This window comes from Haliotis rubra, unplaced genomic scaffold (genome assembly GCF_003918875.1).
Source record: "Haliotis rubra isolate DU_JTF1 unplaced genomic scaffold, ASM391887v1 Scf478, whole genome shotgun sequence".
NCBI lineage: Eukaryota > Metazoa > Mollusca > Gastropoda > Lepetellida > Haliotidae > Haliotis > Haliotis rubra.
This window is the reverse complement of record NW_025767166.1, coordinates 603,607-737,021: the sequence shown is the minus strand read 5'-3', so window position 1 is coordinate 737,021 and position 133,415 is coordinate 603,607. Positions and strand designations below refer to the sequence as shown.

At 41.9% G+C, this 133,415-nt stretch overlaps 6 protein-coding genes across 9 annotated transcripts; 4 read left to right on the top strand and 2 right to left on the bottom strand.

Annotated features, from left to right (window-relative positions):
* Positions 1-7,972: 7,972 nt before the first annotated feature.
* On the top strand, positions 7,973-10,969 carry LOC124290902. The gene is made up of 3 exons (XM_046727743.1): positions 7,973-7,985; positions 8,843-10,205; positions 10,934-10,969. The coding sequence occupies exons 1-2, from the start codon at positions 7,973-7,975 to the stop codon at positions 9,991-9,993; spliced, it is 1,164 nt and encodes a 387-aa protein (XP_046583699.1). The 3' UTR covers positions 9,994-10,205; positions 10,934-10,969.
* A 6,379-nt stretch (positions 10,970-17,348) lies between these two features.
* Positions 17,349-28,320, top strand: LOC124290901 (serine/threonine-protein phosphatase 6 regulatory ankyrin repeat subunit B-like). Its single transcript, XM_046727742.1, has 3 exons — positions 17,349-17,443; positions 20,267-21,157; positions 27,795-28,320. Exons 1-3 carry the CDS (start codon positions 17,349-17,351, stop codon positions 28,318-28,320), a joined length of 1,512 nt encoding a protein of 503 aa, XP_046583698.1.
* A 3,823-nt stretch (positions 28,321-32,143) lies between these two features.
* Positions 32,144-45,202, bottom strand: LOC124290900 (tetraspanin-18-like). The gene is made up of 5 exons (XM_046727741.1): positions 45,194-45,202; positions 37,555-37,818; positions 36,933-37,007; positions 36,302-36,409; positions 32,144-32,362 (listed from the first exon to the last, which is right to left on the bottom strand). Exons 1-5 carry the CDS (start codon positions 45,200-45,202, stop codon positions 32,144-32,146), a joined length of 675 nt encoding a protein of 224 aa, XP_046583697.1.
* A 1,065-nt stretch (positions 45,203-46,267) lies between these two features.
* LOC124290934 lies at positions 46,268-53,259 on the top strand. 4 transcript variants are annotated; one of them, XM_046727782.1, is made up of 5 exons: positions 46,545-46,684; positions 46,961-47,009; positions 47,712-49,056; positions 50,616-50,656; positions 51,231-53,259. In XM_046727782.1, exons 3-5 carry the CDS (start codon positions 48,936-48,938, stop codon positions 51,654-51,656), a joined length of 588 nt encoding a protein of 195 aa, XP_046583738.1. In that variant the 5' UTR covers positions 46,545-46,684; positions 46,961-47,009; positions 47,712-48,935; the 3' UTR covers positions 51,657-53,259. The 4 variants fall into 3 exon arrangements, 1 of the variants encoding a protein (XP_046583738.1); XR_006902089.1 differs by lacking the exon at positions 46,545-46,684 and adding an exon at positions 46,268-46,530; XR_006902090.1 differs by lacking the exon at positions 46,545-46,684 and adding an exon at positions 46,716-46,775 and having other exon boundaries at positions 46,958-47,009.
* Positions 53,260-59,466: 6,207 nt separating this feature from the next.
* Positions 59,467-60,522, top strand: LOC124290899 (ankyrin repeat domain-containing protein 50-like). Its single transcript, XM_046727740.1, has one exon. It carries the CDS (start codon positions 59,467-59,469, stop codon positions 60,520-60,522), a length of 1,056 nt encoding a protein of 351 aa, XP_046583696.1.
* Positions 60,523-64,092: 3,570 nt separating this feature from the next.
* On the bottom strand, positions 64,093-118,536 carry LOC124290938 (tetraspanin-18-like). The gene is given in 9 exon segments (XM_046727786.1): positions 64,093-66,042; positions 67,595-67,678; positions 70,796-71,005; positions 76,880-76,987; positions 77,506-77,580; positions 78,115-78,262; positions 78,264-78,379; positions 79,329-79,404; positions 118,334-118,536. Coding segments are annotated over 8 exon segments (879 nt in total). The 5' UTR covers positions 79,389-79,404; positions 118,334-118,536; the 3' UTR covers positions 64,093-65,964.
* Between the last annotated feature and the right edge of the window lie 14,879 nt (positions 118,537-133,415).

The following is a 133,415-nucleotide window of genomic DNA, read 5'->3' as shown; positions in this document are numbered from 1 at the left end:
TCACCGATAGCCTATAGACAGATCATCTGTGTGTTAGAAGTAAGCACACATATCATGACGTATGTGCAACGATCTCTGAAGTTTCCATAACAATAATCTGATCAAGAACGAAAATGTAAAACTAAGGGAACTAAGTAGGAGGGATCGCGTGAGCTAGCCAGAGCGAATCAGGAGTCAGACAGTGTTCGAACCATGTCATGTTACACAGAACTGCGACCCCGCTACGATCGTGTTACGACCATCGCGATGAGTCTTCCTTTGATCGCTATTTGTGGTCACACCAAAAATCATTGTGACTAATAGCAGAAAATTCCCCAGTTTTATTTATTACGACCGCTCTCATTGGTCTGATATATCTTAATTGGGTCTTCTAGTTTACGAGTCTGTATGCGTGTATATTAGCGAGTGTGCTACGACCCAGTTGCGGCCCTCCTGCAACAATTAGAGATCGACTTGTTACCGCATTGTGAGTGTTGCTCGAGTCCTGTGGCGATCGTTGTGACCATCAACGATCGCTGCGAGTGTATGCGATGGTGTTGCAACTCAATCAGGATTAGTAGGAACTCCTAAAACTTTGGGATCATTGATGAAACCGAATGAGGAGTCTGTTACGATCAATGAGTCCGAATGGTGTAACCGGGATGTAGCAGGTAGTCTCGTTCAATTTTCGATTATATTTCAGCCAATCACGACGTAGATCGTGATCACGTGATCATGAGATGTTCAAAGCACAGGGTTTCAAACGCATGACAGACAGCTTAAGATGAGCTAAAAGAATCTTTAATCATCAACCTCTTGCAAGGTAACAAGTCAAGCATTGGTACACAATGATGACAATGGGATCATGTGATGTGCGTGAGTGAGTGAGTTTATATTCAACCTAACATCGGCAATGTTTCAGCCATATAGTGACGAGAGCAATTTTGACATTGATAAAGAATATGTGTATATTATTAAACCTGTCGTCAAAGGACAGTAAAACAACTAGACTAACACAGTTCGAATTTAAAACTAGCATGTAAAGTTAAAACTAATAACACAATTTGGACAATACATAATATAAAATTAGGCAACAGATCGCCAACAACCAAAGGTAGATCACCATGCACATATGCTACGATTAAAAATGTCGTGAGATTAAATATACTTTGAAAGATGTCGTCTTACATACCCTCTCAGGGGGACGATAATTTTATACTACTTTAACCCCCTTCGAGGATTGAAATTATCTATCTACAAAACATATAATTAGAATTTATCTAATAATTCAATTTCTTTGAAAAAAACAAATAATTGAATGAAAATTAACAGTAGTATGAAAATCCTTAACAGTTTTTACATTGAAATCAATGGTGTCAAGCAGAACATGCTTATATGTGATTCTTTCATCACAAGGGATACTAAGCGGAGGATCCTCACCTTTTAATAAGTATTCATGTATATATCACGTATGGCCAATGCGAGATCGTTGCATAATGACCTCCCCAATCTGGACTGACAACCCAAGTAGGTGTTACCGATAGTTCGTTTAATTTGATGTAATTCATCAATATCTATTTGTGTGTCCCACTTCTTCTGCATCAGATCACGGATGTACGTAAGTTCTAGTGCTAGCTTTATAATCAGAGTATGGAATGAGAAGTGGTGTCACAGATTTGTTGAGTGCTGCCTTAGCAGCAAAATCGGCCATTGTGTTCCCAGAAATGCCAACATGGTTGGGTAACCAACAAAAGACGATGTCCATAGGCCAGTTGCAAGTTCATTATACAATTCAATAATTTCGATTAAAAGTGGATGTTTGTGTCCAAGAGCGTTGGTTGGTGATACTCTTGGATGGTAGTTCAGGATGGTGGACAAGAGATGGAAGACAAAAGTCGGCGTTAGAGTTGAAACAGCAGCAGCCATCTTATTATGGTTGGGGAATAATGGTCGAAATGGTACATCAAATGGTAATCACGTGACAGAATGCACACCGGGACTGAGTGGCCTATGTTCCCGATGTGGAGACCCGCTCTGTCACTTACAAGCGCAGGCAGTAGTCGGACGGCAATTCTTCATCGTTGGTGAGGCGATGGCCTTGGCCGACGCCCCGACTAGCCGCACAATCCGTCCGCTTCTGTCGATGATCTGAGCCCGTCTTGTCACCTCGTTTCTGACTGGTCTCCCTGACTGACCATATGTCAGATTTTATACATAGGGACATTACGCCACGTTATGCAAGGTCACTGACCTGTGGACATTTACATACGTAAGATCCCCGACGTAGGGAGGTGTTAATTGACATTTACTAATAGCATTGAGAATTAAGGGTCATGCCCAGAGGGGGGTTATGATAAGAGGGGATACATCGAATGTTTGCTGAATACAGGCATAGACAAAGAAGATAGAATTTCGGTGTACTTTGGACATATACTGAACCACAAAAGAAATGTCACACCGATAGCGGTTTCTTAAAGCACATACTTCAATTAGCTCTAATTAAAAATCAAAACTGAGGATTGAGTTCAAACTTGGCAATTATGGTTAACACATTTTCGGGAATCACTTTTAGAGTTCACACAAACAAAATCATCAAAGATGGTACCACTATGATACCCCAAAGTCAGTATCGTCTATGGCCACCATGGGCATTGATGAAAGCGTTGCATCGTCTGTACATGGAATGAATTAGCCGGTTGATGAAGGTTATAGGCACTTTGGTCCATACTCTACGAAATGCCTGATCGAGTCCAGCCGCAGTTGTTGACCTTGGTTGGATGTCATTCAGTTTTTCTTTGATTCTCGCCCCAAAGGTGTTCTATTTGACTTAAATCCGGACTGAGTGCAGGCTTTCATAGGGTTTGGATGCCATGTTGTCTTAGGACGTCCAGTGTTGCTCTGGCAGTGTGGGCACGAAAGTTGTCTTGCTGGAAGATGTGATTTTGTGTAACGTCCAAAATGTGGTGCAACGTGGGGTCTTATGACTTGGTCAATATAGAGAGCAGCTGTCATGTCATTTCCTCATCCTGGACCAAGATTCTGGAACACCATGGTGTCAACTAACTGATTCAGACCGATTACACCCCACACTTTGATGCTTGGACCACCCCACGAGTCTCTTTCAACAATACATTCAATGGGAAACAGTTCCCCACGCCTTCCCCATACCCTCACTCTGCCATCGACTGTCGAAACACAATATCGGCTTTCATGAGATAAAAGCACAGTTTTCCATTGTCGACAAAGCCAATTTCCATCCAGAGTTGCCCATTGCAGTAGGTTTTGGCGGTGATGTTACTGAAAGTTGCCCACAGTGTGGACGGTCTTGGATGCTGTTATTGACCCGATACCACACTTGCAGTCGGTAGATTGTCCTAACATGAACATTAAAATGATTGGCTACCCTCCGTGCAGTCTGGACAACTTGCAATCGTCCCAAGACTTGGTTCCTCTGATCTCTCGTAAGTCATGGTATGGTGATTGTGTCAAAACAAAAATGATTTCAGCCGAGTTTGGGACTCGCTTTCATTGGTAGGGTTGTCACGACATGCACGTGCATTTTCATTTTCACGAATGTCATACGGAACCATTCAACATGTCTGCCTTTTTCGGTGCAATTGGTCTATATGCTATTTCATCAGAAAGCACACTGGTGTTGGTAATAACTGTCAATTTGGATTGAAAAACATCGTAACAAAACGGTGCAATCGTAATAAAAACACCATCTTGTAAGAACAAAATTTTGCATTTGGTTTTGAAAGACGACGTTTCCTTTGTGGTTCAGTATATATTGAAACAAATATGTCGTTTGAATATATGAAGTTTTACAGAAACTTATTGAAATGGTTTATTCTATGACATTTGCAAGAATGATCTTTAATAGCCTGAAGGCACGAAAGAGAGTCTGAACAGATGATATAGGGTTATTTGTTATTTGTGATTTAATGCTGTAAATATAGCGTTGGATTCGGCTGTGAAAATTGAGCTGTGATCTGGTAAACGAGAAGATATTGTTCTGGATCCAATAACAGCGTCACAAGCAACTGCGCCACCATCCTTGAACCCAGCTATACATAAGAATTTGTATATATTATATTTACTTTTTAATTGATTAAATGCTTGTTTATATTGTAATTCATTAGTTTCTTCTTTTTTTTAATGTGGTTAATGTTAGGTGGACGTCTGGCCGAATTAATTGCCGAAAACAGAAGAAAGAAAACGGGAAGGAGATATATTTTCTAGCTCAATGCCAGCGGCAGAAAGGAAAGATCTGACTGTTAGTCCCAGAGGTCTTTTCCAAGAAGCACGTATTGACAATGATACGGAGCGGGTCTCATCTTCGCTATATATGCACTTAGATACAGTTCAGTCTAATTGCTTGGCAATCATTATGGTGGCGGCTAATCCTAACGCCACAAAAATCAGCTCCCGGTCTTGTTGTGACTTGGAAGGGTTGTAATACTGAGAGAGGGTGGGTTCGCCGCCGAGGGGGTCGAGTCGTTTGCCGGTAAGCAGGTGGTATTGTCACATGGCATCGTCGATGTCCTTGAACGTTCGAAGGGCGCGGTTTTTGCGTTGGAGTTGGGCGTTGATGAAATCAATTCTTTCCATGCGTTTTTTCACGTATTCGGCTTGTGCAGCCTGTAGTTGCTGCATGGCCAAATCGTGACGTTTTCATTCCGCTTCGACTTTGGCGGCGTTGGATGTGCATAATCGGAAAAAGAGATAATTGCTCCCCGAAAAGGCCAGGGTAGGACTAAAGCCCAACTGAGCATGATCGCAACCCTGGCCATTTTTATATATCATATCACGACTCCTTACTTTAATATGTTTTCAGGAATGATGCCTTGCTTGACGAGCATCGCTTTGGTGGCCATTGCCAGTCCCACGTCTAGCACGAACATGCCCATGTCTTGCGGGTTGAAATCGAGTTTGGGTGCCGATTGTTTTGTGATCATTTTGCTCAATCGAGCATAGCCTATGGCCAGTCGCCTGACCACGGCAGTGTGATACGCGTCGTTGATGAACGTTTTTTCGCTGGGATTAGACATGATTATAACATAACGTGTGGGTTTACCTCTAATTGTGGGTTCGCTGGTGGTGGGCTCATCACTGGTGGTGGTGGCTGTGGCGTCATCTTTTGTTGATGGAGCCATACAGCCGCGGTGACACACACTACAGCAGCTACCACAGTGTACGGAATCCACAGCGGGGTCAGTTTACGATGCTTAGCTAACCCTCCTTTTTAACCGGTTGCTACTTTTTTCAGATTTTTGGGTTTCTTTGTGATGGTATCAATCACTTGGTGGGGGATTGTCTCCTCTTCCGCCACTGGTGTTGCTTCTGTGTTCGGCTCCGTTATCTTGAATATCATTAATCGGGCATTTATGTTTAAATTGGCAGTGCTTCGTCGTAATGATTGCCGCGGTGATGGGACGCATCGACACGGGAGGACGCATCTTCACCTTCCTTCTCCTCCTCCGATATCATTTGTTCAAGCATGTGGTCCAACTCCATCTTATAATACATCAATCGGGTTTTAAATCTAATATAATGAAATACGGCATAGCCTAAACAGAACGAGATGAATGTCAAGTAAAACAACACGACAATGTCAAAAATCGTCGTACATAGGGGTGTACATTTAATTTGCTAAGATATTTGCTAAATGTTGCTAAGCATTGCTAAGCAGGTTGGGACGGCCTCCGTGGTGTAGTGGTTAGAGCGTCCACCCCGAGAGCGGAAGGTCGCAGGTTCGATCCCCGACTGCGTCATGACAAAAGACGTTAAAATATGGTACTTGTCGGTCCCTGCCTAGCGCTTGGCATTAATGGGTACAACAAGGACTGGTCGGCTCGGAGTTAGCATAATGTGTCTGAGTGGGGTATTCATGCTTCACTGCGGCATGGTATCTCAGTGGGCTAGCACCATAAAACCAGCTTCAGTCTGGGCTAGTACAAGCAGCCGCACATACACATACACACACATGCACGTCGTCATATGAGCGAAATATTCTCAAGCACGATGTAAAACCCAATTTCACGTCACCTAACCTAAGCAAGTTGCTGACTTTGCTACGTGCTGCCAAGCAGGTTGCTGATTTTGCTAAGCAGGTTGCTTGATTTTGCTAAGCTAGCACACTGCGTAAGCCACGGGTTGGTCTGTTTTCTGCACGAGTTTGGTGTCTTTCATTTGGGCTAACAAGGTTCTCATGCGTTCTCGCTTGGTTTGGTGGGAATGACGTCGTTTTCTCTCAAACATTCCTCAAATGAATCCCTATCCTTGCAGTGAAACAGGGCGACCCATCGCGTCTGTCCCCTCAGGTCTTTCAGGACCGAGTTGAATTTTTGCATGAGGACCCAACGCTGTGGTTCATGTGGCGGCCCGAAAACGCTAAATACGATAACATGTCTCTCTTTTTGGTGATCTCCTTGTTGGCGCTGCAATTGTCTAGGATAAACAGCATCGATTCTCCCTCAAACTTTTCGTGAAAGGCTCACAACCAGTCCTGTAAACGTACTCAATTTTACTAGGTCAATTTTATACACCTCTGCGTCGTTCATCACCCACGCTCTCTCCGCGTACGTTTTATTGACGCGTATCGTAGGGCAAAGAATCACGAAATGATCAAACACATTCTGATAGTACCCTTCTAGCAGATCCAAGACGAACACGGTCTACCCGCATCCCATCTGACCTCACACGATGGTGCTATGCGGATCGCGAGGCAAATCAATAGATGGCTTGCACGAATCTTCCATTTTGTATGTTAAGCTGCGCATCCATGATCACGTACAAATAAGGGTTTAATTTACCGTCTTGGTAAAGCTTTTGAGCCTTCTTGGCGATTTGGATGGTGATCCCCTCGCTGCCGTTCTCGATGCAATGACTGCTGCTGTGCAGTTGATCATCGTACATTGCGTACTTGGTGGTCAGGTAATCTCCTAGCGACACGTAGGCGAGACCGAGGTCCCTGATGATCGCGTTGATTTCATGCGGCCGCTTGATCATTGGATCGTCCCACTGATGGTAAGTGCGCATGCCTTGGTTGAAGAGCTGGTTGGGCATGCCCTTGACGGTCACCTCGACTTTCATGATCTCGGGGTTCCAATACTGGGTTGACCCTTTGAAACGGCTGAAATTCTTCCACTGGCAGGATCAAAATGCCCTTTATCGATCGCGCAGGCACGTTCAGATTGATGTTCCACAGCGTGTTGCTCTTGTTCGCGGTGATCTTCAAGTGATGCAGCACACGTTCATACAGGATGGCTAACGTGCCCAAATATTCGTCACCTTGTCAAACTCCAGCGAAATATTGTCGATGGTGTAGCGACCCTCATCACGGTTCTCCATCCAATCATCATGCTGTAATCGTTAAACTTGAGTTCATATTCGAGCCTGTCGCATATTCCAGCGCAGCCTGGTGGAAGGGCATATGACATTCCAGCAACTCGATGTCAAGGGGGACGCAAAATCGGTTCCCGAACGCCTCGGCAATGGCCTTGTGTTTTTTAACCATCGCGGCGAGTTCGGCATGCTCGAAAGCGTACCCCACGTGCAACCGAGTCGACGGACACTTGGCTTAACGAATCCCCTGGTACTTCATGTTTTTCCCGTTCACTCGCGATTCTCCAGTGATCCGTGTAGCTGAAGAACACGTCGCTGTCATCGATGCACAAAATTTGTTTCCGCTGATCTTGATGGTCGTTTTCTTCACAATGGCGCGACCCAGGTTGCCCACGACTTCGCGCGTTTATCTTCGGATTCCAAACTGATCTGGAAGGACAGGCGAGCAGTCCCCAGAACGATGACATTGTCCACAACCAGGTTGGGAAAGCGAACCAACAGCGTTGGATTGTTAATGATCGTCGTCGACTGATGCACGGCTTTGACCCCAAGGGGTTCTCTCATTCTTCAGAAAGGGTTAGTTTTTGCCCATATTGCGACGACATCATTTATTTTGAATGAATGTTTTCATATCTTCAATAGAAATATGGCTGAAGGTGGTAACGATATTCCCATGCACAATTTGCATGGTGATGGAGCCCAATTGCTCGACAATGAGGAGACCTCGTTCACACAAGGAAACATGGGCAATGATCTGCTAAAAACGACCGTCGAAGATCATTATGTTGCCAAGAGCAAAAGAATATAGCTCCTCTTTATCGCGATCCTTATGAGAGACGTACCCCAACGCGCTCAAGACGCATTGAACGACGTCGAAAAACTATTGACCATGCAAACCATTCATGGATCGCTCGTGGACAACGTAGCCAAACGACTCGTTTGATGAGCATATCGCTCATGAAAAAAAAAACAACGAAGCGAAGACGCATGTGAGAAACAATCAACCGAGTGTTTCTGAGTCAGTTTCTAAACCATGTTCACCGAAATCCTGTTTGTAAATTAACAAATTTGAAACACTAGCTATTGCTTATATATATGATACATGTACACAATATGTCACGATTTTTAGTTCTTGTACACACAAAAAAACATTTAATTTGTGTTTCAGTTTTCTATATGAAGTTGTGTTCACTCTTCACACTAGTCTGCCTTGTGGTGTCTTCAACTGTGATATTGTTGAAATGTTGCTAAAAGCGATGTGAAACAATACTCACCTACTCACTCAGGTGTGCCTCGTTATCACGAATGTGCGGTTACCTTGAAATGACAGATGTTAAGGTAACAGAACCGGGCCTCGTAGCGCTATGACTGTCGTAAATCTATGTTACAGCATAGGAGTTACGATCACCTTAGAGAAATGAGACCAATGGTCTTATGAGACCATTGGCAAGATGACCTGACGTAAAGCCAAAGTTGAAGATGCAACTGTTTCAGTTACACTTTTTTTCTATTACAGGTGTGTGTTCCAGATGTACTGAAGTACGGAACAGATACACAGACAAGGAGAACCGTGAACCAGTCAACAAACTTTTACCAATTCATATCGAATATAAGATTCTAACCGAGGGTGGCAAGAGAAGACAAGGAGAAGAACCAAAGAGAACAAGAAAGAGGAGATTTGCGGATCAAGTCGCCAAAGCAGCGTCAGCATTACGTAACAGTGGTGGAGGGGTGTTGTTAGTCCACGTACAAGGGACGTCCCAGGCAGACCGGTGTCTAGAGTACTTTGACAAGGCCGTCAGAAATAAGTTGACAGGGTTACTTGAAAACGGTGAACTCTATACTGACGTCTATGAACGTAAATGTTTGTGTCAGATTGGAACATTTGAAGATATCACTGACTTTGTTCAGATAACAGTTGGGAAAGTTGAGAGTGTATGTACTGTTGATTTCAACACAAAAGCAAATAATGACAGTGAGAATCTTAGCATCAACTCATCAAACATACAGGTGTTGCTGAGAAAAACAGAAACTCAAGCAGGTAGCGTCCCTACTGCAAAACTACCAGATAACGTCCAGGACCTTCACGAGAACCGACATATACAGCTGAAAACATTCCAGACCACGAGAGAAGTCACAAGCATTGAGGGAGATGCTAAACAGTTGACTGACTACATTTGGAGCCAATTGAAGCTCAAGGACAACATTACATCTATGTCCAAGGTTGTTGGTGGGGGGTCATACTTCTTGGGTGTTAGCGAATCGAAACTAACAACAAAAGAAGGATATACAACTAAGAAACCGGAATACACTGGTTGTAAGCTGGATATATCACAAGAGTCTCTGAGAGAACACATTTACAAGAAGCTGGAAACTGACATCTGTGTCTTGGATCTTGACGGACAGTTTACAGAAGGACCAAGGGACTTGATCGATATTAGATTCCACACCGTCCCCAGGCTGGATGTTGGCTTAGTTGTATTGGAAGTAGCCGTTCGTTATTGTCAGGGAGTCGTGTTCTACGACAAGGAAGGGCCCAGAACATATTATGTCACAGATAGCGGTGCGACAAAGACGGCAAATGTTTGTCGAATGAATCGTTCTGAATGGCTTCAAAGATTACGGATCATGCATTCGCATGTTCATACTCAAACTGTTGAGAAGTAGCTGCACAATTTATGACAGTCTAGACTTCCCTTCTGATATATAATAACTCACGTAGAACAACACTTGACATTTGAGTATAGTTATATAACCAACCATGTCCGACAGTGACGCTGGAACATCAACTGGCTCCTCACCTTATGAGTCGGAGGATGACATGATATGCTACATCACCGGATCCACACAATCACCATCCGAGCATCTAGACCTACCAGGTAATTGGCGATATATATTAACACTAGTTATTCATCTCCGCTTCCATTGATTCAGGTATTGATTATGTAGTTCTTATTTTAAAACCAAAATGTCTTCTTCGTTTGAAAGTTCTTTTTAAAGAAATTCATAGTATCACTTTTGTTCATGTCATACAAACCTGAGAATGCCCTGCACTAACAGTAAGACCATCCATTGTGCCTAAGGGTTGGTTGGTTGGGTTGTTATGTAACCCCGCAATATTCAAGCTACATGGCGACGATCTGTAAATAATGGAATCTGGACTAGACAATTCAGTGATCAACAGCATGAGCATCAATCTACACAACTGGGATACGATGACATGTGTCAGCCGGTAACCTTCTTGTAACCCAAGCTTGTCGCAAGAGGCGACTAACGGGATCGGGTGGTCAGGCTCGTTGACTTGGTTGACATATTTCATCATCTCCCAGTTACGTAGATCGATGCTCATGATGTTGATCACCGGATTGTCTGGTCCAGACTCGATTATTTACAGGCCGCCGCCATATAGCTGTAATATTGCTGAGTCCGGCGTAAAACTAAACTCACTTACTCTCTTATTATAGACTCACAAACGTTTAGAATGCCGATCAAATTATTTGAATGCTTGGTATATTTGCATCCATTACATTCATAAAACAAACATTTTATCAAACGTATGCTGTATGCTGCAGACATTTTACATAGTGTTCACCTGCTTTCATTACAGATACCAGGCGACACAGTGAAGGACGTTTGACCAGACCTGCTGATGGCAGTGTAGAAAGTCCATGTACGACGAGACAGTCAAACGTGAGAAATCTTCACGGAGCAGCGAGGAACCGGTTAACTGTGGCTTCTGACGAAAGTGCCCTTGGTATTGACCGTTGGGTTTCAAGAAATGTTGCTGACAAAAAGGCACAGTACCAGGTGTCTGGTGTTTCTACCGACAGTCGTGACAAAAGCATTATGGGTGGCTCTTTTGACTTAAAGGTAGCTGGCTGCAGATGTACCCCCAGTAATAACACATGCGTTATCGTTGGCTCTGCAGGCACACATGTAACTGACCGGGCATGTACCGACAGTAGTGACTAAAGCGTTATCGTTGGCTCTACAGGCACAAATGTAACTGGCCAGGCATGTACAGCTTCTGCTACTAGGGACCGTAACTTGGGCAGAAACATATTCGACGAGGTGTCTGCAGTTTCTAACGACAGTGACCGGGGTAGTACATTGTATGTGCAGTGAGTGGAGTGATATAGAAAGTGACACAAACATATGAGAGTGTTTTTAAACTATGGACGTTTAAGTGAGACGACTGATAAGGCTTCTACAGCGTCTGCCAAAAGTTACACATATTAAGGCAGAAACGCGGCGTGGTTAGAGACACAATCAAACTGCAGATCTTGAAGGTGACACAATCTTTCTAATAATAGTCCACTTTTATCACACCATTCCAGGATGAGTATCTTGCTCAAAGCGCTAAGAAAGAAATGATCGGGTAAATGCTTGACGGAACAAGTGAGTCTTAATAGATGTCAGGAAAGAAGAGTAGGCTGGAGAAGTACGTAGTTCTTGATGGAGAAAATTAAACTGATAGGCTGCTGAATGGGGAAAAGCTCGTTGTCCATAACTACACAGTTTGACTCTAGGTATAATGAATAGCTGTTGAGATTCTGAGCGGCTAGAAGAGGAGCTAGCCAGAGAAGTTTAAAATGATTCGCTCTTGAACAGGAAGTCAATGACGTTCTTTGTGGATCGGGGTCTTATTTTGGGGAGAGTGAAACAAGTCTGTCTGCTTTGTTCTGGATTGATTGCAACGTGCTGATTACATTTCTTTTTGGAGAACCGGCGAGCAGGCTGTTGTAATAATCCATCCTTGAAATTATGAGTGAAAGGGTCAACATTTTCGTGGCATCCTTAGTGAGGCATGCTCTCTTTTCCCTAATGTTTCTTAGCTGCATGTGACAAAATCCAGACAACTCGTTAACTTGTTTCTTCAAGTCAAGGTTTGAGTCTATAACTTTGCCAAGGTCCTTCACCCTGGAGGAGGGAGAAAGGAACCGACGCGTCTCTAATTTGGATGGAATCAAGCGGACATTTGCTGCGTCTACTAGCAGGGCTTGTGAGCACAGACTCAGTCTTCTCATCATTGAGGCAAAGTTTGTTGTAATTTATCCATGACTTGATGCCTTGACAACAAACAGAAGTTTGTACAGCTAATTCATGGGCAACAGAGGGGCTCGGTTTGAATTAATCCAAAACCTGTACATTATCTGCATACATATGGTGTGACAGTTTATGTTATTTAGTAATGCCACCAAGAGACTTTTCTTCTTTTTTTATAATTTAAGTCTTTTATTTCCCATTTTCATATATTACAAAAGTAGGTATACAGTAATGTGTATAAATCTGGATAACATCACTTTTGGGGGGCATGGTAGTATATGATATTTTAGTGAGATTTTAAGTTATGATGTACATAAAGCACTAAGTTTCAACAGGTATGATAATGTACAGCAGATGACACTAAGAAGTGTTTTACAAATCATAGAATGTTGTACCCATTATCTTGACTTGCAATGATGTACATAGTATATCGATGTTTGTATGGAGTATTTGACAGTTTCAACAGGTGAAAAGATAGCATTAGATACATACCACATGGATGATAATGTAGTGCATGTACATAGTATATCGATAGTTGTATAGAGTATTTGACAGTTTCAGCAGGTGAAAAGATAGCATTAGATATGTACAACATGAATGATAATGTACTACGAATAGCACATAAAATGTATTACACATGTCGTAATATATTATAATTATTCTTTTGACTTGTAATGATGTACAGAAAATCCAATAATTGTGTGGAGTATTTGTCAGTTTTAACAGGTGAAGAATAATTATTTTGAGTAGGTAACATTATATACCTACACCATGCATGATAATGTACCACATGGCACATGAAAAGTGTTATACAGTCATAATCTGTTTATAGTTATTCTTTAGACTGATGTACAGAAAATACTAATAACTGTGTAGAGTGTTTGCAATTTTCAAACATGTTAAGAGATCTTGGGATAATTTTACCCCTAGGGAAGATTTGTCATGTCTGCAAACAGAATATGAAAAGAAGACCAGAAACTGAAAAAGTTGGAGAATTGACAGTTCTGAAAATAATATATCTTTGTTGCCTCATAATTGTTAAGTATCTCCCTCTTAACATGTTTAAAACATGGTTTGATTTTCTTTTTACTGCATTTATAGATATTTTGTTTGGTAATAATACTGATCACATTCAATGGATTGTTATGTTTCCCTTCAAAACCAAGAATAATGTTTTCGTTTGTAAAACAAATTCTTCCTGTGGATACAGTATTTAACCAAGCTGACAAGTGACTCCATACTCTGTTTGAATGTTCACATTCACTTAGCAGATGAATCACTGTTTCAGGTTCTGCTTCACAGAATGTACACAGTGGAGAGTCAACATATCCAATCTTATGTAAATTTGTGTTTGTAAACAGAATGTTGTGTACAAGTTTGAACTGAAACCACTTCAAATTAACACTCTTTGTACACCGTTTCGACATCAAATAGATTCCTTCTTGTTCAGATTCCGTATATTCTTTATCAAATTCTTTTTCCCATTTACCTTGTCCAGAAGATTTGGAAAGGCTGGTGTTTAATAAAGATTGATAGAAATATTTGCTGCCTTGTTCCCTTCCAAGTTTTAGACAATTGTAAGGAAGAAAAGGACATTGCAATCTTTTCAGATTGTGTTTTTTAATGAACTTATTAATTGATAAGCGCAAGCCCTGATATTTTAAGAAATCTATTGTCATGTCGTATTTTTCTTGAAATTCTTCAAAATCATAGAGTCTGTTGTCATACATAAAATCGTTTATAAAGATGATACCTCGTTCAAATAATTCTAAGTAATATACCGGTTTTCCACCAATTTTTATATTGTCATTCCACCAGACGGACTGACAGAGTATCTCAGAAGAACATTCAACCTTTTCATAGTGTTTAGCTAGAAAATTGGACCATCCCTGCAGTACATCTCTCCAGAAAGTATTTGATACTAGTGGTAAGACATTTGTTATTATGTATACAGGGTCTGCCAACCTAATAATATCTGCTAGATCTCTCCTAATTACATACTTAAAGTTACAAGGTTTTGCAATATTCTTCTTATCCAATTCAATTTCTGTGCAAATATGGTGTTTTGTATATCTGGTACCCCAATTCCTCCACATTTAACTGTTATATATTTAACTGTTCTTTTGATTATACTTCTCCCTTACTTTTTTACCATTCCATATAAAGTTGAAACATTTCTTTTGAAATCTCTGAATGATTTCAATCGGTGGATTTGGTAGAGTATTAAATAAGTGATTTAGTTTGGGAAGTAGTAAAGCTTTTAGGATAACATTTCTCCCCATTGGAGTTAAATTTCTGATTGACCATATTTTCATTTCCCTTTAAATCGAATTGAGTTTCTTTTCATAATTTAAGTTTTGCATATTTTCCAGATCTATATCAAAATCAATACCTAAAAAATTTGTCTGGTTCCTATCCAAATCCATATCTTTGCATAGTTCTATTCGAGATCATTCTTTGGAACCAATCCAGATTAATTTTGTCTTTTCTGAATTGACTTTTAATCCTGAAAATCTTGCAAAGAAAATGAAAATGTTGAAAACAGCCCGTAATCCTCTTTCTGATCCATCTAAAGTAAGAGTCGTGTCACCTGCAAATTGTTCTAAAATGTGTTCTGTATTACCCATACTAACACCTTTTATTTTTTTATCCTTTCTTATAAGTAGAGCTAAGACTTCTACACATAGGATGAAGATATATGGTGATACTGGGTCGCCCTGGCGACAGCCTCTTGTTATGGGAAAAAATGAACTCGAGTATCCATTTACTAAAACACTAGATTCTTTACCCCTAAAAAGTAGTGTAATCCAGTTTTGAATACTCTTACCAAAATTGAAAAACTTCAGGACATTTTGGATAAATTTTCTATCTACAGAGTCAAAGGCTTTTTCAAAGTCAATTAATAGAAGTAAGCCAGGTTTTTGATAAGTTTCTGTATAATCCATCAAGTCGTAAATGAGTCTTGTTATTTCCCCTATATATCTTCCTTCGACAAAGCCTTTTTGGTCCTCATGGATAATTTGTGGTAAAATATTTTTAATCCGGTTTGCAACTACTGCTGAAGCTAGTTTATAGGATGTGTTTAAGAGAGACATAGGTCTCCAATTTTTTAGAAATTGTTTAGGTTTATTTGCTTTGGGTAAGCATAGTATTAGCCCTGTTTTAGTGTAATTGATAAAGTTCCAAGTTTATAGCCATAGTTTAAAGAATTAATTATGTATTTTCCTAAGCCATTCCAAAAAAAATTCATAAATTCTGCAGTAAAGCCGTCAGGCCCCGGGCTTTTACCATTTTTAGTTTTTTTTGAGAGCAGAAAGAATTTCATCATATGTTAACTCCCCCTCTAGGGATGTTGAAACGCCATCAGATAGTTTTTTAATCTCAAAATTGGAAAATAAATTTTCCAAGTCTACCTGTACACATTCTTCACTAGTATACAGCTTTACATAGAAATGTTTTGTCTCCTCTAAAGTTTGATTTTGACATCTTAGTATTTTTCCATTGATTCTGTATAATTCTTCAATGGATTTGTTTAAGAAATTTCTATGTTCTAAATGTAAGAAATATTTGCTAGGTTTTTCCCCATGCTCTATCCGTTTCGCTTTTTATAATCTGATAAAGGAGCCTAGGGTTACTTGGTTTTCCATTTCTTCTAATTCCATTTTAGTTATATTTATATTTTCTAATAAAGTTTCTTTTTCTTTTTGATTTTCTGCTGAGTCGAGTCTTTCTTCAAGCTCTACGATATCTGTCTGTGTTTGTTTTAATTTTTGGTTATTAATTTTCTTTTTTGTTGCAGAGTAACATATAGCCATCCCTCTTATCTCTAATAATAACATTTCCCAAAGCATTTGATCATTTATCAAATAATCTTCACCATTATTACTACATGGATTTTTATACTGCTGTAGGGTAGATTTTATTGTTTCTTTTACCTTTTCTACATATTTTTTTATCCTTTAGTAATGAGCTATTGAATTTCCAGAAGCCTTTCACTTTCAGAAACAGAATTTAATATATTCAGCGATATCATGAAAAAGTCTAGGCGCGCCTGTTTTATAGGCTTTGGCTGTCGCCAGGTGTACCTTTTTACCTCTGGGTGGGATTCCCTCCATGCATCTTTCAAGTCAAAGAAATCAACAATTCCTAGCAATTCTTTTCTGGCACTTGGATTGTTATATGTTTGTAGTTGAATGTATCTATTTCAGCATCAAGCACTAGATTCCAATCACCACAGATTATAATTTTATCATTATCTAATTCTTCTATTTTGGCTTTGATTTCTTTATAGAAGTTTGCAGATGTGAAGTTTGCAGGAAATCTATATTACAACCTCACCCTGCTTTCAATCAAAAATGAAGAATTGAAAAATGTTAATAGTTACAAGTATCTAGGCGCTATCATAAACTCTAAAATAACTTGGAAAGGAAATACTGAAAATACTTTAAAAGCTCCAACAAAGGTTGTTTATGTTTACGTCAAATGAAAGTTGATTTATCTTTAATGAGCTTTTTTAGCAAAACATTTATTCGAAGCATATTGACTTTAAATATTCTATGTTTCTTCGACGACCTGTCTGTTTAAGCAGCAATAAATGCAACTATAAGCATATGCCATAAACAAATGCTTCCCCACGTTTATATTGGATACTTATTTTTATGTATGTCGTTTATTATATTCTTATGGATTTTTAAACATAATTTATGGATTATAGTATACGTTCATTTACCTTTTAGCCAACGTTTACGATTCGAAAATGAAGTATTATCTTCTATTCTTACATAAGCAGACAGTTATGACCAGTTTTGAAGTATTGTTTTCCATTCATTTAGTTGTCTTGATGTTTACCGTTTACACTGCTTATACTTGCAATAAAGTTTCGTCTCTTTAACGCATGGTTGTGATCTGTGTTGAACGAATTCGGTGCAGTACATTATTCATGTGTATAGACTCCAGCAAGTGTCATGTAAAGTGAGATGCCTAAAGTAGAAGTGCCTACTTCACATGGAACAAAGCTGGATGTCATGCAAGCTTTGCGAACAAATGACAACATGCGTGTGGTACTGACCAGGTAAGAACCAATTGGGTTTGTGCAGTAGTTCGTCCCTGTCACCAGTCACATAACCCGCTTGTAAGGCTCCCGTTCAATATACAAGGTGTTTACTTTATGGTCGTACTGGAAGGTGACTTATAACGTGACATTGTCACGGTCCGATTAAGTAATGACACGTGTCCAAAATCAACGCGCACACCCCCTCCCCGTTTTTTTTGTCCTGAAAGTTTATAAGTTTATTAAATAACCATTGAAACTCAAATGAAGTGTGCACCCCCACTTTCTCAAGAGTGTCCCCACCCCCACCCCCTTCTCAAAAACCTATATCCGCCCTGTTGCCAACACCATTCCATGTATGTTGAACCCATGGTTGTTTTTTTTTAATAGAAAAAAGAAGTCACGACTGAGAATAGCATGTATTGTTTTTGTTTCAGTTTACTCAGAACGCCTGTGTTTAATCGTACTCAGCACTCAGCTTATATTATCGCAAGATAGACTAACCCGATACTCAACTTCACTGAGAGATTTTAACAGGAAGGTGTGGACATATTCATGGTGATCCGATATATGCGTACGTAACTGTATGAAGGCTACTGGTTATCAATACACCACTAACAGCATAATGAATGCACATTGTACTCCACAGGTAGCTGTGTAAACGGTTATATATAGGTTGTGATAAAACGCGTGAACAACAAAGCTTTGTCAATGTAATGCAATCTAGGCACTACGTTCTTGAAAGGTATTAAGAAGTTGCACGAACATGAATGCATAACACGTTTTTATTCTCTATCAGACATAATGCTTGCTCCTTTATAAGGTGAACGCGATCGGTTGGTCAGGCTTGCTTGGAACGTCGTTACAAAGTATAAAAATTTTATTTTTGAAAATGTGTCATGTGTTTTCACTATGTATGTTGTCTATATCGTTCTATATATTACATTACCAGTGAAGATCCGGACTAGAACTGATCTTCAGCAACCCATGCTTGTAGTAAGGGGCGACTAACGGGATCGGGTGGTCGGGCATCCTAAATGCGTAGATCGATGCTCATGTTCTTGATCACGGGATTGTCTGGTCCAGCCTCGATTATTTACAGACCACCACTATATAGCTGGAATATTGCTGAGTGCAGCGTAAAACTAAAACCAAACCAACCAAACCAAACCAAAACATATTACATACCAAGGATGAGTTTCGGGATTCGGGCGGAAGGGCTAGCCTAGAGGTTGAAGCTTTCGCTACACATGCTGAAGACTCGGGTTCCATTCCTCACATGGATACATCATGTGAAGAACATTTGTGGTGTCCGCCCTTCCAGTGTTCAGTATCACTGAATTGCAAGTGAAATTTATATTCCCCTTTAAACAGCATGAGTTTAAACACATTTTATTTGAAGAACTTATGGACGGTACAAACAGTTTTTTTCTTCAGTACACAAACATTTCCTTGTGTATATGTTAAGGTGGTTGATATTCATTGGAATGACGAAAAATGTGTTTGTTTTGTGAGTACGTCATGAGCTGTAAGTCTTGAAGCAGGTTCTAAGATTTTCTCTTACGGGTTGTGTATGTCGTGTCCATGGCAACCACCATTGGGAATGTCACAATACAGCCTACAGGTGAAGTCATCCCAAGGGATTAGACACACTTCTACTACACTGCCTCTCTAGGAACGACTGTTCGCAATTCAAGTGATCATGTGTCCGGGTTTGTTATGTCTCTTGTTGCTGACATTCAAGTATTATATAAGAGTTAATTAACTCGCCAAGTTTTAGACAGAACCATTAAAGAGCCATATGCATTAAGAGTACGTGTTTATATCCTGCGTTTGTTCTTTACAGTGCGTGCACTTATTAAATGCGTGAACCTGCGTGCGTTTACAATAAACAAATATACCTCTGTTCATACATTGGTAGTGGGTGACCTTAAACACACACACTTATTCGATCGTTCTTTTCTGAATACAGGCTGCTAGAAGAGGTATCATCCTCCCAGTATTGGCGGTGATAGTGTCTAGCATGGTGATAGCAGTTTGACGTGTTGGAGTCTTGCCTGCAATAGTGTAGGTCATCTCATGCTGGCACAGTTTCGGCCAATCAAACGGAATGGCGACAGCACCTGCGTAATGACATCATAAAGGCATTGCTATGGTAATACAATATATTGACACGTTCCCTCCACTTAAGAGAACACTGTACTGTTAAGTATATTACAGACATTCATGTAAGTGGTTGTCTATGTCGGTGAGAAACATATATTAATTTATTTTAATTACCTACATGTGAAAGAAAGCCAAATTTTGTCTTTAAATGCAAATTCTCAAATTTGAAAAATATCATGAAAAGCCAAAGTCCTCAGTTCAGCGCTTGTCTGATGTTTGTTACAAACGGGAAAAAGATATTGTGAGCGAGTCTAATTGGAATTAACCAATCAAAGTAAATTACTAAAGAGTTATTTTCACATATGAACCTGACCGTCATTTCCTGAACAATCCCTAAACCTGCCTGGACAATTCAAAACTCAAGAAAACCTTTTGGGCCTTACTGGTTGTGTATAAGAAATTTCACATTTGAACCTTTGTAGATTTTAGAATGAATAACGAGGCATCTGAACCAACACTGGAGAATTATTAAAATCATATATAACATTTCTGTCATCACACCGCAGACAATAGTTCGATTCCCATTACGTGGTCACCAGTCGTGATATTGATCTGATAATATAACATTATAGACTCTTGTAGAGGTCGATATAGGTTTTTATTGACCTGAGTAAAACAATATCGACCGAGCTTGCGAGATGCATCACGTGATGATACTGCCCTCCATGATGCCTGCAGACTGGGAAAATTCGACAAGGTGAGACAACTCCTGTTTGAGGGTCGAGTTGACATCAACAGCAGGCACCGCGGGAGGACACCTGTACAGAAGGCAGCCTACAAGGGCCACAGAGACGTGCTGGACCTACTGGTCAGTAAAGGATGTGACGTGTCACTGCCAGATGACGACGGTAACAACATCCTTCATGTGGCCTGTATGGGTGGGCATGTGAAGATAGTGAAGCATGTCATTAAGAAGGACTTCGTGAACCTCAACAGTAGAGGACATTGCGAGACAACACCTTTGATGGTTGCAGCAAAGAATGGACATAAAGAGGTCTTTGATCTCCTTCTGAGTAAAGGATGCGATGTGTCACTAGTAGATGGTGACGGCAACAACATCCTCCATCTGGCTTGTATTGGGCAGCATATGACGATAGTGAAGGATATCCTCTCATACGACATCATCGACGTCAACAGTAGAGAACAGAGTGGACGGACGCCGCTGATGTTGGCGGCAACGAAGGGACATCACGAGGTGTTTGATTTGCTTGTCAACAAAGGAGCCGTTATGGCACTAGTGGATGACGACGGTAACAACATACTTCACCTGGCCTGTTTTGGAAGAAACGTGAAGATTGTGAACTTCGTTGTCTCTAAGAACATAGTGGACGTGAACAGCAGGGGAGAGCACGGGAGGACGCCACTGATGTTGGCGGCAATGAGGGGACACAGAGATGTCCTTGACCTTCTTGTGAGTGTAGGTGGCACTGTGGGGCTATTGGATCACCATGGTAACAACATCCTCCATTTGGCCTGTATCGGGGGACTGTTAGAGATGGTCAAGCATGTCCTTTCACATTACATTGCGGACATCAAAAGTATGGGACAGAACGGGATGACCCCAGCCATGTTAGCTACGTGTTTCGATCATGAAGACGTGTACCACTTACTCGTGAACAGAGGAGCGAGAAAATCAGTTTCAGATGACATTTACACAACAAGAGATGTTCAGTGTTGATCCTCCGTCGACTTCCACCATCGCAACAGTATTTGACATTCTGCTGTGCTCTCCATTTTCTCTTAACACTGACAAGAAAGATTTGCTTATATTAAATTGTGTGCAGATGTATGTGGTTCACTTTCGGACATTATTCTAGCATAGGACAGAAATGTATTGAGGGCGTATACTGAAGTGTGTGGTACATTATACCAACACAGGACAGAACAGTGACGTGTATTGAGGGCGTATACTGATGTGTGTGGTACATTATACCAACATAGGACAGAACGGTGGCGTGTATTGAGGGCGCATACTGAAGTGTGTGGTAGTTTATACCAACAAAGGACAGGACAGTGGCGTGTATTGAGGGCGTATTCTGAAGTGTGTGGTACATTATACCAACATAGGACAGGACAGTGGCGTGTATTGAGGGCGTATACTGAAGAGTGTGGTACATTATGCCAGCGTAGGACAGAACAGTGGCGTGTATTGAGGGCGTATACTAAAGAGTGTGGCACATTATACCAACATAGGACAGAACAGTGGCGTGTATTGAGGGCGTATACTAAAGAGTGTGGTACATTATGCCAGCATAGGACAGAACAGTGGCATGTATTGAGGGCGTATACTAAAGAGTGTGGTAAACATAGGACAGTGGCATGTATTTAGGGCGATTACTGAAATGTGTGGAACATTATACCAACATAGGACAGCGGCGTGTATTGAGGGCGTATACTGATGTGTGTGGTACATTCTACCAACATAGGACAGGACAGTGGCGTGTACTGAGGGCGTATACTGAAGTGTGTGGTACTTAATACCATAGGACAGAACACAGTGCATGAATCCCCTGGTCTACAGATGTCGCGGAATGGCGTCATCAGATTGTGTATCGACAAAAGTAGAATAGTTCATATGAAACCAAGCTTACACAATACACATCATAAAATATCCTGCATCAAGTTTTGCTTGTTGACAAGTCTAGAGTGATATGTGTTGATAATTGTAGTTTTGGTTGTATGTTTAAAATGTTTTCAATACCATTGCAGCACATGGTGAAAATTGCTTAAACGTTCAAAAGACACTTAAGTTTGATGAATTAAGAAGATTCTGTATTCAGTGTGAAACGAGACCGGGGCTAGCGAATTCCTTTACAAATTGCGTTCTGGAGGATACATATTTCCTTTGGTTATTTTGTATCTGTTTCACAGTTTGGAATATGCTTTTATAACATTTGAATTTGATATGTAGTGTTACAAATCAACATGTAGGAGGAAGCGTGGATTTCAGTGTGAAATGTCATTCGAATATGTGCATAGTTTCTCAGGATCATTACATGAAAGGCTGTGAAATCTGAAAGGTTGTGGCGTGATTTTAACAGGAGTAGTTACCTCGCTTGGTTGTTAGCAAACATGACAGAATTGATCGTTCTCGAGGTTTCGGGATGGGGCTGTTTCCAGAAGACTGGCTGTACCGATTCACGTTCGTTTCGATGTAACATTTATCTTCCTTTCTTATCAAGTGACAACGTACCCGGAGAATTCCTGCCGGCTTCCAACGTATTCTGGATTCAAGAACTCACATTTTTCTATTTCAAATCATACGGCAGTGTAATGCTTGACATTCCAGATTGCACAGAGACATTTTGAAGGGCATGTTTCTCATTACTGCTGCCACACCCACTTTATTGCTTTATACGAATATAGACATAAACCTGTGTGTTACAGTAAATTGTAGTCTTTAATACTTGATCTTGTGTGGTTGTTTATTTATACTACTCACACTTTGATAAGGATCACAAAAATTCACAACTTTACTTAAACGTAGATTTATAATTTGAAATTGTATCCATTTAAAACTGGATAAATAATAACATGGCAATAGTTTGTTGAAATAGTAGGCGTCCATAATGTCCGGATAACATTTCTTTTGTTAGATTAAAGCCTGACCATAAATTTTGCTATCTTCAAGTTTTGTCCCAACACTATTCTTCTCATCGAATCTGTGTTTCATCGTGATGGGCGTCAAACACAGACACATAGAGATACTGACAGAGGGACAGGCAGGCAGGCACTCTGGCTGTTTGCTTTGCAAAAACATCTAAGCATTGCCATGGCAACAAACGTTCTAGAATCTGTGCTTTACTAAGAAAGTGTAATCCCAAATGTAACATATGTTACATCTGACCACTTTCTAAATGGCATTGTGTAGTCACTGAATGTCGTGGTTCCACCAAAGGCCGTTGTCAGTCAGGACGTGTTAAGGCTTTTCACACACTTTTTAGACATAGTTTGCCGTAGTTTATTCTACAAATCACTCCCGATGCTTGCAGACATGACAAATTCATATTCGGAATTCAACTTCCATGAGTATCAACAAAACTCCGGTTTCGATTTCTTTCTACCTTTATGTCTCTTTCCTTTAGCAGAGTGTGTACTGATAAAACAAGAAAAGCGTCTGTAAAATCCTCCTCTAACCAAACCAGGATCCACCAGTGAACATAATCCAGTGGTGTCCACCGCTTGTGCTTCTCCATATTGGTCCTACAGATACATCCAGTCGTCAGACAGGTCGGTCACCATGTAATGGAAGGAGGTCAAGGTACACACACACGCACGCACGCACGCACGCACTTTTCGTCGATGTATTGATATGGAATGTGTTCAACTACAAACACAAACAAGTCCACATGGTATCTGATTCCTGGCAGCTAGCAGGTCTGTACAGCAGTGACTGGTGTATGTGATCATGGTACTAGTGAGTATACCTACCATGCTACCTTGAGCATGCACTAGTGCGTGGATATGTGCGCTATATAAATATCCTATAATAATAATAATAACTGGGCTGTTTGTATCAAAAGGTTTAACCTCAAGAATACAGGTACGAGATCCGCCGGATGCAGCCGGTCACGTGTAGAAGACACCCAGGTCGCGTGCTTTCATCGACACATCGCTTCTGGTGGACTCAATACAGGGAGTAATTATTGTTTATCACTGTAGCTGCCATATTCCAGTCTCATCACGGACCCCTGAAAATACCCAGTACCAGACAACCAGTGACTGAACGCTCGACACCCTGTATACCCTCTGTATCAAAACGTTTGGGGTGTTTGGGAACCGATTCTGGAGGTCTTATAGATTGTTGTTTTTTTTTCTGCTCTCAGATATGTGACCGTGTAGCGACTATGTTCATATATATATTTTTTTGCTTGTTTAAAGCCGCATGCATCAATATTCCAGCTATATGACAGCGGTCTGTAAATAATCGAGCCTGGACCAGACAATTCAGTGATTGATATCACGAGCATCGGTCTGCACACATTATGATACAGCGTCATGCATCAGCCAAGTCAGCGAGCCTGACCACCCGATCTCCTTAGTCGCCTCTTACGACAAGCAACTGCTGCTGAAGACCATCTAACCCGGATCTTCAGAGGTCGTCGTGGTTATGGATAAGATGGATGAACGGGAAACGTATGCAAATAATAGCGACGTTTGGATACAGATCGGAACATTGTGGTCAAGCAAGTCTGTTCATGGTTGGCTACGTCTCCAAGAATTTCTTCGAGGGGCATTTAGAAGCTGCAGTACTGAGTCAGGAATAATACACGTAGGAACGAATTCATTATTAACATAATTATTGATACTGCAGCGTAGTATACCCTCATAATAGCAATAAAAAAGTCGTTCAGCAATCAGCCAATCAAACAGAACAGAACAATATATCTTATCGATACTTGGAACTGATATTTTGAAGTCTGGAGCAAACAATCCAGTGGTAGATATCAAGAGCAACGATCTGCACAGGCAGGATACGATGACTTGCATCAACCAAGGTATCGAGCCAATCCCGTCACCCTTACAATAAGCATTGAGCCGAGCTCGAAAGGGTGGGGGTGGGGGTTCTGTGTCTTCAGTTGGGCATCCAGATTTAGGAATATACAAAACAAACAGAGAATATATGGAAACATTTTACTTATTTTACAGTACAAAAAATTAACAACAGAATGTAAAAATATAGTGAATAAATTCTGCATAATAGAAAGTCGTGATGTGATACAAACACAAACTCCCGCCATATAAAGTAGAACTACGGTGCCGGGTAATGCTGTTTGGTGGTTTGGTAAAGTATCCTTAAAATCAGATATTTAATATTATAGTTCTGAAGACCTCCGTGTCTTTCCGATCCTTATATTGCGGTGGACGATGTTGATTGGATGGTTCAATTCTTGGCATATACACATATATCACAGATACCGGGGGATCTCACGTCGGTACATGTAGACAGTAGAGGATACAGAGAAGGAAGGGAGCCACACTTCCGGTGATACAACAATATAATATATAAACAAGGGAAACATGTTTGTTTCGTTGATAATTGTTTAACTCCACATTCAGAAAGCCGACATAGTCTGGACCAGTGGTTGACATAATGAGCATCGATATCAAGCAGCAGCATACGACAATATGCACCCCGAGACAGAACATGCAAAAGTGTATGAAACTCGCATCTCAAACTGATAATGTTTCATATATAAACACATGACTTTATCTCAGTGCACAAGGGACACGGTACATTGTTTTGTGATGCGTCACACTCTAGAATTATAAAAAATAGAATAGACAAGATCGCAGACGTAGAAAATAGGATTTCAAACACTTGACACAAAAAACCCGCCTGCAAAATGCTGAGGTCGATCAGGAAATGTAAAAACTATGTCTGTTCCATATGTTATTTATGCGAGCTTAACTTGGGCATCACAGGAAACTGCTTAAATACCTTGAATATTGTTACATCCGGGCTTTCCTGCACGTGCGATCAATTATGGGGAAAACATCGATGCTTATGGATAATTTGTTAATTGTTTTCATTTGCGAAATAGCGAAACTATTTTGTATATACAGTATATACAGGTTACATTAACCCAATTAACAGGATACTTCAGTATAGCAACATACATGGGAGCAAATCACGTACTTCTGTATAGGACCCATAACCGCACTATAGCGGGGACACTCGGTCGACAGTCCGGCCCTCTGCTTCAAGAGCGGCAGCCATCATGCGCCAACACGACTCCTGTACAGCTTCTTTAAATAACGTTCTGACAACAAGTGATATATTTGGTCGCGTTCCAACCAGGTATATATTGTAACAGTTGCGTTTGTTGGTTTGTAGTCAACGCCGTACACTGTGATATTCCAGCAACAAGGTCGGCGGTCTGTTACTAATCGAGTCTGGACCAGACAATCAGGTGATTGATACTGTGGGCAACAACCCACATCGTCATTGTGTGAAGATACGCAATCATCCGAGTCACCGTGCCAAACCTCTCCATCCTGGTCACCTGTTACGACAAGCAGGGGGCTGCTGGACAAGACGTCTAACCCACAATCCCCAGGAACACTTGATAACAGAAGGTTTGGTTTGATTGTTGTTTAACGCCGGTCTCAGCAATGTTCCAGCTATATGGCGGCGGTTTGTACATAACCAAGGCCGGGTCAGACAATCCAGTGATCAACAGCAGGAGCATCGGTCTAGGATTAGGATTCGATGACATGTGTCAGCGAGTCTGATTACCCGATCTCGTTAGTCGCCTCTTATGACAACATAAGCACAAACACAAGTAAAACAGAACGACCATCGAGTGAACACTTTCTCAGCCCGGTCCTGACTGGGTCTGTCCTCTTCCAATGGACGCACGGACACTCATATGCACTAGTCAGATCGTTAAAGAATGCTGAAACGTTGATGAAGTACAGAACATGATGAAGCTGCTGTTCATGATGATGACGATGACGTTGTAGTAGTTGTATTAGTAGTCATAATCATAATCATCGTTTTTCTTCTTCTCCTTACAGCACACTATACAGGCGAAGATGATCATCAGGAGCTGCGGAAGAAAACAGTGAGTGAGTGAGTGAATGGCTGGGTGAGCGAGTGAGTGAGGTGGTCTTCACTCCGCTTAAACCAGTAGTCTAGTATGATCAGGGGTTGCCAGCCTGATGCTGGACGTAGATCGCTAGTAACAGAGGCAGTAGAACTGTACCAAGCAGGTGTATGGTACTGAATAATGACAATAACAATAATAATACAGCCTGACTGTGTCAGGTTCGCCCAAACTGCTGCATTTGTCATGTTAATATGTAAAATTTAATATAGGCAACATCCCTTATAACAATAAATCTGGTATTCGAAGCCAATGTTGAGGCTCATCGTAGGTCCTTAACTATGAACTGTTCTGTAACCCCGAACCCCCTTTTGCAAGCCTCCAACCCCCAAACCCCATCCCCAAACCCCCATCCCCAACCCCATCCTCCATCCCCATCCTCCATCCCCAACCTCCATCCCCCAACCTCAATCCTCCATCCTCCATCCCCCCAACCCCAACCCCCAACCTCCATCCTCTATCCCCATCCCCATCCTCCATCCTCCCAACCCCAGCCTCCATCCTCCATCCCCAGCCTCCATCCTCCATCCTCCATCCTCCAACCTCCATCCTCCATCCCCAACCTCCATCCCCATCCACCAACCTCCAACCTCCAGCCCCAACCTCCATCCCCATCCTCCACCCCCATCCTCCAAACCTCCATCCTCCAACCCCAACCTCCATCCTCTAACCACCAACCTCCAACCTCCAACCTCCAGCCTCCAACCTCCAACCTCCATCCTCCATCCTCCAACCTCCAAGCTCCACACCCCAACCTCCATCCCCAACCTCCATCCCCAACCTCCATCCTCCATCCCCCAACCCCCATCCCCCACCCCCCATCCCCCATCCTCCAACCTCAACCTTAGTACCCAACCAAACCAGGATCTGGTTAATGCAGCGAATTTCATGCTAAGTGCGGGGTTGAAAACAATATTCACCCAGACCCTATCATTAACATTAATTATAACTAAACATTTGCTATCAGACAGGTGTGAAGGTCATTTTAAACCTCCGAATGACCAGTACACGTTTACAGCTTACCTCCACAACAACGACACCAACTCCAACGCCGATTATGATGTTGCTGTTGTCGTTGATGATGTCCCAGATAGCCTGGTAGCAGCCCTGGAAAACAAGTAACCATAATGAGCAGGTCAGGGATCAGGGCATCACGTGTGTTAGATTATGTGAGTACTGAGCCGACTAGTCCTGGGTTCGAATCCCTGACTTGCCAGTATTGTGGTTCCAGACAAGTCAGCACCATAACCATACATGCAGTGATCTCTTGGGCTGACTTAAACGATTGACGATCGGAAATGTCGTCGACAGAAAAAAATGTTAATGTTGAAAAATGTGTTATCGATAATATCATACAAAAATTATGCGATAAAATTCAATTTTAATTTTCTCACACAATACACAAAGTTAGGTATTATTCATGGGCTGCTTCCAAGTTATGTTCAGGGTTGTTACACTACCTTGTCTATCTATGAGAGAGTTATTACACTACCTTGTCTATCTATGAGATGGTTGTTACACTACCTTGCCTATCTATGAGATGGCTGTTACACTACCTTGCCTATCTATGAGATGGTTGTTACACTACCTTGTCAGTCTATGAGAGAGTTGTTACACTACCTTGTCTATCTATGAGATGGTTGTTACACTACCTTGTCTATCTATGAGATGGTTGTTACACTACCTTGCCTATCTATGAGATGGTTGTTACACTACCTTGTCTATCTATGAGAGAGTTGTTACACTACCTTGTCTATCTATGAGATGGTTGTTACACTACCTTGCCTATCTATGAGATGGTTGTTACGTTACACTACCTTGTCTATCTATGAGATGGTTGTTACACTACCTTGCCTATCTATGAGAGGGTTGTTACACTACCTTGTCTATCTATGAGAGAGTCGTTACACTACCTTGCCTATCTATGAGATGGTTGTTACACTACCTTGCCTATCTATGAGATGGTTGTTACACTACCTTGTCTATCTATGAGATGGTTGTTACACTACCTTGTCTATCTATGAGATGGTTGTTACACTACCTTGTCTATCTATGAGAGGGTTGTTACACTACCTTGTCTATCTATGAGATGGTTGTTACACTACCTTGCCTATCTATGAGATGGTTGTTACACTACCTTGCCTATCTATGAGATGGTTGTTACACTACCTTGCCTATGATGGAGACAGTCGTTACACTAACTTGCCTATCTATGAGATTGTTGTTACACTACCTTGTCTATCTATGAGATGGTTGTTACACTACCTTGTCTATCTATGAGAGAGTTGTTACACTACCTTGTCTATCAATGAGATGGTTGTTACACTACCTTGTCTATCTATGAGATGGTTGTTACACTACCTTGTCTATCTATGAGATGGTTGTTACACTACCTTGTCTATCTATGAGATGGTTGTTACACTACCTTGTCTATCTATGAGATGGTTGTTACACTACCTTGTCTATCTATGAGATGGTTGTTACACTACCTTGTCTATCTATGAGATGGTTGTTACACTACCTTGCCTATCTATGAGATGGTTGTTACACTACCTTGTCTATCAATGAGATGGTTGTTACACTACCTTGTCTATCTATGAGATGGTTGTTACACTACCTTGTCTATCTATGAGATGGTTGTTACACTACCTTGTCTATCTATGAGATGGTTGTTACACTACCTTGTCTATCTATGAGATGGTTGTTACACTACCTTGTCTATCTATGAGATGGTTGTTACACTACCTTGTCTATCTATGAGATGGTTGTTACACTACCTTGCCTATCTATGAGACCTTGTTACACTACCTTGTCTATCTATGAGAGATGGTTGTTACACTACCTTGTCTATCTAGGAGATGGTTGTTACACTACCTTGTCTATCTATGAGATGGTTGTTACACTACCTTGTCTATCTATGAGATGGTTGTTACACTACCTTGTCTATCTATGAGATGGTTGTTACACTACCTTGTCTATCTATGAGATGGTTATTACACTACCTTGCCTATCTATGAGATGGTTATTACACTACCTTGTCTATCTATGAGATGGTTATTACACTACCTTGCCTATCTATGAGACGGTTATTACACTACCTTGCCTATCTATTAGATGGTTGGTACACTACCTTGTCTATCTATGAGATGGTTATTACACTACCTTGTCTATCTATTAGATGGTTGGTACACTACCTTGTCTATCTATGAGATGGTTGGTACACTACCTTGTCTATCTATGAGACGGTTATTACACTACCTTGTCTATATATGAGATGGTTGTTACACTACCTTGTCTATCTATGAGATGGTTGTTACACTACCTTGCCTATCTATGAGATGGTTGTTACACTACCTTGTCTATCTATGAGAGAGTCGTTACACTACCTTGCCTATCTATGAGATGGTTGTTACACTACCTTGCCTATCTATGAGATGGTTGTTACACTACCTTGTCTATCTATGAGATGGTTGTTACACTACCTTGCCTATCTATGAGATGGTTGTTACACTACCTTGCCTATCTATGAGATGGTTATTACACTACCTTGTCTATCTATTAGATGGTTGGTACACTACCTTGCCTATCTAGGAGATGGTTATTACACTACCTTGCCTATCTATGAGATGGTTATTACACTACCTTGTCTATCTATTAGATGGTTGGTACACTACCTTGTCTATCTATGAGATGGTTGGTACACTACCTTGTCTATCTATGAGATGGTTATTACACTACCTTGCCTATCTATGAGATGGTTATCACACTACCTTGTCTATCTATGAGATGGTTATTACACTACCTTGCCTATCTATGAGACGGTTATTACACTACCTTGCCTATCTATTAGATGGTTGGTACACTACCTTGTCTATCTATGAGATGGTTATTACACTACCTTGTCTATCTATTAGATGGTTGGTACACTACCTTGTCTATCTATGAGATGGTTGGTACACTACCTTGTCTATCTATGAGACGGTTATTACACTACCTTGCCTATCTAAGAGATGGTTATTACACTACCTTGTCTATCTATGAGATGGTTATCACACTACCTTGTCTATCTATGAGATGGTTATTACACTACCTTGCCTATCTATGAGATGGTTATTACACTACCTTGTCTATCTATTAGATGGTTGGTACACTACCTTGTCTATCTATGAGATGGTTATCACACTACCTTGCCTCTCTATGAGACGGTTATCACACTACCTTGCCTATCTAAGAGATGGTTATTACACTACCTTGCCTATCTATGAGACGGTTATTACACTACCTTGTCTATCTATGAGACGGTTATTACACTACCTTGCCTATCTAAGAGATGGTTATTACACTACCTTGCCTATCTATGAGACGGTTATTACACTACCTTGCCTATCTAAGAGATGGTTATTACACTACCTTGCCTATCTATGAGACGGTTATTACACTACCTTGTCTATCTATGAGATGGTTGGTACACTACCTTGTCTATCTATGAGATGGTTATTACACTACCTTGCCTATCTATGAGATGGTTATCACACTACCTTGTCTATCTATGAGATGGTTATTACACTACCTTGCCTATCTATGAGATGGTTATTACACTACCTTGTCTATCTATGAGATGGTTATCACACTACCTTGCCTATCTATGAGACGGTTATTACACTACCTTGCCTATCTATGAGATGGTTATTACACTACCTTGCCTATCTATGAGACGGTTATTACACTACCTTGCCTATCTAAGAGATGGTTATTACACTACCTTGTCTATCTATGAGATGGTTATTACACTACCTTGTCTATCTAAGAGATGGTTATTACACTACCTTGCCTATCTAAGAGATGGTTATTACACTACCTTGCCTATCTAAGAGATGGTTATTACACTACCTTGCCTATCTATGAGAGAGTCGCTACACTACCTTGCCCCTCTATGAGATGGTTGTTACACTACCTTGTCTATATTGGAGAGTGCCGATGTCGGTTCTGTGGCACACGTGAAGTCTGACGGCAGCTGTATGTTGGGGAAAGTTCCATTCAGTTTGCAGCAGGCGATGGGGACTTCTAGTTTAATGGTGGCGTTAGTTTGCTTTGGTGTATATTTATCATTCCACTTCGTTGCACTCTGGAATTCTGTGTAGTTGTCTACTCCGCAGCATTTAAACTGAAACACAATAACACGTGATGTGAACGATACACACATACTGGGTGAACTATATATACATATATGGGGTGAACTGTGAGCGCAAATATAGGGTGAACTATAGACACATATGGGGTGAACTACACAAACACATGCACGCGCACGCTCTCGCGCACACACGCATGCACAAAAGCACAAGCGCACACACACGATGTAGACACGAACATGGGTACTTCCATAGTTCTATATGGTGTTGTAGTACACATATTTGACTGTAGTAAAGTTTTGTAGTAAGGCCAGATGGTTAAAGTGCAGCATGGAAGTGTTGTAGTAGTACGCTGTTATAGCATAGTGTTGCAGTATAGTGTTAAGGTTGTAGTAAAGTGATATAGCATAGTGTTGCAGTATAGTGTTAAGGTTGTAGTAAAGTGATATAGCATAGTGTTGCAGTATAGTGTTAAGGTTGTAGTACACTGTTATAGCATAGTGTTGCAGTATAGTGTTATGGTTGTAGTAAAGTGATGTAGCATAGTGTTGCAGTATAGTGTTAAGGTTGTAGTACACTGTTATAGCATAGTGTTGCAGTATAGTGTTAAGGTTGTAGTAAAGTGATGTAGCATAGTGTTGCAGTATAGTGTTAAGGTTGTAGTAAAGTGATGTAGCATAGTGTTGCGGTATAGTGTTAAGGTTGTAGTAAAGTGATATAGCATAGTGTTGCGGTATAGTGTTACGGTTGTAGTAAAGTGATATAGCATAGTGTTGCAGTATAGTGTTAAGGTTGTAGTAAAGTGATATAGCATAGTGTTGCGGTATAGTGTTAAGGTTGTAGTAAAGTGATATAGCATAGTGTTGCCGTATAGTGTTAAGGTTGTAGTAAAGTGATATAGCATAGTGTTGCAGTATAGTGTTAAGGTTGCAGTAAAGTGATATAGCATAGTGTTGCGGTATAGTGTTAAGGTTGCAGTAAAGTGATATAGCATAGTGTTGCAGTATAGTGTTAAGGTTGTAGTAAAGTGATATAGCATAGTGTTGCAGTATAGTGTTAAGGTTGTAGTAAAGTGATGTAGCATAGTGTTGCAGTATAGTGTTAAGGTTGTAGTAAAGTGATATAGCATAGTGTTGCAGTATAGTGTTAAGGTTGTAGTAAAGTGATGTAGCATAGTGTTGCAGTATAATGTTAAGGTTGTAGTAAAGTGATATAGCATAGTGTTGCAGTATAGTGTTAAGGTTGTAGTAAAGTGATATAGCATAGTGTTGTAGTATAATGTTAAGGTTGTAGTAAAGTGATATAGCATAGTGTTGCAGTATAATGTTAAAGTTGTAGTAAAGTGATATAGCATAGTGTTGCAGTATAATATTAAGGTTGTAGTAAAGTGATATAGCATAGTGTTGCAGTATAGTGTTAAGGTTGTAGTAAAGTGATGTAGCATAGTGTTGCGGTATAGTGTTAAGGTTGTAGTAAAGTGAAGTAGCATAGTGTTGCGGTATAGTGTTAAGGTTGTAGTAAAGTGATATAGCATAGTGTTGCAGTATAGTGTTAAGGTTGTAGTAAAGTGATGTAGCATAGTGTTGCGGTATAGTGTTAAGGTTGTAGTAAAGTGAAGTAGCATAGTGTTGCGGTATAGTGTTACGGTTGTAGTAAAGTGATATAGCATAGTGTTGTAGTATAGTGTTAAGGTTGTAGTACACTGTTATAGCATAGTGTTGTAGTATAGTGTTAAGGTTGTAGTAAAGTGATGTAGCATAGTGTTTCAGTATAGTGTTAAGGTTGTAGTAAAGTGATGTAGAAAATAACATACAGTACAACCAGAGATTATTGAGAATTTGAGAAAAAAAAATTCACTCATTACTCACGTATTAAATGTGAATATTAGCAGAACACAACTCCAGATTCAAAGACAGGTGAACAGTTAGTAATCTGTCAAGTCACCATGGGCAGCAATGCAGGCTTCAATGCGGCGGGGCATACGACTTTCCCTCATAAGTCCCCAAACATTTTCTATTGGATTTAGGTCAGTGCTATAGCTTGGCCAATCTAATAATGTCATATTTTGGGTCCGAAACCAGGCCTGTGAATGCTTTGAACTATGTTTTGGGTCGTTGTCCTGCTGCAAAATCCAAACATTTCCATAGAACACGTGAGCAGATGGAAGTAAATGTCCCTCGAGAATATCTGTGTACGCTCACTGTTCATATTCCCTTCAAATACATAGATGGGCGTTGCCCTTAAAACAGATATGCCACCCCACACGTTAAATTTCGGACTGTACTTTGGGCGCTGATACAAAGGTTTTTCAGTTTGTTTGATCCAGAATTTCAGTGTATTAGGAAACAGCCACACAGAACTTTCATCTGAGAAAATCACATTGTCCTAGTTAAAATTTCTATGATGTAAGCACCAGTTCAACCTTCGCTTCTTTTGTTCAGGTTTCAAGATTGGTGATGGAATTCCTCGACTTTTCTGGCAACCCATTGCATGCAGCTCAGTTCTAATTGTCTCCTTACAGACAGCCACAGTTCCTCTATCAATCATATCCAGCTTTAAGTTTTCTAAACCCCGTTGTTTGTTTTTAGAAACAAAAATACCAAGCCGCCTCCTGTCACCGACAGTCAATTTTCTGGGCCTACCTGCGCCTCCCTGGTGCTCAATGTCATATCCATTTGCAAAATTCTGATCTATGTCCTTGTTATAATACTCAATCAACTTCCTCTTCTCTAAATCATCCATACTGAGGATCACTGAAAATGTCGTCTGCTAGCAAGTAAACAAAGGGGGATAACTCTTCACAAACTAATGAAAAAGGATTAACGGAGTTGTTTCTCTTGAATGAAACCAAGCACTTGATAGCTGGTCAAGGTTGTTTATACTAGAAATCCAATTAAACAAATTCCTAAAAGTCTCAATAAATTCTGGTCATACTATACGTGTATGGTGCTGGAGCAAAGAATTATAGCATAGTGTTGTAGAATACTGATGTAGTATACTGATACACGGTGCTGTAACGTAATGCTGTAGTATAGTGATGTATGGTGTAACGTAGTGCTGTAGTATAGTGATGTATGGTGTAACGTAGTGCTGTAGTATAGTGATGTATGTTGTAGTAACGTAGTGCTGTAGTATAGTGAAGTAGGGTGTAGTAACGCAGTGCTGTAGTATAGTGATGTAGGGTGTAGTAACGCAGTGATGTACTATAGTGATATAGGGCGTAGTAACGCAGTGCTGTAGTATAGTGATGTAGGGTGTAGTAACGTAGTGCTGTAGTATAGTGATGTATGTTGTAGTAACGTAGTGCTGTGGTATAGTGATGTATTGTGTAGTAGCGCAGTGCTGTAGTATAGTGATGTATGGTGTAACGTAGTGCTCTAGTATAGTGATGTATGTTGTAGTAACGTAGTGCTGTAGTATAGTCAAGTAGGGTGTAGTAACGTAGTGCTGTAGTATAGTGATGTAGGGTGTAGTAACGTAGTGCTGTAGCATAGTGATGTAGGGTGTACTAACGCAGTGCTGTAGTATAGTGATGTAGGGCGTAGTAACGCAGTGCTGTAGTATAGTGATGTAGGGTGTAGTAACGTAGTGCTGTAGTATAGTGATGTATGGTGTACTAACGTAGTGCTGTAGTATAGTGATGTATGATTTAGTAACGTAGTACTGTAGTATAGTGATGTATGGTGGAGTAACGTAGTGCTGTAGTATAGTGATGTATTGTATAGTAACGTAGTGCTGTAGTATAGTGATGTATGTTGTAGTAACGTAGTGCTGTAGTATAGTGATGTATTGTGTAGTAACGTAGTGCTGTAGTATAGTGATGTATGGTGTAACGTAGTGCTGTAGTATGGAATCTGGATCCTTCAGCCCTCGTATCGTAAGCGAACTACACTACAGTGTTGTGATAGGTTGTAATGCTACAAAATGTTTGTGGATCGAAACAGTGTGGCATATTAGGTCAGTGGGGTACTCACATTGACCATAGCGAAGTTCCAGCCGAGGGACACCAGGTCAGTGCTGTTGAAGCCTCCGTAGCTATCTGTGATTGATGTCTTCATTGGCCCTTTGATGTTGTCGTCCACCTACAAAACACAAGTGCAAGTTGTCATCTCACAAGCTTTGTGTGGTAAGCTTTGAAGGAGGCCTTAGACCTTACAGCTGGTGTGTAAACCACTAATGGTAGAGTGATGGTAAACCTAGACACATAACCAGGTTGTAAGTAGGACTCGAATAGACCAGGAGGAGCCAAGGGACGTAACTCTGCATTCTACAGCTCGGCCAACACTGTCCTCTCTACAAATGAAGTGATTTGTTTGTTTGTTTGTTTGTTTGTTTGTTTTTGCTTGTACTTTTAGCTGAGAGGACCGAAGGCTCAAGGTATACCTGTCTGAACAAGTGTTTCATGACAATTTGCACTTAAGGCAAGGTTCAGTCTGACCGGCTGATATAATGGTTCCTGGAACATTGGCAGACAAGCATGACATCCAATTGGAACAGCAGTATTAAACCTGTCAGATTTATCAGATGAAAACTCTCGCACTGACGCTGGTTTCATGTGTATAAAATAATGCGAGGAGGAACCAAGGGAAGTAACTCTGTGCGTACCGTGTCTCTGATGGTGAAGAGGAGTATGACAAACAGAACCTCTGCTAGGACGATGAGGCTGATCAGGACTGCGTACTGGAAATATAACACGACATATCATGATGTACACCACGCTGTTTCTACACATCAACATAAAAACATCAGTGATCATAATCATATTTATGAAACAATATTTTGTTAGAAGCATGACTCAAAACCCACTTCGTATTCTGGAAAGGCACACGGGGGAACTTGCATATAACTGCTTTAGATTATAGACAAAACGGGATTCTTCTTAAATATCAAAGTTTAAAAATCCAATTCGGTCTTCCAGTTGCAGCAGAACGAGGGTTTGGACCAAATCTAACCCATGGAACCATTGGTAAGAACAGTGTCCACTGACCTAGTTCCAGCTGGCTTGGAATTGGTCCCCACGACCTGCGGTAGTCGGATTCGACTCAATGAATTGTCAAATCATTAAGCAAATTGGCTGTGACGTGTCACCGTATCCCGGTTGCATGGGACGGTGCTCACTAGGTCCATCACTGGTTTATCTGGTCCGCGCCTCGTTATTTACAGACTGGCGTTACATCGATGAAATATTGTATGTGTCAACATACGGGCATCACACACATACACTCACCACTATCAACATACAGCGGACTTTGCAGCAGCCGCCGATGCAGCCGAAGATGCCGATGATGAAGAAGAAGACGCCGAGGAGGATCAGGGCGAGGGTGGCGTCTTTAAGGTAGTCGCCGAGGTTGAAGTTGGAGAGATCCACTGAGTCCCCCGCCTGTTCCATGAAACGCTGGAGGGCCGTGTATAGATCCTGGAGGTAGGGGTCCAGTATGTCTGACCCGAACCTCACGATACATCCCGCCACCAGGAACACCAGCCCGATCACCTACACGGACACACACAGATCGTTACAACAGAGCTAAACAGTGTGATTCATATGTCAATTCAGAATGCTGCCGCCAGAGTTGTCACTAAAACATCCAAATGGACTCACATAACCCCAATCCTCCAGAGTCTGCATTGGCTGCCGGTTGAAGCAAGAATTCATTTCAAGATCTGCACTCTTGTTTTCCGCTGCAAACACGGCCTAGCTCCTCCATACCTCTCTGAGATGTTGTCAACATATATGCCTGCCCGTTCTCTCCGCTCTCAGAATCAACATCTTCTCTCAGTTCCCCAAGTTCGTCTCAAACACTTTGGCCATAGGTCATTCAAATTTGCAGCACCAACCCTATGGAACAGTCTTCCTACTCCCATAAAAAAATGCTTCATCCCTAGAAGCATTCAAATCGGGACTCAAAACCTTCCTCTTCAAAAAAGTCTACAACCTATAACTGTAAAATACTCTCACGGTTATTTTTGGCTAATTGTCATATCTTCTTCTTGAACTCTAGTCACTCTTTTTATATGTAGCGCTTTGAGCATGCTCTGGATGGACTATGGCGCATAAGAAATATCCATTTATTATTATTATTATTATTATTATATACAAACTGATGAAAATATGTTTAAATCCGGGGTAAAATGTTGTTTTCCCATGTATACTTTTGTAAGCGCTTTAAAATCTTCTAAGTAAACCGGTGTTGTTGGTTTCAATAGCATAAGCGTGAAAACCGTACATTTACTGTCTGTCGATGGCATGTTGCGAAAAGAATTACTCTCTTTCTGGAAAGAAATTACAAAATAAACTCAATACACTGAATCTTAATATTTTTTTCGATATAAATATATGTGCATATTTTTCATTTTATATCAGTGTTATAGCCGGAAGGACTTGAACACGACACTGCCTGCTACTAGAAACTGCAGCAAAGCTTTACGAGTTCGCAGATTTTACAAGTAGTGAGGCAGTACTTTCTTCTATTCCGACTTCATTATTAAAGTAAAAATCACTTTTAAAGTGTTGACGTGCAATGACTGCGTCTGTATACACGAGCATGACGAACTAAGGGAGGTAACTTTTGGAGTCCTGTTTCCCTGAAGACATACAAGGCACACGTGATGTGCTCAGCGAGTGTTATAGTTCTATGTGACTGTCATGTGACTCTCATGCTTCAGATACCATCACGTCTGACATAACGTCATGCAGTACTCGAAACAAGCATCTGCCCGACATATGGTAGTCTCGGGCTGATGTGACTGGCGAATTGGAAACTGTCATATCCTGACTGTTTAAACATAATACGACATAAAGGGACGTAACTCTAAAATAAACTAGGCTCCGTCTATTGAAGTTTCGTTTGCGTGTGTCCAGTTTAGTAACCCTGCAATACGTCCGATATAGACTTTCGGCCCTAGGGGTGATATGGTTGATATAGATTTTCGGCCCTAGGGCTGATATGACTGATATGCATTTTCGGCCCGGTGGTCAATATGGACATGTGCCGACAGCCAGTATTGTATGTGCAAAATGGTCCATATTATCAGTGACCATATAATAGATTATTTATCGGTATATGAAAATAACTCTTATCGCACACATCACATGGTGTAGTTATCAGCGTGATACACATTATTCACATATATCGTCGTATATCGCCTAGCAGGTCGGATAATAGTTAACGTTATATCGTCACGTTACCATGGTAACACACGTCGTTCACATGCAGGGGCAATAACTCACTGTTGATATGCATACACCCATAGCTCCGTCTGTCTACCTGTAGGAACACAACAAAGAATGACAGGTAGAGAGTGTCGGGGTGACGTCGGTGACCGCTTCCTGGTCCGCCGGCCTTATCTACGTCGGCAGGACAGCTGCTACATGATTACGTCATAAATAAGAGAGTTGTCGACAAAAACTATATAATGTTTAGTATTTGGAAGAAGCTGACGAATAACCTAACTTCTGCTTTAAAGCATACATTAACCACAAAGCGTGGCTATATTCAGGGTTATTCTTCCGAGACCACATTGACACACAGACACAGACACAGACACAGACGCGCGCACACACACACACACACACACACACACACACACACACATATATATATATATATATATATACACACACACACACACACACTTGTCGAGCGCCTGATCTGAACAGTCAAAATAACAAAGCAGGCTGTCCTTATCTCAGACACTTCATCACGATAACCTCACTAACGAAGACGGAAGGAAAAACAGATAAGAGGATAAACAAGACGGTTGAAATGTCATTGTTATCAGCCAACAGCACTGTGCGTTATGATGTAAATTAGAAACTGATTGAGTATGTTGTCGTCAATGATGTTTAATGTCGAACTGAGATTACATCCCGATTGTCTCCAAGTATCAGTTATCGAACTTTAGCAACAACGGACGAACAATAAACCATGGTGTCGTTGTACAAATGTTTAGCGATCTCAGTACTAAGGCGATCTTCACCCCCACATTTTAACATAGGTGTACGACTGCCGAGGTGCCAAGGCTGCTTGGTGGAAGGGCATTCTGGTCACAGACCCAGTCGACTCGATAATCATTTCGACAAGGCGACACCAACGTCAAGCAGTTGATACTGTGCCCCGGCAAAAAAACAAAACTCTTATTTCTGAGAAATGATATTTTGTTATCTATAAATACATTCTTCAAAAAAAGAGACGCAAAACCCAAATATCAATGAATATTTGGTGTTATTCAAGGACGTGTAGATCAGCGGAAAACAAAGATACATGAATGAAATTTTGTGGAGCAATGCATTGCTATCTTGTCCATATGTCATGAGAATAACAGTCATCACAGTCATTACTGCTGTCCACCAGGTGGTGTTGAAGTCAGTACCTCGTATGACCACCTCCAGCTGCTACCACTGCCCGACACCTCCTGGGTACAGATCGAATCAGTCGTTGGATGTTTTGTTGTGGAATCCTTCACCATTCCTCCTGCAGCATGTGGAACAACTGTTGAAGATTCTGTGGTGGAATACGACGTCGACGTACCCGTCTATCGATCTGATCCCAAAGGTGTTCGATTGGGTTAGATCCGGGGATCTGGAGGGCCAGGGGAGGGTATTGATGTTGTTATTGGCCAGGTAGTCCACGGTGGCACGTGCTGTGTGGGGCCTGGCGTTGTCCTGTTGGAAGAGCTGCCGTTGACGGTCAACAAAGTGAAGGACGTGCGGACGGAGAATCTGGTCGATGTATCGATAGGCCGTCAGATTGCCTTGGACAAGCACAAGTTCCGATCAGCGGGTGTATGAGATCGCTCCCCACACCATAACACTTTCTTCACCGAATCTGTCCACCTGTCTAATGCAGTTAGGAGCAAAACGTTCATGACGTTGTCTGTAGACACGGTCTCTACCATCACGTCGCCTGAGGAGATAACGGGATTCAACCATATGCGCCTCCAGTTTGCCAGGTTCCATGGCAGCGCCGTGTTACACCATCTCACTCGTCGACGTCGAAGTAGTCGTGTCAGGGGGAGGACGTTTGGCAAGTATCCCTACTTCTCGGAGACGGCTCCTGATTGTCTGATCGGAGACTCTTCGGGCTCCAAACTGTTCTTGTGCTGTGTCCCGGGCGGTACGATGGCGGTCACGTAGGTGGGTTACCCGGATGTACCGATCTTGGGCAGGTGTGGTGACTCTAGGTCTTCCTGATCTTGGACGGTCATTTGTCGAATTTTTTTGCTTGATTCGCCGGCTTGCAATCGTCCAATTGCCCTATTTCGATCGGCAGCGTTGAGACGTCCCATTTTCGTGTACAGTACTTGCAAAGATCGCGGATAAAATTGTGAGATTCATTTGGGTCTTTTATAATCACATGCTTTACTCATGCTTTGCACGTGAGAAACAATCATTGTGCCTGATATTCGTGCTGCATGACATCCACGCACATCATGACAATCCTGATCGATAAAACCGTTCAAAATCATTTTTGGTTGCGTTTGGTCAAGCATGATCTTCTAAAACATTCCAGAAACAATGTACAACCCTAAAATAATGTTTGAGTTTACATATGTGTACACAATTGTAAGTATCATTCTTGAATTTCATTTTGCGTTCCTCTTTTTGAAGAGTGTATATTTTTTAACCAAACTGGGAATGTTTACCACCGTTCGACTTATCGGGCTCGGAGCTGGTTCAGATAAATCCCTGTGCAAGGACAGTCAGGAATATTTGTGTACCTAACAGTCCAAGATCCAGGAAGTGTAACATGAAGTCCAACATTGTGCAACACGAACAAAGAATGTACCTACACAATACCCCGTCGACAGTGAGGAAAAGACACTACGCTTGTCAGGCTGTGAGCGAGCACGTGAATTACCAGATTGTTTATGCATAACAGTCCCACCCATCTAACTTACCGTTAGCGCCGGCCTCCAATAAGTGCCGGGGGTAAAGCAACTGTTCAAGAAATAAGCGCCGGGTCTCTAATAAGCGCCGGGTCTCCAATAAGAGCCGGGTCTCTAATAAGCGCCGGGTCTCTAATAAGCGCCGGGTCTCTAATAAGCGCCGGGTGTGCCACATGTTTACAAAGGAGTTTCCAAATAGAATACTAATGGTATTTACTACTAATAATAAAATCTATATTTATATCCGTGGAAACTTTAAGCGCCGGGTCTCCGCAGAAAGTTTCATAGAAATAATATCATTTAATAAATTAATTTCATTTTGGGGAAAAGATTCAGTTGTTTGTTTAATTGGCCTCCGTTCTTCTAAAGGTATGTCAGATATTTCATCATAAATAGAATGAAACAAAATATACACAGGGTTTCGGAAAGATCTGCAACTGAGGATTATTATTATTATGAAGAAGGACAAGTCTTGGCTTGGGCGTTTAACAGGTTCAGTGAAGACTACACCTTCGAAGATAACCTGTAACCTGTTATATAGATTCTGTTACCAACTGGTGCAACAACATGAATCAGTTTTCACCGTAACACGAGAATCTCTATCTCTGTGGGCAAGTCTGTTTTCTCCCAAAAATCTCAGCCTGGCTTGGACACTGCAGGGTTCAAGTGGATCTCAAGCCTATGTTGTGACATTTAAAAATTGCTCTTTGGTAATAAAACGATCAGAGATTGAGGACAATGGTGAATCCACGGGTCTTGTCACAAATACATGTATATGATCAGTTGAAATTTAATAAGAGATTTCAGACATTTTTATTTGATTTAAACAACATGAATGTGCATTCAGACACTGCCTTGTTTCTTATTCAAACATCTTGTTAATGCTAAAGTGACAGTGCGACAGCGAACTTCCGTGTGCGCAGGCGTCATAAGCGAACCTAGCTAAACCGGCACTCTGTCAAAACCGGCATTTTTACTTGGTCCCGACTGATGCCGGTATTTACAGAGTACACTGTACGTCACTTTCTGAAAACGCCATGAACCTCATCTGTGATGTTACTGACGCAGATTCTCGGGACAACGGACCTGCTGTCTCACATCCTCAAGGGACTCTCATACACAACATAAACTGGACTGATGTGAGCACCATTAAACCATCATTGATACCAAATGAAAGCTATTGTACAACTGTGATGATAATAATTATGCAAATCATGCAGTGTATATTCTTTCTAGGGCTAGGTGCCATGCTTGGAAAAAGTACTTTCCCCGTCATTGTTGGCGTGGACAAGTCAACAAGTGTACCTTACACAGCAGAAGTACAAATAGCTCTTGTGATAATATCTTTCCTTCTTTCTGTTGTCAATGTGTTCCGCAGTATAACATTCATGTCGACTGAACTATTATGGATGACTGGCTACCAGCTGTTGGTGACTCCTGTGTCTGTTATCATGCAAGGGCTGTTCACTGCAGACCTTCTACCCTTCCCTGTGGACATGGTACCTCGGATAGGAGGCATTGCCGCCTTCGGTATCTTCAACGTGGCGCTTGTAAGTGATTTTTTGCTAGCAATGGCCTGAAGAATAAATGCATATTGTTCGCCAGAGTTCTTTCGTTAGGCGGTGCGATCTTAGTTGTGGTGGGTGACTGCAAATGTGTCAGCTCCGATACCAGGAACAGGGAGTAGCAAATATAGCCACTTTGCTGATCACAGTCATTCATGTTGTCAGCCAGTATGGACTTTTTAAATGTAGCATGAAATACCTTTGATATATAATTAGATTATTCTGCCAATGAAAAATTGGAACATAAGTTGAACAAATATTTCTTGTGATATACGCGTTGATATGGTTTATGCCAATTCTTTTTTTTTATTAGCCAAGAACGTTTCAATCATGTCAGTTTTCATCGGCTTTCATTACTCATGAAACTGGTACAAATCATAAAACAATATATCGTTACATCGAAATCATTCACTCTAGAATACACATTGATTGCAATACTAATACAGGGATTCCTGGAATCATTCGTCAGTTTGCTTGTTTGTTTCTGTGCTGTTAAACGCCTCATTCAGCAATATTCCAGCTATACGGTGGTGGTCTTTAAATAATGGCGTCTGGACCAGACAATCCAGTGATCATGGGCACCAAATCTACGCAACTGGGATTCGACATGTGTCAGACAAGCCTGACCACCCGATGCATGTCAAAGAAATAACCATGACTTATTTTGCAACTGAGGGCACGTAATCTCCTTTCTTCCTTTACCTGGGAGTCGTTTCCATTTGTACATCCTTTCGTTTCTCAATTATTTGTTTGATCTAAATTTGATAGTGCTTAGTGTTACTTTACCTTGGTTGACAAGGGACATTCGTTGCAGTGTATGTACACAAATTGTCAAGTCGCTCAAGTCACTCCACAAATTGTATTCGTACGCCATATTCGTACAGATCCCTCAATCATATGTATCTGTTTTGAATCATATGTATTGTTTGCCATTAAACTACTGATGATAACCAATCGTTGTGAAGTTCTTTCGTAAAGACGGGCTGTTTACCCTTTCATACAAGCTGGGCAAAGGTTTTACTTGCAGTTTGATGACATATTACATTCAGGAGCAACAATGTGATAATAAACTATTATCACCTACTGCATAGGGAATATTTAAGGTTTATATCAAGCAAACATCCAAACACTTTCTTAAGGGAAGTGAAAGTATATTCCGACGAATATAACGTAATTTGGCAGTGACTTCCGTGACGGTGTGTCATCTGAGATGTGCTTTGTTTCTCATTAAACTACTGGTGGGAATTGTTTTTTGAATAGTTTTTAATTAAGAGGGGCTGTTTACGGATTCACAGAAGCTGGACACAGGTTTCCAGTTCCAGTACACAGTCAGCCATTGCAGTTTGACGACAAATTACATTCAGGATGAACTGTGTGAATGGTCCTTGAATCTTCGTTTAGTTCAGTTAGAGTTACCTGCATCATGGCGTAATCGTTTCTGATCAGACGAACAAAGAGCAAGGGTCATTCACCAAATCTGACAGTGTTAGTCTAAGTGCGCGATACAGACCGCGATTAACACTACGGGCCTTTCCAAACGTTAGCGTGAACTTGACATACATTGCTGGCTTTATCCATTGCAGTATTATGGTAATTATGTTTACAAACAACGAAAATAACTTATGTCAGTGTCAGTTGTCTTTCCAGTGTAATTCGAACTGCCAGTAACGCCCACTGTGAGCATGTTACATGGAAATTGGCCAGTAGTTACAGGTGCTCCTATAAGTGCTCGTTTAGTCCAAGTGCAGAAAGGCAGAAAGATCTACACACTGTCTGTTACACAAGCCGGATGACACTCAGACTCATTCATTGTGTAACTTCGGTCGTGGGAGCCGTGCCAATTTCCACTTGTCAGATCAAGTGGTGGTATAAGCACTTTTAACCATCGAACCACACATTTTGACCTATTCTGAAATTGTCTTGAATTATTTGATGTCCATTTGATCAATATGTGATCAGACTTCCAGTTTTGTAATGCTGTGGGGGTGGTGGCTGAGTGGGTTGGATCGTCGACTTTGTGTGCTGGAGATTAGTTGCCTTATTGCAGCGTTTAAAATTCCCGCCTGCCCGACCGTCCGGAACGGTTTATTTTCATCTCGGACGGTCAAATTTTAAAAGTAGCCTATCCGGTGCTCTGGTAGATATTTATACCCCTAACAGTAAATATTTCATAATATCAGGCAGGTTCTCTTGTCATCAGTTTGAGGTGTTTAAGCTATTATGAAAGTTATATTAAACTACTTAAGATTGTACAGTTCAAGATACAAAAACCAGTTTCAGTTTACATAAACTCTGTTCATTGCCTGTTAGTGCTATGTAGTTCATTGTGAATGGAGCTTGTGCGAGCTGGAAATGGCAGTCGCAGTATTTGTATTGTTGAAAACCGGACAGGCAAGTTTGTATCCGGACTGGTGATTTTCTAAAGTTACCAGTCCGGCTGTCTAGCTTGGAATTTTGGGAGTTTTAGACACTGCTTATTGTTAACACCATAGATATTATAACTTGTCATAGATGCGATAGAATCCTATGGTCTAAGGATTCTATTGAGTCTTAACAGGTAAATTGTTGTATAATTACAACTACAATCTTGTTTTACACTGTCATACACCATGTATTAAATATATAGGGGATGAGACGTTTCTCTCAGCAATATGCCCGGGCGTACTATGCCGCGGAGGGGATGTCTGTACATCAGAAATGGGCTTCTTGACTACATTCAAAAGGAGAATTGAACCGTGGTTTTCTCAACAGTTGTAATTACCTTTGCACACATTAAACACGTCATATTTAAACTTTCCAAATCTAGTCTAGTTCACGGGTGGTTTCAAGCCAGCTACCTACTACAGGTTACCACAAACAAGCCAATCTATCCTTAGCAGTCTCTTGGTTGCATCAAAAATGCATAAGGTAAGGTGGGGACTAGATGTATGTGTTAGTAGGAAATCGCTGTGTACGAAGGCAACTTTTAGGACGCAGTAGTCTTTTTGTCAAACTGGTTTAGATAAGTAGACAACCTGACAGGTATATATTATTAGCCATTGTAGGTACTGTGAAATATCAATAACAATGCTTTTCATCTTCTTTATTTAAATTAACTTCATTCAATCATTCGACTGAGAATATTTAATCTGAATTACCTATTAATTAAAGATAATCCAATTAATTTACCTATTTCTATAACAGGTGTGCAAAACAAAATGAGGAATGATGAACGTGACCAGAGGTGATGAAGGTTGGTAATGGTTACCATGGTATTTTACAGTTAATGCCCTAAACGACAATGTGAATTATATTTGTTAGCATATTCTCCATGCTTAATCATGTCTGCCATTGTAATTCACTGAGTAGACATGAGTGAAAACATGTCGGCACTTCTTGGTTCTTGGGGCTCATCAAAGTCGGATAAAAGGAATGAAAGCAACGTGACTGAACTTACAGTAACCAAGTTGTGTTCCCATATAGCTCACTTTGGGTCAGGGTATTAGGCTTAGGATGATCATGGCTGAATAGTTGTAGTCAATTTCTGAATCATGTTGCCCAAGATCCAAGCAGTGAATAAACACACTTGAGACATGTTTGGGGACATTGTACATAATATGTCACAATACTCAGAAGTATGGTATGTAAGGGGACTGTTACATCTGTTCTGTGTGAAAGTTCTCTCGTCACGCCAAAGACCCTGGTTCCATTCCCAACATGGATAAAATGTGTGAAACCTACTTCTGGTGTCTCTGTGATATTGTTGAAATATTGCTAAGAGGGGCGTAAGACCACTCTCTCACCCACGTGTGCCTCGTTATCACCAAGTGACAAATGTTTAAAAGTTTCCATATAAAGCAAGATATAGAAACTTCCTGCCTTTGAACCTATTGTCAAGACGACCGGACGTTAAATGAAGGTGTGACTGTTTCAGTTGGACTTGTTTGTATTACAGGTGTGTGTTCCAGATGTACTCAAGTACGGAAGATATTCATAGAGAAGGAGAACCGTGAACCAGTCAACAAACTTTTACCGGTTCACACCGAAATTAAGATTCTAACCGAGGGTGGCAGGAGAAGACAAGGAGAAGAACCAAAGAAAACAGGAAAGAAGAGATTTGCGGATCAAGTCGCCAAAGCAGCGTCAGCATTACGTAACAGCGGTGGAGGAGTGTTGTTAGTCCACGTACAAGGGACGTCCCAGGAAGACCGGTGTCTGGAGTACTTTGACGAGGCCGTCAGAAAGGAGTTGACAGGGTTACTTGAAAACGGTGAACTCTATACTGACGTCTATGAACGTAAATGTTTGTGTCAGATTGAAACATTTGAAGATATCACTGACTTTGTTCAGATAACAGTTGGGAAAGTTGAGAGTGTATGTACTGTTGATTTCAACACAAAAGCAAGTAATGACAGTGAGAATCTTAGCATCAACTCATTAAACATACAGGTGTTACTGAGAAAAACAGAAACTCCAGCAGGTAGCGTCCCTTCTGCAGAGCTGCCAGATAACGTCCAGGACCTTCACGAGAATCGACATATACAACTGAAAACATTCAGGACCACGAGAGAAGTAACAAGCATTAAGGGAGATGCTAAACAGTTGACTGACTACATATGGAAGACATTGAAGCTCAAGGACAACATTACATCTATGTCCAAGGTTGTTGGTGGGGGGTCATACTTCTTGGGTGTTAGCGAATCGAAACTAACAACAAAAGAAGGATATGCAACTAAGAAACCGGAATACACTGGTTTTAAGCTGGACATATCACAAGAGTCTCTGAGAGAACACATTTACAAGAAGCTGGAAACTGACATCTGTGTCTTGGATCTTGACGGACATTTTACAGAAGGACCAAGGGACTTGGTCGATATTAGATTCCACACCATACGGAATGCTGGCTTAGTTGTATTGGAAGTTGCCATTCGTTATTGTCAGGGAGTCGTGTTCTACGACAAAGAAGGACCCAGAACATATTTTGTCACAGATAGCGGTGCGACAAAGACGGAAAATGTTTGTCGAATGAATCGTTCTGAATGGCTTCGAAGATTACAGATCATGCACTCTCATTTTCATACTTAAACTGTTGGGAAGTAGCTGCTCAATCTATGACAGTCTAAACTAATAACTCACGTAGATCAACATTTGACATTTGAGTATAGTTTGATAAGCAACCATGTCCGACAGTGACGCTGGAACATCAACTGGTTCTACACCTTATGAGTCGGAGGATGACATGATATGCTACATCACCGGATCCACACAATCACCATCCGAGCATCCTGACCAGGAACCAGGTAATTGGCGATATATATTAACATTGGTATTTCATGTGAGTTTGTATTGAGGATTTGATTACTACTCCAAAACCGATAATTATCTGCTTCATCTTAAAGTTTTTGTGAACGAATTTTATCAGTATCACCATTGTTCAAGTCATAAAAACCTAACGATAGACACACGATTATAAGCAATTTTAATCTGTTTTTTTTCACCAAGAATAGTTTGAAACTTGAAGTTTAGTTTAAGAAGGTTAACACTGTTTATATTGATCTGGATCGACTGTTTGCCCGAACCAGAAAAATATTCCACAAAATCAACTAAATAACCTCAGTGTAAAAGAATGGCTAGTCTTACAGTACTAACAAACAGATTTCACTTGGTGGAAAAACCAAACTAACCGTGAAAAGTATATATATTGTAACAAAATGTCATGTCTAATCTAGGTCTGGGGCGGTGCGGTAGCCTAATGGTTAAAGCGTTGGCTCGTCACGCCGAAGACCCGGGTTCGAATCTTGGAGTGCTCTGCTCTGTTGTTTTTATCAGTTCATTGTAGGCGGATTTGAACTGCTTCTGCCAGTATTCTTTTGGTGAAGTCCTGGAGGTTTTTTGATAATATTTCCACATTGTCCCCACCAGTGTTGTGATTATGACAGTTGATTATGTGTTCAGAGATAGCTGATTTACAGTCTGACTTTTTGGTTGATGCTAGGTGATAATTTAATTCTGAGTTTTATGGGGCTTGAGGTTTCACCAACATAGGCCTAACCACAGTCACAGCTGATCTTGTAAACAACTTCTTTGGGTGTTTGTTGTTTGGAGGTGTTCCTGCAATTGGCTTGGAGTAGAGTTTTCATTCGATGCCAGCTTGTTATCAATCAACTTCTAAAATGCCAATCAAACAGATCGAGTTGAATCTTCTTTTCAAGAGTCAGATCACTTCTTTGTCTCTTTAGTGGTGGAGTTTGCATTTTGCATCGGTAATGGTCTACAGTGTGGCAAGCTATTTATTGCTGACACCACTGACTCATTGGTAAATGATCTCACAAAATTAATTGAACCCTTTTCTCAGCCCATTCAAGAAAATTAAGTCGGAATTTTTAATGAAGATGTCGGATAATTCAATGTTTAAATGATGCGAACATAGAAGAATGCTGCCGGGACCCCAAAATATGTCGGAATTCACAGATTGTCAGATTATTGAGATGTCGGATTATACAGAGTCCACTGCATTTGGTTTCTTTCAAAAGCAATCAAATCAATCCAATCAAATCGTGGATATGAGAAAGTCTGGGGTTGTTACATATTATTCTTGGATTGGGATTGGGATCAATTTCCTATTTGAATGCTTATAATGATGCATACTACTATATGAATAACAATTTCTTGTTCATAACAACTCCGTTATCATCTACATCGACACGTCGCTCTATGTAATACTCAAGAAGTTGTTATCCATAAAGTCGTATTCTTAATTTTGGACACACCAACTTGTTGAATGTTACATTCATAAAACAGACAATTTGTCAAGCGTATGCAGTACACACTTTACATAATGTTCACTTGTACATTACAGATGCCAGACGACTCAATGAAAGAAGTTTGCATTCCCGACAGGTAGATATCGTCCTTATTGGTATACCTAACATACCCGTGAAGATTCGGGTTATAATTGGTCTTAAGCAACAAATGCACCCGTGAGAAGCGGGATCGGGTGATCAGGCTCTCTGACTTGGTTGATGCGCGTATATCGATGCTCATGATGTCAGTCACCGGATTGCATGGTCCGAATTCGATTATTTACAGACCGCCGCCATATATATAGACAAGCATACCATATGCCCATATCATGCGAGCAGTAGCTTTAGTGCGACTAGCATCGTATTCATAGCATGTTGTGGGACATTCCATGTTCCGGGAAGTGAACTAGTGAAGGTCCGGGCTAGAATTGGTCCTCAACAACCCATACTTATCGACTCGACTAACGGGATCGGGTGGTCACACTCAATGACTTAATTGACACATGTCATTGAATCCCAGTTGTGTAGCTCGGTGCTCATGTTGTTGATCGCTGGATTGTCTGGTCCAGACTCCATTATTTACAGACCGCCGCCAAATAGCTGGAATATTTCTGTTAAACATCCAACCAACCAAATCCATGAAACAACTTGCTCTTCGTATCTATTTCAAGATGCAGACAGAAACGACGCCATTGGCTGGGGCATCAGTAGCTGCTGCTGACGGTGTCCTGGGTCCTGACACAAACAACCATTTGAACAAGACAAGCGTTTCTAACAGCGATGTGCCGTCAACTGTACCTGCTGATGGCAGTGCGGAAAGTCCATACATGAGAACTCCTGACAGAACAGTTATCAACCGGCTATCTGTGCTTTCTGACGATGGTATTTACCCAAGCAGTCGGCGACGTCTGAAAAAAAACAAAATGGGCAAAAAGTCAAAGTACCAGGTGTCTGAAGCTCCAGCTTCTGCTGCCAAGAAGAGTAATTTGGGCAGAACTGAATCTGTAGCTTCTACGGACAGTGGCATAGGTAGTATGCGAAATCTTAGGAGTCGGAGGGAGATGAGTGATAGGGTTTATACAACCACTGCCAGATGAAACAAAATTTGGGGCAGAGAAGCTTAGACGAGGCATCTGTAGTTTCTGGCAACAGTGGCGTGGGTAGTGACACAATCAAACTGCATATCTTGAAGGTGGCACAATTGTGCTCTCTGTGAGCTACCTGTTATCCATTTCCTGTTGATGTTAAGTGCTGCTTATTTCCACTTCTCGTGTATTTGTTCCTGTTACTCCAACTTGATAAATGAAACACTGCTGTATGATTACGGGGTGGGATAAGTTATGTTTCTATATATATATGAACCTTCTTGCGCCTAACGGGCAGCTTGGGGTATCCGGGGTAATAATGTCGGTGCGGGCTGGCCTTATTATCAATATTATCAATGTTTATTGATTGGGAGACCATTTACACTGTTAAATGCGTCTACAAAGAAATTTTATCCTTTTTTATCCCATATCTGGCTGAACTTAATACTGCTTTAAGGAATTCTATATCAAAACCAGACGCCGCTATCAATCAAAAATGTAGAAATTTAAAATGAAAACGTTAAAAACTGAAACTGTTACCTGAGTGAGTGAGTAAATATTGCTTAATACCCCATCAGCAATGTTGCAGTTATTTGTGGCCACTACAGGTACCTAGGCACTATCATTAACTATAAACCAACTTGGAAAGAAAATACTGAATATGAGTGCAAAAACTGCCAACAAAGGTTGTATATTTTGCGATGTGTATGTCAATTCGAAGTTGATTAAACTCTTACGGGCTTGAGCTTTTTCATAAAACATTTATCCGAAGCATATTAATTATTTTTGCTATATTTTCTCTGTTGCTTCGGCGACCTCTCTGTAAAAAGACCTACACTGAATACAACAAGAAATTATTGTCCCTCCAGCTTTAACAACTCCCATCGGCTTACTTTACAAGCAGCAAGTGGTTAAGGCGGTACAGAACCCTTTAAACGACAGTTCCCATTTTGTGTCCAGCAACTTGACATAACCTTCAGGACACCGCTTGCCAGTGTCGATTATTAACAACAAACAGGTCTTACCATTCATTTATCCCTTGTATATAGTATCAGAGCTTTCAACAATTATCAATGTATTTTGGTAAATTGTTCTCGGTTATTCCATTAATTTGTGTTCTTTTTTTTCTTGACAACCCCAGCTTTACCTTTCTAGTGTTGTACAAGATCTTACCATTTTTTGTCCAAGTCAGTATACGAGCTTTCAATATCAATTTGCTATTAGCTTCTTGAATAGTTATGCCTTTCACTATAACTGTTATGCATATCTTAGACGACGTTTTCTGTTACATTTCAGTGCTTCAATGTACACTATATGCTCCCCATAATCCACTATCCGAGCTTTATTCAACAAGCCTATTACTGTTACATATACTGGACAAACTAAGTTAGGGATATTGGTATTTTTATGATTGATACTTTATCAGTGTGTCAATGAATAAACATATCATTATTCATAATTTCAAAATTTATATATATCCCTTTTTGTCCAGTATATTTCTGCACCATGAATTCTGTAACATTCCTAGTGCCGTACAAACACTGGATACGTATGTTTATATATGTTGTTTATTTTATTTTTATGCATTCTTTTAAAATAAAATATTAAATGGTTATTATATGATCTAATATTTGAAACAAAGAAAAGAGATATTCCTGGTCTGCTGATTTTAATCGACTTCGAAAAAGCTTTTGACACAGTTTCTAAAGATTTTATCAACTCTGTTTTACTAAAATTTGGTTTTGGGCCACAGATTATACGCTGGATTAATTTATTAACTTATGATACAACATCATGTGTTATTCAGAATGGACATCTCTCTGATTTCTTCCCTAATGAGCGGGGTTGCAGGCAAGGTGACCTGATATCGCCATATTTGTTTCTTTTTGTAGCTGAAATCCTTGGATGTATGATAAGACAAAATGATGATATAAAGGGTATTGTAATCGATGTTCAGGAATATAAATTAGGACAATATGCTGATGATACTGAATTATTTTTAGATGAAAGTTTGTATGCTGCTATTGATACCATTAATACTTTTTACAATATGTCAGGGTTAAGGATAAATATCGATAAGCCTAAAGCAATCTGGATAGGCTCAAATGCAGGTAGGAGAGATATGATTTGTGAAGATTTGAATATAGAATGGCAAAGAAAGGAATATGAAGTTTTGGGTATTAAATTCACACCTGATTTGAATGACTTATGGGTAATCAACACAAGAAAAAGACTTGAAGAAATTAATAGATTATTTGCAACATGGAGAAAAAGACATCTCACACTGATTGGCAAAATCACTGTAATTAAAACATTGGCTCTTTCAAAACTGGTTCACATTTTCAATTCTTTACCTAATCCACCTGATGAATTTATTACTTCCCTTGAGAGACTATTTTTCAGATTCATTTGGAACGACAAAAATGATAAAATTAAACGGAGCACTTTGAAAAAGGATTATACAGAAGGGGGCTTACGCATGATAGATACTAAAACCTTTATTAATGCCATGAAATTATCCACACTCAGACTCTATTTGAGAAAAACAAATATGAATAATCCATGCAATTTTCCATTAAATGATATACTAAAATATGGAGCAAATTTTCAGAATATTGTTGAAATTGATAATCCTTTTTGGAAAGATGCTTTATTGGCATGGAAATTATACTGTAATAAGAATACCATAGAAGCAGACAACATTAAAGGAATTTTAGCACAACCAATATGGTTGAATGATAATTTCAAAAACCCAAATCACTTTATCAGGCATTGGGCTAAAAATGGAATTTAAACAATTAAGGACCTTTGTAATGAAGATGGTTTTATGTCTCTTGAAGATCGGAAGCTCAGATATTAGAGGTACATATATGGATCTTCGATATGTTTTCTATATCATACCTGAATCATGGAAATTGACCATAAAACAATACAGAAATATACATAACAATGATCTGGATGATAACTTTCTTCATAAAGATGTTATGGATTTGAAAAAAGGTTCAAGATTATTTTATGATAAACTCTTATCTGACAATATTAAACCTCATATTTGCCTAAAATGGGAAAACTTATTTTATGATATTGATTTTGATTGGCGTATGATTTTTAATATTTGCAGAAGGAATGTGAAAGATGTAAAACTTTTAGACTTTCAATTTAAATTTTTGCACAGAATTATTTATACAAAAAAAGAACTTATGAAAATGAAACTGGTTGAAAATGCAGTATGTAGCCTTTGTAATGTTGATAGTGAAACTTTATGTCACGTATATTGGGAATGTGGAAGGAACTTGAAAACTGGATAATCCAGAATACAGAAATTTGAAATAACAAAGACCTTGGTTTGGTTTGGAATTTTGGGTAGTAAGCCATTACTCAATCATATAATCTATTTGCTAAAAAATATATATATACTTGCACTTTGAAGAAAATAATTCCAAAAGTTAATAAAAAAAATTTAAATTTGAAAGACATTTATACGGTTGAAAATTTCAATAAATCTGATAAATTTTCAGACAAATGGTTTCCTTTATTCTCAATATTTAATTTCTGACGTAATCTTTAATCAAAGGGGAATAATTTTACTGTATCCTATCAGTTGATCTAACATTTTTGTTGAACCCAATGAACTTTGATCATGTATTTATGCATTTATTGCTTTACTTTATATGCTTGTACTCAATTATGGGAACAAATAAAAAGATTTAAAAAAAAAAAAATATTATATGGATTATAGTATATGTTTATTTACGATCTAGCCAACGTTCAAGATTCGAAAATAAAGTATTATTTTATATTCTTACACATGCAGACAGTCGGCTTACGACCAGTTTTGAAGTATTGGGCCTACCTTTAGAATACATCACCACAAACTCTAAAAATACGTCATAATACCCTTTAATGTAATTTAATGTGATCTTGCTCGAAAGCACGTTCTCGAAACAATGCCTTATGTGCAAATTTATCGAGTCATTCCTGTGACGTTTTATGGTGCTGTATTCTAAAGGTAGGCCAGAGACATTAACAAGAAGGTGTGGACATACATATTCATGGTGATGTGCTTACGTGACTGTATGAAGGCTACTGGTTATCAATACACCACTGACAGCATAATCGGAGCACATTGTTGAGTACTCCACAGGTAGCTGTGTAAACGGTTATATATAGGTTGTGATAAAACGCGTAAACAACAAAGCTTTGTCATTGTAATGCACTCTAGGCATGGCGTACTTGAAAGGTATTAAGAAGTTGCACGAACATGAATGCATGACACGTCTCTATCACACAATGCTTGCTCCTTTATGAGGTGAACGCGATCGGTTGGTCAGGCTTGCATGGAACGTCGTGACAAAGAATAAATAAGTTAATTTTTGAAAATGTGTCATGTGTTTTCGCTACGTATGTTGTCTATATCGTTCTATATATTAAATTACCCGCGAAGATCCGGACTAGAACTGATCTTCAGCAACCCATGCTTGTCGTAAGAGGCGACTAACAGGATCGGGTGGTCAGGCTCGCTGACTTGGTTGAAACATGTCATCGTATCTTAAATGCGTATATCGATGCTCATGTTCTTGATCACTGGATTGTCTGGTCCAGACTCTCGAATATATACAGACCGCCGCTATATAGCTCGGTGCCGTTCCACTAACCGATCTTAGCCCTATGCCAATCGTAAACCCCTAAAATCCCAATCTTAGTGTGACGTTACGATCGGCATACCGTTCCACTAACCAATCTTACCTAAGTCAATCGTAAAGTTAAGATTCAAAGTCTAAGTTGCTCATGACCAACTTAGGATAGCTAAAATCAATCGTAGAGAAACCAAAATGGTGGCTTTCCTATTCTATGTGAAAAATAAGAGCGAGCATTTCACCGTGAGCGTCCCCTAAAGTCCCCCATGAAATGAATTTGTATATTTCTGTGATGTAAACAAACACTGCGCTGAACAAGCCTTACAAATGTCAGGCCAGTCTGACCACTGTCGTCATGGGAACACAACCGAGCGAGTCGGTGTAACCCATTTGTACAACAATATTGCAACGTCATGGTTAAGAATAGGGACAGCCGTGAAGTGAACAATGTTCTGAAGCAAAAAAGATACAAATATGCTTGATTTCACTGCGCATATTTGGTGGGGGATTCTGAAGGCAGGCCGCGTGTTATTCAAGACCACTGACAGATTCTACATACGTTATAGCCTCGTCACGCCTTGTTTATTCTGATTGACAAGGTTCAGGCACATATTAAAAGCTCTGACACAATTCTCAGTATATTACTTATAATCTCGGCTGTAAATATTCTCGTGTAAATTATAGATCTGTACACAGCGCTTTGAGCATGCCCACTGATGTGGAATAGGCGCACTATAAATATGCAATTATTATTATTATATTATGCTTGATACCCAGCGTTCTCACGCACTTGCACCTGAAACCAAGGTGCTCAGTACCCTAATATTTTGCTCTAGGTTTTTTTCTCCACGTTTACACTTGGTTGGAAAAATACCCATGAAGGACCGTGTTAGAATATTGAACTTCAATAACCCATGCCTGTCGTAAGAGGCCACTAACGGGATCGGGTGGTCAGGCTCGCTGACTTGGTTGACACATGTCATCGGTTCCCAACTGCGCAGATCGATGCGCATGCTGTTGATCTCTGGATTGTTTGGTCCAGACTCGATTATTTATAGCTAAGATACATAGCGTTCACTAACATGAACGCTCATGTTAGTGAACGCTATGCATCTTAGCTAGATTATTTACAGACCGCCGCCATATAGCTGGACTATTGCTGAGTGCGGCGTAAATCTAAACTCACTCACTCACTCAGTTGGTTCGTAAACTACTTTCTATCATTTGCTAGACTATGCAAAGGGAGATAACGCGTGCCTCGCATTCCTCTATCTCTCGCACGAAAGAGTCTCGATCTAAGCTTGGATCGGATCGTAAGATCGGGACCGGCTACGATCGGCCTAAGATCGGTTAGTGGAACGGGTGTAACTTTTAGGTAAGGCGATTGTAAAATTGGCGTAACTTGCTAAGATTGATCTTAGATAAGATCGGTTAGTGGAACGGCACCCTGGAATATTGCTGAGTGCAACCCATTCCTCACACGGATACACTATGTGAAGAACATTTGTGGTGTGACCCCCCCCCCGTGATATTGCTGGAGTAAAAGCGTCGTAAAACCATACTCACTCACCCACTCACAATGATATAATATCATTAGGGACAAGGTTTTCACGTACGTTGACGTCCAGTATCACTGAATTGCAAGTGAAAATTATATTCCCCTTTAAACCCCTTTTATTTGAAGAAATTATGGACACGCTACAAACAGTTGTTATTTTTGAGTACACAAACATTTCCTTGTGCATATGTTAAGGTGGTTGATATTCATTGGAATGACGAAAACTGTGTTTGTTTTGTGAGTACGTCATGAGCTGTAAGTCTTGAAGCGGGTTCTAAGATTTTCTCTGACGGGTTGTGTATGTCGTGTCCGTGGCAACCGCCATTGGGAATGTCACAATACAGCATACAGGTGAAGTCATCCCAAGGTATAAGACACACTTCTACTACACTGCCTCTCCAGAAAGTACAGTTCGCAATTCAATTGATCATGTCTCCGAGTTTGTTGTCTCTTGTTGCTGACATTCAAGTATTATATAAGAGTTAATTAACTCGCCAAGTTTTGGACAGAACCATTAAAGAGCCATATGCATTAAGAGTACGTGTTTATATCCTGCGTTTGTTCTTTACAGTGCGTGTACTTATTGAATGCGTGAACCTGCGTCCGTTTACAAACAAATATACGTCTGTTCATACATTGGTAGAGGGTGACCTTAGACACACACGCTCACTCGGCCGTTCTTTTCTGAATACATTCTGCACCGAATGGTTGCAGATGAATGTCACAACTACATGATCTAAAGGAACGTATAACTGTTTGGCGACTGAAACATTAAGTCCAAGTCTTGGAGTCCGGTCGTGGAAGGTTTTGGGGATCCTGGTTGAGTTGGTATGTATTTCACTTGTTTTTTGCATTACTTAGTTGTACAAGACATAACGTGGGTCAGGCGGCTAGAAGAGGTATCATCCTCCCAGTCTTGGTGGTGATAGTGTCTAGCATGGTGATAGCAGTTTGACGTGTTTGAGTGTTGTCTGCAATAGTGTAGGTCAAAATTTTGTCTTTAAATGCAAATTCTCAAATTTGAAAAATATCATGAAAAGCAAAAGTCCTCAGTTCAGCGCTTGTCTGATGTTTGTTACAAACGGTAAAAAGATATTGTGAGCGAGTCTAATTGGAATTAACCAATCAAAGTAAATTACTAAAGAGTTATTTTCACATATGAACCTGACCGTCATTTCCAGAATAATCCATTAACCTGCCTGGACAATTCAAAACCCAAGAAAACCTTCTGGTCCTTACTGGTTGTGTATAAGAAATTTCACATTTGAACCTTTGTAGATTTTAGAATGAACGCCGGTTCAAATAACGAGGCATCTGAAACAACACTGGAGAATTATTAAAATCTTATATAAGATTTCTGTGATCACGCCGCAGGCAATAGTTCGATTCCCATTACGTGGTCACCAGTCGTGATATTGATCTGATAACACTAGATGCCGTATACAGCGTCACTCACTCACTTACTTGATAGTGACGTCATGCTATTTGATGATCTGTAATGATCTCATAATGATCTGTAATGCATTGTGATGCGTTTTGTTGTAGCGATTTCTCGAAGGAGACATCACTTGATCTTGCTCAGACATCAGTTTCGGATAATAAAATAACATATTCTATTACAGCAAAAATGGCTTCTCCTCGAGATGCATCACGTGATGATACTGCTCTCCATGGTGCCTGCAGGCTGGGAAAATTCGACAAGGTGAGACAACTCCTGTTTGAGGGTCGAGTTGACATCAACAGCAGGCACCGCGGGAGGACACCTATACTGAAGGCAGCCTACAAGGGCCACAGAGACGTGCTGGACCTTCTGATCAGTACAGGATGTGACGTGTCACTGCCAGATGACGACGGTAACAACATCCTTCACGTGGCCTGTATGGGTGGGCATGTGAAGATAGTGAAGCATGTCATTAAGAATGACTTCGTGAGCATCAACAGTAGAGGACATTGCGGGAGAACACCATTGATGCTTGCAGCAAAGAATGGGCATAAAGAGGTCTTTGATCTCCTTCTGAGTAAAGGATGCGATGTGTCACTAGTGGATGGTGACGGCAACAACATCCTTCATCTGGCTTGTATTGGGCAGCATATGACGATAGTGAAGGATATCCTCTCACACGACATCATCGACGTCAACAGTAGAGAACAGAATGGACGGACGCCGCTGATGTTGGCGGCAACGAAGGGACATCACGAGGTGTTTGATTTGCTTGTCAACAAAGGAGCCGTTATGGCACTAGTGGATGACAACGGTAACAACATACTTCACCTTGCCTGTTTTGGAAGAAACGTGAAGATTGTGAACTTCGTTGTCTCTAGGAACATAGTGGACGTGAACAGCAGGGGAGAGCACGGGAGGACGCCACTGATGTTGGCGGCAATGAGGGGACACAGAGATGTCCTTGACCTTCTTGTGAGTGTAGGTGGCACTGTGGGGCTATTGGATCACCATGGTAACAACATCCTCCATTTGGCCTGTATCGGGGGCCTGTTAGAGATGGTCAAGCATGTCCTTTCACATTACATTGCGGACATCAAAAGTATGGGACAGAACGGGATGACCCCAGCCATGTTAGCTACGTGTTTTGATCATGAAGACGTGTACCACTTACTCGTGAACAGAGGAGCGAGAAAATCTGTTTCAGATGACATTTACACAACTAGAGATGTGAAGTGTTGATCCTCCATCGACTTCCACCATCACAACAGTATTTGACATTCTGCTGTGCTGTGCATTTTCTCATAACACTGACAAGAAAGATTGGCTTATATTGTGGGTGTGTGCAGATATATGTGGTTCACTTACGGACATTATTCTGGCACAGGACAAAAATGTATTGAGGGCGTATTCTGAAGTGTGTGGTACATTCTACCAACATAGGACAGGACAGTGGCGTGTATTGAGGGCGTATACTAAAGAGTGTGGTAAACATAGGACAGTGGCATGTATTTAGGGCGATTACTGAAATGTGTGGAACATTATACCAACATAGGACAGTGGCGTGTCTTGGGGGCGTATACTGATGTGTGTGGAACATTATACCAACATAGGACAGTGGCGTGTATTGAGGGCGTATACTGATGTGTGTGGTACATTCTACCAACATAGGACAGGACAGTGGCATGTATTGAGGGCGTATACTGAAGTGTGTGGTACTTAATACCAACATAGGACAAAACACAGTGCATGAATCCCCTGGTCTACAGATGTTGCGGAATGGCGTCATCGGATTGTGTATCGACAAAAGTAGAATAGTTCATATGAAACCAAGCTTACACAATACACATCATAAAATATCCTGCATCAAGTTTTGCTTGTTGACAAGTCTAGAGTGATATGTGTTGATAATTGTAGTTTTGGTTGTATGTTTAAAATGTTTTCAATACCATTGCAGCAAATGGTGAAAAGTGCTTGAACGTTCAAAAGACACTTAAGTTTGATGAATTAAGAAGATTCTGTATTCAGTGTTAAACGAGACCAGGACTAGCGAATTCCTTCACAAATTGCGTTCTGGAGGATACATATTTCCCTTGGTTATTCTGTATCCGTTTCACAGTTTGGAATATGCTTTTATAACATTTGAATTTGATATGTAGTGTTACAAATCAACATGTAGAAGGAAGCGTGGATTTCAGTGTGAAATTTCATTGGAATATGTGTATAGTTTCTCAGGATCATTACATGAAAGGCTGTGAAATCTGAAAGGTAGTGGCGTGAATTTAACAGGAGTAGTTACCTCGCTTGGTTGTTAGCAAACATGACAGAATTGATCGTTCTCGAGGTTTCGGGATGGGGCTGTTTCCAGAAGACTGGCTGTACCGATTCACGTTCGTTTCGATGTAACATTCATCTTCCTTTCTTACCAAGTGACAACGTACCCGGAGAACACAGAATTCCTGCCGGCTTCCAACACTATTCTGGATTCAAGAACTCACATCTTTCTGTTTCAAATCATACGGCAGTGTAATGCTTGACATTCGAGATTGCACAGAGACATTTTGTAGGACATGTTTCTCATTACTGCTGCCACACCCACTTTATAGCTTTATACGAATATAGACATAAACCTGTGTGTTACAGTAAATTGTAGTCTTTAATACTTGATCTTGTGTGGTTGTTTATTTATACTACTCACACTTTGATAAGGATCACAAAAATTCACAACTTTACTGAAACGTAGATTTATAATTTGAAATTGTATCCATTTAAAACTGGATAAATAATAACATGGCAATAGTTTGTTGAAATAGTAGCCGTCCATAATGTCCGGATAACATTTCTTTTGTTAGATTAAAGCCTGACAATAAATTTTGCTATCTTCAAGTTTTGTCCCAACACTATTCTTCTCATCGAATCTGTGTTTTCATCGTGATGGGCGTCAAACACAGACACATAGAGATACTGACAGAGGGACAGGCAGGCAGGCACTCTGGTTGTTTGCTTTGCAAAAACATCTAAGCATTGCCATGGCAACAAACGTTCTAGAATCTGTGCTTTACTAAGAAAGTGTAATCCCAAATGTAACATATGTTACATCTGACCACTTTCTAGCCGTTGTCAGTCAGGACGTGTTAAGGCTTTTCACACACTTTTTTAGACATAGTTTGCCGTAGTTTATTCTACAAATCACTCCCGATGCTTGCAGACATGACAAATTCATATTCGGAATTCAACTTCCATGAGTATCAACAAAACTCCGGTTTCGATTTCTTTCTACCTTTATGTCTCTTTCCTTTAGCAGAGTGTGTATTGATAAAACAAGAAAAGCGTCTGTAAAATCCTCCTCTAACCAAAACAAGATCCGCCAGTGAACATAATCCAGTGGTGTCCACCGTCAGTGCTTCTCCATATCGGTCCTACAGATACATCCATCCAGTCGTCAGACAGGTCGGTCACCATGTAATGGAAGGAGTTCAAGGTACACACGCGCGCACACGCACGCACACACTATTCGTCGATGTATTGATATGGAATGTGTTCAACTACAAACACAAACAAGTCGACATGGTATCTGATTCCTGGCAGCTAGCAGGTCCGTACAGCAGTGACTGGTGTATGTGATCATGGTACTAGTGATTATACCTACAATGCTACCTTGAGCATGCACTAGTGCGTGGATATGTGCGCTATATAAATATCCTATAATAATGATAATTACTGGGCTGTTTTGTATCAAAAGGTTTAACCTCAAGAATACAGGTACGAGATCCGCCGGATGTAGCCGGTCACGTGTAGAAGACTCCCAGGTCACGTGCTTTCATCGACACACATCGCTTCGGGTGGACTCAATACAGGGAGTAATTATTGTTTATCGCTGTAGCTGCCATATTCCTGTCACTGGCCCCTGAAAATACCCAGGACCACACAAACCAATGACTGAACACTCGGCACCCTGTATACCCTCTGTAGCAAAACGTTTGGGGTGTTTGGGAACCGATTCTGGAGGTCTTATAGATCGTTGTTGCTTTTTCTGCTCTCAGATATATGACCGTGTAGTGACTATGTCCATGTATTTTTATTTTACTTGTTGTTTAACGACGCATGCAGCAATATTCCAGCTGTAAATAATCGAGCCTGGACCAGACAATTCAGTGATTGAGATCGGCATCGGTCTGCACACATTATGATACAGCGTCATGCATCAGCCAAGCCAGCGAGCCAGACCACCCGATCTCTTTAGTCGCCTCTTACAACAAGCAACTGCTGCTGAAGACCTTCTAAGCCGGATCTTCAGAGGTCGTAGTGGGTATGGGTGAGATGGATGGACGGGAAACGTACGCCATTAATAGCGACGTTTGGATACAGATCGGAGCATTGTGTTCAAGCAAGTATGTTCATGGTTGGTTACGTCTCCACGAATTTCTTCGAGAGGCATTTAGAAGCTTCAGTACTGAGTCAGGAATAATACACCTATGAACGAATTCATTACTACAAAAATTTTGATGCTGCAGCGTACCTACACCGCAAATACCCTCCTAATAGCAATAAAAAAGTCGTTCAGCAATCAGCTAATCAAACAGAACAGAACAATATATCTTATCCTTACTTGGAACTGAAATTTTGAAGTCTGGAGCAAACAATCCAGTGATGGATATCAAGAGAAACGATACGCACAGGCAGGATACGATGACTTCAACCAAGGGTATCGAGCCAATCCCGTCATCCTTACAACAAGCATTGAGCCGAGCTCTAAAAGGGGGGTCTTCAGTTGGGCATCCAGATTTAGGAATATACAAAACAAACAGAGGATATATGGAAACATTTTACTTATTTTACAGTACAAAAATTAACAACAGAATGTAAAAATATAGTGAATAAATTCTGCATAATGGAAAGTCGTGATGTGGTACAAACACAAACTCCCGCCATATAAAGTAGAACTACGGTGCCGGGTAATGCTGTTTGGTGGTTTGGTAAAGTATCCTTAAAATCAGATATTTAATATTACAGTTCTGAAGACCTCCGTGTCTTTCCAATCCTTATATTGCGGTGGACGATGTTGATTGGATGGTTCAATTCGTGGCATATACACATATATCACAGATACCGGGGGATCTCACGTCGGTACATGTAGACAGTAGAGGATACAGAGTAGGAGGGAACCACACTTCCGGTGATACAACAATAATATATAAACAAGGGAAACATGTTTGTTTCGTTGATTATTGTTTAACTCCACATTAAGAAAGCCAACATATATGACGGACGTTTGAAAACAACAGAGTCTGGACCAGTGGTTGACATAATGAGCATCGATATCCAGCAGCAGGATACGACAACATGCATCACGAGACAGAACATGCAAAAGTGTATGACACTCGCTTCTCAAACTGATATCCGTCTCATATATATACATCTCGGTGCACAAGCGGCACGGTACATTGTTATGTGATTCGTTACACTCTAGAGTTATAAAAAACAGAATAGACAAGATCGCAGACGTACAAAAAAAGGATTTCAAACACTCGACACAAAAACCCGCCTGCAAAATGCTGAGGTCGATCAGGAAATGTAGAAACTATGTCTGTTTCATATGTTATTTATGCGAGCTCAACTTGGGCATAACAGGAAACTGCTTAAATACCTTGAATACTGTTACATCCGGGCTTGCCTGCACGTGCGATCAATTATGGGGAAAACATCGATGCTTATGGATAATTTGTTAATTGTTTTCATTTGCGAAATAGCCAAACTATTTTGTATATACAGTATATACAGGTTACATTAACCCAATTGACAGGATACTTCAGTATAACAACATACATGGGAGCAAATCACGTACTTCTGTATAGGACCCATAACCGCACTATAGCGGGGACACTCGGTCGACAGTCCGGCCCTCTGCTTCAAGAGCGGCAGCCATCATGCGCCAACACGACTCCTGTACAGCTTCTTTAAATAACGTTCTGACAACAAGTGATATATTTGGTCGCGTTCCAACCAGGTATATATTGTAACAGTTGCGTTTGTTGGTTTGTAGTTCAACGCCGTACACTGCGATATTCCAGCAACACTGTCGGCGGTCTGTTACTAATCGAGTCTGGACCAGACAATCAGGTGATTGATACTGTGGGCAACAACCCACATCGTCATTGTGTGAAGATACGCAATCATCCGAGTCACCGTGCCAAACCTCTCCATCCTGGTCGCCTGTTACGACAAGCAGGGGGCTGCTGGACAAGACGTCTAACCCAGAATCCCCAGGAACGCTTGATAACAGAAGGTTTAGTTTGGTTGTTGTTTAACGCCGGTATCAGCAATGTTCCAGCTATATGGCGGCGGTTTGTGCATAACCCAGGCCGGGTCAGACAATCAAGTGATCAACAGAAGGAGCAACGGTCTAGGATTAGATGATATGTGTCAGTTCAGTCAGCGAGTCTGATCAACCGATCTCGTTAGTCGCCTCTTACGACAACATAAGGACAAACACAAGTAAAACAGAACAACCATGGAGTGAACACTTTCTCAGCCCGGTCCTGATTGGGTCTGTCCACTTGCAATGGACGCACGGACACTCATATGCACTAGTCAGATCGTTAACGAATGCTGAAACGTTGATGAAGTACAGAACATGATGAAGCTGCTGTTCATGATGATGACGATGACGTTGTGGTAGTTGTATTAGTAGTCATAATCATAATCATCGTTTTTCTTCTTCTCCTTACAACACACTATACAGGCGAAGATGATCATCAGGAGCTGCGAAAGAAAAGAGTCAGTGAGTGAGTGAATGAGTGGCTGGGTGAGTGAGTGAGTGAGTGAGCGGCTGGGTGAGCGAGTGAGGGAGTGAGGGAGAGAGTGAGTGGCTGGGAGAGCGAGTGAGTGAGTGAATGAGTGGCTGGGTGAGTGAGTGAGTGAGTGAGTGAGCGGCTGGGAGAGCGAGTGAGTGAGTGAGGGAGTGAGTGAGTGGCTGGGTGAGTGAGTGAGTGTGTGAGTGAGTGAGTGAGTGGCTGGGAGAGCGAGTGAGTGAGTGAGGGAGTGAGTGAGTGGCTGGGTGAGTGAGTGAGTGAGTGAGTGAGCGGCTGGGAGAGCGAGTGAGTGAGTGAGGGAGTGAGTGAGTGGCTGGGTGAGTGAGTGAGTGAGGTGGTCTTCACTCCGCTTTAACCAGTAGTCTAGTATGATCAGAGGTTGCCAGCCTGATGCTGGAGGTAGATTGCTAGTAACAGAGGCAGTAGAACTGTACCATGCAGGTGTATGGTACTGAATAATGACAATAACAATAATAATACAGCCTGACTGTGTCAGGTGCGCCCAAACTGCTGCATTTGTCATCTTAATCTGTAAAATTTAATATAGACAACATCCCTTATAACAATAAATCTGGTATTCGAAGCCACTGTTGAGGCTCATCGTAGGTACTTAACTATGAACTGTTCTGTAACCCCCAACCCCCACTTGCCAACCTCAACCCCCAACCCCCATCCCCAAACCCCCATCCCTGACCTCAATCCTTCATCCCCAAACCTCAAACCCCAGCCCCCACCTCCATCCCCAACCCCCAACCTCCATCCTCTATCCCCAACCTCCATCCTCCATCCCCATCCTCCATCCTCCATCCCCAACCTCCATCCTCCAACCACCAACCTCCATCCACTATCCCCAACCTCCATCCTCCAGCCCCCAACCTCCATCCCCCAACCCCCAACCTCCATCCTCTATCCCCCAACCTCCATCCTCCAACCACCAACCTCCATCCACTATCCCCAACCTCCATCCTCCAACCCCAACCTCCATCCCCAACCCCCAACCTCCATCCTCCATCCCCAACCTCCATCCTCCAACCACCAACCTCCATCCACTATCCCCCAACCTCCATCCTCCAACCCCCAACCTCCATCCTCCAACCCCCAACCTCCATCCTTCATCCCCCAACCTCCATCCTCCATCCCCCAACCTCCACCCTCCATCCCCAACCTCCATCCTCCATCCCCCAACCTCCATCCTCCAACCCCCAACCTCCATCCCCATCCCCAACCTCCATCCTCTATCCCCAACCTCCATCCTCCATCCCCAACCTCCATCCCCATCCCCCATCCTCCATCCTCCAACCTCCAACCTCCAACCTCCAACCTCCAACCTCCAACCAAATGAGGATCTGGTTAGTACGTGACATTTCATGCTAAGTGCAGTGCTGAAAACAAAATTCACCCCGACCCTATCATTAATATTAATTATAACTGAACATTTGCTATCAGACAGGTGTGAAGGTCATTTTAAACCTCCGAATGACCAGTACACGTTTACAGCTTACCTCCACAACAACGACACCCACTCCAACGCCGATTATGATGTTGCTGTTGTCGTTGATGATGTCCCAGATAGCCTGGTAGCAGCCCTGGAAAACAAGTAACCATAGTGAGCAGGTCAGGGATCAGGGCATCACGTGTGTTAGATTATGTGAGTACTGAGCCGACTAGTCCTGGGTTCGAATCCCTGACTTGCCAGTATTGTGTTTCCAGACAAGTCAGCACCATAACCATACATGCAGTGATCTCTAGGGCTGGCTAAAACGATTGACAATCGGAAATGTCGTCGACAGAAAAAAATGTTAATGTTGAAAAATGTGTTATCGATAATATCGTACAAAAATGTTGCGATAAAATTAAATTTTAATTTGCTCACACAATACACAAAGTTAGATCTTTATTCATGGGCTGCTTCTAGTTATGTTCAGGGTTGTTACACTACCTTGTCTATCTATGAGGGAGTCGTTACACTACCTTGTCTATCTATGAGATGGTTGTAACACTACCATGTCTATCTATGAGAGAGTCGTTACACTACCTTGTCTATCTATGAGAGAGACGCTACACTACCTTGCCTATCTCTCAGATGGCTGTTACACTACCTTGTCTATCTTTGAGATGGTTGTTACACTTCCTTGTCTATCTATGAGATGGTTATTACACTACCTTGCCTATCTATGAGATGGTTGTTAAACTACCTTGTCTATCTATGAGAGAGTCGTTACACTACCTTGTCTATCTATGAGACAGTCGCTACACTACCTTGCCTATCTCTGAGATGGCTGTTACACTACCTTGTCTATCTTTGAGATGGTTGTTACACTTCCTTGTCTATCTATGAGATGGTTATTACACTACCTTGCCTATCTTTGAGATGGTTGTTACACTTCCTTGTCTATCTATGAGATGGTTATTACACTACCTTGCCTATCTATGAGATGGTTGTTAAACTACCTTGTCTATCTATGAGAGAGTCGTTACACTACCTTGTCTATCTATGAGAGAGACGCTACACTACCTTGCCTATCTCTGAGATGGTTGTTACACTACCTTGTCTATCTATGAGATGGTTGTTACACTACCTTGTCTATCTATGAGATGGTTATTACACTACCTTGCCTATCTATGAGATGGTTGTTACACTACCTTGCCTATCTATGAGATGGTTGTTACACTACCTTGTCTATCTATGAGATGGTTGTTACACTACCTTGTCTATCTATGAGATGGTTGTTACACTACCTTGTCTATCTATGAGATGGTTGTTACACTACCTTGTCTATCTATGAGATGGTTGTTACACTACCTTGTCTATCTATGAGATGGTTGTTACACTACCTTGTCTATCTATGAGATGGTTGTTACACTACCTTGTCTATCTATGAGATGGTTGTTACACTACCTTGCCTATCTATGAGATGATTGTTACACTTGTTACACTACCTTGTTACTACCTCTCTATCTATGAGATGGTTGTTACACTACCTTGCCTATCTATGAGATGGTTGTTACACTACCTTGCCTATCTATGAGATGGTTGTTACACTACCTTGTCTATCTATGAGATGGTTGTTACACTACCTTGCCTATCTATGAGATGGTTGTTACACTACCTTGTCTATCTATGAGATGGTTGTTACACTACCTTGTCTATCTATGAGATGGTTGTTACACTACCTTGTCTATCTATGAGATGGTTGTTACACTACCTTGTCTATCTATGAGATGGTTGTTACACTACCTTGTCTATCTATGAGATGGTTGTTACACTACCTTGCCTATCTATGAGATGGTTGTTACACTACCTTGCCTATCTATGAGATGGTTGTTACACTACCTTGCCTATCTATGAGATGGTTGTTACACTACCTTGCCTATCTATGAGATGGTTATTACACTACCTTGTCTATCTATGAGATGGTTGTTACACTACCTTGCCTATCTATGAGATGGTTGTTACACTACCTTGCTTATCTATGAGATGGTTGTTACACTACCTTGCCTATCTATGAGATGGTTGTTACACTACCTTGCTTATCTATGAGATGGTTGTTACACTACCTTGCCTATCTATGAGAGGTTGTTTGTTACACACTACCTTGCCTATCTATGAGAGATGGTTGTTACACTACCTTGTCTATCTATGAGATGGTTGTTACACTACCTTGTCTATCTATGAGATGGTTGTTACACTACCTTGTCTATCTATGAGATGGTTGTTACACTACCTTGTCTATCTATGAGATGGTTACCTTGTCTATCTATGAGATGGTTGTTACACTACCTTGTCTATCTATGAGATGGTTGTTACACTACCTTGTCTATCTATGAGATGGTTGGTTGTTACACTACCTTGTCTATCTATGAGATGGTTGTTACACTACCTTGTCTATCTATGAGATGGTTATTACACTACCTTGTCTATCTATGAGATGGTTGTTACACTACCTTGTCTATCTATGAGATGGTTGTTACACTACCTTGTCTATCTATGAGATGGTTGTTACACTACCTTGTCTATGAGATGGTTGTTACACTACCTTGCCTATCTATGAGATGGTTGTTACACTACCTTGTCTATCTATGATGAGATGGTTGTTACACTACCTTGTCTATCTATGAGATGGTTGTTACACTACCTTGTCTATCTATGAGATGGTTGTTACACTACCTTGTCTATCTATGAGATGGTTGTTACACTACCTTGTCTATCTATGAGATGGTTGTTACACTACCTTGTCTATCTATGAGATGGTTGTTACACTACCTTGTCTATCTATGAGATGGTTGTTACACTACCTTGTCTATCTATGAGATGGTTGTTACACTACCTTGTCTATCTATGAGATGGTTGTTACACTACCTTGTCTATTGCTTATCTTGTCTGATGGTTGTTACACTACCTGGAGGTTGTTACACTACCTTGCCTATCTATGAGATGGTTGTTACACTACCTTGCTTATCTATGAGGTGGTTGTTACACTACCTTGCCTATCTATGAGATGGTTGTTACACTACCTTGTCTATCTATGAGATGGCTGTTACACTACCTTGTCTATCTATGAGATGGTTGTTACACTACCTTGTCTATCAGATGGTTGTTACACTACCTTGCCTATCTATGAGATGGTTGTTACACTACCTTGTCTATCTATGAGATGGTTGTTACACTACCTTGTCTATCTATGAGATGGTTATTACACTACCTTGTCTATATTGGACAGTGCTGATGTCGGGTCTGTGGCACACGTGAAGTCTGACGGCAGCTGTATGTTGGGGAAAGTTCCATTCAGTTTGCAGCAGGCGATGGGGGCTTGTAGGGTAAAGGTGTTGTTAGTTTGTTTTGGTGTATATTCATTATTCCACTTCTTTGCACTCTGGAAATCCGTGTAGTTGTCTACTCCGCAGCATTTAAACTGAAACACAATAACACGTGATGTGAACGATACACACATACTGGGTGAACTATATATACAAATATGGGGTGAACTGCACAAACTGTGAACTGTGAGCGCAAATATGGGGTGAACTATAGACGCATATGGGGTGAACTACACAAACACATGCACGCGCACGCTCACGCGCACACACGCATGCACAAAAGCACGAGCGCACACACACACGATGTAAACACGAACATGGGTACTTCCATAGTTCTATATGGTGTTGTAGTATACACATTTGACTGTAGTAAAGTTTTGTAGTAAAGCCAGATGGTTAAAGTGCAGTATGGAAGTGCTGTAGTAGTACAGTGTTATAGCATAGTGTTGCAGTATAGTGTTAAGGTTATAGTAAAGTGATGTAGCATAGTGTTGCAGTATAGTGTTAAGGTTGTAGTAAAGTGATGTAGCATAGTGTTGCAGTATAGTATTAAGGTTGTAGTAAGGTGATGTAGCATAGTGTTGCAGTATAGTGTTAAGGTTGTAGTACACTGTTAAAGCATAGTGTTGCCGTATAGTGTTAAGGTTGTAGCAAAGTGATGTAGCTTAGTGTTGCAGTATAGTGTTAAGGTTGTAGTAAGGTGATGTAGCATAGTGTTGCAGTATAGTGTTAAGGTTGTAGTACACTGTTATAGCATAGTGTTGCCGTATAGTGTTAAGGTTGTAGTAAAGTGATGTAGCATAGTGTTGCAGTATAGTGTAAAGGTTGTAGTAAGGTGATGTAGCATAGTGTTGCAGTATAGTGTTAAGGTTGTAGTACACTGTTATAGCATAGTGTTGCCGTATAGTGTTAAGGTTGTAGTAAAGTGATGTAGCATAGTGTTGCAGTATAGTGTAAAGGTTGTAGTAAAGTGATGTAGCATAGTGTTGCAGTATAGTGTTAAGGTTGTAGTAAGGTGATGTAGCATAGTGTTGCAGTATAGTGTTAAGGTTGTAGTACACTGTTATAGCATAGTGTTGCCGTATAGTGTTAAGGTTGTAGTAAAGTGATGTAGCATAGTGTTGCAGTATAGTGTAAAGGTTGTAGTAAAGTGATGTAGCATAGTGTTGCAGTATAGTGTTAAGGTTGTAGTAAAGTGATGTAGCATAGTGTTGCAGTATAGTGTTAAGGTTGTAGTAAAGTGATATAGCATAGTGTTGCCGTATAGTGTTAAGGTTGTAGTAAAGTGATGTAGCATAGTGTTGCAGTATAGTGTAAAGGTTGTAGTAAAGTGATGTAGCATAGTGTTGCCGTATAGTGTTAAGGTTGTAGTAAGGTGATGTAGCATAGTGTTGCAGTATAGTGTTAAGGTTGTAGTACACTGCTATAGCATAGTGTTGCCGTATAGTGTTAAGGTTGTAGTAAAGTGATGTAGCATAGTGTTGCCGTATAGTGTAAAGGTTGTAGTAAGGTGATGTAGCATAGTGTTGCAGTATAGTATTAAGGTTGTAGTAAAGTGATGTAGCATAGTGTTGCAGTATAGTGTTAAGGTTGTAGTACACTGTTATAGCATAGTGTTGCCGTATAGTGTTAAGGTTGTAGCAAAGTGATGTAGCATAGTGTTGCAGTATAATGTTAAGGTTGTAGTAAGGTGATGTAGCATAGTGTTGCAGTATAGTGTTAAGGTTGTAGTACACTGTTATAGCATAGTGTTGCCGTATAGTGTTAAGGTTGTAGTAAAGTGATGTAGCATAGTGTTGCAGTATAGTGTAAAGGTTGTAGTAAAGTGATGTAGCATAGTGTTGCAGTATAGTGTTAAGGTTGTAGTACACTGTTATAGCATAGTGTTGCCGTATAGTGTTAAGGTTGTAGTAAAGTGATGTAGCATAGTGTTGCAGTATAGTGTTAAGGTTGTAGTAAGGTGATGTAGCATAGTGTTGCCGTATAGTGTTAAGGTTGTAGTACACTGTTATAGCATAGTGTTGCCGTATAGTGTTAAGGTTGTAGTAAGGTGATGTAGCATAGTGTTGCAGTATAGTGTTAAGGTTGTAGTACACTGTTATAGCATAGTGTTGCCGTATAGTGTTAAGGTTGTAGTAAAGTGATGTAGCATAGTGTTGCAGTATAGTGTAAAGGTTGTAGTAAGGTGATGTAGCATAGTGTTGCAGTATAGTGTTAAGGTTGTAGTACACTGTTATAGCATAGTGTTGCCGTATAGTGTTAAGGTTGTAGTAAAGTGATGTAGCATAGTGTTGCAGTATAGTGTTAAGGTTGTAGTAAGGTGATGTAGCATAGTGTTGCAGTATATTGTTAAGGTTGTAGTAAAGTGATGTAGAAAATAACATACAGTACAACCAGAGATTATTGAGAATTTGAGATTGTAATTTTTATTTTTTTTCACACATTACTCACGTATTAAATGTGAATATTAGCAGAACATAACTCCAGATTCAAAGACAGGTGAACAGGGATAAATCTACCCCCGCGTCCCGCGTCTCTGACGCAATAAATTCTGACAGGACTCACATTTTTTTTACATGTGCGTCCCCTTCGACGCAAGCTTTTGATGAAACACTAATGTTTATTTTTGTGGAGAGGCAATATCAAAGTATACATAGCTAAATCTTCGTAGATTAACTTCCATTCTCAAACAAATGACGTGAGCTTATAAGTACACATTATTTTTAAAACGATCACAGCTTTCATTCGTCATGATATCAAGTTCATTTCCTCGTTTCCAAAAATAGACATCTAGGTCACACCAAGGGAGGTAAGCGGTATGCAAATGAGATCCCAAGATTCATTGCTCGAGCATGTGCAAAACTACTAACCTAGTTTTACTCTCTATAAATAGACACAAACAAGCTAAGGGAGGTAAGCGATATGCAAATGAGGTTTATCAAGACAATCTGATTGGTCAATGAACATTGTGACTCTGAATCCAAAATCTGAGCTCTCAGTACCAGTTAGAGAAAAGCAGGTAGCTTTAGTCAGTAGCTGAACGACTGTTAAATCTATCTGCGTGTAATTTGAAAGTGAAAGTGACATTTGACAGAGTTAAAGTTCTGCTAAAAAAGAATGTCATTCTGTTGTTTAAGGTTCTGAATCTCAAGTCCTGGAAAAGTAATCATATAAATGAATCATTTCATTTATAATTATGATGACATTTATGATATAATAAGACAGTTACTATTTGTGTTCATACTTGTTAAATTGGCTTCCAGTTGGCATATTTCTTTTGATGTAATTTGTTTTTGAATCAATGAACAGAGTGAAGAAACAAAGCAAAACTTTGGTTTGAATTGTAGAACATTATTCACAAAATATTACAGTGAAATTACATGGGTTTGGCTAGTAACCTTTTTATTTTTCTAGTAAAAGAAAACATTTGCTTGTCAAAGGTCATGAAGAGCTCTGCTGTTATTTTTATAATATAGCAATCCACATGCTGCCCAGATAGATACTGTCAGAAAACACAAAGTTAGGACCTTTCAGTCAGGTTGGCCGATTATTCACCGGTTATGGCTGACTTATGACAGGAAAGGTGATTTGATATTTTGTAACCTATGTACTGAAAATGGTATGACACAAGATGCTAAATGCAGAAATATCCCAGACCGGTCAGACTCACCTGTGCAACCTATAGTAACAATAAACCAGTTTGAATAATATTTGTGGCATTAATTTTTGTTAAGGACTCATAAAAGTTCTGAGGGACTCATAGTTATTCAGCTCAGTGAGTCCCGGGACTCAGGCAGTTGAATTTGTAGATTTATCACTGGGTGAACAGTTAGTAATCTGCCAAGTCACCATGAGCAGCAATGCAGGCTTCAATGCGGCGGGGCATACTACTGATCAAATAAGTTAGAAAGTCGTGGTCCATGCTGTCCCAATATCGGACCACCTCTTCTTTCATTTCAGCAATATTTGTCAGATTTTTCTTATCGACACTTTCCTACCTAAGTCTCCAAACATTTTCTATTGGATTTATTGGCTATAGCTTGGCCAGTCTAATAATGTCTTTTGGGTCCGAAACCAGGCCTGTGAATGCTTTGAACGATATTTTGGGTCGTTGTCCTGCTGCAAAATTTCCATAGAACACGTGAGCAGATGGAAGTAAATGTCCCTCGAGAATATCTGTGTACCGCTCACTGTTCATATTCCCTTCAAATACACAGAGGGACGTTGCCCCTAACACAGATATGCCACCCCACACGTTAAATTTCGGACTGTACTTTGGGCGCTGATTCAAAGGTTTTTCAGTTTGTTTGATCCAGAATTTAAGTGTATTAGGAAACAGCCACACAGAACTTTCATCTGAGGAAATCACATTGTCCCAGTTAATATTTCTATGATGTAAGCACCAGTTCAACCTTCGCTCCTTTTGTTCAGGTTTCATGATCGGTGATAGAATTCCTCGACTTTTCTGATAACCCATTGCATGCAGCTCAGTTCTAATTGTCTCCTTACAGACAGCCACAGTTCCTCTATCAATCATATCCAGCCTTAAGTTTTCTAAACCCCGTCGTTTGTTTTTAGAAACAAGAATACCAAGCCGCCTCCTGTCACCGACAGTCAATTTTCTGGGCCTACCTGCGCCTCCCTGGTGCTCAATGCCATATCCATTTGCAATATTTTTCAAAACACTATAAACAGTGGGCAAAGGGATGCCTATTCTACTTGAAATCACTTTAGCTGATCTTATGTCCTTGTTATAATACTCAATCAACTTCCTCTTCTCTAAATTATCCATGCTGAGGATCACTGAAAATGTCGTCTGCTAGCAGGTAAACAAAGGGGGATAACTGTTCACAAGCTAATGAAAAAGGATTAACGGAGTAATCTCTCTTGAATGAAACCAATCACTTGATAGCTGGTCAAGGTTGTTTATACTAGAAATCCAATTAAACATATTCCTAAAATTCTCAATAATTTCTGGTCATACTATACATGTATGGTGCTGGAGCAAAGAATTATAGCATAGTGTTGTAGAATACTAATGTAGTATACTGATACACGGTGCTGTAACGTAATGCTGTAGTATAGTGATGTATGGTGTAGTAACGTAGTGCTGTAGTATAGTGATGTATGGTGTAGTAACGTAGTGCTGTAGTATAGTGATGTATGGTGTAGTAACGTAGTGCTGTAGTATAGTGATGTATGGTGTAGTAACGTAGTGCTGTAGTATAGTGATGTATGGTGTAGTAGCGCAGTGCTGTAGTATAGTGATGTATGGTGTAGTAAGCGTAGTGCTGTAGTATAGTGATGTATGGTGTAGTAACGTAGTGCTGTAGTATAGTGATGTATGGTGTAGTAACGTAGTGCTGTAGTATAGTGATGTGTAGGGTGTGCTGTAGTATAGTGATGTATGCAGTGCTGTAGTATAGTGATGGTATGTGTGTGTATGGTGTAAACGTAGTGCTGTAGTATAGTGATGTATGGTGTAGTAACATAGTGCTGTAGTATAGTGATGTATGGTGTAGTAACGTAGTGCTGTAGTATAGTGATGTATTGTGTAGTAACAGTGCTGTAGTATAGTGATGTATTGTGTAGTAACATAGTGCTGTAGTATAGTGATGTATGGTGTAGTAACTTAGTGCTGTAGTATAGTGATGTAGTGTGTAGTAACATAGTGTAGTGTAGTAACGTAGTGCTGTAGTATAGTGATGTATGGTGTAGTAACGTAGTGCTGTAGTATAGTGATGTATTGTGTAGTAACGTAGTGCTGTAGTATAGTGATGTATGGTGTAGTAACGTAGTGCTGTAGTATAGTGATGTATGGTGTAGTAACGTAGTGCTGTAGTATGAAACTGGATCCTTCAGCCCTCGTATCGTAAGCGAACTACACTACAGTGTTGTGATAGGTCGTAATGCTACAAAATGTTTGTGGATCGAAACAGTGTGGCATATTAGGTCAGTGGGGTACTCACATTGACCATAGCGAAGTTCCAGCCGAGGGACACCAGGTCGGTGCTGTTGAAGCCTCCGTAGCTATCTGTGATTGATGTCTTCATTGGCCCTTTGATGTTGTCGTCCACCTACAAAACACAAGTGCAAGTTGTCATCTCACAAGCTTTGTGTGGTAAGCTCTGAAGGTGGCCTTAGACCTTACAGCTGGTGTGTAAACCGATACTGGTAGAGTGATGGGAAACCTAGAAACATAGCCTGGTTGTGTAACCAGCAGACCAGTTTCTGGAGGAGCCAAGGGACGTAACTCTGCATTCTACAGCTCGGCCAACACTGTCCCCTCTACAAATAAAGTGATTTCTTTTGAATTTGTTTGTTTGTTTGTTTGTTTATGCTTGTTCTGTTAGCTGAGAGGACCGAAGGCTCAAGGTATACCTGTCTGAACAAGTGTTTCATGACAACTTGCACTTAAGGCAAGGTTCAGTCTGACCGGCTGATATAATGGTTCATGGAACATTGGCAGACAAGCATGACATCCAATTGGAACAGCAGTATTAAACCTGTCAGATTTATCACTCTCGCAGTGACGCTGGTTTCATATGTATAAAATAATGCGAGGAGGAACCAAGGGAAGTAACTCTGTGCGTACCGTGTCTCTGATGGTGAAGAGGAGTATGACAAACAGAACCTCTGCTAGGACGATGAGGCTGATCAAGACTGCGTACTGGAAATATAACATGACATATCATGAAGTACACCACGCTGTTTCTAAACATCAACATAAAAGAATCAGTGATCATAATCATATTTATGAAACAATATTTTGTTAGAAACCCATTTTGTATTCTGGAAAAGCACCCGGGGAACTTGCATATAACTGCTTTAGATAATAGACAAAACGGGGTTCTTCTTAAATATCAAAGTTTAAAAATCCAATTCGGCCTTCCAGTTGCAGCAGAGCGAGGGTTTGGACCAATACTAACCCATGGAACCATTGGTAAGAACAGTGTCCACCGACCTAGTTCCAGCTGGCTTCGAATTGGTCCCGACGACCTGCGGTAGTCGGATTCGACTCAATGAATTGTCAAATCATTAAGCAATTTGGCTGTGACGTGTCACCGTATCCCGGTTGCACAGGACGGTGCTCATTAGGTCCGTCACTGGTTTATCTGGTCCGCGCCTCGTTATTTACAGACTGGCGTTACATCGATGAAATATTGTATATGTCAACATACGGGCATCACACACATACACTCACCACTATCAACATACAGCGGACTTTGCAGCAGCCGCCGATGCAGCCGAAGATGCCGATGATGAAGAAGAAGACGCCGAGGAGGATCAGGGCGAGGGTGGCGTCTTTAAGGTAGTCGCCGAGGTTGAAGTTGGAGAGATCCACTGAGTCCCCCCGCCTGTTCCATGAACCGCTGGAGGGCTGTGTATAGATCCTGGAGGTAGGGGTCCAGTATGTCTGACCCGAACCTCACGATACATCCCGCCACCAGGAACACCAACCCGATCACCTACACGGACACACACAGATCGTTAGAACGATTTACAAATTGATGAAAATATGTTTAAATCCTGGGTAAAAATGTTGTATACTTTTGTAATCGCTTTACAAATCCCCTACGTAAACCGGCGTTGTGGGTTTCAATAGTATAAGCGTGAAAACCGTACATTTACTGTCTGTCGATGGCATCTTGCGAACAGAATTACTCTCTTTCTGGAAAGAAATTACCAAATAAACTCAATACACTGAAACTTATATTTTTTTCGATATAAATATATATGCATATTTTTCATTTTATATCAGTGTTATAGCCGGAAGGACTTGAACACGACACTGCCTGCTACTAGAAACTGCAGCAAACCTCTACGAGTTCGCAGATTTTACAAGTAGTGAGACAGTACTTGCTTCTATTCCGACTTCATTATTAAAGTAAGAATCACTTTTAAAGTGTTGATGTGCAGTGACTGCATCTGTATACACGAGCATGATGAACTAAGGGAGGTAACTTTTGGAGTCCTTTTTCCCTGAAGACATATAAGAGAAGCAAGGCACACGTGATGTACTCAGCGAGTTTCGTTTGCGTATGTTAGTTAAGTAACCCTGCAATACGGCCGATATAGACTTTCGGCCCTAGGGGTGATATGGTTGATATAGATTTTCGGCCCTAGGGCTGATATGACTGATATGCATTTTCGGCCCGGGTGGTCAATATGGACATGTGCCGACAGCCAGTATTGTATGTGCAAAATGGTCCATATATGATGCATCGGTATATGAAAATAACTCTTATCGCACACATCACATGGTCTAGTTATCATCGCGATACACGTTATTCACATATATCGTCGTATATCGCCCAGCAGGTCGGATAATCGTTAACGTTATATCGTCACGTAACCATGGTAACACACGTCGTTCACATGCACGGGGAATAACTCACTGTTGATCTGCATACATACCGCAAAAATACCGTTGATGATGACCAGAAAGATCCGACTGCATCCGACTAAAACACCCATGGCTCCGTCTGTCTACCTGTAGGAACACAACAAAGAATGACAGGTAGAGAGTGTCGGGTGACGTCGGTGACCTCTTCCTGGTCCGCCGGCCTTATCTACGTCGGCATGACAGCTGCTAGATGATTACGTCATAAACAGGAGAGTGGTCCACAAAAACTACTCGATAATGTTTAGTATTTGGAAGAAGCTGACCAATAACCTAACTTGTGCTTTTAAGCATACATTAACCACAAAGAGTGGCTATATTCAGGGTGATTCTTCCGAGACCACATTGACACACAGAGGTGACACACACACACACTTTGTCGAGCGCCTGATCTGAACAGTCAAAATAACAAAGCAGGCTGTCCTTATCTCAGACACTTCATCACGATAACCTCACTATTCCGTTACCTAACGAAGACGGAAGGATACAGATAAGAGGATAAACAAGACGGTTGAAATGTCATTGTTATCAGCCAACAGCACTGTGCGTTATGAAGTAAATTAGAAACTGATTGAGTATGTTGTCAATGATGTTTAATGTCGAACTGATATTACATCCCGATTGTCTGCAAGTATCAGTTATCGAACTTTAGCAACAACGGACAAACAATAAACCATGGGGTCGTTGTACAAATTGTTAGCGATCTCAGTACTAAGGCGATCTTCACCCCGACATTTTAACACAGGCGTACGACTGCCGAGGTGCCAAGGCTGCTTGGTGGAAGGGTATTCTGGTCACAGACCCAGTCGACTCGATAATCATTTCGACAAGGCGACACCAACGTCAAGCAGTTGATACTGTGCCCAGTCCCTCAAAGCGCCTTGAAGACCTTTAGTTCAAGAAAAAGATAATGGCTTTAAGTTCGCTTTGTGAAATCGGTCCCTGGATTCTTCCCCGACTCCTAACAAGGGTACCCATCCAGTGACAACCAGAGATTTGTAAAGGATTCTAAACGAACCGACTTTATTGTAGAAAGTTTGATTTTGTTACTGTTCTAAATTTCGGAGAGAGGGGGTGGTGGGGTAGTCTAGTGGTTAAGGCGTTCGCTCTCCACGCCGAAGACCCGGGTCCCCCGCCGTGATATTGCTGGAATATTGCTTAACTCGGTAAAAACCAAAACTCTAATTTCTGAGAAATCGAGATATTTTTTAACCAAACTTTACCACCGTTCGTCTTATCGGGCTCGGAGCAGATGCAGATAAATCCCTGTGCAAGGTCAGTCAGTTTGTGTACCTAGCACCCCAAGATCCAGGAAGTGTAACATGAAGTTAAACATTGTGCAACACGAACAAAGAATGTACCCACACAATACCCCGTCGACAGTGAGGAAAAGACACTACGCTTGTCAGGCTGTCAGCGAGCACGTGAATTACCCTATTTTTTATGCATAACAGTCCCACCCAACTAACTTACCGTTAGCGCCGGCCTCCAATAGGTGCCGGGGTTAAAGCAACTGTTCAAGAAATAAGCGCAGGGTCTCCAATAAGCGCCGGATCTCTAATAAGCGCCGGGTCTCCAATAAGCCCCGGGTCTCTAATAAGCGCCGGGTCTCTAATAAGCCCCGGGTCTCCCATAAGCGCCGGGTCTCTAATAAGCGCCGGGTCTCTAATAAGCGCCGGGTCTCCAATAAGCGCCGGATCTCTAATAAGCGCCGGGTCTCCAATAAGCCCCGGGTCTCTAATAAGCGCCGGGTCTCTAATAAGCGCCGGGTCTCCAATAAGCCCCGGGTCTCTAATAAGCGCCGGGTCTCCAATAAGCCCCGGGTCTCTAATAAGCGCCGGGTGTGCCACATGTTTACAAAGGAGTTTTCAAATAGAATACTAATGGTATTTACTAATACTAATAAAATCTATATATATATCCGTTGAAACTTTAAGCGCCGGGTCTTCAATAGGTGCCGGGTCTGAGAGTTTGCTGAATTAATAAGAGCTCAGGCACTTAATACAGTGGATGTGTTAATTAGTATAGAGTACTACTATACTATAGAGTATATAGTATACTTTATTTGTTTTCTCATTTTAGTTGTTTCCTCAATTTCAGCTTTGTTTTATGTCCTACTCTTCAGTTAAAACTTATCTTATCCTCAAGAAAGATCTGGCAAAAGTTATTACAACTTACAATACCCCCACCCTTTGATGTACATCTATGTTTATTTACAATGTATACATTAACGACAGAAAGGAAAGAATCTGTGTTTAGATTGTTACAAGACACATAGATTGTTGACGTGTGGTCCCAGCCACAGATTACACTGACATTGTTGTGAATGTCTTGAAATGCACGATTTTGTCGAATGGCCAACAGTTTAAACGCAGTCGACTGAGATTGTGAGAGGTATGCCTGTTAAAGTCAACCTGTGATATACCTGTTAAAGTCAACCTGTGGTATACCTGTTAAAGTCAACCTAAAACTTTACTTTCGTGATGTGTAATTTCGTTATAGATGGACATGGGACATGATGTGGATAAGTAGTAAACATACGCAGCGTACAGCATTTCAAAGGGATCAAATAACCACGATCAACTGATACCAATATATTTATACATGAGTGAGAGACATTTCTTTCCTCTAAGAGCATCGATATAGTTTGGCTCTAACAATGGTCATTGGTATGGGGTCCTGAAGATTTATTTAAAACACGAATCTTAATGTTTTTTCTCACTTATAGCAACTTACCAGGTCAAATCGAGGTAAGAGAGTCCAAAACATATTAGACAGCCAATTTTAAATGAGAAGGTGCTATATTCCGTAATTAGCTCCTGGGCTTTTATAGGGGACGTCTTAAACATTGAATGACTTTATACGTGAAACACTATCGATCTTGAGCTCAGCCATGTTTGTCGTGCTATTTCTTACACTGAGTTGTCGGAGAAATAAGTATGATGTTTATCTCAGTACTGGTACGTGTTCATTGTTTATCTGCACCAAGCATTACCTGCACGAGCTGTACTAGTCGGTACAACTTTAGAAAACTCTACCTGGGGTCAGGAGACGCTACTGTATGGCTATATGTCTACCAGGTACTATTTGTACACCGCTATGAGGAAGTGAGTGTCGTCGCATACTTCACTGGTCGCCTCAGATGACTAGGAGCGTCATATTCCATCGATAATGTAACTTCCTAGTTGCAGTTAAAGTTATAACACCGACTGACTCCCCTGGTAGTAGCTATAACATCGACTGACTCTCCTGGTAGTAGCTATAACACTGACTGACTCCCCTGGTAGTAGCTATAACACTGGCTGACTCCCCTGGTAGTAGCTATAACACTGACTGACTCCCCTGGTAGTAGCTATAACACTGACTGACTCCCCTGGTAGTAGGTATAACATTGACTGACTCTCCTGGTAGTAGCTATAACACTGACTGACTCCCCTGATAGTAGCTATAACACTGACTGACTCTCATGGTAGTAGCTATAACACTGACCGACTCTCTTGGTAGTCGCTATAATACTGACTCTCCTGGTAGTAGTTATTACACTGAATGACTCTCACGGTAGTAGTTATTACACTGACTGACTCTCCTGGTAGTAGCTATAACACTGACTGACTCTCTTGGTAGTAGCTATAACATCGACTGACTCTCTTGGTAGTAGCTATAACATCGACTGACTCTCCTGGTAGTAGCTATAACACTGACTGACTCCCCTGGTAGTAGCTATAACACTGACTGAATCTCCTGGTAGTAGCTATAACACTGACTGACTCCCCTGGTAGTAGCTATAACACTGAATGAATCTCCTGGTAGTAGCTATAACATCGACTGACTCTCCTGGTAGTAGCTATAACACTGACTGACTCCCCTGGTAGTAGCTATAACACTGACTGACTCCCCTGGTAGTAGCTATAACACTGACTGACTCTCCTGGTAGTAGCTATAACACTGACTGACTCCCCTGGTAGTAGCTATAACACTGACTGACTCTATAACCCTGGTAGTAGCTATAACACTGACTGACTCCCCTGGTAGTAGCTATAACACTGACTGACTCCCCTGGTAGTAGCTATAACACTGACTGACTCCCCTGGTAGTAGCTATAACACTGACCGACTCTCTTGGTAGTAACTATAACACTGACTGACTCCCCTGGTAGTAGCTATAACACTGACTGACTCTCCTGGTAGTAGCTATAACACTGACTGACTCTCCTGGTAGTAGCTATAACACTGACTGACTCTCATGGTAGTAGTTATAACACTGACTGACTCTCCTGGTAGTAACTATAACACTGGAATGACTCCCCTCTTAGTAACTATTACACTGACTGACTCTCCTGGTAGTAGCTATAACACTGACTGACTCCTGGTGACTCTCTCACGGGAGTAGTTAGCTTACACTGACTGACTCTCCTGGTAGTAGCTATAACACTGACTGACTCTCCTGGTAGTAGCTATAACACTAACACTGAAGTAGCTATAACACTGAACTCCCCTGGTAGTAGCTATATCACTGAATCTCTGGTAGTAGCTATAACACTGACTGACTCTCCTGGTAGTAGCTATAACATTGACTGGCTCTCCTGATAGAAGCTATAACACTGACTGACTCTCCTGATAGTAGCTAAAGCACTGGCTGACTCTCATGGTAGTCGCTATAATACTGACTGACTCTCATGGTAGTAGTTATTACACTGACTGACTCTCCTGGTAATCGCTATAATAACGACTCTCCTGGTAGTAGTTATTACACTGACTAACTCTTATGGTAGTAGTAATTACACTGACTGACTCTCATGGTAGTAGCTAAAACATTGACTGATTTTCCTGTGAGTAGCTATAACATTGACTGACTCTCCACAGTGTGTGAAGCCCATTTTTGTGTTCCCCGCATTGACATTGATAGGATATTCATAAGAGCAGCGTAAGATAGTAGCAGTAGCAGCAGTAGCAGTAGTAGTAGTAGTAGCAGTAGTAGTAGTTTAGTAGTTTGTTGTCTAGCTAGTAGTTTGTTTGTCGTCTAGCGCCACGCTCAGCAATCTTCCAGCCTTATGGCCGCGGTCTGAAAATAATCGGCCTACCTTTAGAATACAGCACCAGTAACTTTAAAAATACGTCATAATACCCTTTTACGTAATATAATGTGATTTTGTTCGAAAGCACGTTCTCGAAACAATGCCCTATGACGCCTGCATGGCAACACGGTTGTCTAGCTCTGCGAGTGCGTATAAGCTCCGCTCACTGGTGTTTCATCTCTACAAGCTATGTCATTGCATAAGCCCAACGATGTTGAGAGTTTCCAGTAGTTGTAACCTGGCGGATGCGCAATTTATTGCAAGCACCAGTTTGAAATATTTTTCTTTTTGCACTAATACGCTGATATTTATTTGTATTACGGGGTGCTGAGGTGTTATGTTTTGTGTATTATTGTAGTTTGTATTTTTTAAATTTAGCGAGAATGCGTTACACCGGTCTATATTATATATATTCCATTATTCGCAATTTTCGTCAATGTAATTATTTAAATTATGTAAATATATTTTATATTTCGGTTTCTAAGTACTAGTAACTATTAAGTCTAAATGATTTACCAATGTGAACTGACATACATATATATTTTTTGTCATTCAGTAATTTGCACCATTACATAGAAACGTTTTTTATTAGTATTTATTTTTCGAAGTGGTAAAAATGCATTACACTGGACACGTCAGTCATGTTTGTGCCGGTTCGTTCAATGCATTCTATTTATTAGGATTATTTCAAGGGGTTAGGGTTAGGGCTTAGGGCTGAGGGTTTAGGGTTAGGGACCTAATCCAATATAGTAGGTACATGTCCGGTGTAATACGTGAGTACCATTTGTTGTTTTTCCTTTTGCATTTCAATACTGCCGGTTCGGTCAATGCATTCTATTTATTAGGATTATTTCAAGGGGTTAGGGTTAGGGATGAGGGTTTAGGGTTTAGGGGTTAGGGTTAAGGGCCTAATCCAATATAGTTTGCCCGGTGTAATACGTGAGTACCATTTGTTGTTTTTCCTTTTTGCATTTTAATACTTCTTTTTCACACAAAAACGGGAAACCAAAAACGTCGAAAGTACACTATGAAATGGTTTAATATAGAAATGTTTGGCTAATTGAAATTGGCCTGGAATTTGCACTCAAGCCTCTTTCACACGCAACATAAATTTTGTTCAGTAATGATTCGAAGGCTAACTCACCCTCGTGCCGTCACTACACATGCTCATGTCTCCCTCGTTCCTTAGTGCGATCCACATTATCCTTACAGTGTTCCCTACATCACTTTTCTGTCACAAAATCACCGATTTATATAAAAGCGCGTCATTCATGCATGCACCGTGAAATCTACGTCTGACGCCTGACGTCAACAACCCTTTTCAGTTTGAGGCATATCGGCTCATTCCACGCCACACGTTATCTTGCAGATTACGGAATGGGACGAGTGTGCCAAATGGCATCGGATCCATTCGGCAATTGTCCGTAGATAAAAATCACGAGACACCAAGTCTACCCGTAACCTTCGTAATTGTCCGTGACCTATTCGACTCTTTCCGTTCATTTCCGTGACGTCACAGGAATGACTCGATAAAAAAAATTGCACATTGTGCAACAGTGTGGACGTAGCTCAGTCGGTTAGCTGTCGAGCTAACAATCCGAGGGTTGCGGGTTCGCGTCCGACGGGTTCTCACAAACTGGTTGCTTGTCTTAACGACACGTGACCTACAGCAGAGATCGTCCTCACGAGAAGTTGTGGTGCTGTATTCTAAAGGTAAATAATCGAATCTGGGACCAGGCAATACAGTGATTAACATCATGATCAATTCTAACCAGTGGCCGTATGCACATGTTGGGCGTAGCTTACGTCAGGCGTAACACACTACGTCGGGCTTAGCTGCGCCCTCCCCTTACATGTCGTGCACAACTGCCTAGATCGATGTTCATGATGCGAATCACTTAATTATCTGGTCCAGACTTGATTATTTACCTAAAGCGTTCATATAGATAAAATATGGCTGACAGGTCGGTAATCACACATGTTCTACATAATGTGACAAGCTTTGATGTTGACTGAAGGTATAAAATGTCCTGGCAAACTGCATGAATATCAAGCGGTATGTACACACAACGCCCAGGTTCAACCTCTACCTGATTGGTAAACACAGCGACAGGTCAGATAAACGTGTGGTGCGTCAACACAGATCGGTATTAGACATAAGGTATTTACTGGAGCTCTAGGGCTGTGGTTTTTCTACAAACATGACTCCCACATCTGCGGTTTTACGGCAATAAAGCCGTGTGTCTAAAAAGAGACTCTGGGGACACTGTGACGCAACATCGGATCAGCCTCAATTATCCAGTATACTGAATTTCCTTTTGAGAAACTAGAATGGATATATGATATCCGAGCTCGTTGATTTCAAGTATTTCAGTTTTCGCCAGTACACAAGAATTTGTCTCAATAATATTTTACTTCTGTGAAAACGATAGACGCCAGTCCTACCTCGCCCGGCAAACATTGCATGGAGAAAATGTTTTGCTCCAGACAAACCTGATCTGAACTGGTCGGCTTGAAAACTGAAATGATATAAATGCTACAAGTTGATCTCTTGTCTGAGGTTTATACACAATTTCACGAATATATATGGGGCCATCATGAAACATCATGTCCTTATTGCAGCCAACGCAAGAGACATTTACACAAGAGCCATAAATCAAATATATATTATGTCCATTAAGACATTTACTGGAACACTAGACCTGTGGTTTCTAGAAACACGACGTCAACAACTGCGGTTTTCCCGGGACAAAAAATGTGTACCTAAAACGAGGCTCTAGGGACACTGTGACGCAACATCCGGTCAGCCTCGATTATCCAGTATACTGAATCTCCTTTTGCCATAATAGAATGGATATGTGATGAGCGAGCTCTTTGGTTGCTAGCATTTCAGTTGTCGCCAGAGCAGAAGTATTTGTCTTGATAATATCTTACATCAGTGAAAACATTAGACAACAGTCTAAAAAGCCTGCAAACATTGCATGGAGAAATGTATTGCACCAGACAAACCTTATCTGACCTTGTCACCTTGAAAACACCGCAAGAGAACGCAAGAGAAATTTACACAAAGTGCATAAATCAGCAATATATATATATATATACATATATAAAATGTATATATTTATGTCCATTTTCAAATTTCCTTATGCTCTCATCAGCGATGTGCTCAACATGTCGTGCTTTATCTTACCACGAAACTAGTGGTCTGCCCAAAGAGCCCGCCCGACTTCATCTGGGTTTGTCATATCTAAATATTATTTTAATCTTACAATGAAACTCTCCTGCAATGCGCCCTCGGCAGTGAGTGCGTGCGAACGTGTGTACGCACGTACGCGTCTTCGTGTTTAATGTCAGAAGGGGAGCGAAGTGAACTTGTTAACCTTCTGGGAGGTTAATCACCTGGTCTAATCATTTCTTTTGTTTTACATATTAAGTTGAAGACTGGAGTCCTGGACAAATATGTTTTGTGAAGAGAAATTACGTTGATCAAATTGTTGTATCAGCTCTAAGTAAAATATTCGTTAGTAACTAATCACGCGTGTTCGCATCCCAAAGGTATTAAACGATTGACCCCTGATATACACCTGAAGTAAACACGTCCACCTGTGTAAAATACAATGTGTTCATAGAACTACAATGCAGTAAAGACATTCGCATTTCCGATCTACCTGGTCGCATGGAGACAGTGTGTTATGGTCTGCTCAGCTCCACAAACAGAAAGGTGTATCCATACCTGAACCAAATAAGGCTTTCATATGATTGTACTGCTGAGGAAATCGGACTTCAATGTGCATGGTATATATCTGATTGTTATGTAGTGTGTTGGCAGTAAATAACATGTTAATAATCCTCGACATCATGTCAGATGGCTCACTGCATTCATTCACAAGTCGGTCAGGGACTACCCACGTCAACATCATCAAGGTCTCATCACACCTGACACTGGGGGCGTTAGCCCCGTACCGGGTTAAACTATGTCTACATAATATACCGCTATGCTCCAGAGTCCAGGGCCTAGATTTTCGAAGCCCTCTTAGCGCTAAGATAGTCGTAAGTGCCATACGTTAACATTAACTTACGACTATCTTAGCGCTAAGAGAGCTTCGAAAATCTAGTCCAGGGCCTAGATTTTCGAAGCCCTCTTAACGTTAAGATAGTCGTAAGTGCCATACATTACCATTAACTTACGACTATCTTAGCGCTAAGAGAGCTTCGAAAATCTAGGCCCTGATCCACAAAAGGTTCGTAGAGCTACGATTCGTAAGCCTATGATAGACTAATAGAGCTACGACAGGTCGTAACGCTACGAACGCTTTGTGGATCAGGGCCAAGGACAGTGCAACTTCCGGTATAACAAGCTAGGCTAAGTCTAACTATTAACCTTTGTTGGTGTATACCAGGGGTCAAACTAGGGCGTGTGAGTACAGAGCAGCGATTGGTAAATTCAGTAAATACTCCATCGATATGTACCATGTTCTCACATATATTTAGTGTGGCATGTAATATATTACCACATATATATAGTGTGGTATGTACCAGGTTCTCACATATATTTAGTGTGGTATGTAATATATTACCATATATATCTAGTGGGGTATGTAATATATTACCATATATATCTAGTGGGGTATGTACCATGTTCTCACATATATTTAGTGTGGTATGTAAGATATATTACCATATATATCTAGTGGGGTATGTAACATGTTCTCACATATATTTAGTGTGGTATGTAATATATTACCATATATATCTAGTGGGGTATGTACCATGTTCTCACATATATTTAGTGTGGTATGTAATATAATACCATATAAATCTAGTGGGGTATTTACCATGTTCTCACATATATTTAGTGTGGTATGTAATATATTACCATATATATCTAGTGGGGTATGTACCATGTTCTCACATATATTTAGTGTGGTATGTAATATATATTGCCATATATATCTAGTGGGGTATGTACCATGTTCTCACATATATTTAGTGTGGTATGTAATATATTACCATATATATCTAGTGGGGTATGTACCATGTCCTCACATATATTTAGTGTGGTATGTAATATATTACCATATATATCTAGTGGGGTATGTACCATGTCCTCACATATATTTAGTGTGGTATGTAATATATTACCATATATATCTAGTGGGGTATGTACCATGTTCTCACATATATTTAGTGTGGTATGTAATATATTACCATATATATCTAGTGGTGTATGTACCATGTTCTCACATATATTTAGTGTGGTATGTAATATATTACCATATATATCTAGTGGGGTATGTATAATGATACCACATATATTTAGTGTGGTATGTAATATATTACCATATATATCTAGTGGGGTATGTACCATGTCCTCACATATATTTAGTGTGGTATGTAATATATTACCATATATATCTAGTGGGGTATGTACCATGTTCTCACATATATTTAGTGTGGTATGTAATATATTACCATATATATCTAGTGGTGTATGTACCATGTTCTCACATATATTTAGTGTGGTATGTAATATATTACCATATATATCTAGTGGGGTATGTATAATGTTACCACATATATTTAGTGTGGTATGTAATATATTACCATATATATCTAGTGGGGTATTACCTTTTTCTCACATATATTTAGTGTGGTGTGTAATATAATACCATATATATCTAGTGGGGTATGTACCATGTTCTCACATATATTTAGTGTGGTATGTAATATAATACCATATATATCTAGTGGGGTATTTACCATGTTCTCACATATATTTAGTGTGGTATGTAATATAATACCATATATATCTAGTGGGGTATGTACCATGTTCTCACATATATTTAGTGTGGTATGTAATATAATACCATCTATATCTAGTGGGGTATTTACCATGTTCTCACATTTATTTAGTGTGGTATGTAATATAATACCATATATATCTAGTGGGGTATGTACCATGTTATCACATATATTTAGTGTGGTATGTAATATAATACCATCTATATCTAGTGGGGTATTTACCATGTTCTCACATATATTTAGTGTGGTATGTAATATATTACCATATATATCTAGTGGGGTATGTACCATGTTCTCACATATATTTAGTGTGGTATGTAATATATTACCATATATATCTAGTGGGGTATGTATAATGTTACCACATATATATAATTTGGAATACACTATCTTATGACACATGTCTAGTAGGGTATATACCATATTGCCCCATCTGTTTAGTGGGGTATGTACGATGTTGTAATATATATGTTCACGAAGTAGAACGGTTTTGAAGACAGCAACGTTTCACTCGTCTCGACAGCCACCAAGAACACATTCTCCTCTAAAACAGATAATCCGTTAATATATGTACAAAGCTAGTTGTCTAAATATATCACTCCAATCTTATATACATGTACAGGGTAAATATTGATTTGTATCCCCAAGCGACAGATCGAACAAGTGCCAATATAACACAGTGATTGATCTGATCAGTGTTATGGTTATGTTTACGACACAACCCAAAGGTGACAGGATCGGGGAGGGGCAGGATGGAGGAGGGGGATGTTGAGGGGGTATTTAATACTGTAACAAGGTAAATACAGAGGAAATAGCCTTGTCGGCTCCTCTGACGTACGATAGATTTAATATCTACGGATAATGACTAAGATTTATCTCCAGCGATCTATGTATAGGTTAGATCACGAGCACCTGGCGTCTAATCGTTGAAGTGGTTAGTTAGATCACGAGGCGCGTAGCTAACCACTTCAACGATTAGACGCCAAGGTCCGAGTGGTCTAACCGACTTAAACCATGACACATAATTAAATGGCTACATGTACATTAAACGTTATCAAATCAATGATAAATTCAATGCACTATATTTAGTTGCGCTCTCACGTAGTAAAAGTTTTATTTTCACACTTAAGGTCCATGAAAATTTCGTATTGCACGTGCAATAAATACATTCTGCAGTATGCATTGCTGTTATTTTTTTTATTGTTCCATTAAACCATGACTGTTTTGTTTCAGTTCGTAGTCTAACCAACCCAGATATTAGACTACGACCGGGACTACTTTTTAAATGTTTGCTTTCATGTTGGAATCTGACCAGCTTTACTTCACATCAGCGTTTGCCAATTACAACCATCCAACCAAAACTAGGCGCAGATTGTTGAAAAGGTCTTATGGAACAATTATGCAATGCTGTTATTTTTTCTATTTTTCCGTAAGACCTTTTCAACAATCTGCGCCTAGTTTTGGTTGGATGGTTGTAATTGGCAAACGCTGATGTGAAGTAAAGCTGGTCAGATTCCAACATGAAAGCAAACATTTAAAAAGTAGTCCCGGTCGTAGTCTAACTGATATCTGGGTTGGTTAGACTACGAACTGAAACAAAACAGTCATGGTTTAAGTGCAGATAGACAGATGTAATTGATATGCTGCCATAGGTAATATCTATTTATAGAATATGAACACTTTCGCTTCAGGATACAAATAATTATTTTCTTAATACAGGTTGTGTGAAAGGCGGGCACTACCAGTAGGGCAAGAGGGTCTTGCGAACACCTGGTGTCATCTGTGATTTTCAGTGATCCATACATTTAAAACCTCTACTTTTTCCATTTTACACAATCTATTTCGGCGGATAATCGACAGTGGCTAATCTTACGCTATGTGTATGTTGTCTCTCTTGAATGAAACCAAGCACTTGATAGCTGGTCAAGGTTGTTTACACTAGAAATCCAATTAAACATATTCCTAAAATTCTCAATAATTTCTGGTCATACTATATACTAATGTCAAGTCTTCACATTACTGACATGCTACCATAAGGTGTATCATGACACGGCTATCCTATCAAGATGTGTATCATGACACGGCTATCCTATCAAGATGTGTATCATGACACGGCTATCCTATCAAGATGTGCATCATGACACGGCTATCCTATCAATATGTGTATCATATCGTGACTTTTCTATCAAGATATGTGTCATATCGTAACTTTACTATCACGATGTGTATCATATCGTGACGTTTCTATCAAGATGTGTATCATATCGTGACTTTCCTATCAAGATGTGTATCATATCATGACTTTTCTATCAAGATGTGTATCATATCGTGACTTTTCTATCAAGATATGTGTCATATCGTAACTTTACTATCATGATGTGTATCATATCGTGACTTTTCTATCAAGATGTGTATCATATCGTGACTTTCCTATCAAGATGTGTATCATATCGTGACTTTCTTATCAAAATGTGTATCATGACACGGCTTTCCTATCAAGATGTGTATCATATCATGACTTTCCTATCAAGATGTGTATCATATCGTGACTTCCCTATCAAGATGTGTTAAGATCTTTATCGAACCACCGTTTATTGTCAAGATTTGTATCGTATACGGAGACAGGGATAGTAAGAGATAGTGGAGATTGAGGGATCGATGATAGACGGGACACACCAACACCCAGTATTTGCTGGGTAACTTTAGTTTACAACGTCCATACCTGAGGTAACCAGGTGAACTTCTCCAGCTGATTATAGTCCAGGCTACCCACGAACTGGTAATAAAGTTAATACATTCGACAGCACAGCACATGTCACAGTGCAGCCTAAAAAGAGCCATAAATACACATAAGTACTATTAACGCCCATACCAAGCCTGCCAAGATAAATGGGTCCTTGCAGCCTAGACTGGCCGTGAGAGTCGACTTGATGTATGGAGTGATCAGTGAGTGAATAGTGTTAACTGCCGCAACCTTGACCGGGTGATCAGGCTCAGTAACTTGGTTGATATAATGTTATCGTACCCAGATGGCGGGGATCGTTGCTCAGTAACTTGGTTGATATAATGTTATCGTACCCAGATGGCGGGGATCGTTGCTCAGTAACTTGGTTGATATAATGTTATCGTACCCAGATGACGGGGATCGTTGCTCAGTAACTTGGTTGATATAATGTTATCGTACCCAGATGACGGGGATCGTTGCTCAGTAATTTGGTTGATATAATGTTATCGTACCCAGATGACGGGGATCGTTGCTCAGTAATTTGGTTGATATAATGTTATCGTACCCAGATGGCGGGGATCGTTGCTCAGTAACTTGGTTGATATAATGTTATCGTACCCAGATGGCGGGGATCGTTGCTCAGTAACTTGGTTGATATAATGTTATCGTACCCAGATGGCTGGGATCGTTGCTCAGTAACTTGGTTGATATAATGTTATCGTACCCAGATGGCGGGGATCGTTGCTCAGTAACTTGGTTGATATAATGTTATCGTACCCAGATGACGGGGATCGTTGCTCAGTAACTTGGTTGATATAATGTTATCGTACCCAGATGGCGGGGATCGTTGCTCAGTAACTTGGTTGATATAATGTTATCGTACCCAGATGGCGGGGATCGTTGCTCAGTAACTTGGTTGATATAATGTTATCATACCCAGATGGCGGGGATCGTTGCTCAGTAACTTGGTTGATATAATGTTATCGTACCCAGATGGCGGGGATCGTTGCTCAGTAACTTGGTTGATATAGTGTTATCGTACCCAGATGGCGGGGATCGTTGCTCAGTAACTTGGTTGATATAATGTTATCGTACCCAGATGGCGGGGATCGTTGCTCAGTAACTTGGTTGATATAGTGTTATCGTACCCAGATGGCGGGGATCGTTGCTCAGTAACTTGGTTGATATAATGTTATCTTACCCAGATGGCGGGGATCGTTGCTCAGTAACTTGGTTGATATAGTGTTATCGTACCCAGATGGCGGGGATCGTTGCTCAGTAACTTGGTTGATATAATGTTATCGTACCCAGATGGCGGGGATCGTTGCTCAGTAACTTGGTTGATATAATGTTATCGTACCCAGATGGCGGGGATCGTTGCTCAGTAACTTGGTTGATATAATGTTATCGTACCCAGATGAAGGGGATCGTTGCTCAGTGGCTTGGTTGATATAATGTTATCGTACCCAGATGGCGGGGATCGTTGCTCAGTAACTTGGTTGATATAATGTTATCGTACCCAGATGGCGGGGATCGTTGCTCAGTAACTTGGTTGATATAATGTTATCGTACCCAGATGACGTTGATCGTTGCTCAGTAACTTGGTTGATATAGTGTTATCGTACCCAGATGACGGGGATCGTTGCTCAGTAACTTGGTTGATATAGTGTTATCGTACCCAGATGACGGGGATCGTTGCTCAGTAACGTGGTTGATATAGTGTTATCGTACCCAGATGGCGGGGATCGTTGCTCAGTAACGTGGTTGATATAATGTTATCGTACCCAGATGACGGGGATCGTTGCTCAGTAACTTGGTTCATATAGTGTTATCATACCCAGATGGCGGGGATCGTTGCTCAGTAGCTTGGTTGATATAGGGTTAATATACCCAGATGGCGGGGATCGTTGCTCAGTAACTTGGTTGATATAATGTTATCGTACCCAGATGGCGGGGATCGTTGCTCAGTAACTTGGTTGATATAATGTTATCGTACCCAGATGGCGGGGATCGTTGCTCAGTAACTTGGTTGAAATAATGTTATCGTACCCAGATGGCGGGGATCGTTGCTCAGTAGCTTGGTTGATATAATGTTATCATACCCAGATGAAGGGGGTCGTTGCTCAGTAGCTTGGTTGATATAATGTTATCGTACTCAGATGAAGGGGATCGTTGCTCAGTAACTTGGTTGATATAGTGTTATCGTACCCAGATGGCGGGGATCGTTGCTCAGTAACTTGGTTGATATAATGTTATCGTACCCAGATGACGGGGATCGTTGCTCAGTAACTTGGTTGATATAATGTTATCGTACCCAGATGACGGGGATCGTTGCTCAGTAACTTGGTTGATATAATGTTATCGTACCCAGATGGCGGGGATCGTTGCTCAGTAACTTGGTTGATATAGTGTTATCATACCCAGATGGTGGGGATTGTTGTTCAGTAGCTTGGTTGATGTAGGGTTATCGTACCCAGATGGCGGGGATCGTTGCTCAGTAACTTGGTTGATATAATGTTATCGTACTCAGATGAAGGGGATCGTTGATCAGTAACTTGGTTGATATAGGGTTATCATACCCAGATGGCGGGGATCGTTGCTCAGTAACTTGGTTGATATAATGTTATCATACCCAGATGGCGGGGATCGTTGCTCAGTAACTTGGTTGATATAATGTTATCGTACCCAGATGGCGGGGATCGTTGCTCAGTAGTTTGGTTGATATAGTGTTATCGTACCCAGATGGCGGGGATCGTTGCTCAGTAACTTGGTTGATATAGTGTTATCATACCCAGATGGTGGGGATTGTTGTTCAGTAGCATGGTTGATGTAGGGTTATCGTACCCAGATGGCGGGGATCGTTGCTCAGTAACTTGGTTGATATAATGTTATCGTACCCAGATGGCGGGGATCGTTGCTCAGTAACTTGGTTGATATAGTGTTATCGTACCCAGATGGCGGGGATCGTTGCTCAGTAACTTGGTTGATATAATGTTATCGTACCCAGATGGCGGGGATCGTTGCTCAGTAACTTGGTTGATATTATGTTATCGTACCCAGATGGCGGGGATCGTTGCTCAGTAACTTGGTTGATATAGTGTTATCGTACCCAGATGGCGGGGATCGTTGCTCAGTAACTTGGTTGATATAATGTTATCGTACCCAGATGGCGGGGATCGTTGCTCAGTAACTTGGTTGTATAGTGTTATCGTACCCAGATGGCGGGGATCGTTGCTCAGTAACTTGGTTGATATAATGTTATCTTACCCAGATGGCGGGGATCGTTGCTCAGTAACTTGGTTGATATAGTGTTATCGTACCCAGATGGCGGGGATCGTTGCTCAGTAACTTGGTTGATATAATGTTATCGTACCCAGATGAAGGGGATCGTTGCTCAGTAGCTTGGTTGATATAATGTTATCGTACCCAGATGAAGGGGATCGTTGCTCAGTGGCTTGGTTGATATAATGTTATCGTACCCAGATGGCGGGGATCGTTGCTCAGTAACTTGGTTGATATAATGTTATCGTACCCAGATGGCGGGGATCGTTGCTCAGTAACTTGGTTGATATAATGTTATCGTACCCAGATGACGTTGATCGTTGCTCAGTAACTTGGTTGATATAGTGTTATCGTACCCAGATGACGGGGATCGTTGCTCAGTAACTTGGTTGATATAGTGTTATCGTACCCAGATGGCGGGATCGTTGCTCAGTAACTTGGTTGATATAGTGTTATCGTACCCAGATGGCGGGATCGTTGCTCAATAACGTGGTTGATATAATGTTATCGCACTACCAGATGGCGGGGATCGTTGCTCAGTAACTTGGTTGATATAGTGTTATCATACCCAGATGGCGGGGGATCGTTGCTCAGCAGCTTGGTTGATATAGGGTTAATATACCCAGATGGCGGGGATCGTTGCTCAGTAACTTGGTTGATATAATGTTATCGTACCAGATGGCGGGGATCGTTGCTCAGTAACTTGGTTGATATAATGTTATCGTACCAGATGGCGGGATCGTTGCTCAGTAACTTGGTTGAAAAATGTTATCGTACCCAGATGGCGGGGATCGTTGCTCAGTAGCTTGGTTGATATAATGTTATCATACCCAGATGACGGGGGTCGTTGCTCAGTAGCTTGGTTGATATAATGTTATCGTACTCAGATGAAGGGATCGTTGCTCAGTAACTTGGTTGATATAATGTTATCGCATTACCCAGATGGCGAGGATCGTTGCTCAGTAACTTGGTTGATATAATGTTATCGTACCCAGATGACGGGGATCGTTGCTCAGTAACTTGGTTGATATAATGTTATCGCACCCAGATGACGGGATCGCTTGCTCAGTAACTTGGTTGATATAATGTTATCGTACCCAGATGGCGGGGATCGTTGCTCAGTAACTTGGTTGATATAGTGTTATCATACCCAGATGGTGGGGATTGTTGTTCAGTAGCTTGGTTGATGTAGGGTTATCGTACCCAGATGGCGGGGATCGTTGCTCAGTAACTTGGTTGATAAAATGTTATCGCACCCAGATGGCGGGGATCGTTGCTCAGTAACTTGGTTGATATAGGGTTATCATACCCAGATGGCGGGGATCGTTGCTCAGTAGTTTGGTTGATATAGTGTTATCGTACCCAGATGGCGGGATCGTTGCTCAGTAACTTGGTTGATATAATGTTATCGTACCCAGATGGCGGGATCGTTGCTCAGTAGCTTGGTTGATATAATGTTATCGCACCCAGATGGCGGGGATCGTTGCTCAGTAGCTTGGTTGATATAATGTTATCGCACCCAGATGAAGGGATCGTTGCTCAGTGGCTTGGTTGATATAGTGTTATCGCACCCAGATGGCGGGGATCGTTGCTCAGTAACTTGGTTGATATAATGTTATCGTACCCAGATGGCGGGGATCGTTGCTCAGTAACTTGGTTGATATAATGTTATCGTACCCAGATGACGTTGATCGTTGCTCAGTAACTTGGTTGATATAGTGTTATCGTACCCAGATGACGGGGATCGTTGCTCAGTAACTTGGTTGATATAGTGTTATCGTACCCAGATGACGGGGATCGTTGCTCAGTAACTTGGTTGATATAGTGTTATCGTACCCAGATGGCGGGGATCGTTGCTCAGTAACGTGGTTGATATAATGTTATCGTACCCAGATGACGGGGATCGTTGCTCAGTAGCTTGGTTGATATAGTGTTATCATACCCAGATGGCGGGATCGTTGCTCAGTAGCTTGGTTGATATAGGGTTAATATACCCAGATGGCGGGATCGTTGCTCAGTAACTTGGTTGATATAATGTTATCGCATACCCAGATGGCGGGGATCGTTGCTCAGTAACTTGGTTGATATAATGTTATCGTGCCCAGATGGCGGGATGGATCGTTGCTCAGTAACTTGGTTGAAATAATGTTATCGTACCCAGATGGCGGGGATCGTTGCTCAGTAGCTTGGTTGATATAATGTTATCATACCCAGATGACGGGGGTCGTTGCTCAGTAGCTTGGTTCATATAATGTTATCGTACTCAGATGAAGGGGATCGTTGCTCAGTAACTTGGTTGATATAATGTTATCGTACCCAGATGGCGGGGATCGTTGCTCAGTAACTTGGTTGATATAATGTTATCGTACCCAGATGGCGGGGATCGTTGCTCAGTAACTTGGTTGATATAGTGTTATCGTACCCAGATGGCGGGGATCGTTGCTCAGTAACTTGGTTGATATAATGTTATCGTACCCAGATGGCGGGGATCGTTGCTCAGTAACTTGGTTGATATAGTGTTATCATACCCAGATGGTGGGGATTGTTGTTCAGTAGCTTGGTTGATGTAGGGTTATCGTACCCAGATGGCGGGGATCGTTGCTCAGTAACTTGGTTGATAAAATGTTATCGTACCCAGATGGCGGGGATCGTTGCTCAGTAACTTGGTTGATATAGGGTTATCATACCCAGATGGCGGGGATCGTTGCTCAGTAGTTTGGTTGATATAGTGTTATCGTACCCAGATGGCGGGGATCGTTGCTCAGTAACTTGGTTGATATAATGTTATCATACCCAGATGGCGGGGATCGTTGCTCAGTAACTTGGTTGATATGGGTTATCGTACCCAGATGGCGGGGATCGTTGCTCAGTAGTTTGGTTGATATAGTGTTATGGTACCCAGATGGCGGGGATCGTTGCTCAGTAGCTTGGTTGATATAGTGTTATCGTACCCAGATGGCGGGATCGTTGCTCAGTAACTTGGTTGATATAGTGTTATCGTACCCAGATGGCGGGATCGTTGCTCAGTAACTTGGTTGATATAGTGTTATCGCACCCAGATGACGGGGATCGTTGCTCAGTAACTTGGTTGATATAGTGTTATCGTTACCCAGATGGCGGGGATCGTTGCTCAATAACGTGGTTGATATAGTGTTATCGCACCCAGATGGTGGGGATCGTTGCTCAGTAACTTAGTTGATATAGTGTTATCGTTACCCAGATGGCGGGGATCGCTTGCTCAGTAACTTGGTTGATATAGTGTTATCATACCCAGATGGCGGATCGTTGCTCAGTAGCTTGGTTGATATAGGGTTAATATACCCAGATGGCGGGGATCGTTGCTCAGTAGCTTGGTTGATATAGTGTTATCGTACCCAGATGGCGGGGATCGTTGCTCAGTAACTTGGTTGATATAGTGTTATCGTACCCAGATGACGGGGATCGTTGCTCAGTAACTTGGTTGATATAGTGTTATCGTACCCAGATGGCGGGGATCGTTGCTCAGTAACGTGGTTGATATAATGTTATCGTACCCAGATGTCGGGGATCGTTGCTCAGTAGCTTGGTTGATATAGTGTTATCATACCCAGATGGCGGGGATCGTTGCTCAGTAGCTTAGGTTGATATAGGGTTAATATACCCAGATGGCGGGGATCGTTGCTCAGTAACTTGGTTGATATAATGTTATCGCACTCCAGATGGGGATCGTTGCTCAGTAACTTGGTTGATATAATGTTATCGTTACCCAGATGGCGAGGATCGTTGCTCAGTAACTTGGTTGAAATAATGTTATCGTGCCCAGATGGCGGGATCGTTGCTCAGTAGCTTGGTTGATATAGTGTTATCGTACCCAGATGACGGGGATCGTTGCTCAATAACGTGGTTGATATAGTGTTATCGCACTCCCAGATGGCGGATCGTTGCTCAGTAACTTAGTTGATATAGTGTTATCGTACCCAGATGACGGATCGTTGCTCAGTAACTTGGTTGATATAGTGTTATCATACCCAGATGGCGGGGATCGTTGCTCAGTAGCTTGGTTGATATAGGGTTAATATACCCAGATGGCGGGGATCGTTGCTCAGTAACTTGGTTGATATAATGTTATCGTACCCAGATGGCGGGGATCGTTGCTCAGTAACTTGGTTGATATAATGTTATCGTACCCAGATGACGGGATCGTTGCTCAGTAACTTGGTTGATATAATGTTATCGTACCCAGATTGCGGGGATCGTTGCTCAGTAACTTGGTTGATATAATGTTATCATACCCAGATGGCGGGGATCGTTGCTCAGTAGCTTGGTTGATATAGGGTTATCATACCCAGATGGCGGGGATCGTTGCTCAGTAGCTTGGTTGATATAATGTTATCGTACCCAGATGGCGGGGATCGTTGCTCAGTAACTTGGTTGATATAATGTTATCATACCCAGATGGCGGGGATCGTTGCTCAGTAGCTTGGTTGATATAATGTTATCATACCCAGATGGCGGGGATCGTTGCTCAGTAACTTGGTTGATATAGTGTTATCGTACCCAGATGAAGGGGATCGTTGCTCAGTAACTTGGTTGATATAGTGTTATCGTACCCAGATGGCGGGGATCGTTGCTCAGTAACTTGGTTGATATAGTGTTATCATACCCAGATGGCGGGGATTGTTGTTCAGTAGCTCGGTTGATATAGGGTTATCGTACCCAGATGGCGGGATCGTTGCTCAGTAGCTTAGTTGATGTAGGGTTATCGTACCCAGATGGCGGGGATCGTTGCTCAGTAACTTGGTTGATATAATGTTATCGTACCCAGATGAAGGGATCGTTGCTCAGTAACTTGGTTGATATAGGGTTATCATACCCAGATGGCGAGGATCGCTGCTCAGTAACTTGGTTGATATAGTGTTATCGTACCCAGATGACGGGGATCGTTGCTCAGTAACTTGGTTGATATAGTGTTATCATACCCAGATGGCGGGATTGTTGTTCAGTAGCTTGGTTGATATAGGGTTATCGTACCCAGATGGCGGGATCGTTGCTCAGTAGCTTGGTTGATGTAGGGTTATCGTGCCCAGATGGCGGGATCGTTGCTCAGTAACTTGGTTGATATAATGTTATCGCACCCAGATGAAGGGATCGTTGCTCAGTAACTTGGTTGATATAGGGTTATCATACCCAGATGGCGGATCGTTGCTCAGTAACTTGGTTGATATAGTGTTATCGTACCCAGATGGCGTGGGATCGTTGCTCAGTAGCTTGGTTGATATAATGTTATCATACCCAAATGACGGAAGTCGTTGCTCAGTAGCTTGGTTGATATAATGTTATCGTACTCAGATGAAGGGATCGTTGCTCAGTAACTTGGTTGATATAATGTTATCGTGCCAGATGGCGGATCGTTGCTCAGTAACTTGGTTGATATAATGTTATCGTACTCCAGATGACGGGATCGTTGCTCAATAACTTGGTTGATATAATGTTATCGCATCCAGATGACGGGGATCGCTGCTCAGTAACTTGGTTGATATAATGTTATCGCATTCCCAGATGGCGGGATCGCTGCTCAGTAACTTGGTTGATATAGTGTTATCATACCCAGATGGTGGGGATTGTTGTTCAGTAGCTTGGTTGATGTAGGGTTATCGTACCCAGATGGCGGGGATCGTTGCTCAGTAACTTGGTTGATAAAATGTTATCGCACTCCAGATGGCGGGGATCGTTGCTCAGTAACTTGGTTGATATAGGGTTATCATACCCAGATGGCGGGGATCGTTGCTCAGTAGTTTGGTTGATATAGTGTTATCGCACTCAGATGGGGATCGTTGCTCAGTAACTTGGTTGATATAATGTTATCATACCCAGATGGCGGGGATCGTTGCTCAGTAGCTTGGTTGATATAAGCGTTATCGTACCCAGATGGCGGATCGTTGCTCAATAACGTGGTTGATATAGTGTTATCGTACTCCAGATGGCGGGATCGTTGCTCAGTAACTTGGTTGATATAGTGTTATCGCATCGTCCAGATGGCGGGGATCGTTGCTCAGTAACGTGGTTGATATAGTGTTATCGTACCCAGATGGCGGGGATCGTTGCTCAGTAACTTAGTTGATATAGTGTTATCGTACCCAGATGACGGGGATCGTTGCTCAGTAACTTGGTTGATATAGTGTTATCATACCCAGATGGCGGGGATCGTTGCTCAGTAGCTTGGTTGATATAGGGTTAATATACCCAGATGGCGGGGATCGTTGCTCAGTAGCTTGGTTGATATAGTGTTATCGTACCCAGATGGCGGGGATCGTTGCTCAGTAACTTGGTTGATATAGTGTTATCGCACTCCAGATGACGGGGATCGTTGCTCAGTAACTTGGTTGATATAGTGTTATCGTACCCAGATGGCGGATCGTTGCTCAGTAACGTGGTTGATATAATGTTATCGCACTCCAGATGACCGGATCGTTGCTCAGTAGCTTGGTTGATATAGTGTTATCATACCCAGATGGCGGGATCGTTGCTCAGTAGCTTGGTTGATATAGGGTTAATATACCCAGATGGCGGGGATCGTTGCTCAGTAACTTGGTTGATATAATGTTATCGTACCCAGATGGCGATCGCTGCTCAGTAACTTGGTTGATATAATGTTATCGCACCCAGATGGCGGGATCGTTGCTCAGTAACTTGGTTGAAATAATGTTATCGTACCCAGATGGCGGGGATCGTTGCTCAGTAGCTTGGTTGATATAGTGTTATCGCACCCAGATGACGGGATCGCTTGCTCAGTAACGTGGTTGATATAGTGTTATCGTACCCAGATGGCGGGGATCGTTGCTCAGTAACTTAGTTGATATAGTGTTATCGCACCCAGATGACGGGATCGTTGCTCAGTAACTTGGTTGATATAGTGTTATCGTACCCAGATGGCGGGATCGTTGCTCTCAGTAGCTTGGTTGATATAGGGTTAATATACCCAGATGGCGGGGATCGTTGCTCAGTAACTTGGTTGATATAATGTTATCGTACCCAGATGGCGGGGATCGTTGCTCAGTAACTTGGTTGATATAATGTTATCGTACCCAGATGACGGGATCGTTGCTCAGTAACTTGGTTGATATAATGTTATCGTACCCAGATTGCGGGGATCGTTGCTCAGTAACTTGGTTGATATAATGTTATCATACCCAGATGGCGGGGATCGTTGCTCAGTAGCTTGGTTGATATAGGGTTATCATACCCAGATGGCGGGGATCGTTGCTCAGTAGCTTGGTTGATATAATGTTATCGTACCCAGATGGCGGGGATCGTTGCTCAGTAACTTGGTTGATATAATGTTATCGTACCCAGATGGCGGGGATCGTTGCTCAGTAGCTTGGTTGATATAATGTTATCATACCCAGATGGCGGGGATCGTTGCTCAGTAACTTGGTTGATATAGTGTTATCGCACCCAGATGAAGGGATCGTTGCTCAGTAACTTGGTTGATATAGTGTTATCGCACCCAGATGGCGGGATCGTTGCTCAGTAACTTGGTTGATATAGTGTTATCATACCCAGATGGCGGGATTGTTGTTCAGTAGCTTGGTTGATATAGGGTTATCGTACCCAGATGGCGGGGATCGTTGCTCAGTAGCTTGGTTGATGTAGGGTTATCGCACCCAGATGGCGGGGATCGTTGCTCAGTAACTTGGTTGATATAATGTTATCGCACCCAGATGAAGGGATCGTTGCTCAGTAACTTGGTTGATATAGGGTTATCATACCCAGATGGCGGATCGTTGCTCAGTAACTTGGTTGATATAGTGTTATCGTACCCAGATGGCGGGGATCGTTGCTCAGTAACTTGGTTGATATAATGTTATCGCACCCAGATGACGCGGGATCGTTGCTCAGTAGCTTTGGTTGATATAATGTTATCGCACCCAGATGGCGGGATCGTTGCTCAGTAGTTTGGTTGATATAGTGTTATGGTACCCAGATGGCGGGATCGTTGCTCAGTAGCTTGGTTGATATAGTGTTATCGTACCCAGATGGCGGGATCGTTGCTCAGTAACGTGGTTGATATAGTGTTATCGTGCCAGATGGCGGGGATCGTTGCTCAGTAACTTGGTTGATATAGTGTTATCGTACCCAGATGACGGGATCGCGTTGCTCAGTAACTTGGTTGATATAGTGTTATCGTACCAGATGGCGGGGATCGTTGCTCAGTAACGTGGTTGATATAATGTTATCGCACCCAGATGACGGGATCGCTTGCTCAGTAACTTGGTTGATATAATGTTATCGCACCCAGATGGCGGGGGATCGTTGCTCAGTAGTTTGGTTGATATAGTGTTATCGCACCTGAGATGACGGGATCGTTGCTCAGTAGCTTGGTTGATATAGTGTTATCGTACCCAGATGACGGGATTGTTGCTCAGTAACTTGGTTGATATAATGGTATCGTACCCAGATGGCGGGGATTGTTGCTCAGTAGCTTGGTTGATATAGTGTTATCGCACCCAGATGACGGGGATCGTTGCTCAGTAGCTTGGTTGATATAGTGTTATCGCACCCAGATGGCGGGGGATCGTTGCTCAGTAGTTTGGTTGATATAGTGTTATCGTACTCAGATGGCGGGGATCGTTGCTCAGTAACTTGGTTGATATAATGTTATCATACCCAGATGGCGGGATCGTTGCTCAGTAACTTGGTTGATATAATGTTATCGTACAGATGGCGGGGATCGTTGCTCAGTAACTTGGTTGATATAATGTTATCGTACCCAGATGGCGGGGATCGTTGCTCAGTAACTTGGTTGAAATAATGTTATCGTACCCAGATGGCGGGGATCGTTGCTCAGTAGCTTGGTTGATATAATGTTATCATACCCAGATGACGGGGGTCGTTGCTCAGTAGCTTGGTTCATATAATGTTATCGTACTCAGATGAAGGGGATCGTTGCTCAGTAACTTGGTTGATATAATGTTATCGTACCCAGATGGCGGGGATCGTTGCTCAGTAACTTGGTTGATATAATGTTATCGTACCCAGATGACGGGGATCGTTGCTCAGTAACTTGGTTGATATAATGTTATCGTACCCAGATGGCGGGGATCGTTGCTCAGTAGTTTGGTTGATATAGTGTTATGGTACCCAGATGGCGGGGATCGTTGCTCAGTAGCTTGGTTGATATAGTGTTATCGTACCCAGATGGCGGGGATCGTTGCTCAGTAGCTTGGTTGATATAGTGTTATCGTACCCAGATGGCGGGGATCGTTGCTCAGTAACTTGGTTGATATAGTGTTATCGTACCCAGATGACGGGGATCGTTGCTCAGTAACTTGGTTGATATAGTGTTATCGCACTTCAGATGGCGGGATCGTTGCTCAATGCTGACGGTTGATATAATGTTATCGCATTACCCAGATGACGGGATCGTTGCTCAGTAACTTGGTTGATATAATGTTATCGCACCCAGATGGCGGGATCGTTGCTCAGTAGTTTGGTTGATATAGTGTTATCGCACCCAGATGACGGGGATCGTTGCTCAGTAGCTTGGTTGATATAGTGTTATCGTTACCCAGATGGCGGGGATTGTTGCTCAGTAACTTGGTTGATATAATGGTATCGTACCCAGATGGCGGGGATTGTTGCTCAGTAGCTTGGTTGATATAGTGTTATCGTACCCAGATGACGGGGATCGTTGCTCAGTAGCTTGGTTGATATAGTGTTATCGTACCCAGATGGCGGGGATCGTTGCTCAGTAGTTTGGTTGATATAGTGTTATCGTACTCAGATGGCGGGGATCGTTGCTCAGTAACTTGGTTGATATAATGTTATCATACCCAGATGGCGGGGATCGTTGCTCAGTAACTTGGTTGATATAATGTTATCGTACCCAGATGGCGGGGATCGTTGCTCAGTAACTTGGTTGATATAATGTTATCGTACCCAGATGGCGGGGATCGTTGCTCAGTAACTTGGTTGAAATAATGTTATCGTACCCAGATGGCGGGGATCGTTGCTCAGTAGCTTGGTTGATATAATGTTATCATACCCAGATGACGGGGGTCGTTGCTCAGTAGCTTGGTTCATATAATGTTATCGCACTCAGATGAAGGGATCGTTGCTCAGTAACTTGGTTGATATAATGTTATCGTACCCAGATGGCGGGGATCGTTGCTCAGTAACTTGGTTGATATAATGTTATCGTACACCCAGATGACGGGGATCGCTGCTCAGTAACTTGGTTGATATAATGTTATCGCACCCAGATGACGGGATCGTTGCTCAGTAACTTGGTTGATATAATGTTATCGTACTACCAGATGGCGGGGATCGTTGCTCAGTAACTTGGTTGATATAGTGTTATCATACCCAGATGGTGGGGATTGTTGTTCAGTAGCTTGGTTGATGTAGGGTTATCGTACCCAGATGGCGGGGATCGTTGCTCAGTAACTTGGTTGATAAAATGTTATCGCACCCAGATGGCGGGGATCGTTGCTCAGTAACTTGGTTGATATAGGGTTATCATACCCAGATGGCGGGGATCGTTGCTCAGTAGTTTGGTTGATATAGTGTTATCGTACCCAGATGGCGGGGATCGTTGCTCAGTAACTTGGTTGATATAGGGTTATCGCACCCAGATGGCGGGGATCGTTGCTCAGTAGTTTGGTTGATATAGTGTTATGGTACCCAGATGGCGGGGATCGTTGCTCAGTAGCTTGGTTGATATAATGTTATCATACCCAGATGGCGGGGATCGTTGCTCAGTAACTTGGTTGATATAATGTTATCGTACCCAGATGGCGGGGATCGTTGCTCAGTAACTTGGTTGATATAATGTTATCGTACCCAGATGGCGGGGATCGTTGCTCAGTAACTTGGTTGAAATAATGTTATCGTACCCAGATGGCGGGGATCGTTGCTCAGTAGCTTGGTTGATATAATGTTATCATACCCAGATGACGGGGGTCGTTGCTCAGTAGCTTGGTTCATATAATGTTATCGTACTCAGATGAAGGGGATCGTTGCTCAGTAACTTGGTTGATATAATGTTATCGTACCCAGATGGCGGGGATCGTTGCTCAGTAACTTGGTTGATATAATGTTATCGTACCCAGATGACGGGATCGTTGCTCTCAGTAACTTGGTTGATATAATGTTATCGCACCCAGATGACGGGGATCGTTGCTCAGTAACTTGGTTGATATAATGTTATCGCACCAGATGGCGGGATCGTTGCTCAGTAACTTGGTTGATATAGTGTTATCATACCCAGATGGTGGGGATTGTTGTTCAGTAGCTTGGTTGATGTAGGGTTATCGTACCCAGATGGCGGGGATCGTTGCTCAGTAACTTGGTTGATAAAATGTTATCGTACCCAGATGGCGGGGATCGTTGCTCAGTAACTTGGTTGATATAGGGTTATCATACCCAGATGGCGGGGATCGTTGCTCAGTAGTTTGGTTGATATAGTGTTATCGTACCCAGATGGCGGGGATCGTTGCTCAGTAACTTGGTTGATATAATGTTATCATACCCAGATGGCGGGGATCGTTGCTCAGTAACTTGGTTGATATAGGGTTATCGTACCCAGATGGCGGGGATCGTTGCTCAGTAGTTTGGTTGATATAGTGTTATGGTACCCAGATGGCGGGGATCGTTGCTCAGTAGCTTGGTTGATATAGTGTTATCGTACCCAGATGGCGGGGATCGTTGCTCAGTAACGTGGTTGATATAGTGTTATCGTACCCAGATGGCGGGGATCGTTGCTCAGTAACTTGGTTGATATAGTGTTATCGTACCCAGATGACGGGGATCGTTGCTCAGTAACTTGGTTGATATAGTGTTATCGTACCCAGATGGCGGGGATCGTTGCTCAGTAACGTGGTTGATATAGTGTTATCGTACCCAGATGGTGGGGATCGTTGCTCAGTAACTTAGTTGATATAGTGTTATCGTACCCAGATGACGGGGATCGTTGCTCAGTAACTTGGTTGATATAGTGTTATCATACCCAGATGGCGCGGATCGTTGCTCAGTAGCTTGGTTGATATAGGGTTAATATACCCAGATGGCGGGATCGTTGCTCAGTAGCTTGGTTGATATAGTGTTATCGTACCCAGATGGCGGATCGTTGCTCAGTAACTTGGTTGATATAGTGTTATCGTACCCAGATGACGGGGATCGTTGCTCAGTAACTTGGTTGATATAGTGTTATCGTACCCAGATGGCGAGGATCGCTTGCTCAGTAACGTGGTTGATATAATGTTATCGTGCTCCAGATATCGGGGATCGTTGCTCAGTAGCTTGGTTGATATAGTGTTATCATACCCAGATGGCGGGGATCGTTGCTCAGTAGCTTGGTTGATATAGGGTTAATATACCCAGATGGCGGGATCGTTGCTCAGTAACTTGGTTGATATAATGTTATCGTACCCAGATGGCGGGGATCGTTGCTCAGTAACTTGGTTGATATAATGTTATCGTACCCCAGATGGCGGGGATCGTTGCTCAGTAACTTGGTTGAAATAATGTTATCGTACCCAGATGGCGGGATCGTTGCTCAGTAGCTTGGTTGATATAGTGTTATCGTACCCAGATGACGGGGATCGTTGCTCAGTAACGTGGTTGATATAGTGTTATCGTACCCAGATGGCGGGGATCGTTGCTCAGTAACTTAGTTGATATAGTGTTATCGTACCCAGATGACGGGGATCGTTGCTCAGTTACTTGGTTGATATAGTGTTATCATACCCAGATGGCGGGGATCGTTGCTCAGTAGCTTGGTTGATATAGGGTTAATATACCCAGATGGCGGGGATCGTTGCTCAGTAACTTGGTTGATATAATGTTATCGTACCCAGATGGCGGGGATCGTTGCTCAGTAACTTGGTTGATATAATGTTATCGTACCCAGATGACGGGATCGTTGCTCAGTAACTTGGTTGATATAATGTTATCGTACCCAGATTGCGGGGATCGTTGCTCAGTAACTTGGTTGATATAATGTTATCATACCCAGATGGCGGGATCGTTGCTCAGTAGCTTGGTTGATATAGGGTTATCATACCCAGATGGCGAGGGATCGTTGCTCAGTAGCTTGGTTGATATAATGTTATCGTACCCAGATGGCGGGGATCGTTGCTCAGTAACTTGGTTGATATAATGTTATCATACCCAGATGGCGGGATCGTTGCTCAGTAGCTTGGTTGATATAATGTTATCATACCCAGATGGCGGGGATCGTTGCTCAGTAACTTGGTTGATATAGTGTTATCGTACCCAGATGGCGGGGATCGTTGCTCAGTAACTTGGTTGATATAGTGTTATCGTACCCAGATGGCGGGATCGTTGCTCAGTAACTTGGTTGATATAGTGTTATCATACCCAGATGGCGGGATTGTTGTTCAGTAGCTTTCGGTTGATATAGGGTTATCGCACCCAGATGGCGAGGATCGTTGCTCAGTAGCTTAGTTGATGTAGGGTTATCGTACCCAGATGGCGGGATCGTTGCTCAGTAACTTGGTTGATATAATGTTATCGTACCCAGATGAAGGGATCGTTGCTCAGTAACTTGGTTGATATAGGGTTATCATACCCAGATGGCGGGGATCGTTGCTCAGTAACTTGGTTGATATAGTGTTATCATTACCCAGATGGTGGGGATCGTTGCTCAGTAACTTGGTTGATATAGTGTTATCATACCCAGATGGCGGGATTGTTGTTCAGTAGCTTGGTTGATATAGGGTTATCGTACCCAGATGGCGGGGATCGTTGCTCAGTAGCTTGGTTGATGTAGGGTTATCGTTACCCAGATGGCGGATCGTTGCTCAGTAACTTGGTTGATATAATGTTATCGTACCCAGATGAAGGGGATCGTTGCTCAGTAACTTGGTTGATATAGGGTTATCATACCCAGATGGCGGGGATCGTTGCTCAGTAACTTGGTTGATATAGTGTTATCGTACCCAGATGGCGGGGATCGTTGCTCAGTAGCTTGGTTGATATAATGTTATCATACCCAAATGACGGGGGTCGTTGCTCAGTAGCTTGGTTGATATAATGTTATCGCATCAGATGAAGGGATCGTTGCTCAGTAACTTGGTTGATATAATGTTATCGCATTACCAGATGGCGGGGATCGTTGCTCAGTAACTTGGTTGATATAATGTTATCGCACTGCAGATGACGGGGATCGTTGCTCAGTAACTTGGTTGATATAATGTTATCGTTACCCAGATGGCGGGATCGTTGCTCAGTAACTTGGTTGATATAGTGTTATCATACCCAGATGGTGGGGATTGTTGTTCAGTAGCTTGGTTGATGTAGGGTTATCGTACCCAGATGGCGGGGATCGTTGCTCAGTAACTTGGTTGATAAAATGTTATCGTACCCAGATGGCGGGGATCGTTGCTCAGTAACTTGGTTGATATAGGGTTATCATACCCAGATGGCGGGGATCGTTGCTCAGTAGTTTGGTTGATATAGTGTTATCGTACTCAGATGGCGGGGATCGTTGCTCAGTAACTTGGTTGATATAATGTTATCATACCCAGATGGCGGGGATCGTTGCTCAGTAGCTTGGTTGATATAGCGTTATCGTACCCAGATGGCGGGGATCGTTGCTCAGTAACGTGGTTGATATAGTGTTATCGTACCCAGATGGCGGGGATCGTTGCTCAGTAACTTGGTTGATATAGTGTTATCGTACCCAGATGACGGGGATCGTTGCTCAGTAACTTGGTTGATATAGTGTTATCGTACCCAGATGGCGGGGATCGTTGCTCAGTAACGTGGTTGATATAGTGTTATCGTACCCAGATGGCGGGATCGTTGCTCAGTAACTTAGTTGATATAGTGTTATCGTACCCAGATGGCGGGGATCGTTGCTCAGTAACTTGGTTGATATAGTGTTATCATACCCAGATGGCGGGGATCGTTGCTCAGTAGCTTGGTTGATATAGGGTTAATATACCCAGATGGCGGGGATCGTTGCTCAGTAGCTTGGTTGATATAGTGTTATCGTACCCAGATGGCGGGGATCGTTGCTCAGTAACTTGGTTGATATAGTGTTATCATACCCAGATGGCGGGGATTGTTGTTCAGTAGCTCGGTTGATATAGGGTTATCGTACCCAGATGGCGGGGATCGTTGCTCAGTAGCTTAGTTGATGTAGGGTTATCGTACCCAGATGGCGGGGATCGTTGCTCAGTAACTTGGTTGATATAATGTTATCGTTACCCAGATGAAGGATCGTTGCTCAGTAACTTGGTTGATATAGGGTTATCATACCCAGATGGCGGGGATCGTTGCTCAGTAACTTGGTTGATATAGTGTTATCGTACCCAGATGGCGGGGATCGTTGCTCAGTAACTTGGTTGATATAGTGTTATCATACCCAGATGGCGGGGATTGTTGTTCAGTAGCTCGGTTGATATAGGGTTATCGTACCCAGATGGCGGGGATCGTTGCTCAGTAGCTTAGTTGATGTAGGGTTATCGTACCCAGATGGCGGGGATCGTTGCTCAGTAACTTGGTTGATATAATGTTATCGTACCCAGATGAAGGGGATCGTTGCTCAGTAACTTGGTTGATATAGGGTTATCATACCCAGATGGCGGGGATCGTTGCTCAGTAACTTGGTTGATATAGTGTTATCGTACCCAGATGGTGGGGATCGTTGCTCAGTAACTTGGTTGATATAGTGTTATCATACCCAGATGGCGGGGATTGTTGTTCAGTAGCTTGGTTGATATAGGGTTATCGTACCCAGATGGCGGGGATCGTTGCTCAGTAGCTTGGTTGATGTAGGGTTATCGTACCCAGATGGCGGGGATCGTTGCTCAGTAACTTGGTTGATATAATGTTATCGTACCCAGATGAAGGGGATCGTTGCTCAGTAACTTGGTTGATATAGGGTTATCATACCCAGATGGCGGGGATCGTTGCTCAGTAACTTGGTTGATATAGTGTTATCGTACCCAGATGGCGGGGATCGTTGCTCAGTAGCTTGGTTGATATAATGTTATCATACCCAAATGACGGGGGTCGTTGCTCAGTAGCTTGGTTGATATAATGTTATCGTACTCAGATGAAGGGGATCGTTGCTCAGTAACTTGGTTGATATAATGTTATCGTACCCAGATGGCGGGGATCGTTGCTCAGTAACTTGGTTGATATAATGTTATCGTTACCCAGATGGCGGGATCGTTGCTCAGTAACTTGGTTGATATAATGTTATCGTACCCAGATGGCGGGGATCGTTGCTCAGTAACTTGGTTGATATAGTGTTATCATACCCAGATGGTGGGGATTGTTGTTCAGTAGCTTGGTTGATGTAGGGTTATCGTACCCAGATGGCGGGGATCGTTGCTCAGTAACTTGGTTGATAAAATGTTATCGTACCCAGATGGCGGGGATCGTTGCTCAGTAACTTGGTTGATATAGGGTTATCATACCCAGATGGCGGGATCGTTGCTCAGTAGTTTGGTTGATATAGTGTTATCGTTCGCACTCAGATGGCGGGGATCGTTGCTCAGTAACTTGGTTGATATAATGTTATCATACCCAGATGGCGGGGATCGTTGCTCAGTAGCTTGGTTGATATAGCGTTATCGTACCCAGATGGCGGGGATCGTTGCTCAGTAACGTGGTTGATATAGTGTTATCGTACCCAGATGGCGGGGATCGTTGCTCAGTAACTTGGTTGATATAGTGTTATCGTACCCAGATGGCGGGGATCGTTGCTCAGTAACTTGGTTGATATAGTGTTATCGTACCCAGATGGCGGGGATCGTTGCTCAGTAACGTGGTTGATATAGTGTTATCGTACCCAGATGGCGGGGATCGTTGCTCAGTAACTTAGTTGATATAGTGTTATCGTACCCAGATGACGGGGATCGTTGCTCAGTAACTTGGTTGATATAGTGTTATCATACCCAGATGGCGGGATCGTTGCTCAGTAGCTTGGTTGATATAGGGTTAATATACCCAGATGGCGGGGATCGTTGCTCAGTAGCTTGGTTGATATAGTGTTATCGTACCCAGATGGCGGGGATCGTTGCTCAGTAACTTGGTTGATATAGTGTTATCGTACCCAGATGACGGGGATCGTTGCTCAGTAACTTGGTTGATATAGTGTTATCGTACCCAGATGGCGGGGATCGTTGCTCAGTAACGTGGTTGATATAATGTTATCGTACCCAGATGACCGGGATCGTTGCTCAGTAGCTTGGTTGATATAGTGTTATCATACCCAGATGGCGGGGATCGTTGCTCAGTAGCTTGGTTGATATAGGGTTAATATACCCAGATGGCGGGGATCGTTGCTCAGTAACTTGGTTGATATAATGTTATCGTACCCAGATGGCGGGGATCGTTGCTCAGTAACTTGGTTGATATAATGTTATCGTACCCAGATGGCGGGGATCGTTGCTCAGTAACTTGGTTGAAATAATGTTATCGTACCCAGATGGCGGGGATCGTTGCTCAGTAGCTTGGTTGATATAGTGTTATCGTACCCAGATGACGGGGATCGTTGCTCAGTAACGTGGTTGATATAGTGTTATCGTACCCAGATGGCGGGGATCGTTGCTCAGTAACTTAGTTGATATAGTGTTATCGTACCCAGATGACGGGGATCGTTGCTCAGTAACTTGGTTGATATAGTGTTATCGTACCCAGATGGCGGGGATCGTTGCTCAGTAGCTTGGTTGATATAGGGTTAATATACCCAGATGGCGGGGATCGTTGCTCAGTAACTTGGTTGATGTAATGTTATTGTACCCAGATGGCGGGGATCGTTGCTCAGTAACTTGGTTGATATAATGTTATCGTACCCAGATGACGGGATCGTTGCTCAGTAACTTGGTTGATATAATGTTATCGTACCCAGATTGCGGGGATCGTTGCTCAGTAACTTGGTTGATATAATGTTATCATACCCAGATGGCGGGGATCGTTGCTCAGTAGCTTGGTTGATATAGGGTTATCATACCCAGATGGCGGGGATCGTTGCTCAGTAGCTTGGTTGATATAATGTTATCGTACCCAGATGGCGGGGATCGTTGCTCAGTAACTTGGTTGATATAATGTTATCGTACCCAGATGGCGGGGATCGTTGCTCAGTAGCTTGGTTGATATAATGTTATCATACCCAGATGGCGGGGATCGTTGCTCAGTAACTTGGTTGATATAGTGTTATCGTACCCAGATGAAGGGGATCGTTGCTCAGTAACTTGGTTGATATAGTGTTATCGTACCCAGATGGCGGGGATCGTTGCTCAGTAACTTGGTTGATATAGTGTTATCATACCCAGATGGCGGGGATTGTTGTTCAGTAGCTTGGTTGATATAGGGTTATCGTACCCAGATGGCGGGGATCGTTGCTCAGTAGCTTGGTTGATGTAGGGTTATCGTACCCAGATGGCGGGGATCGTTGCTCAGTAACTTGGTTGATATAATGTTATCGTACCCAGATGAAGGGGATCGTTGCTCAGTAACTTGGTTGATATAGGGTTATCATACCCAGATGGCGGGGATCGTTGCTCAGTAACTTGGTTGATATAGTGTTATCGTACCCAGATGGCGGGGATCGTTGCTCAGTAACTTGGTTGATATAATGTTATCGTACCCAGATGACGGGATCGTTGCTCAGTAGCTTGGTTGATATAATGTTATCGTACCCAGATGGCGGGGATCGTTGCTCAGTAGTTTGGTTGATATAGTGTTATGGTACCCAGATGGCGGGGATCGTTGCTCAGTAGCTTGGTTGATATAGTGTTATCGTACCCAGATGGCGGGGATCGTTGCTCAGTAACGTGGTTGATATAGTGTTATCGTACCCAGATGGCGGGGATCGTTGCTCAGTAACTTGGTTGATATAGTGTTATCGTACCCAGATGACGGGGATCGTTGCTCAGTAACTTGGTTGATATAGTGTTATCGTACCCAGATGGCGGGGATCGTTGCTCAGTAACGTGGTTGATATAATGTTATCGTACCCAGATGACGGGGATCGTTGCTCAGTAACTTGGTTGATATAATGTTATCGTACCCAGATGGCGGGGATCGTTGCTCAGTAGTTTGGTTGATATAGTGTTATCGTACCCAGATGACGGGGATCGTTGCTCAGTAGCTTGGTTGATATAGTGTTATCGTACCCAGATGACGGGGATTGTTGCTCAGTAACTTGGTTGATATAATGGTATCGTACCCAGATGGCGGGGATTGTTGCTCAGTAGCTTGGTTGATATAGTGTTATCGTACCCAGATGACGGGGATCGTTGCTCAGTAGCTTGGTTGATATAGTGTTATCGTACCCAGATGACGGGGATCGTTGCTCAGTAGCTTGGTTGATATAGTGTTATCGTACCCAGATGGCGGGGATCGTTGCTCAGTAGCTTGGTTGATATAGTGTTATCGTACCCAGATGACGGGATCGTTGCTCAGTAGCTTGGTTGATATAGTGTTATCGTAGCCAAATGACGGGGATCGTTGCTCATAATATCAATCACTGGTTTGTCGGATCCAGATTATATTTTGTACATGCCGCCGTCATATGGCTTGGAATATTGATGACTATGGCGTTAAACATCACAGTCCGTCAGCTATTACAGAGAGTTCTGGTTGGGATAGTTACGTATTTGTTAAATTCTACTTTGCGTTACACACTCATAATATAGTGAGAGAAGCAAATAAAGTAACACCTTTAAAGCGTTCCTTTAATATTTTCCAGTTTTCATCACCAACTTTGAATAGCGCTGTGGGGGGAAATCTGAGAATAAATAAAGGAACACTGTCATGAAGTGGTGTTCCCTTATTTGTTTCCCTCAGTATATTTGTTAATATAAATGCATATACATTGATGACATAGACATAGAAGACATCAGCATAAACACGGGAAGCATAAATAAGATGTCATCACCAGTTTAATGAAATCAGCGTCTGAATAATGACAACGCATCGACGGCCATAGATATACGAAGATTAACGCAACGTGAAATGTCATGGTGGGAATAAAGTTGGTAGTCTAGGAAGCCGAACAACTGTCATTGACTATCGTCGTAGTATCCAAAGTCACAGAGAACCTTCTCTAAACTTGATGCCAGCATCAGGTTCGTCACGTGACCGACCAAAGTTAGACCGAGACCATGTTTCACCAGTTGCCCATGGCCCGCACAGCCAAGCATTCGTAGGCCAGCGACAGTCGTAAGTCTATGTTCAATATGGAAGTGACGATCGTCCGAGCGCAACAACAGACTTACGGTTATGTTAAAGTGTGGAAGTTACGGTGACCTTAGCGCAACGACAGCCGTACGTCTATGCTTAAGTATTGGACTTACGGTCACCTTAGGGTAACGACTGTCGTAAGTCAATGCTTAAGTATTGACGTTACGGTCACCTTAGCGCAAGGATAGCCATAACTCTATGATTAAGTATTGGAGTTACGGTCACCTCAAAGCTACGACCGCTTTGTGGAACGACAATCAGGGCTACTTCACTACGCCATTTGTGTGAAGTTGTAGAAGAATACCCCAGTACAATCTCCAACAGCAGCAGGTTCATGACACCGAAGGAAATCTGACCTGACCTGCCAGCTGCCTTTGTGAGGCCGGTCTTCGAGCCAGATGGTCATATTATGCCCATATTGTCAGCTCTTTCCACGGGTGGACGCACCCAATCATTATCTGTTGATTAGTCCACCGCTCCACCCCACACCGCCGACTGCTGACATACCAGGGTGTGTGATTGTCACTTACAAGTAGTGTACGGCGTAGCTGTCACAGTTCACCGACGGCTGAGATCCACGTACCCATTCATCTCAACCGGTCTTTCTCTTCCACATACCCATCCGTATGTCTACCCGAACAATAGGCATAGAAACACTCTGGGTTTTCAGACAACACCGGCTTGTGACAGCGGAGCAGGGTAGTGTAAAACCCGGCTATGACATATTTGTGAGGTGATTCATGTAAGAGATAAGATAGGACGGAGAGCGTGCCTTGCAAGCAGTCAGCTTCCTGGTCCTAAATCCTGGAGGGCGGGAGGGAGCACAATAGTCTACTGATACACTTTTGTTGGTCAACAGGGGAGGTGCATATAAAAGTGCTCATAAACGTGTGGACACCTGCAGACTTGGTTCTGTCTACACACCTGGCGGTATTGCCCCGAGCCAAGGAAGCAGACACGTCATGTCTCACTCCCAGCTAATTACCTGTAATGTCAAACTCCTCCACTCCTCTCACCTGTAGTAACACACAGCCTAACTCTCACTACCTGGTCCAGGGGGATACAGCAGGGGGATGCTGGAAAGCACATGGATGATACTGAAGGAGTGGGTGGATGACATTTGTACTTGGGCACATAGGTGGTATTGATACCGAGGGGCACATTGGTGATACTGACACTGGGGCACACGGGTGATATTAATACCGAGGGGCACACGGGTACTATTGATACCGGGGGTGAATTGGTCATATTGATACCGAGAGTGCATGAGTGATATTGATACCGTAGAGAATGTGTGATATTGATATTAGGGCACATGTGTGATATTGATACCGAGGGATGCATTGATCATATTGATACAGGGGCACATGTGTGATATTGAAACTAGGGCACCCGGGTGATATTGATATAGTTGGGCACACGATGTTATTGGGGCACATGTGTGATTTGATCATTGATCATATTGATACCGAAGGATGCATGGGTTATTTTGACAGCGAAGAGTGCTTCACTACACGTCGACTATAATCCGACCAGCATGGATTACACAGACAAGGTGAGAGACTGTTATATATTTCCTAGTCACTGTCAGGCGATACTGGTTAGATCCAATATCAGTGATAGGTGGGACGTAATACACTAAATATACCCCATATCGACATAGCCAGAGTGTCGACACAACGGGGCAAATATCACTGTTACATCATTAAACCATTTATCAGGTTAAAACAAGTATACGAGATAACTACATATGGTACTTTCAGCAGTATATATACGATAATGTACCCCCACACCTGTTGTAGCGTCCCACGGGGGAGGAACACCCTACCCCAGAATATACATCCCCAGGTATACTTGGTACAGCTAACGTTGATATATGTTATATCTGGACATAGATTACGAGTCAAACATGCTGGTTATTCACTTGTACTCACCTACAGCTGTGTAGTATTGTCCAGTACGTGTGTTATGTCCCTGTGTCGGAGTGAACTTCACCTGTAATGTTCCCAGCGATACTCACTGATCCCTGCCGTATCATATCACATGACACACCCACTTAATCAGGTCAGCCGGCGTCACGTGGTCACGTGATATGAGAAGAACGGTACAAGTATAGCATATCTTACTGTTGGTATATCGTGACGGGTACGTCTCAGTGCTCCGATTTGAGGCTATTTAAAGCACTTTTCCCCGAGCGTGATAGAATAGAATAGAATAGAATAATACTTTAATGCCTTTTCAGGAATTTGTGTTACATCAGCAGAGCTACTGACACATTAGAGATACCAAACATATTTACATAAATTCTTTGATTTAGATATCTTCACATTTGTTTAAGAGAGATATATGGTACTTGGAATAAAGGATGTACGGGCTCTCTTAGTTTTCTAATTGGAACTTTGTATCGGCGGCCTGAAGGGAGAAGGTTGTATTCCGAATTTAAGTAGTGAGTACGGTCAGATATGATTTTGACAGCTTGATTCACGATTTGCCGCTCATATATTGATGATAAACATTCAAATCTGACTCCAGCGATTTTACTTGCAGTGTTAACAATTTTGTCTATTTTAGATTTGAGATGAACTGAGAGAGACCCGTACCAACAATGGAAGGAAAATGTTAAAATACTCTGAATAAATGCTACATAAAAAGATGACATCACAGATGGGTTAACATTAAAAGATCTCAATTTACGCATGAGATGAAGACGTTGTTGACACTTTTTGTATAGGGCTTCAGTGTTAGAGTTCCAGTTCAGCTTAGAGTCAATGAAGGTTCCCAGATACTTATACTCCGACACTGTCTCAACACATTCACCGTTGATTATCACTGGAAGCAGTTCTGTGGGTTTACTCCGAAAGTCAATTATCAGTTCCTTTGTTTTGTGACATTTAAGAGTAAGTGGTTTTCTGCACACCAAGTCGTAAAATGATTAATGTCCTCTTTATACAGTTCTTCAGAATCAGTGTCGTTCAGTTTGCCGACAATTGCTGCATCATCTGCGAACTTTACAGTTGAACAGGTTGAATTCGAGCTTGCACAATCATTAGTGTAGAGGGTGAAAAGAACAGGAGATATTACACAGCCTTGTGGTGCACCAGTGTTGGTGGTCCGTTTACTCGATACAGCCCCGTTAACTTTCACGTACTGCTGTCTGTCCACAAGAAAGTTTTCGATCCACTTGATGAGGTATGAGTTAACGCCCATGTCTAACAGTTTCTGTATCATGATATGTGGCTGGATAGTGTTGAACGCAGATGAAAAGTCAACGAAGAGGACCCTTATGTATGACTTAGGTGTCTCTAGATGTTTATAGACATTATTCAGGAGTGACAGTGTGGCATCAACAACTCCTCTCCTTGGCCTGTAGGCGAACTGAAGCGGTTCCAGTATGTCGGCAACTTCCTGACGGAGATGTCTCAACAAGATGCGTTCCAGCGACTTCATTGCTATAGATGTGAGAGCAACCGGCCTGTAGTCGTTGAGTTCTTTAGGTTGTGTCTTTTTAGGAACTGGTACAATTTCTGATGTTTTCCAGACCGAAGGAATAACGTGTGTATTCACTGAGAATTGAAACAATCTAGTGAAAACTGTACACAGTTGAAGTCTGCACACCTTCAACACAATGCCGTCAAGGCTGTCAGGTCCTTTTTGCTTTTCTGATGTTAATTCTGGAGAAGCTTTGAATGACGTCAGCTTCTGATATATGGATACGACTTTCACTATCCTGTACGGCTTCACTAACTTGGGCTCTCTCATCGGTAAAGTCGTGACAATCAAAGGCTGTTGAAAGTGTTGAGGTCCTCAGCAAAGGTTTTATTATCCCCGGCGTTGGTTGTCTGTCGTCGCCTGCTCTTGCCAATCATCGTGTTCACGCCTTGCCAGGCTTGTTGCAGATTGCTTTGCTGAAACTGTCTCTCAACTTTCTCTTTGTACGCTAGTTTACACTCACGAGCTTTAAGATTGATGTCCTTCTGTATGCATTTGAGTTTTATTCTATCTTGAGTTTTATGGAATCCTGGAAGGGACATTGTTGCGTTGTCGCATTGTCGCGTTGTCGCCCTCTCAAATACAAGCAAAATGAAGCAAAATTAACCAAAACGCGACATCGCGACAACGCGATAACGCGACATTTCGCCCATTTGTCGCATTGTCGCGATGTCGCGTGTCGCGTTTTGAATAATATTTTTTTTTATTCCTCCAAAGGGCGACACGCGACATAGCGACAATTTTCAAGGTCAAAATATGTCGCGTTGTCTCGCGTCGCCCTATGTAAAAACAGCCTAAAAAATTACCATGAAATCGCTTGGCAGAGTTGCGTACCCTTGAAGTGCCAGAAACCAACCCTCCCTCTCTCTCACTCCGCTCCACTGCGCTCCGCTCCGCCCCACTCCGCTCTTCTCCACCACCGCTCGCTCCGCTCCACCCACCCCTCCTCCTCCTCCATCCTCCACCCTCCCTCCACTCCACTCCACTCCACTCCACTCCACTCCTCTCCTCTCCTCTCCTATCCACTCCTCTCCACTCCACTCCGCTCCACTTCCACTCCTCACTCACTCACTCAAGGTTTAGGGAACTTGGTAAATTAGCAAGGTATTTCATTACAATAATGTGTTGTGATGTGTGTTTTTCAATTCTATTTGAATCCTATATTATTAATCCTGCACATGTCATGATTCATAATATATCGATAAATTTCTCATACGATACTATACCCAGCGATACACATGTACTTGTATCGTGTCAAACATACACCTACTCAATCATAATAATTTTCAGCAAAATGGCCAGTTTCAATACATCCATTCCATTCACCAAGAACTCGTAACCCACAGACTTCACGGCCACATTTATTATTACTCTGGGTTCGATCCCTGGGCATCTTCGCCCTTTAAAAACATCTAAACATAATAATCCTTGTAATATCCAAGATATTTTTATGGATTAATCTTCTTTTTAATTTCTCTCACGACGTTTCGAGACCATTCCAGGTCCCTTCATCAGGTGAACTGGCAGTTAAGACTATGACGTCGTCACTATGACGTCACAACTGAGTTATGACGTCACAATGCAAGTGACATCACAGTACACTAGGGAGAGTACTGTATAAGTGAGTTTGAAGAGTAATTACATAATGATGAAAATTCATGCTAAATAATAGAGTTGAAAGTTGAATTGTCAATACACAACAACTGCTAATTACACAAAAGTTACTTGATAGCAGGCTTTCAAAAAAGAATAGTAGACTCGTTTTTCTTTTATCTAAAGTTCATCAAAAGTTAATCAAGAGGTCCCACGCACTTGGCAGGTAGACACCTTGATCACGATTCATTGCTGGTTTATGTCTCCTTATCTCCACAGCCTCCTGGAGTTTTCTCCGACGCCAGTCGTTGTTATTTCTCGAAAGCACCCTGATATCATTCCACATGATAACATGACTTGGGTTATTTGCCTTGTGCTCCGATATAGCTGACTTATCATTTTGTTTGCATACTGACGACTTGTGTTCAGCAACTCGGGTGTTAATGGGCCTGAGAGTCTCGCCAATATATTGATCGCCACAGCTGCATAGATCTGGAATGGTCTCGAAACGTCGTGAGAGAAATTAAAAAGAAGTTTAATCAATAAAAATATCTTGGACATCAATGTACAACTTCTAAATGCCACTGAAAGACATCCTTGTAATAGTTTTGAAATTCCGCGGTAACTAATAAAACGCGACAATGCGACAACGCGACATTTTGATGAAATGTCGCATTGTCGCGTGTCGCGTTTTATAAGTTACGGCGGATTTTATAAACTATCACAAGCATGATTACTTTTCGATGTTTGGAGTGGATTGGAGTGAGTGAGTGAGTGGGTGGAGAGTGAGCGGGGAGCGGAGCGGAGTGGAGTGGAGCGGAGCGGAGTTGAGTGAGTTGGTGGAGTGGAATGAGTGAGTGAGTGAGTGGAGCGGGGAGTGGAGTGAGTGAGTGAGTGAGTGAGTGGAGTGGAGTGGAGTGGAGTGGAGGGAGAGAGTGAGTGAGTGGAGTGGAGTGGAGGGGAGCGGAGTGAGTAAGTGAGTGAGTGGAGCGGGGAGCGGAGCGGAGTGAGTGAGTGAGCGGATGGAGTGGAGTGGAATGAGTGAGTGAGTGAGTGAGTGGAGAGGAGCGAAGTGGTGTGGAGTAGAGTAGAGCGGAGATGAGTGAGTGGAGTGGAGCAAAGTGGTGTGGAGTTGAGTAGAGCGGAGAAGAGTGGAGTGGAGCGGAGTTTAGTGGGGTGGAGTGAGTGAGTGGGTGGAGCGGGGAGTTGAATGGAGGGAGGGAGCGAGCGAGCGAGCGAGGGTTGATTTCTGGCTCTAAGGGTACGCAACTCTGCCAAGCGATTTGACCGCTTTTAAAATCATAATCATAAAATTCCATTTGTATGGCGTTTTCCCAAGAAGAATATCACGTTCAAAGTCGAACAAAACTGTATTTGAGGTGCTGGATGGTTAAGTGATATTACCATCTCATTCTACCTGGTATCCATCCACTGCTGGCTGAACAAGTTCATCAGCGTCGGACAGGACTGTACCAAGAACTCTGAGGAGCCACACTGTGGAACATAGTGACCCATTCGTGGACATCACTTGATGTTTCTGCCGATGTGGTCTGAATTTTAACAATATTTGAGTTTTTTCACAACCTGTGAGCTTGATATGGGTGAAATGTCCAAAGTGATGAGTGTGTATGGTGCTGGGATTCGAACCTATGATCATAGTTATCTGGTGTGACTAAGAGACACAACTCTGCACAGCAAATTGCCCCCGCCTTGAATGACAGAGCCACCGTGTGCCGTGATTACAATGAATAGTAGCGCTAATAAATTGTCTTCATGCTAAAACACACTTGATTGGCCAAATACATTTACAATATATACAATAATTTTCAAAGCAACAATGAAAGATTTCCATTAAGTTCAAGAAAAGCAGCCCCCATTATCATTACGCGTACTACTTCATTGTAAAAACCATTGAAGGTAACAAAAGACCACTGAAGTGTGAAATAGAGTATAACATTTCCTGCGCATGCGTAGACTAATTGACTTTCTACGCATGCGCACCAGTAATCGAAAAGGGCGACAACGCGACACGCGACAATGCGACATATTGAATATGTCGCATTGTCGCGTGTCGCGTTTTAATGATTGTTTAGGCTTCTTTTTACACATCTTAGATAGGGCTACGCGCGACAACGCGACATATTTTGACCTTGAAAATTGTCGCTATGTCGCGTCGCCCTTGGAGAATAGAAAAATATTATTCAAAACGCGACACGCGACATCGCGACAATACGACAAATGGGCGAAATGTCGCGTTGTCGCGATGTCGCGTGTCGCGTTTTGGTTTATTTTGCCTCACTTTCCTTGTGTTTGAGAGGACGACAATGCGACAACGCAACAATGTCCCTTCTCGGATTCCATACAAATGAAGAAAAACGTATTTTCCATGGTTTTCACGCGAAACCAAGTAGATTCTTCTGTGGTTAAGGTAAAATCTGAAAACAGATCCATACGAGTTATTCGTTGCTTCTGATACCAACAGGAACAAACTGTTGACCTCTTCAAAAGACATTTCACGAGCACAATACCGCTACACATACCCCGGTACAGGCTATTGATAACGTGTTATCAAATGTGTTACCACTTGATCGCGAGGTTGAACTCATTGTATCGCCCCTTATCTATACCAGGAAGAAAATTAGACTTCTATTATTGTATTCGTCCTCCAGGGAAGGACATGCTACACAAGTGAGTGAGTGAGTGATCCAGTGAGTGTGTGAGAGAGTGAGTGAGTTAGGTTATCGCCGCTGTGGACACTACTCCACATACACCACGGCGTGTCACCATGGAGGAAAGCCGGAAGTGATGCACATGTCTGACCTTGACAACAGAGGTGGACATTTCATTTGTCTGGCCACTGTTCCAGTACAAGGGCTGGTTCCACCAAAGCGTGAAGGAATACTTAAACTCAGACCTATACGACATACGTAGCTATGCGGTATACCTTTCCTATTTAAATTCGTCCCGCTCAATATGTACAACATTACTGATTTTACATAAATCTTTACAACACTGAAAACAACCAAGCCTAACGTTCTCTGTATGATGTATAACGTAATGACCCATCATTATTTCTTCGCTATAACTCTGTGGTATGAGGGGCGATGGGGTAGCCTAATGGTTAAAGCATTGGCTCGTCACGCCAAAGACCCGGGTTCGAATCCCCACATGGGTACAATGTGTGAAGCCCATTTCTGGTGTCCCCCGCCGTGATGTTGCTGGAATATTGCTAAAAGCGGCGTAAAACCAAACTCAGTCAGTCAGTCAGTCTGTGGTAAGAATTATTCTAAGACATTTTGTTTTTGTCAGTAGAAGTATTTTATCCAAAATGGCATTGTTTTGGTGACAGTAAAACAGACACTGTCTCCAAGAATTAAGAGTAGCGCACCTGTCATAGTTCATGCAGCGTTCGAAATTAACATCGGTCCTAAGGCCTGACGCCTACTGAAAAACACAACTTTTGTTTTCTGCAGGTCCATGTGGCCGACGGCATTTTCATCCCCAATAACTAAGAGTATTTTTTCCATATTAAAATATAGGGCCTACACATTCTGATCAGGACCCATAACTTTTTATGAACACATTAAATGGCATAATTGTGTGAGTCATGTTAAATGGAGTTGCTTATATTCATTCATTGGTAGCATTATCTGGTTTCCACGTTTCATCTGTTATCTGCCTCTACCCCGGTCACGTTTACAAGGCGTCCACCACAAATTGCAGAAGAAATGGTTTCAGCTGATTTACAACCAGGATCTACCCCTATATAACATATTCTCAGATTCCTTAACTTGAGACAGCTCTTACCAAATGTAGATTTTACTGGCGTTTCATTTAATTATCTCGGTTATGACCACGAGGGAAAATCATTTTAAAATATACTGTACATATTCTCTTACATATTTCTTAACAACTTGTAGTCCTAAAATAGATTTCTCAAAGTTTTCTTGGGACAAAGTTTTGATGATATTAAACTCATTTAACCAAAGAAAGGTAACTGCCTCTATACAGAGTGAGTGGCAACGAAAGGTCCTTTTTAATTTCAGGTTCAACCGACAGAAGCATGCAGTCATCGGTAGAGGTGTACGAGGTTGTCATCAGACAACACATCATTGTTTCTGTGGACTGCAACAACTCAATGCGCTTTAACCCACTCAGCGTCTAGACGTCGTTTGACGATCGAAGAATTAGGCTGGGACATGCTATATCACTTCTGCTCATAATTGCCACAACGCTCAGAAATGACCTTCGGAACGCAACTGACTTTAATGTTTCCACTCAGACAGCGGGTAATCGTCTCCGTGACATCGCAGACAGCTACGTTAGGACGGCAGAATTCACTTCAGCTGGACAGACAGTGGTGTGCAGTGTTGGTTGTGTTGGGCGGCGTGTTGTGTTGGTGATGTGGGGTAGTGGTGTGGTATCGATGGTGGTGAGGGGTAGTGGGGTATCGATGGTGGTGAGTGGTAGTGGTCGTGGTGGTATCGATGCTGGTGGTATCGATGCTGGTATGGTATCGATGGTGGTGTGGTATCGATGCTGTGGTGGGTGTGGTATCGATGGTATGGTGATGGTGGTGTGGGGTAGTGGTGGTGTGGTATCGATGGTGGTGTGGGGCGTGTCGTGTTGTATCGATGGTGGTGTGGGGTAGGTGGTGGTCGTGGTGGTGTGGGGCAGTGGCATCGATGGTGGTGTGGGGGATGGTGGTGTGAGGTATTGATGGTGTGGTAGTGGTCGTGTGGTATCGATGGTGGTGTGGGGTAGTGATGTGGTGTGGGTATTGATGGTGGTGTGGGGTAGTGATGGTGTGGTATCGATGGTGGTGTGGTATGGTGGTGGTGTGGTTATGGTATGGTGGTGAGGGGTAGTGGTGGTGTGGTATCGAGTGGTGGGTGTGGTATCGATGGGTGGTGAGGGGTAGTGATGGTGTGTGGTATCGATGGTGGTGTGGGGTAGTGGTGGTGTGGTTATTATGGTGGTGAGGGGCAGGATGGTTGTGGCGGGCAGTGTGGTATGGTATCGGGTGTGGTAGTGATGGTGTGGTGGTGGTGTGGTATCGATGGTGGTGTGTGAGGGTAGTGGTGGTGTGGTATCGATGGTGGTGTGGGGTAGTGGTGGTGTGGTATCGATGGTGGTGAGGGGTAGTGATGGTGTGGTATCGATGGTGGTGAGGGTAGTGGTGGTGTGGTAGTCGATGATGGTGTGGGGTGGGGTAGTGGTGTGTAATGGTATCGATGGTGGTGTGTGGGCGATGGTGGTGTATGGTGCGATGGTGGTGGTGTGATGGTGTGGTATCGATGGTGGTGTGGGGTGGGTATGATGGTGGTGTGGGGTGGTGGTATCGATGGGTGGTGTGGGGTGGTGGTCGGTGGTGGTATCGATGGTGGTGTGGGGCGGTGGTCGTGTAGGTGGTGTGGGGTAGTGTGGTGTGTAGGTGTGGCATCGATGGTGGTGTGGGAGTAGTGGTGTATCGATGTGGTATCGATGGTGGTGTGGGAATGTCGTGTGTGAGTGTGGGTGGTATCAATGTAGTGGTGGGTGGTGTGTATCGTGGTATCGATGGTGGTGAGGGTGGTGTGGTATCATATGGTGGTGTGGGGTAGTGGTAGTGATGGTGTGGTGGTGGTATCGATGGTGGTGTGGGGTAGTGGGTGGTGTGGTATCGATGGTGGTGTGGGGTAGTGGTGCGTGTGGTGATCGATGGTGTGGTGAGGGGTAGTGATGGTGGTGTAGTGATCGATGGTGGTGAGGGTAGTAGTGGTATCGGTGGTGGTGTATCGATGATGGTGAGGGGTAGTGATGGTGTGGTATCGATGGTGGTGTGGGGTAGTGGTGGTGTGGTATCGATGGTGGTGTGGGGTAGTGGTCGTGTGGTATCGATGGCGGTGAGGGGTAGTGATGGTGTTGTATCTATGGTTGTGTGGGGTAGTGGTGTGTTGGTGTGGGACAGTAGTGGTGTGTTGTGTTGGTGGTATGGGATAGTGTCATGTTGTTGGTGGTATGGGATAGTGTTGTGTTGCTGGTGGTATGGGATAGTAGTGTTGTGTTGGTGGTGGTGTGGTAGTGAGCTGTGTGAGTGGTCATGTAGGGCAACATATAACCAAGTGTAGCCCTGTAGTCACTGCCAGGCTGAACTCCCCACATGGGTAGGATGCATGAAGTCAGAAGTTTAAACTGTGATATGACTCAAATTTTACTAAAACCAGTTTACAAAACTGTGTTTGCAGGTGTTGTTGGGTTTTGTTAAGATACAAAGTGTGGCCATTGGGGTAAGTAGTTCATGTAAAACTGACTAAGAAGAAGAATCTCTTAAATGAAACATACAAGATCTGTGTTCCATAGTTTTATTGTTGTGAAACACCATCATATATGTATCACAGAGCATAACAGGGTTTGCCACAAGGTGAACTGATCTCACATCAACATATATATATCCTCAAGAGAGGAAGTGTATTATCACCATAAACAATCATATCTAAAATTATAGATATATATAATAAACAAATGAACATATCACAAATAGATATATCTCAATAACATTGGCACATCTCATAAACTTAGATACACCTTATAAACATATCAGTATATCTCGTAAATTTAGAATCGCATAAAGACAGATGTATTTCAAACATTTCAGCTGCAAAAGCCAACTCCATTCCTGACACATATTAAGAGATAAATAAAAAGCTGTGACGCATGACAAGAAACATATATTATGTTTGTGACACACATACACCTAAATCATAGTTGCAAAAGCATGGGCATCCATTTAAAAAAAGCAGGGACCAAAAGAGCACCGCTGGATAATAGACTTAATTCATAAAGTTTTGAGACATCCCACCTCTCCCAAAAATTTAATTCATTATAAACAATTAACGCTCTCTGTTGCTACTTGGCAGATTATGTAACAGCAGTATTAAGTTTTCTTTTAAACAGTTGTTTTTACATAGATTCTCGCAATATGACAATGAAATTATGAATGTCAGAAAGCATAAACGAGATATGAAATCTCCTATATTTCATATGTTGGAATTATCAGCTAAATATGGTATCCAGGAAGAAATTAAACAATATGTAGTGTGTTCTAAATTTTTATGTAAAAGGAAATGGTCAAGAATGGTACGGGAAAAGGTCTTACAATGTGATAGAAAAGCAGCAGAGTATGCCATGCAGTCAAGGCTGTCATTGATAACGGTATCAGTCAATAAGATCGGACGGTGTAAATCGACTATGGCAACTGGCTTTGACAGACCAAGGTACTATAAACGTATTGGTTTTCTTATTAAACTGGGTTCTGTCCCCATTCAGTCAAAGGAATGTGAGTGTGGCACTGTGGCGCACGATATTTTAAAAGCACGTTTTTATGTCTTGTAAGATTAATATTGCTGAAAGAAATGTCTTATTTGAACAAATTTGTGACTTACTTGATGTCAATATCTTTGTAAAATTATGGACCTACGATGATGATGATGAATTCCTGAAATTTCTACTTGGCGGAATACCGGAAGATGTAAAGGACCAGCTAAACTATGATGTGTGGGCAAATGTTATAATATGTGTCTCAAATTCTGTATGTAAATGGAAAAATATTTATAACTGTTGTATTTCACCTTACCACCCTGTATAGATTATTTCATGAGCATTTCTGTTGTATCATGTGCCAGTAATATGACTGTATAACATACATATACATTTGTTATCTTCAAACTATGGAGGAAATAAAGAATATCTATCTATCTATCTATATTATGTTTGTGACACACATACACCTAAATCATAGTTGCAAAAGCATGGGCATCCATTTAAAAAAAGCAGGGACCAAGAGAGCACCGCTGGATAATAGACTTAATTCATAAAGTTTTGAGACATCCCACCTCTCCCAAAAATTTAATTCATTATAAACAATGGGCTTCCTTCCCCCAGCCCCATATCTCCTTCTATGAACACTGTCAACATTAGTACAGCACCTGTTGTTGAATATAGCACATATTTCCATGAGACCACGTGGTCCACACTTCAGAATTCTGTCTACATCAAGACGGAGCATGTACATGTTTATTGGATCATATATACTGGACAAAAATAGCTAGGGATATTTTGTCCAGTATATTTTGAACATTCAAGATCAATACGGAATCATGAGGACATATAACATACCATGACACTTGCAACAACAAACACTTATATTGTATATTACTTTTTTTGAGTATCTGGATGTAGGGAGGAAGATTTCAAAAGTGGTTCTTAATTTACATCAATGATGCAAAAAGTATGATGGAAAATTATTAATTGATGAACAAATAAAAAGATATTCTAAAGAGAATCACAGTCTGCAACAGTAGACGAGCTTTGTCTGGCATGACCAGCTAATAAGGTCCACTGAAAACACTAAAGGTACACCAGTGCTGATTCTAAGGCAGAACTTGAGGTCTCTTCCAGAACGCAGTTAATAGAAATTCTTTTTTCAATTATTAAACAATCTCCAGATGTTAACTATCCGTAATTCCATAACAGGAGACATGACCCATTAGTCTGCCGGCCAGGGATCAACAATACCAAACAGGAGTGATAGGTCCACATTTGTCATCTATCACTAGATGTATACTGTGCAAGTCCTGCGTGAACACACAAGGTAATGGCATAGTGGGGGCATGTATCATCTATTTTGCTCCATCTCCAGTGAATACATTAGGCATAGTGGGGGCATGTATCATCTATTTTGCTCCATCTCCAGTGAATACATTAGGCCGATATGTGGCATAGTGGGGGCATGTATCATCTATTTTGCTCCATCACCAGTGAATACATTAAGCCGATATGTGGCATAGTGGGGACGTATAAAATCTATAATCTGTTTTGCTCCATCACCAATGAATACATTAGGCCGATATGTGGCATAGTGGGGGCGTATAAAATCTATAATCTGTTTTGCTCCATCACCAGTGAATACATTAGGCCGATATGTGGCATAGTGGGGTATAAAATCTATAATCTGTTTTGCTCCATCACCAATGAATACATTAGGCCGATACATGATATAGTAGGGGCATAGTGGGGGCCGATACATGGCATAAAATCTATAATCTATTTTGCTCCATCACCAGAGAATACATTAGGCCGATACATGGCATAGTGGGGGCATGTATAATCTATTTTGCTCCATCACCAGAGAATACATTAGGCAGATACATGGCATAGTGGGGGCATGTATCATCTATTTTGCTCCATCACCAGTGAATACATTAGGCTGATACATGGCATAGTGGGGGACATGTATCATCTATTTTGCTCCATCACCAGAGAATACATTAGGCAGATACATGGCATAGTGGGGACATGTATCATCTATTTTGCTCCATCACCAGAGAATACATTAGGCCGATACATGGCATAGTGGGGACATGTATCATCTATTTTGCTCCATCACCAGTGAATACATTAGGCCGATACATGGCATAGTGGGGGCATGTATCATCTATTTTGCTCCATCACCAGTGAATACATTAGGCCGATACATGGCATAGTGGGGGCATGTATAATCTATTTTGCTCCATCACCAGTGAATACATTAGGCAGATACATGGCATAGTGGGGGCATGTATAATTTACATTCCTACATTATTGCGTGTAATTTAATAATTGCGTGTGGTGTTAGGATATTAGTAATGTTAGTAGATTTAGTATTCTGGAAGTAGGATATCAGTAGTAGCAGGATGTTAGTAGTATTAGTTTTGTTAGCAGTAGGATATTCGTAGGAGTAGAAGTATCATGTCTACAGTGTGTCCTGATTACTCTGCTCAACATACCATACTATTCTCCAATAAAACACTTGGCCGATGGTTTAGAGCACCTCTGAACAGCACCAGCCGATATTTGGTATACTAGGAACATGTGTAATCTGTGTTCCTTCATCACCTGTGAACACACTAGCCCTATATGTGGTATAGATGGCACATGTGTTTTCTACGGTCCTCCATCACCTGTGAACACACTAGCCCTATATGTGGTATAGATGGCACATGTGTTTTCTCTGGTCCTCCATCACCTGTGAACACACTAGCCCTATATATGGTATAGATGGGACATGTGTTTTCTCTGAGGTCCTCCATCACCTGTGAACACACTAGCCCTATATGTGGTATAGATGGGACATGTGTTTTCTACGGTCCTCCATCACCTGTGAACACACTAGCCCCATATGTGGTATAGACAGGGTCATGTATTTTCTACGGTCCTCCATCACCTGTGAACACACTAGCCCTATATATGGTATAGATGGGACATGTGTTTTCTACGGTCCTCCATCACCTGTGAACACACTAGCCCTATATGTGAAATAGATGGGAAATGTGTTTTCTACGGTCCTCCATCACCTGTGAATACACTAGCCCTATATGGTATAGATGGGTCATGTGTTTTCTACGGTCCCTCCATCACCCAGTGAACACACTAGCACTATATGTGGTATAGATGGGACATGTGTTTTCTCACGGTCCTCCATCACCTGTGAACACACTAGCCCTATATGTGGTATAGATGGGACATGTGTTTTCTACGGTCCCTCCATCACCTGTGAACACACTAGCCCTATATGTGGTATGGATGGGACATGTGTTTTCTCACGGTCCTCCATCACCTGTGAACACACTAGCCCTATATGTGGTATAGATCGGTCATGTGTTTTCACGGTCCTCCATCACCTGTGAACACACTAGCCCTATATGTGGTATAGATGGGTCATGTGTTTTCACGGGTCCTCCATCACTCTGTGAACACACTAGCCCTATATGTGGTATAGACGGGACATGTGTTTTCTACTGGTCCTCCATCACCTGTGAACACACTAGCCCTATATGTGGTATAGACGGGACATGTGTTTTCACGGTCCTCCATCACCTGTGAACACACTAGCCCTATATGTGGTATAGACGGAAATGTGTACCCCTGCATCCATACATTCTTGTGTAAATTACTGCTGGTGTTAGGATATTAGTTGTTTTAGTAGTATTGCTAGTAGCAGGATATCGGTAGTAGCAGGAGAATAGTTAGTATTATTAGTTTTGTTAGTAGTAGGATATTAGTAGTAGTAGGGATGATAGGAGTTACTGGATGAGACGTGTAGCCAATGTTACCACCTTAGGATGGTCGTAGTAGTAGGATATTCACAGTAGTAGGGCTGATAGGAGTGACTGGAGGAGACGCGTAGCCAATGTTACCACCTTAAGATGGTCGAGTAGTAGGATATTCATAGTAGTAGGGCCGATAGGAGTGACTGGAGGAGACGTAGCCAATGTTACTACCTTATTAGGATGGTCGTAGTAGTAGGATATTCATAGTAGTAGGGCCGATAGGAGTGACTGGAGGAGACGTGTAGCCAATGTTACCACCTTATTAGGATGGTCAGTAGTAGTAGGATATTCATAGTAGTAAATGCGATAGGAGTGACTGGAGGAGACGTAGCCAATGTTACCACCTTATTAGGATGGTCGTAGTAGTAGGATATTCACAGTAGTAGGGCTGATAGGAGGACAGGAGGAGACGTGTAGCCAATGTTACCAGCTTATTAGGATGGTCGTAGATGTAGAAATATCACATCAGTATTGCTTGTTGTTGGCCATTTCCTGAAGTTTAGTCAACAGTGTATGTGCCATCAGTATTGGAGACTTGTGTACACTTGTGTCCTTCCTAAGGGATGTGACTGGAGATGTATGCATTTCCTTCCTAATGAAAATGGGCAGATGGATTATTGAAGAAATGTGTACCCTACTTTCCCTCATTGATTACACTTGGCAGATGGATTAATGGAGAAATGTGTTCTCTACATTCCACCCTGATTACACTGGGCAGATGGATTAATGGAGAAATGTGTTCTCTACATTCCACCCTGATTACACTGGGCAGATGGATTAATGGAGAAATGTGTTCTCTCACTGC

Bases quoted from the DNA above. Each gene is read 5' to 3' on its own strand.
- LOC124290899 (XM_046727740.1), top strand. From the start codon at position 59,467: ATGGCTTCTCCTCGAGATGCATCACGTGATGATACTGCTCTCCATGGT.
- LOC124290934 (XM_046727782.1), top strand. From the start codon at position 48,936: ATGTCCGACAGTGACGCTGGAACATCAACTGGTTCTACACCTTATGAG. The intron at 49,057-50,615 runs GTAATTGGCGAT...TGTACATTACAG, and splicing joins GCATCCTGACCAGGAACCAG to ATGCCAGACGACTCAATGAA. The intron at 50,657-51,230 runs GTAGATATCGTC...ATCTATTTCAAG, and splicing joins GAAGTTTGCATTCCCGACAG to ATGCAGACAGAAACGACGCC.
- LOC124290901 (XM_046727742.1), top strand. From the start codon at position 17,349: ATGCCTAAAGTAGAAGTGCCTACTTCACATGGAACAAAGCTGGATGTC. The intron at 17,444-20,266 runs GTAAGAACCAAT...TGATGCCTGCAG, and splicing joins ATGCGTGTGGTACTGACCAG to ACTGGGAAAATTCGACAAGG. The intron at 21,158-27,794 runs GTTAGCTACGTG...TCCAACCTCCAG, and splicing joins AACGGGATGACCCCAGCCAT to CCCCAACCTCCATCCCCATC.
- LOC124290900 (XM_046727741.1), bottom strand. The intron at 36,410-36,932 runs GTACGCACAGAG...TGTGTTTTGTAG, and splicing joins TCTTCACCATCAGAGACACG to GTGGACGACAACATCAAAGG. The intron at 32,363-36,301 runs GTGAGTACCCCA...ATTGTGTTTCAG, and splicing joins GGAACTTCGCTATGGTCAAT to TTTAAATGCTGCGGAGTAGA.